Source organism: Episyrphus balteatus, chromosome 3 (genome assembly GCF_945859705.1).
Source record: "Episyrphus balteatus chromosome 3, idEpiBalt1.1, whole genome shotgun sequence".
NCBI lineage: Eukaryota > Metazoa > Arthropoda > Insecta > Diptera > Syrphidae > Episyrphus > Episyrphus balteatus.
In genome coordinates this window covers 76,693,775-76,809,482 of record NC_079136.1, presented here as the reverse complement: position 1 = coordinate 76,809,482, position 115,708 = coordinate 76,693,775, and the positions used below count along the sequence as shown (strand labels likewise).

The window sequence follows — 115,708 nt, the reverse complement described above, 5'->3', positions numbered from 1 at the left end:
ATGCAGTTGGGGTTCATCGATTTATAAGACTTTATCACGTCAAAAAAAGTTATGGGAACACACTAATCATATATCATGCACGGAGTTGCTTTCTTTGAGTTTCTTCTATATTCCTTCAAGAACGCTTCTGCATAGAAAAGAATACTTTGACAGTCCATCTTATAGAACAAACTATGTATTTAACGGACCAATAACGCATTCCTTTAAACTATTTAACCTGATGTGTGCTGAATCCAAATCCGAGGTGCATTTGGCTCCATCATGTCCTGATTTTGAGTTAGGTGCAAAATACCAAATTTTTTAGGTGGATTCTACTCAAAACCTGGAACTTTACGGGTCGAAAGAACCTCGGATTAGGATTTTGCTAAACTTTTGAAGAAAAAAAAAAAACGATGAATCTCTTCGTTGGATTGTGCATTATTAATGAGCTTTGGTAAACGAATCTCCAGAGTATTTATCCTTAGCTAAGCAGATATTTTAAAGATGATTGGGTTCTTATTATATTATTTTGTCATAGTTTTGGAAGATGTTCGGGATTTCTTCACAATTAGGATTTCTGATGCTGTTTCCGAGTCTAACATGTTTCATCATTTCGTTTCTTGGACACACAAAAACTTCCACTCGCCTTATTTTCACCATCTCTTGCATCTCGAATCTTCGAACAGTCATACATCCAATGATCCAACTCACAACTCTCTGATTTTGTGAATACCTACCTACTAATTTTATATTCAATGCGCATGTAATAGAAAATTAAATAGGAACTTTATTTAAATATTTCAAAACATATCTATTTAATGATATTCGTTTAACAGTTAACTTAAAATATAGTAAATTGTTCAAGTTGGATAACTTTAGTCTATAAATAAACTTAACTTGTGTTTTTTTTTGCGCTTTAACATTCATTTTAAGTTTATGGTTTCATTTTTTATAGAAAATATAACAAAAATATAGTTCCTCATTAAATTATACAAAAAAATCTTTAACAAAAGGACATTAGTATATGTATCACAATGGTTAAATATAGGTATAATATGTTGAAAAGATTTAAAATTATTTTAGGCACAGTTATTTAGTTCAATGTCTTGACGTTCACCACCAATTCCAGTATGTTCATCCTCGGCATGAATTATGAGATCCATTTGAGATTGTGAAAGATTCCCACTTATGAGTTTTGCAACTTTTAAAAAGTTTGCATTAGATTCACTATGTTCACTAGCTTTGGAAGAAATTTGACGCTTGTAACGTTCTAAAAATAAAGGAAAATAATTCAAAATATACATGTTTAATTAATGTTATTTTCTTATGTATAAAAGTTCCTTACCAAATTTAGCACGAGATGCTTCTTGCTCTATTATGATTTCGTTGGTTATGTAAACCTCACGACGAATTTGATCTCGTAACTCAATAGACATATCAGGAATACACCAGCGCACAACTATCATAACTAAAGCAACAAAATTCTGAAAATAAAACAAAGTCAGAAAAAGTTTCTTTATTGTTATATTGCTGTGTTCACCTCAAATATCACAACAAAAGCTAGGCGTCCAGCTAATATTATATAAAACATACTAGATAGAACATATTTTCGGTTCGAGCTGGGGGGTTCCCTATAATCCGAATATCTAACAACAAAAATTTTATCGATTAAACTTCTAGAACCAAATATGTAATAATTTTTTTTCTTACCTGCAAGTTGTAATATTTAATTCAGGAGAATAGTTTTTCAGAGTATTTGAGTCTTTTATAGCAAAATATGATAGACTGAAATCCAAATAACCGTCGAGAGTTCCATCTTCCGAGACAAGAGATTGATATACTAGGCGGGGAATCATATCTGATGTAAATGCTATAATAAAACCCTGTTAAAAAATAATATATATGAGTATGTTTAGGTAAAAAATGGCAAACTTAATTCTTAAATTACGTGTGATGAACAATTTTTTATCCATGTAATATTATTTTAAATACATTGTCGTATTTTCTTAATTTTTTATACCAAAATACATTCATTAGCCGTTTTTTATAGGCAAATATTTCGTAGGTTAGCATAATTTCATACAATTAGCATAAACTAACGATTGTTAAGAAAATATAAGGTGTTCAAAAAATTACCTACTAACAATAAATAAAAACAAACATTTGAACACAGCTACCAATGAAACACGGCTATGATAAAAAGGTACAAGGAGTCAACGAAAGTACGAAGATCGCATTAGTTTAGGCCAAAATGTACCTTGAAAAATGTACTAATTTTGACGGGTTGAGATATTTTCATTAAGGGGAAATAACACTTTGTAAGCACGAAATCGAGTGTTATTCATCAGCGTATAAAACAAAGGAGAAACATTATTTTCTTTTGGAGTTTGTTTAGTTTGATTTGATTTGATAAAAACAAATTTGCATTGATTTTAAAAATAAGAAAACTTTGATTAATTTTATCAGTCAAGTTGTTTGATTTAGATTTTAAAATGTTTTTTAATTAATATTATTGCTTCGCCAAATGTTTAAAATTATTGTAATGTAAGTGTTGCGAAAAAATTTTTAAAATTAGTTTTTATTGTTTTTCTCCAAAAAAATTAAGTACTTACATTCGTTATCACACTTAGTTTTCCTATACAGTCGAGAATTCTATACCATACACCAATGTCTCGAACTCTTTGTGAAACTGGTCTCTTATGATGTGTTATTAGAATTTTCGCATCCAAACGCATTTCGAGAATATTATTTAGAAGAGCAAAAACCGGAGCCAATGGAAAAGCTGCTACAAATATCGTCACAAATCCATATTGCAAAACTGAAATTGAAACATTTAACAAATTTATTATTTTTAGGGATATCAAGGTATCCGTTAAGAGTGATATTCGGAACGTATATATTTTTGAATAAATCGGAAAAAAATATTCTTCCGAACGGATACCCCAATAGGGTTGAATATATCTTGACGAGTTGCATATTTACCCATTTCTAAATATTCTGGAAATAAGCTTCGTGGACCGAAATCTAACAATTTTAAGTCTCTTAACCACCTCTCATCACGTCCTTTTAAGGAATCAGTTTGACCAGATTTAAATAAACGCGAAAGTCCAACTTTCACAGCCTGCACTCTCTTCCAGAATATTGGCATTATAAGTTCTAAGATCGAGTTCATGGCTTGTTTTCCAACCATTATAATGGCCAATTGTATACAAAGTTCAGTGAGACATCCACCAGAAGAACACTAAAATAGGAACAAATAAGTTTTATACAATACTAAATAAAACTAATTATTATAATACCTCTTCTTGCCGATAATCTAGTATTTTATTGTAGCTTCCAGGATGACCTACAAACTTTCCTTTAAAAAATGCTATATAAAATAATGAAGCATAATAATTAACAAACTGGAGAAGATAAATTTTAAGGGTTAATGAGTCATCAAATTGTGTTTGTGTTCGCCATAATTCCAATTCCGTCAAGTATTCAGCCAAATGTGTGTACATCTTAAAGAAAGATAAATTATTATTCATTTTTAGTTTTAACTTTATGCATAAATTAGATATCTGACTCAAGTCTTCTGAAACAACTTGTCTTTTCTAACGAAGTTGAGTTTTGAGTAGTTATTAAATTATACGTTTTTAATTTATAAATAACTCACATAATTTAAAATAAATAAAAGTCCCAAATTAACACATGCAGCTGATGCAGTTGTTAACATTATTGCACTTGATGTCGTCATTGGAGAAGCACCAACTTTTAAAAGTGTCAAAACAGACATTCGATACACTACTACGGCTAATAGTGCAACAAATGCTAATGTTACCAGTAAAAGTACTACCGAAAAACTAAAAATAGTTGCTGGCAATTTAATTCGCCAAAATGGAACGACTGGTTCTTTTGTATTGGTCACACAGTCTGTTCTAGTTTTCTTAACATTTTCCAAACGAGCAAGATATTGTGGCCTTGGATGTTCTTCGTGAACATCAAATCCAGTCAAGTCCCAGCGATGTGTGATTTCTGCAGAATATCGTTTCCATAGTTCGAGAAATAGAGTTGCCCAAAACGACATAAATACAGCAAAAAATACTGTACTAGGATTGTCGATTAAATAAGTTATTTTGGCATAGAAACATGTTTCTTTGATTTCCCAAAAGTTGCACCAGTCACAAAGAGGACACATTTTTATATTTGAGTGGTCTGAACATACGTCTTTTCTGTAATAAGGAAAAAAAATAACAATCATTTTTTTTAACAAAATAAATAAAAAAAAAAAAAACAATAAATATTAATTTATTATGTCTTATTGGGTCTTTTTTAATTTATAATATATTGGGTTAAGATATTTTACTGGCGTAGAAAAAGAAATATCTCAATGAAATAATTATGCATAGAAGTGACGTCGGGAAAAAAACCGCTATGAATGAGGTGTTGCGCTACAGTCGCTTCATTCGATCATTTGAATGTTGCCCCAATACACTATGGCGTATACGGGTTCTAATTTGTATTTTTTTATAGTTTCCTTATTTTTTTTATAGTTTCCTTATAAATACCTGTGTGGAAATGCTATAAAGCTTAGATTCATGAAATCATTTTAGAGTAACGCTGAATGGAATGACACCCGAAACATCCATTCTAACAAAAAATTTTATCATTTTTATGAAGAAATGAATATTTTTTAAGTTGGGGTGAGCTATAACAAACTAGAACTAAGAATTGAATGAAATAAAAAAAGCTATCGGTGCATCTCCTTCAGTTGCAAATGAGTAAAGTAAGTTTTTATGGTGGCGCAAAGCTCTTTTTTATCATTTTTAGTAGGTGAAACCTTTGAAAATTGAAAATTGACGACACTAGAATTTTAACAATAGCTTAAAGTCGAAAAAAAATAGTTTTGCCGCTACATCTAGATTTTCTGGGTTTAGTGAAATTTTTACGTAACAATTCGGACAAATGTGCTATGTCTCTTATTTCAAAAGTGGGAACTGTTAGAGCAATTTTCGAAAAAGTGGATTTGGTCATATGACAGGTACCGTCAAAAATTTCAATTTCCCCTCTAAGAAATCACCAAGGTAAACAACAAAGATAAACAAAATATGAATTTTTTATGGTTTACAGACAAAATTTGTTTTCTTAACTTATACATTTTTGACTCTTTAACAATAAAGAATAATTATAATTTTAGTAGTGACCTCTTCAAAAAGTGGATACAAAATGGATAAATTAATAAATAATGGAGTAAAGTAATTGTTTGTTGTTGTTAAAGTATAAAATTTTTACTTAGCTTAATAGAAACTGAGTTACCACAAAAACAAGAAGACGTTGAGTTTTTTCAACGTTTTTTCTTATTTTTTTTTTTTTAATTCAAAATGCTGCAAAAAAATTGACTAAAAAATTATTCAAATGTAAATATAAATTCAACCTCAACCGATTTGAGCGAGCCAAAGAGGAACGATATCTTAATTTTTTTTACATATTCTTAAACCTCAGACCCTAGTACAACTTTTGAGCAGTAATACATTTTAAAATAAGGGTACTTTTTTGCGGCCATTCCAAAGTACTATACCTAGCCTAATGTACATAAATTGCAAATTTTGTTGTTGTTATAACGCCAAACAAGTAATGAGGCATTTCAAAGCAATAATAAAACTTACACAGGTACAAAAGTATCGACAGTAAACCAGGAGTATAAAAAACAAAACATTCCAACCACTGACGCTAACATTAGCATGTAAGTATAGTAGCCAAGCCAAGCGAAATACAATCCTAGAAATACGAAATTTTAAACAGTTAGTTAAGTGTGGCTTTGACATCAAGAAATCTTTTTAACCAATTTTAACACCAAAATAGTCCTTAACGTAGTCTAATGGTTGAAATCGATACCATTTTCTCACGGAAGCCCATTGAGTGTACAGTTTTTCACGCATTGTTCCTTTTTCGTTTATGTCCCCCTGAAAATATTATGACAATAATGAGTAAATTACATTTGACAACAATTAATATTTACATCATGTAGTGGATACGCAGAGTAATAAACTCTCTCATTGACAAGCCTTTCAATACCAAACGCCACGTCATCTTCATTTCGCGAAGGAAATCTTTGTCTATCTAAAATAAACTGTACTATTCTAGAACGAACGGATGCTGTAAAAAAGCCTTCTTGCTGAATATCAAATCTGAAAATTCACAAATACGATAAACATGTTTTTATATTTAGGTATAATGTAATAATTTTTTTTACAAATATTCTTTGTCCCTGCTGTAAACAGCTGTAAAACGGTGTGATTTTTTCGGAAAATATCGTTCGTCAATGAATATCACGCGAACAAAAAATGACCATACTCCTTTAAGGCGGGAATAAACATTTTTTGTGGACCTTTGAACTCCAGCAAAACCTGGAATCTATTTTCAATGTAGGTTACTTGATGCCTTTTTTTATTTTTTAGCCCGGAGCAGTGCACTGAGCTGTTAAAAAATAATCTTGGCGGTCAATTCGTATTTATTTTTTCCGGTGTCATACGATCAGAATGAAATTAAAACCCAATAGCACCGCTTTGTATTGTACTTCAATGAGTTGAATTTTGATGCATTTACATTACATTTACATAACATTGTCGGTGGTTAGCAGATTAAATTCGATACATTGCCTGAATAATATAATGCTAAAACAAATCTTTAATACGTTAGGGTTCGTGGAAGTCAATGAAACTGACATAAAATCTGGAGTAAACTCCGGAGTAAAACAAAATTACTCTTTTGATGAACCGAAAAATCTTAAAAAGTGCAAAAATTTAGGCTGATTTTGCAACGAAGTTTTATCAAACGGTCATAAGACATACCCCTACCCCATACATAAATTGTTGTCTATGTTCTCTTCTTTTTTATTTTCTACACATACTTGTGATTACATAACACTACATAATAATGTTATCGTCGGTATGTTCAAATTTAAATCATTTTCAATTCAATATAAACTAATGCTTTTTGGATTTCGAACGAGATAAAAACACATACATATTTGAATAAAATATCTGCTAACCGCATCTGAAGCATATTAAACTGGTTGGGCTATTAAAAAATCTCAGATCCGTCAGAGTCGAGGTAGTCAGCTTAACGCGTTGAACGCCAATGGCAATAAAAATTATACTTTTGAGCACATGAAAACATGAAATTGAGTTTTTCAAAAAAAAAGATATTGTCAATAATCACATTTCATTTTTTGGTAAAATGGAAAAAGGTACCTAGATTATCTTATTACAAATGACACAATACCACGTACCCTTAGAGAGAACTTATATCATACTCTGCTAAGAGCCTAATCAAACAGGTAAGACTATGCTCAGGGCTCTGCTCGAAACTAAAAAAGAAAAAAATCTTTAATTGTTATTTAAAAACTTTGAGCTTTTAGCCTGAGAACCAACAGCAAATTTTCGGAGCAGAGGTATAACCAAATTGTGTGTAAAATTGTGATTTTTTAATACCACTTTCATAATACCGTGTATAAAACCCCGACAAAATTTTGCTGTCAGCTCTTGGTGTATTTATTTTATTATTTAAGCATCAATCAAGCTTAATACAAAATGGAACAGTATGAGATTAATTTTGTACCTAGATTGGTCATGATAAAATAAAAAGACTATACATATTTCTTAACAACTCTATTTAAATTGGAGACAGTGACGGACTTACAAAGGAGGCGGGAGGTAGGGATTAAGGGAAAAAAAAAAACAAAATAGAAGAAATAAAAATTATACTTTTATTTTATATATAGAATATAATGCGCTGTCATTTTGTTTTTTTTTTTAAGTCTCAAGGCTTTAATGTAGAATATAAAACTCAAATCATTCAAAATAACAAACAAAAAAATTTACCAAAAAACAGTCATGTATTCAAAACTGTTGTTTTAAAAAGCTTAGGGAAAATGACAGAGCACCATATTTTGCACTTACGACACGTTCATTACAAAAATGTGGATTAAGTAAAAAAAAAATTTTTTAATATGTGCAAGAAAAAATTGGTTTCTCAGTACATTGTTGACAATTTTTAAAAATCAAGCTGAAATTTCAAAGTTAGCGGAAGGAATTTCGGGTAGAAAGCAAAAGAAATTAAAAAAAACATGAAAAGATGATGTGGACAAAGCTATGTTTAAAAGGGTGCAAGTAACCAGGAAAAGAAATTTACCACTCTCATGCTCTATTATTATCAAAGAAAATGAAAAATATTTTTCCGAATCTTTGGGTGGTCAAAAAATTGATTTGTTTTGAAATTTTCTTTTGTTTAAAGCAATTTATGAAAGCAATTTTTGAAATTAAATTAGGCCCAATTTATTCACTCTCCATTATTTTTAAAGGCTCCATTAAAAATTATAAAACTGTCAAATCGCATACAAATTTTAAAATTTCCCTTTTTTAATGGCGACTTTAAATTTAATGGAGTGTGAATAAATTGGACCTTAGATTTGAATATTTAAAAGAGCCCCTGCGTTGAACAAAAAAAAATCTTTATAATGAATCACGGCACACGAATACCATCATACGTTAACGTTTTGACTATTGTCATCTCTATTTAATCAGAAGAAAAAGTAAGGGACAGATAGATTCCATTCGTTAGCTAACGTATGCCGTGATTCGACCGCAATTTTTTGTTCGCAATATACATGCGTTCGTAAAATACATGAAATGACACATGTACCCATTTCTTGTCCTAGATTCAATACAATATACATATTAATACATGCACTAACCCATATAATATATAAAGCATCAAGTTATATTAGACAAATTAAGAAAACAGCTGTAGAGGTTATAAAGACCACTCAACACAAAACAAATGATGTAGGTACTACTAATGCCAAACCTTTTTAGCCATGTATTTTTGTGCATGTTGCAATTTATTGGATTTTTCATAATAGTTCATTCTGGATAAATTCTTAATGAAATACATAATGAGTGAATTTTTAAATTTTTCTAAATTTTAATCTTATTTTTTTTATATTTACCTCTTTCATTGGCATTCGTAGTTTAAGAATTTCCGCATATCTTTGCAAAACTTCTAATGGTGCATGTATCTAATAAATTAAATTAATTCGTTTAACTAAAACATATGTATAAAATTGTTATTATATTTACTTTTATAAAGCATATTTGTTCCTTAGATTTATATTCTGTTTCTAATTCCAGTCCTTGATTGATAAGATTCTCTTCAAAAACTCGTCGTTTTACTTTATTCTCTACTTCGTCGTCTTCTTCTTCTTGATTATTTGTTTTATATGCTAACACAAAGTCAATCGAACGAAATCCATCTTTAAAAAATAATGAACTATTGGGTTTATGTTGATGGTATGGATCAGTAGGGCAGTGATATTCTGAATTGGATTCTTCATTGTCGTTTGAGCTAAAAAAAAATGTATAACAAAGAAATAATAAAATTTTAAAATGTTTTTAGATTGGTTTAATGAGTTGAATTATTATGAAATTGACTAAATCAGTAATATTTCGATTTCAAAAGCAATGCCCTTTACTTCGTGTATAAGGAAAAATGTTGGTCACAAATAGATCTAAAAAAAATCATCTAATGTTTATTTTGTTTATTCTTTTAATTTTCCGTTTCGCACCGGAAATCGAATTTTTAATTGCCAAATGACTTCTAATCTATAGATCATCTGAAGAAGCTTTATCAGACATCCATAGGAAGGAACGCTTTACAGCTTTTGAATACCTTTCTTATAGATGGTAATAAAGAGATCGCCTATAATAAGATATATCACGCTTTCTCTTCTGACTATAATATACTAATTAACTATAAAATACTATAAAAATACAATTAAAAGATAAAACTAAAACCACAAAAAGCACACTGTTTTTGTATTTCTTTTAAAAACACGTTTATCATTAAAAAGAAAGGAGTGCTTTTTATTTGTTCTCCTGACAATAAATAATAACGTGCAATAGTGAATGATATGGTCGGTATACTGCTTAATAAAAGGAGGGGTTTAAGATAACCCTAGGGAACATCCTTTTTTTTATTTTCCAGCCATATGTGGGATTTTATAATATATATTTATGTTTTTTTACTCCTTTATTCCCTTTGACTCGTTCTGAAAAGTTTCAGATGTTATGTAACATGTAACACATTCTTTAGGGGAAATGATATAATTTACCGTGATATCAACAACACCGTCATCGTGAATGATTATAAAAATCAATATTTAAAGGCCATACAAACAAAATGATTACTTAAATAAGAAAAATAAATCAGAAAAAATAATCTTTTATGCTAAAATACATATATGATTTAAATTGTATGATCTTTCAAAAAAAAAACAAAGAACAACAAAGAATTGAAGAATATAAGTCACCTCTTCCAGAAAGCCCTGTTTAAAAGCTTAATCAACTGATTGAGGCAGATGTACATATAAATACATATTCACAAGAGCAGACGAAAACCTGCTAGTTTGCTTTGAGAGAAAGATTCCTGGAGTTATGTTCAATCAGGGTAAATCGGTAGGTTATAGCGTAAAAAATTCAACGACGTACGTTTACGTCATGGCGACCTCGACCTGATCAGAAAGCTGACAAAGCAACTTCATAGATGTCTGGTACCCGTGGAATTAATGGACAATGAAGCACCAACCCAACGAGTTCACAAATTCAGTGTTCAATTGTAACACTGATTTGTTATCTCCGGAAGGAAAGAAGCTTTCTGGGTGTTCTGGATTTAGTCTAGACAAGACTCGCTTGGTAGCCATACATGTTGTCCATTAAGGTGGTCCACTTTTGTATATATTACATTTTCGTTATTCCCCATTTGTAACATATATTATTTCAAGTAGACACGTGAAATTTCAGCTTTGTTGCTGAGGTGGAACTGGGCTTGTTGAGCAAGTCCATACCTAGTAATAAACTTTTTACAATTTATTAGGTAAAGTTAGTTCGGATTTCGTAAACTTGTTGATATATTTACCTTTCATTTTATAAATAAACTGGTAGTTAATTGTTTTTATTTTACATATTAATTTCGTTTATTTAAATTCATCTGCAAATTTTAAATTTGCTTGTGCGGAACTTGTGTACTAATCATATTTAAGCCAAATTTCTTCTCCTCGTTACTTAAGAGGGTTAAAACTTTCAGCATATGTTGGTATATAAACAAAATAAAAGATGGGGATGTATGTAGATATATGGGGGATGTATGGTGTATGGATATGGTTCATTTATTCCCTTAGACGGTGGACCACAGTTTTCCATAACATATCCATTGAGCATAAGTTATAAAGTTATAAATTGCACGTACACAATTTCTTTTATTCCTTAAAATACATTTCTTTTAGAAATTTAATTTTATAAGAAATTTATTAATACCCAACTAATACTATATTTTTTTTCAATTTAAAATAAAAAAAACATCTCTTTAAGGGGTTTTGATTTTGACCTCCAAACGAAGTATGCCATAAAACTTCTGGTATAATAAAGAATTTTTAGAAATTTTTTTTAAGACGTTAGAGCCATTTAAAAAAAAATGAAATAAATATTCAAATTTTTTTCAATAATGGAATATCTCTTAGGTCTTAGGTAACTCTGCTTTTTTAGATCCTCTTTTAAATTTGTTATGTGGTGCAATTTAAGAAATTCCGTTAATATTTTGTTTCATAAGTAAACTGTTTAAAGTAGTTGTTGTTTTACATTTTGAAACATTTAAACTACATAGTACTATAGTACAATTTGAAGTAACGATTTTATACATCTCTTACCATGATATAACTCACAAAAAGAAAGAACGAATAAATTGCTTTAGTTTTGGTAAACATAAAATCGAAGTGAATTTAATTAGATTTAAAAATTTTCCATGGAACTGTTGATAAGAGCTTAAGAATGTTATAAAATCATTAAAAACATTCATAGCTATTGGAAAAATAATAAAAATCAGGTTTTTGGATCATTAGTACGAATCAAATGGTTAAGAATTTTATAGAGCATATAGTTGCTTTAGTCCAACACTATGTATTTCTTGAAACTTTTTTGCAATTATCAAGTAATTATCAAGTAACCTAACTTAGGTTAGGAAAGGTTAAAGTGGCTGTCGGGCAGAAGTCCATGGGTCCATTGTGACACCATAAAAAACTATCTACCGAGCTTGGAACTCAATCCAATCAGATTTTTAAATTTTAAACAAGAAATTAAAATATAATAATAAATATGTACTTACGATTCTCTATATAATTCCGGTCTTAAAGTATTATTATTCGATCTTAATGATTCCGTAGAAACATTGTAAGCTTCATTTTCTAGGAAAAGAGCAGTCGTGTTTGTATTATTTGGCATATTATTAGTATTTACAAATTCAGCAAACTCAGGTTGATGAAGATTTTCATTTGAGGAGATTCCATTTTCTTGGAAATTATGACTTGTTGTGGTTTTGTCAACCATCACATTATTTTCTGAGATTACTTGAGATTTTGTTGGCATGATTTGGATGGATGCTGAATCTAAATATAGCGCAAAAATAAATTATTCATATAGGTAGATAGTGTTTGTGAGGTAATTATGAACTTACCCATTGCCCTGCCAATGCTAAAATGTTACTTAAAATATTGAGATTGTATAAATATTTTGGTTTTCTTTATATTAGTCACTTTTTTGCCACATCCTTACATCTTTTTTGGGAAAATAAAATAATTAATTTTAATAAATGTTATTCACGTGCAAGAAAAACTATTTATCATTTTTTTACTTCGTATTTCTTTGTTAAAACTAATGAAATAAATAAATAAAATATATTTGTTTTTGTCTCCGAGGACGAGACCTAAAGTAAAAAGTTATGTCTATCACCACCACTGACAGCACACAAAAATCACGGTTTCACGGCAGGATGGCAGTTGGCGCGGCTGTCAAACAAATTTTTTGGGTGGTTCACACTGACTAACTTACCGGACAGACCGATTGTCATTTGGCCGGATGATATTTTGCGTTCACACTTATCAGACAAATTTTTATCAAAACCCATTTTCCAGCTTATTTTTCATGTTTCCTTTGCATCTTCTGTTCTCAAATTAAAGAAAATGGAATATCACTGTCTGCCGGACAGACATGTCGTTCAATTGACCAATATGTCCATCCGACAACCAAAAAAATCAAAATTTTTTGAAAACCATCCGGCAAATCGGGCAGGCCGTCGGATGTGTGTTCACACTATCAAAATACCATCCGATCTGACCAAATGGCAGCTTGTCTGTCCGGTAAGTTGGTCAATGTGAACCCCCCTATTTTGGTGGTCGGACGGACATGTTAGTCAATAGTGAGGTTTACATTGACTTACTTGCTTGACAAAACCAGATGAAATTTGGTCTGATATGCTGTTTTGATAGTGTGAACAGTCATCTGACGGCCGTCCGGTTTGCCTGATGGTTTTCAAAATATTTAGATTTTTTGGTGGTCAGACAGACATGTCAATTATTGAACAACAATTGATCTGTCCGGTAAGTTATAGTCAATGTGAACCCCGCTTTTGTGTCTTCATGTAAAAGCAGCAACCCAATTCCGGAATAGTGGAGTCAGAACTATAATTGGATCGGAAATTCTTAACCTTATGTCAAATCCACGTTTTTGTTTTTGTTTTCTTTGACTTTTTGATAAATTTTCATCCCTCGAGTGCGGTTGCAAGCGCTGTTCCCCTCCGTTTCGTCCGACACCGAAGCTTCCGTCAATAATAGCCCCGTTCTATTGGAGGTGGTAGTTTACTCATGAGTAAATATAGTACTAGAATTAACACATGATCTTTTACTAGAGGAGATAGGAATGTGTAGTTGTTGTACTAGATATCTACTCACGAGTAAACTACCACCTCCAATGGAACAAGGCTAATTATAGTTCTAACTTGTGTTGTTCTGCATGACCTTTTCTATGCCTTGTTCACAATTTACACTTTTTTTCGTGTAAACAGAGGAACCAACTTTGCGGAATTAGGCCTCAGACAAAGTAAACCTGTTTTTTTGATATTTTTGTGCTACATCTATATCAAACCTAATGTGGTTTTCGATTGGTTGTCCGGAATGCTTCAGGATCCAGGATGCTTCTGAAAGTGTTTTATGGCTTCGGATGACATTTCTTCTTCTGAAAAAAAAAAAAAATTAGGCCTGTTTGGGTACTGCCTAAAACAGAAATATTTCTAATTTTTTCAACATTTTCAGCCCAATTCCTGTTTGGGTACTCTTGAATGGTGTAGTTTTGTACATTATTTTTGACAAAAATAAAAATATTTCTGTTTTAGACAGTACCCAAACAGACCTATTATCTTCTGATTTGGAAATCAGAAGCACTCGCACATTCATTCTTCTTAAACGTGACAGGTTGTGTGACAAAACTACCGGAAAGTTGCCAGTCGTGTAAATTGGGCATAATTTTTGCGTCTTGCCTCTTCGTGTAAAAGCAGACTCGTGCTTCAACTTTGCGTGTTCGTGTAAAAGCAGACAAAGAATTTGCCATAGATAAAACATACATGTATATCTTATTTTTGCTTTCCATAGATAAAAAATTCAATGCTGACAGCCTTAAATATCTTTCTCTTTCTAGCTAACATGGAAAAATAACCCAAGAAACAACAACACAATCTCAAATTGTTGTTGTTTTCAATAATTTCGATGTAAATTTTTAGAATTTGACATATACCTTTTGCGCACACTTCAGTTCGACTGCCGCTCACCTTCTTTGGTAAATCGCTACGTATATTTGGACTCTGCAAAATAAATTGGGAAATAATTCTTATCTTTAATAAGATTATAAATTCAAACATCAGTTAAATAAGATTACAAAGATGGCACTCCGTTTGAGGCAATTAATTAAAACTCCCTTCATGACTAGGGTAATTTTAATACAATTTTAAAAACTTAAAAATGTCTAATCATTACATAATGAACTGCGGTTCTATAAGCCGATATAACATCATACAATTTTTTTCTTATTTAGGGATATCCTCTTTTAGTTACCAAAGAAAAGACTGAAGAAGTTACACACACCAAAAGTGCTTTGCAGAAAAAACAAACCGTAAGTTATTCTAAATTAAAGACCATAATCTAAAATGTTTATTAAAAAAAAACCTATAGGGAACCGATATACCTAGCGCACAATACGGTGGTCGCCATGCAGTGACAATGCTTCCAGGTGGTGGCATTGGTCCCGAACTAATGTCTTACATTCGTGAGATTTTCCACTTTTCGGGGGCACCAATCGATTTTGAAGTTATCGAAATTGATCCCACAACCGAAGGCAATGACGATTTGGAATATGCCATTACTTCAATTAAACGTAACGGTGTTGCCTTGAAGGGAAACATTGAAACCAAATCAGAGGATGTCCACGAAACCTCTCGTAACGTGGCCATTCGTAATGAATTGGATTTGTACGTCAATGTTGTTCATTGTAAATCCTTGACTGGCATTCCTGCCAGACACAAGGATGTTGACATTGTTTTAATCCGTCAAAATACTGATGGTGAATATGCAATGTTGGAACATGAATCTGTTAAAGGTGTAGTAGAGAGCATGAAAGTTGTAACATTAGAAAATGCTGAAAGAGTTGCACGTTACGCTTTTGAATTTGCTAGAAATAATAACAGGAAGAAGGTTACAACAATTCATAAAGCTAACATCATGAAGCTTTCTGATGGTTTGTTTTTGGAAGTCGCTAATAAAGTAGCAAGGGAATATCCTGAATTACAACATAATAATATGATTATTGACAATACTTGCATGCAGCTTGTTTCGCATCCTCATCAAGTAAGAATTATTATTATATTGTCTTACAAATACGAGTTTTTAAAAATTTTAGATTTCAGTTTGACGTTATGAATATGACTAATTTGTATGGAACAATTGTGTCAAATGTTATTTGTGGACTGATTGGAGGTGCTGGATTGTTGTCAGGAAGAAATTATGGAGATCATGTAAGTTGTTTTTTTGGAGAATATTTTAAGGAAGGTACAGTTTAAAATGTTAACATGGGTTCCTGGGTCAACGAAAGTTTTCCGTCATTATGGTTGGGCTTATAGAAATTAATTTTTGAAGTTCCTTTGTTTCATTAACCATCTGCACTCAATGGTGCAGATGAAAAAGTCATAAAGTTAGATCATCTTCAGTAATGTTAAGTTCTAAAACTGGAAGATTTCAGTAACTACAAACTGAAGTGAACGCTGAACCTGTTTGAAACAATACTCGTGAAGAATATTGAATGTTGTCAACATTCACTGTGGCGTATACGTGCTTTTTTTTGTATTTTTCACCGTTGTTTCAAAAAATAATTTATATCGGCTAAATATTTAACTCAATTCAAACACGGCCATACAATCTCTTCTTTACTTCTTTATATTCTTGCCACATTGATTTTGGGGTCTATTAAGTTTTTATTTGCTATTGCAACAAAGGCTGCTTGTTGAAATGAAAAGCTATATATATTTTATAGTCTTAATTTTATTTTGGAGTGATGTTGTTTTTCTTGATCCAAGGCCGTGTGTGAATTGGGTTAAATAGTTAACCCCTGTTAAATTTTTGACACTATTGAGGTGAATACAAAATTTTCAGCAGTTAAAAATAAAATGGTCTCTGGGACCTGGTTAAATTTTTCTTGCAGATGGTTTTGTTTTTTGTTTTGTTTTTTTTTATTAAAAAGGAGTATCATGGCAGAAAAGAGGCAGAGAAAAATATTAAGCAATAAGCCATACAGCTCAAAACTTTTTATTCGCCCCAATAGTGTCAAAAATTTAACAGGGGTTAACTATTTAACCCAATTCACACACGGGCTAAGGGTATTTATGTTATCTACTTCTTAATAAGTAAGAATACAAAATATTGTCCTATTTTCAAATCATACCGGAGAGTATTTCTAGGAACCGAAACAACTGATCGCATTGAATTTCTTCAAATATTATCTTAAAATGTGCTCTTAATTATCGCAACTTAATTCTTAATTAAATTAAAATTGAATTCAAGCTAATCCGAAATGGAGTTGAAATTCGATTAACCGGGATGGTCAGGACCGAGCTCATTACGGATAATCGAAAATCCCGAACTTTCATTTCTCAAACAAAAATTAATGTATCTAAGATTTTATTAAAAAATGTAATAAACAAAATGAAAAAAAAATACGATACTCGAAAAAAGCAAAACACAGCACATATTCCGTAACTTCTTTTTTCGAGTGCTGAATTGATAGTCTAAGAGCCGGCAGCATATTTTGGCAGTTTTGATATAACCGAAATTCGAGTGTGCACATATCTAGATATGCACCACAGTATGTCAACGGAACAAGTCTGGCACTGATCTTTTTCAGCTTTCCCTTGCCAGACGCATCCAAAGTGCAGCAAAAAATCAATTTTTGGCGTTTTGGTATAACCGAATAAATGATACACCAAAAAATCATAAAAAATCCCCTGATTTCGAATCTGTGGGTACCGCAAGTTTCTTTTTCAGCTTTCCCCCCGCCAGACCGCTTTAAAGCATTTTTAAGTGCATTTTTCTAATAAAAAACCTAATTACTTATTTTCTGTTAGGTATAACCGTATGATGGTAACAAATTAATATTCTATGTCTATTCCAGGTCTAGAAAATATAAGTTTTAGCCATCTATTTTTCAGCCTTCCCTCTGCCAGACGCATCCAAAGTGCAGTCAAAAATCAACTTTTGGCGTTTTTCTAGGTATTACCCCAATAAATGATACACCAAAAAATCATAAAAAATCCCCTGATTTCAAAAATGTGGGTACCGCAAGTTTCTTTTTCAGCTTTCCCCCCGCCAGACCGCTTTAAAGCATTTTTAAGTGCATTTTTCTAATAAAAAACCTAATAGCTTATTTTCTGTTGGGTATAACCGTATGATGGTAATAAATTAAAATTCTATGTCTATTCCTGGTTTAGAAAATATAAGTTTAAGCCAGATATTTTTCAGCTTTCCCTCTGCCAGACGCCCTTAAAGGTTTCCCAAACAGGTTTTTCCATAGAAAAAACACCTAGTTTCTGTTTTTTTTCTTATAAAATTGAAATAATATTTTTTTGTTTAGAGTAACCATATGATGGCCAAATATTAACTTTCTCTGCCTTTTCCTGATTTAGAAAATGTAAGTTTAAGCCAGTTTTGTTTCAGCCTACCCTCTGCCAGACGCCCTAAAAGGTATCTCAATAGTACAGGAAAGTTAGATTTTGCTATATGGGGCATGGGGGTCTGGGAAAAAATCCGAAATGCATTTTGTCTTCAGGGATTAAAAGAGCATAAACCCAGGGATCGAAAGAGTCTAAAACCACATTTTGTACAACCGCACCAAGAATCATTTTGTTTGTCCCTATACAAAAAATTGCAATTTTTTGAAGTTTTTTGCCTACAGATCGAAAACGGTCTGTCAAATCGAAAAACCAATATTGTAACAAATGAAGGTAATTAAAAGATCTACAACTTTTACAACTAACAAATTAAAAAAAAAAACGCTCAAGTAAAAGAGATATGACAAAAATAAGAAAATCACTTTTTGACGTGTTTAAAAAAAAAACACCCTAACTTTTAAACCAAAGGGATAATCGACACGAGTCGTAAACCAAATTTTGTTCAATCGCACTAAGAGTCATTTGGCCGCCATTTTTTTTTAAATACAAATTTTAGTTTTTCACATAACTCGCGTATTTTTGAACCTACAAAAAAAACAATGTATGACAAACTTGAAATAATTTAATTTTCTACAATATATGTTAAATAACATTTTTCGATTATCCCTTTGGTTTAAAAGTTAGGGTGTTTTTTTTTTAAACACGTCAAAAAGTGATTTTCTTATTTTTGTCATATCTCTTTTACTTGAGCGTTTTTTTTTTTAATTTGTTAGTTGTAAAAGTTGTAGATCTTTTAATTACCTTCATTTGTTACAATATTGGTTTTTCGATTTGACAGACCGTTTTCGATCTGTAGGCAAAAAACTTCAAAAAATTGCAATTTTTTGTATAGGGACAAACAAAATGATTCTTGGTGCGGTTGTACAAAATGTGGTTTTAGACTCTTTCGATTCCTGGGTTTATGCTCTTTTAATCCCTGAAGACAAAATGCATTTCGGATTTTTTCCCAGACCCCCATGCCCCATATAGCAAAACCTAACTTTCCCGTACTATTGAGATACCTTTTAGGGCGTCTGGCAGAGGGTAGGCTGAAACCAAACTGGCTTAAACTTACATTTTCTAAATCAGGAAAAGGCAGAGAAAGTTAATATTTGGCCATCATATGGTTACTCTAAACAAAAAAATATTATTTCAATTTTATAAGAAAAAAAACAGAAACTAGGTGTTTTTTCTATGGAAAAACCTGTTTGGGAAATCTTTAAGGGCGTCTGGCAGAGGGAAAGCTGAAAAATATCTGGCTTAAACTTATATTTTCTAAACCAGGAATAGACATAGAATTTTAATTTATTACCATCATACGGTTATACCCAACAGAAAATAAGCTATTAGGTTTTTTATTAGAAAAATGCACTTAAAAATGCTTTAAAGCGGTCTGGCGGGGGGAAAGCTGAAAAAGAAACTTGCGGTACCCACAGATTCGAAATCAGGGGATTTTTTATGATTTTTTGGTGTATCATTTATTCGGTTATACCAAAACGCCAAAAATTGATTTTTTGCTGCACTTTGGATGCGTCTGGCAAGGGAAAGCTGAAAAAGATCACTGCCAGACTTGTTCCGTTGACATACTGTGGTGCATATCTAGATATGTGCACACTCGAATTTCGGTTATATCAAAACTGCCAAAATATGCTGTCGGCTCTCGGTCTATGAAGTAAAGGAACTTGTTCGGTCCTGTTATCATGTTACGGATATTAGAGTTTATTACGGATAACAGAGTTTATATAATTATATTGTCTCCATTGTCGAGAAAGAATGCCAAATATTTTCATCACGGATAATAGAGCGTGCGGGTTTGTCGAATCCCGGATAATCGAGTTTCAACTGTAGTAAAGGATCGAGTTAAGTCATCAGGTCCAAGTATGGCAAACTTAAAATCTCCTTTACACCTTTGTCTTAAATATAATAGGAAGGCACCTGAAGAAGACAGCAATCCCTGTCGAAACGTCGGGAAAAGCCATTGTTTGCTTAAATGTTTCATTGCTAAAATCATTGTGACCAAAAAACAAGATATTAATCTTCTCCACTTATTCGAATTTCAATACTTTATAAAAAAAGGTGCAAGGGGATTTAATTTAATTTGCCATGCTTGGATTTGATGACTTAACTTGATCCTTAGTAAAACATCAGAAAATCGTTTGAGAGTCGACTGAGAAAAAACAGTTAAGACCACTAAAATCAAAATAATAGAGCTTGCGGAGCCCAAATACATTCGTTTTAATATGAATTTTTCTGGCAAATTTTAATAAGCGCTCAAAGTAAGAAAAACTTAAAAGTTAGTATAAACTTGACCCCAAATATAAAACATTTATTATTTCAAAAACTAGAGCTGCTAGAAAGAAACCAATATGATTTTTGGGCTTACTGAACACAAATCCATACAATTTGATATAATTTTTGGGAAAATTTTCTAAAATTTGAAAAAAGTTTGCCAGTGTAATGGTTTACTGAATAAGATAGAGTAAAAAAAATTACTTAAAAAAAAACTTTATAACTTTTGTAACTTTAACACAATAACGTATCAACAAGGATGTTAAAGAAATTTGTGTTGTAAAATAATTAATTTTTGTTTTTTAGTACGCTGTTTTTGAACCTGGTACCCGTAACACTGGAACAGCAATTGCTGGAAAAAATATTGCCAACCCTGTTGCTATGATTAACGCTAGTGTTGACATGTTAAATCATTTGGGCCACAAGCAACACGCAAAAGTGATTAGTGAAGCTGTTTACCAGACAATTGTTACAGATCGTATTCACACCCCAGGTATGAAAAAAAAACTTTATTTTGTTTTTTGTTAAGGTTAAACTCAACGCAAGTAAAATATGATTCAAATAACAATTTTATGGTCTGCACTCATCAATTGAAATTGGTAATTGGTGAACACGAAGCCTTAAAAATGTTTCATTACAATTTATCTTATATGCGAATGAACCGATTGAATTTTATTGATAAATATTGATTTGAATTATAGATTTGGGTGGAAACGCTAGCAGTACAGATATTATTGAAAATATTCTCCGAATCCTATCAAAGAAACGTGTGCAATGGTAAATAGAAAAACAAACAAAATTCAAAATGCATTCTGAGCTTTAAACTTGTGAAACGCATAAACCCATATATTTATTTGTTTCCTTTCTTAAAACTTTAGCCTTTAATTCTTGTTTGCGATATATATTTTGCATCCTTCCTTTTTTGATATTAACTAATGTTATCATAATTGTTATTATTTATATGTATTTTAAGTAAAAAATGTCTATTTTAAAGTAAAAAAAATATGGGTACCTATGGTATGTTGGTTGTATGTATTTTATTTCATTTCTCGTATTCAGCTATTCTGACAATTTTTTCTATAGTTACTTTCATGCTCATCAAAATCTTTGTTTCTTTTTATTTCCTTCTGTCACTATGTTCAATTATATGTTTACTTTTCTAGCAAAATGAAATTTAAAACATAATAAATGCAATCCTCGGTATCAATACCGTTAAATGTTTATTTTTTGTTTAGCTTTTTTTGTAGATATAATTTTTTGTACACCTTGTCTGGACCCTTATTACGTGCAAATTCACATCTTTTTTTGCGTCATTGCATTTTTCAAAATGTAGGAAGTAGGTAGCTAGTTTAGTTTGATCAATCAAGATTCTTGACTCAGTCAATTAGATTAATTGATGGTATGGCAGAGTAAGCGAGCAAGTCCAAACCATTGTTTTGACTCGTCCGCCTGTCTCAGTTTTTGTAGTTATTTGGGGTAACAACTAGTTTAAGGTGGACGAAGGGAAACGTTTTTATTCATATCAGTCGTATTTTTGGAAGACTATGATGTATAAATCCTTTAATTCTCTTTTTTTGGCAGAGTTTTTTTTTTTTAAGTTATTGCTGAACAAATCAAACTAAATTGAAGAACAAACTAAAAAAAAAATTATAATAACGAAGAAAAAACTAAGTTACATACATTTTTCTCCGCAATCTTAAATTAGATTACTAAATTATTGTCTTTTTGTGTATTAACTTTAGTTTTGCAAACACAATTTTGGTACAAATTGAAGGTTCATTGGCGTACCACTCGGCTTGTTTTCATTAATCCGCCATTAATTTTTAATATGCTTTGATTCAGGGTTCTCTTCAACTCAATTCCCGTCTATTACCCATTCTGAAAAAATAGACAATCGCAAGAATTGCTGCTCTCACACTCATTTTTCAAACCACCTAATTAAGTCACCTCAGTTAATAGTAAAAGATCCCATCATAAGACGACATACCCGCAGTTAAGAGTTATCATTCTCCTGAAGATAGTCTCTAAAGATACAGTTTGAACATGGGTTGCCTAGTGATATCCTGTCAAGGCATAGGACTGCCATGCTTCATTGGATGTATTCCTTTGGGCTCAGCGAAGTACTTTTTAGTACTTCTGAATCCATTCAAAGACATTTTTTCTATAGAAGAAATGGAGTTGAATACAACCAGAAGTACTTAGCGGTAGATACTTAAGGCCAAAGGAACACAGCTGTTTTCAGTTCATTTCGACTACTCGAACCTTTTTATATGGCAAGTCATAGAAAAATTTAAATTTAAAAATTTGATTATGCAGGATTTTCAGAAAGTAAGGTTAATAGGGTTACAAATTCTGAGTAACATTTAGCAAAGAGCATGCATTTCATTTTCCGTAGTCTTTTTTTAACGTAATGATGGGTCCAGTAACAGAAAGTAATAAATTTCACGTGAAATGACAGTAGTTGTAATTACAAAAAAATAAAAATTGAATAAAAGATGAATTTTCGTTTACATAATGTATCTCTAAATATTTTCTTTCTATTTCACATTGTTCTTGATTTTTTTCCAAAATCTTCTTTTACATCTTATGTCCTAAATGTCACTCCTATCCTCTAATAATTTTTTTGATATCCTTATTCCTATTCCATTCCTATAACTAAACAATTTGCAGGCCGCACGAAAACATTTTTAGCCAATTTTGATCTGGTCCGACATTCCCCAAGTAACTACCAAAATATAAATTAAGTATATGTGAAGTGTGTTTTACCCAAATTGACTGCTAATGAGATCGAAATTTACTGAAAATCAAAATTTATAACACGAAGCGATTGGTGGTTTACCCCTAAAACTTGATTAATAACCTGAGTGAACCTCTTGTCAAATGGATAAATTTTTGTGTGAGTATAAATATTCGATTGTTAATTTTTAAAATTTTATTTATTGTTAAAAATAAATGTATGTAAATGTTTCATTGAGAAAAGATTACTTCAAACGAAACATTAAGCATTGTTATGTGTACGAATAATGGTAAAGTGCAAAATAATGCATTATACCTTAAAATTATCAATATTTATTATATGCATGTAGTTTAAAATATGCTGTAATTCAGTACTAAAAATATGTATTCTTCATTTCAGAGTCAGCTGAACTTCGACCAGTTAACAAAATAATACACTTCACAAAAACTAGATACGTTTACGTCAATTTAATTTGATTCTCAAAGATAAAGTTATCGAAATTTTAAAATAAACTATAGTATAAAAAATAATGTATTGGAAATATTTACTTTATGAACGGAAATGAATGCTTGAAAGGTAAGCACTAATGACGACTTCTAAACGAATCGAATTTTTTCTCACAATATTCAGCACTAAAAATTTGACCCTAGATACGAGTCGCACAGCGGAAATAAATTTTTTTCAAAAACTCTTATATATTCTATTTTTGTAAACATTTAATTCAAGATTTGAAAACACTCCTTTATACTAAGGTTTAAGAAAAAAAGATCCTTTTCCGTTCAAAGTTCGATATCTCAGCGTCGAAGTGTTCGTATTGGATTTAATAAAAAAAAAGAAAATTTAAGCTGAATAAACAAGTTATCCGATCCATATAATGGGTTAAGTTGGAAAAAGTTTTTCCAAGTTTTTGGACAAAAAAAAAGGATCGGGAAAAAATAGAAAAAAATTGTTTTGGTATTCAATAGGATTGAACAGAACACGAAGCTTGAATATTTTTTTCATCGGAAGATTTTAAAACTAGAAAATTTGAACTTAAAGGGTTACACAGTCACTTGAAAAACCTCAACAAATTTCGATTTTTTTGTACCCTTAATTTTTTTCACTAGTGTAGGAACTAAAGGGCAAGTTTAAGATTCGTAAAAAAATCGAATTTGACAAAAAATTGAATCAGACACGACATTACGATAATAGAGAATGCAAAAAAGTGGATTTTGCAATGTCTGTCTGTTTCTATCTCGGGCTGTAGCTTAAACTTAAGGGTTTTTGGTGATTCCCTAGAGAAGAAATTAGAATTTTTGTAGGACAAAAATTATCGGTATACTTGTTGCCATAGGACCAAAATGAAAAGTATTATTTTTTTATAAAAAAGGCTCTAACGACTTCGATTGAACAAAATACATGTAATGTAGCAAATAATGTACTTTTGAAATAAAAAAAAATATCTTTGGACCGTTATTAAGGGTGCTTGCTATAGAACACCGTTATGATATCTGACTTGTACGATTTCAATCAAAATTTTTGTACATTAAAATTTGAGTAGTTAAATCATTGTATATTAGGTGTGTTTTTTATTACAACCGGTCTTAGCTAGACAAAAAAAACGCAGTCTGGGCTAAGCAATTTACATGTTAAATACAACAACACCTTAGCCCCTTGGGCTTAGTTGTTTAGCCCGGAGATTTCTCTGGGCTTAACTTTTTGAAGAGTTTTAAATCTGTGCTACCAAATTAATTTTTTCATAAATTGTTTAGAATTTGTTTAAAAACGTGAAAACTCACGTTTGGAAGGACAAAATGTATTAAAATAGTTTTGCTAGCATACATTTTTGTATCTCTTTGTAAAACATACATGAAAAATACAAGAAAATGACGAAAGCGAAAAATATGACAATTCTAAATTTTTGTTGTGTCTGCTGTTTTCGGAACATTCAATATACAGTGCTGCCAAGATTTCAGGTTAAGCCCCGAGGCGTTTTTTTTTGTCCAGTTAAGACCGGTGGTAATAAAAAACACACCTATTGTAACGAATTTTAGAACTTCTTTTAAGATAAATGTCTGAACACACTACCTACTACTGCAAAGGTAGAAATGTGAACGCATCTTTAATAATTAAGAAACTACCATCTGAACACATCCCTAAGAAATTCGACTGCTGAATATCCCTTGAAGGCTGAATATCCAAAATATCCCACTGGACTGGAAATATGAAGCGCCCCTCCAGGAAAGGAAGTTTCGAAAAGCAAAGACGAGAAGCTTCGAAGACATTCTCGAATCTCGAAATTCCGGTATAAAAGGACAGTGTGGACACCGACCAGATACAGTTTAATTTTGAAAGTGAAAGAGTGCAGTACAAAGTGAAATAAAGTGTTGGAAATAAAGTGATTTAAACGTGTGTTTGTTTGAGCGAATAATAAAAGTAAATTGAGTTGATATAAAAAGTGTTCTTATATGAACGGAAATATAAGTGGAAATTAAAATAAACGAAAAAAGTTTTATTGCGAACCAGGAATAAAAACATTACAATATTATATTTCTATATTACTATCGAAGAAAATACTTTAGCGATACCTTTTGGTAGATCTGCATTTCAATTTCCTGCATAAGGTTCAAATATAAAATAAACTAGCGATCTCACCGGTGGCCACGCAAAACAGAAAAGTCTACTTCATGAGAGTACTATAGGAATAATGGTTAAAGGTATAACTACAACGGCCACTTTTTGCAAAAAGTCAAAAAGTGAAAATTTTCAAACTCATTTTGTGACTGTTATTCCCACCACAAAATTAAAAATATTGATGCAGAATGCTTATTTTTTTAGTTTAAAAAACAATTTTTGTAGGTTTTTCCAAAAACAAATAGCGCTAGAAAGAAAATAAAAAAAATTTACTTTTGTAAATTTCCCACTTTTTCACTTTTTTGGTCATTGTAGTTATGGCTTAAATCATGAACAAATTAAAAAAAAAACAATTTTTTTTAGGGGTTTTTACAAAAGGTTTCATTTTTTTGTGCTTTTGAAAAATCAATTGTATGAGCTGCGTTCCTTTGGAAATATTTATCTACTTTTTAGTACTTAAAACTACTTTGATCTACTTTGCTATACTGAAAAAGTAGTTCAAAGCAGCTTTAAGTACTAAAAAGTAGATAAATATTTCCAAAGGAACGCAGCTATAGAAACTTTGTTTTTTTTTATGTGTCGATTATTATTATTCTGATTTATGCGTTGGCACACGGATAAGAATTTAACAGGATACAAATTTCAAATCTCCCTCACTCCTAGAATTTGCATGGAGGAGCCATCTATTAGGTGTGTTTTTTATTACGACCGGGCTTAACTGGACAAAAAAAAAACGCCTCGGGAAATCTTGGCAGCACTGGATGTTGAATGTTCCGAAAACAGCCGACACAACACAAATTTAGAGTTGTCATATTTGTCACCTTCGGGTTTTCTTTTATTTTTCTTGTATATTTGACAGAGACAAAAATGTATGCTAGCAAAACAACATTTTATCATTCCAAATGTCACTTTTCACGTTTGTAAACAAATTCTAAACAATTTATGAAAAAAATAGTTGGATAGCACAGATTTAAAACTGTTCAAAAAGTTAAACCCAGAGGAATCTCGTCAAGGCTAAAAAACTTAGCCCAAGGGGCTAAAGTGTTGATGTTGCATTTAACATGTAAATTGCTTAGCCCCAATCCTTTTTTTTCCAGTTTAGACCTGTTGTAATAAAAAACACACCTAATGCAGAAAGCTTATTTTTGGGTTCCAAAAACAATTATTATATTTTTTTTAAATCATATGGTGCTTGTAGGAAGACAATTTTTTTTACTTGTGTCAATTTCCCACTTTTTACAAAAAAAAACTCTCATACAAGTTACAAGCTAAAATTTTTCAATAAAAGGTGTGTTTTTAATTACCACCGACTGCGTTTTTTTTGTCCAGTTAAGCCCGGTGGTAGTAAAAAACACACCTAATTTGTAGGGGAGCTAACTGCATACTAGGCATTTGCAAAAGTGGCCGTTATTAAAAATGATATATGTAGTTAGGCAAATTATATCTCACTTCGAATGTCAAATCATATAGAAAATTCTTTCATTTGACATTCGAAATGAGATAATTTACGAAATTAGCTCATTTGGGCTGTAGTTTCACTACAGGCTATAAAAATACGTTTGAGAATTTTCACTTTTTGATCCAATGTAGTCATGCCTTAAACCAATTGTTTCTACTTTTGAGTAATTTGAAGAAATTTGGCATCACTTTCTGTTATTATTGAAATTTGAGCAAATTTGATCTAAAATGGCGTATCTGTCAAACTAAACTGCGAGTTGACAGCCCGTTTCTCTGTCTCTATATCCGGTCAGCCATAAAACCTGTAAGTTGTGTGAAAAAATTAAAAAATTTTAATCTGAACCATCGAATATTAATTATAAAATAATTTGCTATAATTTCTAACTGGTGTGTTAAATAAACTTTACACTTTCTTTTTCTAAATAATATTCCATTCATTTATTGTATTCCTTCGTTGTTGTGAATACTGTTTTATGTAAATAAAAGAGCCCTATCGACTGATAACTCCCGGTTCGACGGGAGGGCTCTCAATCAAAAATCTCGAGAAAATATTGGTCCCTTTTCGTGTTTTTATAATTATTAACAAATGGAACTAAATTAAGCGAATGATATTTTGGGAGTTCTTCGATTGTAAGCCCTTCTCCCAATCACATTTCCCCGGGAGTTGTCATTTAGAATAAGAGAATTGTTTATTAAAAAAGCAAAGAATTTATAATTGACATTCGATAGTGTATTCAATCTTTAAACCCTGTTATTAACTAAATTGTCTCTCATTTCACAGCTCCAAAATGAGGAAAATTATGAAGCAGGGAAAAATCGTTATCGTCCTTAGCGGACGATATGCTGGACGCAAAGCTATCATTGTCAAAACCCATGACGATGGTAATGCCGAGAAACAATTCGGACACGCTCTAGTAGCTGGCATTGACAGGTACCCAAGGAAGGTAACCAAAAAGATGGGCAAGGCTAAGTTGAAGCAAAAGTCCAAGATCAAGCCATTCCTCAAAGTATTGAACTACAACCATCTGATGCCCACTCGTTATGTCGTCCATGACATCAGCTTTGACAAGTTGTCAACAAAGGAAGCAGCAAAAGATTTGAAAGACCCCGTGAAGAGGAAAACACACCGTTTCCAGACACGAGTCAAATTCGAATCAACATACAAAGAGGGAAAGAACAAATGGTTTTTCCAAAAATTAAGGTTTTAATCGAAATGGACTTCAAATTTGGTTATAAATAAAAAAAAAGTTCTTTTTATAAATTTTGTTTGTTTCTAATCCTTTTAAAGGAATAAAGTTTATACTTCTGAAGTCTCGTCTCCAAACATGGTGTGGCTTTGGTTTAAAAGTGAATTTTGTTAAAGAAGTGAATTGGACTGCAAAACGAAAATAATAACTATTGAATCGGTGGGAAGTTGAAGATTTTGGTTTTTGTCATACCAGTGTCGAATTCTTTTATACAAAAATCGAATGAGTGATTATCTTTTCTACAACTCAGTAACTCTTTTTTTTTCATTTTGAACTCTATAATAAACTACACAAGTGAGTATTTGTTTATGTTTTGTGAATCTTCCTCCGTTGTTATGATCTCGATGTCAAGGGGATCATAAATCTCTCACTTATCTGTTTCACACTAGTGATCCGGCTGGAGTTTGCCGGATTGACCCCAGAAATCGTCGGCGAGCCTCCCGGTTTTTTATTATTCCATTGGTCAGACCAACTGAATGCTGGTGTTTTTGCATTTACTTGTACAAGGAGTTTTTAGGAATACCTTTATTCGGTTTTCTAAATAAAAAAATGAGTTGTAGAAAAAACTTGGCTTTTAGACGAACATGAACATTTTTTATTTAATACCCTCAAGATAGCCCCTAATACGATTTTTTTTTTAATTCACCTGATGCATTTAAGTTCTCCATGAATCCGCAGAGGAAAAAGTAGAAAATAAAAGTTTATGTTCAACATAAATTATTTAAGTTTCGATTCAGCAAATTGGCCTAAAACACGTAAACTCTGATAAATACTTCCTTCGAAGTTACCTACTTCAATACAAAGACATGAACCCGATAATTCGATAAAATGCAATTCTGTAGCAAACCAAAATTGAAAAGTTGATCATGTAAATTTCTCGTTTGGGTTACACATAAACTATAAACTATTCAGTGGGAGTTTAAATCTATTACAAAAACCACACCCATCAAAATTACGATAGATTATGTAATTTAAATTTTGTTGCTGTAACAACCAATTTCTTCAAACAATCCTTGCTCTACAATCTTAGCTAACTCGCAGCATATAACTTGATGCAATCGAGTGTGATCGACACAATCGAGTATCGGCAACATCTAATTTGGTTCAATCGAAAGTTTTCAATGGAAAATGATGGATTGGTTCAATGCACGATTTTATCCAGTTAACCAGTACCAAGTTACGTCCCTGGTTATTATACCAATCGTTATTTCTCAAATCGGTACCAATACTATTAGGAAGTGCAATTCAAAGTGGCTTTCGAATAGATTCGAAAGTAGAACAAAGTCAGATATAAGAGTCCCTGGAGGAATAGGAGAACAATCAACTCGCGTCTGGGACTGAGTGGTCATAATTTACGAGTAGTTATAACCTTGTACTCTTTTACAAATTTTATTAAATAAAGCGATTCGCATGGAAGCAGGGGGCCTATTACGTAAAACGATTATCGTTTAAATCGGCTCGTTATCGTTGAAAAGCAACTCCGTAAAACGATTATCGTATAAAAACGATGACACGCGACTGCGTAAAAGAAAATCGTTTAAGGCTGAACGATACTCGTTTTTTTCAATACGACTGACATTTTGCTGTCGTTTGGCTTTCGTTTTGGTTTTGTTGTGGAAAATATTTTGTGTCTACCAGTGATATTGACTATCTTATATAATCAATCCAAGAAACTTTTTAAATGTGTTATTTTATTGATTTATTTATAATCTGGCAATCGCCAGCTTTAAAACTGAAATATGAGAAAAATATATCACATAAACTATTATTTTGACTGGAAGAATTCTCAGCTTTGAATAATAACGATTTTGTATTTATAATAGTATTCATATTACCGTAGACAAAAATTAAGTGTCATGATTATTGAGAAATTGTAATTAACAGTTTTTCACAATCAAAGCATTACAAAATGAACAAAACCTAACGTATGGGAGCTGGAAAGAATCAACAAACTTAACGGCAAGATGTATTTGGTCATTATGTGGGATGTCAGGTATAAGAATCCAGTCATAGTTGCCGGTTGTCATATTCTACATAGGTACTCAATTACCTCAATAAAATTGTATTCAAAAATTAATTGGAATAACTTGATTTAAGAATTAAAATTAAGTGTACAATTGTGGCTTTCAAAAAAAAAACTACACAAATTCATAACTGTGAATGTTGCCGTTGTTTTGAAATAACTTTTTTTTATTTTAAGTCAATTTTTTAGAAAATTGCACCTCCCGCCCTAACGGGGGCTGGTAGACCTTCTTTTTATAGTAAAAAATAATTAAATTAAACTCTTCTACAAAAAAACGATATCAATTCTTGGCAACTAAGTTATCGTACAAATGTTTCTTTTTAACTTGAGTAAAACTAAAAATGCGAAAAAAGATAGGTTCAAATGGCCATACTTCGGTTAATTTTCAATAGAAACATTTATTGAGCCCAGCATTTTGAAGGAAATTTAATCTCCCTTTTTTACTTAGGGCAATGAATATGCCTGTTGAAGCAAAACAAAAAAGATACATCCTAAAAAGCAAAACAACTCAAGAATTATATTTTTTTGTTGTTTTGTTTCGACTGTTTTAGTATGATTTTTTTTTTTTTTTTAATTTAAAAAATTGACGACAAGATCCACATTATTAATCTTTGACCTCTTCTGAACTCAAATCCATTGGTGAAACTCAGTCCACATATTTTGCATACTCAACTGCTTCTAGCGCCTGCATTAGGAGTTGTGTATTAAAGAAATAATTGTGATTTAATAAGCCCAACGATTTAACTTCGTTATTTTTACTTTATTTCAACATAATTTCCTATAAAATATTATTTTCATGCTGAATTCGAATGAAAAAATTCCATTTTAAAAAAGAAATTTATCGATCGATCTCACCAAATACAACATCAAGTGTACCAATAATAGCAACAATATCAGCCAACATATGTTTCTTTCCAATCTTATCTAGCGCAGCTAAATGAGCAAATCCTGGAGCCTTAATCTTGCATCGATAAGGACGACTTGATCCATCTGCAACCAAATAAACACCAAATTCACCTTTTGGTGCTTCAATTGCAGTATAAGTTGCACCAGGTGGCACTTGATATCCTTGAGTAAACAACTTAAAATGATGAATTAAAGCTTCCATTGAAGTTTTCATCTCAGCTCTTGACGGCGGAGTCACCTTAGCATCATCAGTTTTAATTTCACCGGCTGGCATTTGATTCAAACACTGATCAATGATACGCAATGATTGTCTCATTTCTTCAACGCGACACAAATAACGATCATAGCAATCACCTTTGCTGCCAATTGGAACATCAAAATCAACTAAATCGTATGCATCGTATGGTTGTTGCTTTCGCAAATCCCATTTAATACCAGAACCACGAAGCATAACTCCGCTGAATCCGTAATTAAGAGCATCTTCAGCCGAAACGATACCAATATCTTCGGTACGCTGCACCCAAATTCGATTTGTTGTTAGAACATCTTCAACTTCATCGAGACGTTCGGCGAACTTGGATGCAAACTCATAGATATCATCCATAAGTCCAATTGGCATATCAAGAGAAACACCACCTGGACGAATGTATGCGGCATGCATACGAGCACCTGAAACGCGTTCATAGAATTCCATCATTTTCTCACGCTCTTCGAAGAGCCAGAAGAAAGGAGTCAATGCTCCAATATCAAGAGCATGGGTACCCACAGCCATAATGTGGTTAAGAATACGAGTTATTTCAGCAAATAGAACTCGAATGTATTTTGCTCGCAATGGAACTTCGATATTAAGAAGCTTCTCAACGGCAAGGGAGTAGCATTGTTCATTGCACATCATCGACACATAGTCTAGACGATCAAAGTATGGCAATGCCTGAGTGTATGTTTTGTATTCGATTAGTTTCTCAGTTCCACGATGCAATAAACCTATATGAGGATCAGCACGAACAACAGACTCACCATCGAGTTCCAAAACAAGACGTAATACACCGTGAGCGGCTGGATGTTGGGGTCCAAAATTAAGAGTCAAATTGCGTACAGACTTTTCGACGGGTGACATTTGACTGTTCCATGGGGGAAGCTTCAACATTGCAGTGGCTTCATTTGGGTACATAACCGGGCCACTGAATTGCTTAAAGAACTCAGGATCGGGATACCATGTTGCTGCGTTACGGTTTTGAGTGGATCCGATAGCGGCAGCAGCAGTTGTATTGACTGAACTAAGAACAGCCGATACAGCTGGCCTTCCCACAATGCGATTGATTATGGAAAATGCCATGTTCGTTTTTTCTTATTATTATATAATTTTTGGCTGTTCTTAGATCCCAATAAAAGGTTTCTACAAAAAAAAAAATTCATGATGACAATGGAATTATTTCACAATAATATTTAATTAGGCTTACATGAACTTTGGGTAGGTTCTTTTACCATGGATTTATGGAACTTTAAAAATAATAAAAATACTTTATTATTTAATAAGGAGCTGTCTTGTCTTCTTGACCAGTTCGATTTTTTTTATCTGAAATATGTTTATATGCTGGTTTCAAGGATTGAGTTGAATTAGACTTTTGACATTAGGGAAATTGATTTTGATGCCATCTGCATTTGAGATTGAGTAACAATAAAAGGAGATAAAAGCCCTATTTCTTTGGAAATGGTCATTCATCATAAAAAAAAGCTGGCGGAATCGGATAAGGTGATTTGCGATAGTTGACGGTCAAAAATCGAAAAATCGGTCTGCGTAAGGTGATTGTAACATGTGATTATCACATTTTTTTGACATTTTCTTGTGACACCTATTTTGTTACCACTTTCATACAAAAATATATTTTTTTTAAATCTTCAAATCAAAACACAATTAAAGGCTTGGCCACACCGGAGGGTATGCGGTAGCGGTACGGGTAGAGGTAACGGTACTTGTATGAAAAAAATTCCAAACTGACATATCAACGTTCAGATGTGGAATTTTTTTCATACAAATATCGTTACCGCTACCCGTACCTCTACCGCATACCCTCCGGTGTGGCCAATCCTTAAATAAACAAATTGTAATTAAAATCTTTATTTTATTTAAAGCATGAGGTTCATGAATAAACAATTATTGCTTTTTTCTGCAATGAAAATCCGATGTTTTTTCCTGGTATGAACATTTGGAAACTGAATTGTTTTATCCATGAGATCCCGAAGTCCGGCCAACGATTTGAGATTATTTTTGTTTGTTTAATTAATTGTTTAATTAATCCCTCTAAAATAAACGTTCTCATATGTTTGAGGAGCTGCACATAAATTATTTTTATAAAATAAAGTTTTGTTTTCATTCACATTGGTGGAAATCTTTTTTTTTTGAAAAGACACAAATAAAACACTCCTGTACTAGATGGGACAATACCATACTAATAAATTAATTATTGTGTTCCACCCTTATTGGGTTTTATTAGGACCAATATGATCCATAATAAGCTACGTTTTATTATGAACAAAGATTCATATAAATATATATAAATAGAAACAGAGGGGTCGAATCACCGCACACGATTACGATCATTCGTTCACGTTTTGACTATTTCTGTCTCTATTTAATTAGAAGAAAAAGATAGGGACACATAGAGCAACCATACGTTAACGAATGTATGGCGTTATTCGACCCCAAATTTATATATTCATCTCTTTTTTGCTCATGTTTGCTTTAAGGCTTGGCCACACCGGAGGGTACGCGGTAGCGGTACGAGTAGCGGCAACGATATTTGTATTAAAAAAATTCCACATCCGAACGGTGATGTGTCAGTTTGGAATTTTTTCCATACAAATACCCGTACCGTAACCTGTACCTCTACCGCGTACCCTCCGGTGTGGCCAAGCCTTTATTTGTCAACTTATGCTCTATCTCTTATTTTTCTTCTTATTTGTTAACACTGACTACTGATGTGTTAGCACCTATTCACACTATATTTTGCCATTGAAGCGAAACGAAATTTTCCATACAAAATTTCGTTAACGAAATCTTGAACGAAAAATTTCGTTTTGGTTTTCGTTTTTCAGTGCAGTGTTGACTATTTTTTCAATTTAAATTCATTAATTTCTTGCTTTAAAAATTATTTTCTGTTGACTTTTCTTAATTTAAAATTAATTTTGAATTTTTTTATTTTGACTTTGACGGAATACTCGATGATATTTTTTCGTTAGCATTTTCGTTGTCGACTCTGGAGACTTGAAAATTTTTCGTTTCGCATCAACAGCGTACTAGGCTTAAAAGCTTAGTTTCCAAAAAATTCATCGACCCATTTTCAAAAAAAAATCAATACACATATCGCGCCCTTCCCGCCAAATTATATTTTTAGTACTTTTTGTTTTTAGACTTACTGGAGACGATTTTGATGAGAATTTTTTCTTGAAAATTTTTTGATAAGATTAAAGCAAAAAAGTATTGTTGACTACCAAACCATGTCATATGCTAAAAGACTAAAAATACCCACATATAGAGAATCCATCTTACTCCATTATAATTTAGTAATATTTTGATCCTTTGCAAAAAAGCTACCCTCAATCCTTACACTTAGGGCCAGTTGTACAAACGTGGTTCAGCTTCGGATCAGGAATTTAACCCACCGATTTCGGCGGATTTATGCTGCGGGTCAACTTCGGTTCAAGAATGGATGTGGCTATTTTTACATATGTGGACCTTGCACCAGTGCTAAACCGGAAAGTTACCAGCGATTTCAAAAGATAAAAGTTTCTGACCCACGGATCAAATATTTGTACAACTGGCCCTTAGAGAAACAAAAAGTCATATGTAATTATTTTTTAACTATTTTTATAGTAGTATAGTATATCCCAAATTAACTATTAAACAGTCAATTTTAAGTATTGAAATAGTTGTTTTTTGTGACTATTGAAATAGTCAGATGGTGGGACTATATGCAATGCATTTTTCTTACTGTTGGAGGGAGAGGAGGGTTGTCTATCCAAACCCCACCCAGCTACCGTAAATTTGAAATAAAGAGCAGAGGACTCAATAGGCTTTCTTTATGTACACCTGATTTGATTTCGATTTCTTCAGTGACTCCAGCTGTATATCCTAGATATGTCATCATGCGGTCATACATGTGAATAATTATATTGACATAGGTTCCTCTGGAACTCCATACCTGGATCTCATGGTTGTCGATCGAAAGCTTTTTAAAAATCAACCAACTTGGTGAGGATAATTAGAGAATTGAATATTAGAACCAAATTAGGTAGTAAATTTGAGTTTTTTGTATTTCTATAAGTTACAGTGATAATGATTATATTTAATATATGAGTATAATATTAAAACTAAGGAGTAAGTATTGTTGTTTGAATCCAAGGCAAATACGTGGCAACATTGACGTAAACACCAGGGATACCTGCTGTCGCACATCCAATACCCCATGCCACCATGCCGACAACGTACCAAATTCCATTATTTTGACATACTAATGGAGAACCTCCATCACCCTATTTTAAGATATAAATTATTATTTCTGACCGAACTTGTTACAATTAATATCTTTTATTTACCGTGCATGCATCCTTTCCGTTTTCTCCACCCGCGCAAATAAAACTAGCATCGTTAAGTATGAAATTTGCTCCTAATCTTGTATTTCTTAAAGCTGTTTGACATGCTGCATTTGTCACAAGAGGTACGTCAACTTCACGTTGAATTGCTTGATATGCTCCACTTGGTCCAAAATCATTTTTTCCCCAGCCAGCTACATAACATCGCATTCCGACAAATGATGTAGTCGGAAGACAAACTGTACCAATTGTTGATTTTTGCCCTAAGTTTACTAGAGTACTCAATCTCAAAATGGCAACATCGTTTTGAAGATTATCTTTATTAAAATTCGGATGAATGTAAACACTAAGGATTGTAATATCTTCAGCTGGAATGGTTTCTCTTGTCGATGCTGCATCCCATTCTCCGAGACGAACTTTGTACGAAGTAGTCCTTAACATGATTAGTTTAAGAGTCGTTACAATGGTTTTCATTTTAAGAAATTTTCAGACTTACGGCAGATTCAATACTTTATGGGCTGCCGTTAAAATGTGCCTCCTATCTATCAAAGCTCCAGAACCCAAGTAAACATCCCCAGTTGTAAGTATTGCTGCCTGCCATGGATAAGCTCCAAATGCTGCTTGGCCAACGGCGTTTGCTGGACTTCCTGGCGGTGGAGGATATCTCCTTCCACACTGATAAGGTCCGGGTGTACAGCATTGAACTAGCCCATACAAACATGTAACAGGAGTCGTTGTTGATTGATAAGGCTTAAAGAAAAAACATTATTTAATGTTTTAAAAATCCAATAAGAGAACAAAATTAAAATTCAGCTTTACTTGTGGTGCTTGAGGATTCACCTTATAAGGAGATATAAAAACAATCAGGAGTGAAAAATATACTGCAGAATTATAGATTTTTTGACACTTACATTATTAACAATACGTATGTCAATCTGACCACTGCCATCGGTATTTCCTGATGGATTCGGTTGGGTAACACAAGATCCGGGTGGGACGCATACACATGTTGTTACTGTGCCAACCAACGATGGAACTGTTCCTTGGATCAATTGTCTTGATTCTATATTGATAATTATATAAACAACATTATTAATAATATATACAAAAACAAAGGGACAGTTCCTAAAGTGTGAAGTGATTAATGTTGATTAACTCGATAGTCGAAGCATGAAAAATTTAAGTAAGTTACTTAATTAAAAAAAGTTTTTAAAATAGACAACAGTGGGAATAATTGCCCACTGTTATTATATGACATGCCATTAAAAAAAACCATTAAATAGTTGACCAGTGTACCCATAAATTGGGTTTTAAAATACCAAACCATCAATTCAAAAAACTAACATAACATACATATCGATACCTTCCCGTAAGAATGTATTAAACGTCATTTATAAAATTGTTCAGGAAACGAAGAAAACAACATTATTCTAGTGAGGAAATATATTGGTTGCACAATTTTATTTTCTCTCTAGATTTATTTGCATAAAAGATCAGGCAGCAAAACCTGAACAAAAACGTGGCACATAGCTCGTAGTATATTTCGACATCAAAAAGTCATTTTCGAAAAAATGTCGCTTAATACGAGAAGGTATTGATATTATTAATTAGTTATGTCTAAAATTTCCCAAAAAAAAACGACTTTTAAAAATTATTTGAATCATTTTGCTCGAAACATTCTCTCTCTCTCTCTTCCTCGTAAACGACTAAAACGGTTTCCAGAAAAATTTCTTTATGGAATCATTTATGAAGCCCTATTATTAAATTTAAAATTTTCTAAAAACCATTTTTTGGATTTTTAACAAATGAGCCGATGTCGATGGATTTTTTGTATGTGTCCAATAAAATTTTTTTGAAAATGGCATATCAATTTTTATTTTTGAAAAATGTGTGCAAATTTCGGAAATGGGAGAATGAACAACGAAAACAGTTTATTCAACTATCCTAATTTAATGGGTATTCCTTTGAGAAAAATGAAAAGTTTAAATTTAGAACTTAAACATTTAGAACATGATTTAATCATTTTTTTCAACCTGAATCTAAAAAATTTACCCATCTACTGATGAGTAAACTTCCACTTCAAAAGGAACCGGCCTATTATAAAATACTTTAAAATAATGTGTCATAGGACCAGGTTGCAAAAACCTAAATTTTCTAGCTTGATCAATCGTCTTCTCCTCCCATACTCTTTCACATGTGGCAAAAAAAAGATAGAATAATACAAAATAGAGCACGTATACGCCACAGTGACTATATGGACAACTTGTAAATTATGTGCATTTCAACTTTGGTTTAGGGACCAACACTCCAAAATTGAAAATAAATAACACTTGCAACCAATAAATTGAACAATTCTTTGTCGTCAGTATTCATAAATAAACGGAAACTCAAAATGTTCAATTAACCGTAAAAACATTTCTTCAGCTTTCTATTTGTACACTTCTTTTCATCACAATAAGCAAACTAAATTTTACATGTCTCTTCATTAAAAAAAAAACCATTAAGCCTAGTACGCAGCTGAAGTGTGTTTTGTGTTTTTTTTTTGTTCGTTAACATGCTCGCTTTTGACATTGGAGACTTAGACATTTTCGTTTCGTGTTAGCTGCGTACTGGGCTTAGTTCCAAAATAAAATTAAAGATATAAATTCTCAACTCTAAGAGGAACACTGTTTTTGTTAAGCGTTTACTTGTTCCTTGTTACTTTTAGTCCTCCTACTTAGAGTGGTCAGTTCGGGTCTAATCCCATTTCGCATTAGCCCTGTTCCTTCAGGAGATATCAAAGTACAACTAGTAGATTACGCAGTTTCAACGAAATAAATGCAATTCCCATATATTTGGGCAGAATAGCATGAGTGGTAGAAGTAATAATATACTAGACTATATCTACTGATGAGTAAACTACCACTTGCAAAGGAACGGGCCCATTATAAAATATTCTAAAATAATGTGTCACATGAGCAGGTTGCATAAACCTAAGTTTTTTAGCTTGGTAAACCGTCTTCTACTCCCCTATTCTTTCACATGCGTTAAAAATAACATAGAAAAATACAAAATAGATCACGTATACGCCACAGTGACTGTAGACAACTTGTAAATGATGCGCATTACAACTAGGTGCCAACACACCAAAATCGAAATAAAATTACACTTGCAACCAATAAATTGAACAATTTTTTGGCGTTAGTGTTAATAAATAAACGGAAAATCAAAATTCTTTCAATTAAGGCTTAGTGTATAACGACATGAAGGATTCGCCGTTTACAAATTGGTGGATAACTTTCAGATTTCTAAAGAATCGAATGAAATAAATTTTACTATTTTTATTTAATAAATAAGGCTTAAAATAGTGGATCTTATAATTTCTAAACACGACAATTCTGGTCGTTGTTTTAGTATGACCTATTTGTTTTGTATTTGTTTCTTAGTCAGACTTATTTCTGTAATTATCAATATGATTCATCGAATTAAAAAAGAATCAAGTAGCTCAACTCCAATATTAAAACCTTGATTTTTTACAAGAAATAAAAAAACGGGGTTTTATGGTTTTTATAATAGTTCATATGGCTTAAACTGAACAAAATTGAAATGGGACCACATTGCAGCCACAAGCTTTGCAATACAAAAAGATTTATCAAAATTGATTCACTCTGTCCAAAGTTATGCGGTAACAAACATAAAAAAAAAAAAAAAAAAAAAAAATACAGACGAATTGAATACCTCCTCCTTTTTGGAAGTCGGTAAAAAATCTTATGTTTTTAAGCCAAGTAACCAGCTGAAGCGGAACGAAATTTTCCATTCAAACATTCGATAAAGGAATCTTGAACGAAATTAAATATTATGTTTTATTTTTGCTTAAAAACTTATTTTCTGATCTTTTTTCTTGAATTTTTTTATCTGTATTTTTATTATTTTTACTTTGCTATAATACCCGATGGTATTTTTTTGTTAACATTTTATTAGTTTCGCTTCAGCTGCGTAGGTACTAGGCTTAAGATATTAAATAAAAAAAACCTTTTTAATTTTTTTTTACTTTTTCAGAAATAACTATTAATTTTTTTTCTTTTTTCAAAGTAAAATTATGTTTTTAATTTATTTGTTTTTGTTTAAGACCTCAAAACTTAACATTTTTTCTTTGTAAAGAATCAATGTATTATTTCTTGTTATTTCGATATTGATAGCTGCAGAAATTTCACATATTCAAACATTGAAAGGTTTAGAAAAATAACATCCGTTTAATTGGTTTCTATATTTTAAAAATAACTCTACTCCTGAATTTGATTTGATTACCAATAACAATTGTTTTAAGCTCTTTTTCTTGTCGTTTCTATTCCGGAACTGGTACTGAAAATTTGCACGTGAAAGGGTAATTTTATTTTGCGTTTTTTTTTAAAATCATTAAATATAAATATATTAAGTGAATATAGACCGCATTCAAAATTCGTTAATTTTTGTACCATTGGCATGTCTGGTGGGTCCTTAATTTGTTAATTTAGTTATTAAATTGCACTCAGGACACTCCTTTAAGTGCTAAATTTTCCCAAAATCCACAAAAAAACAAAAACATTAAATATAAACTACTTATTCCAATGAACAAAAAAATGAATGTATGTTTCCCTAAATAATACTGTATAAGAAAACCAATAGCAAGGTCCTTTTGGATATAATCTTAACTGTTGCTTTTCTTAACTGGGTCACACACCAGGCACCACTTTTGGGGCAAACGATTAAAGGCTTGGCCACACCGGAGGGTATGCGGTAGCGGTACGGGTAGAGGTAACGATACTTGTATGAAAAAAATTCCAAACTGACATATCAACGTTCAGATGTGGAATTTTTTTCATACAAATATCGTTACCGCTACCCGTACCTCTACCGCATACCCTCCGGTGTGGCCAAGCCTTAATAAGCAATTAAAAGCTGATAAAAAGGAGTTCATATAGTCCTTTTTTTTATTTCTCTGTACATGATTAAAGCTTAAATTCAAGTATCAAAATATGAAAATTCTAATAAGTTTTACCTGGGCTTGGATAATTTTGTTGTGCGTTAGTATCCGCTGCTCCAAATGTAAAACAAAGAGCAGGACTCAGTTGTGCCACAATCAATAATAAAGTTATTATTTCAAGTAACACCATTATTTTAAATTCTTTTAAATATATAGATACACAAACATTTGCGTTTTAAAAATCGATTTCTCTAACAGAATGTTAAATTCAATAAATCAAGTTTAGTCAAAAAAAGTTCCGTATTTACTCTCTGTTTTGACGCCGACCAACATATAAAACAGACTGTTGCAATAAAATTCATAAGTTAATGTTTTATAATTTAGCTACCCATCGTTGGTCATGGTTTTCCCATTTCTCCATTTAGGAAATTAGAATACCCTGAATGATTATAGTGAAAAACTAATAGATGTAGGTAATTGTCTATATGAACTTGTCCCCTTTTGTATTTATTATTACCTACATAGATAAAAACACATTATACAATGACTGACTTTGTTTATTTTTGAGTTTTTTTTCACATTTTGTTTTTGTTAGTTTTCAAAACGATTTAAATACTGATAAAACATGACGATAGAAAACCATAACAAAAGGTGATAATTGTTGCAATACACTAATTCAGTTTTATTTCACTTTGTCATCAGTGTCAACAACTAAGTTTCTCGTAGTATGCAACAGTTTACAATTAAATTGAGATTTGGAATATTATAATTTTTAATGAATGGGAAGATTGGTAGGTGCCAGAGGCGTGGCGCGTGGATAATTTCACAAGGGAAGTGAATGAAAAATGAATCATCTGCAAAAGAAAATTATAATTTGCTATATGAATATTGAAAATCTTCTTTTCAGACCATAATCAAGAAAATTTGTATTTATATACTTCATTAAGTCATTAAAGTTTAAATTTGCAATGAGCTCTAAGTACACATAAAAAGAATTTTACTCAAATGCAATTGCACTTCCTTAAAAATAAATTTTAATCTTAACCTATTTCCGTTGCGTTTTCGCAACGTCATGTTAGAAGACTTCTGGAACCTAACTGATTATTTTGAATTTTAATCTTAAACGTCTATTACAAAAAAAGTTATTGTAAAAAAAAAATCTCCACCCATAATGTATGAAACAGATTTCAATAAATAAATAAGTAAGTAAATTTAATGTTTAATAATGTATCTTTTTTAACATTCCTCAAGAATTTGTATTGGAATATAAAGGTCTTTTATTTTTACTTTAAAGAAATACTCAAATGGTTTTGCATTGAAGAACCTTCAGGTAGTTATTCCAAGAGAAAATAAAATGCGACCCGCACGAACTTGCTCTTAGCGTTCAAGTTGCTAGAATTTTTAGGGCTTTTTATTTAGAGTATGTAAATGTAATTATATTAGGTATATAAAAACAAAAACAAAATTAAAAAAAAAACATAAAAATCGTTTTTCAAAATAATAAAACAACATCTGAAATCAAATTGCCCTCCAAAACAAGTACTTATGCAATTTCATTTAGTTTTATTAAGATGAATTTTTAGAAAAAAATTTCAAAATCGTTAGAGCCGTTTATCAAAAAAACTAATTTTTTTTAAATGATTTTTTGGGAAGTTTTAAAATAATATTGGTATGTCATTTTGTAGAAATCACTTATCAACACCTAAAACCAGAATTTCAAAAAAATTTTATGTTCCGGTTCAAATTTTTTTTAAAAATCCAAAAATTTTATTTTTGACTTATATTAAAATTATATAAATACTTTCTTATAAAAAATTTCGTTGAAGTCGAATTAATTGTTTCGGAGAAATTTGGATTTAAAAAAAAGTTAACAATGATTTTGAAAAAACATTTTTCATTGAATGATGGACCTTAGCTTAAAACTTACATTTGAATTTTTTTTAACTAAATAGTTGAAGCCGCTTTCGAGAAATTTCAACTTAACTAATTTCGGTATATGACAAGTACCGTTATTTTTATTCCAAAAAAATTAATTTCAAACCCCCTCTGGAGAGTCGCCAAATAATGCTAGATACCAAGTTTGACATAAATCGGTTCATCCGTTTAGGCTGTAGCTTCTAATACAGACAGACGGACATTCGGGACCCACTTTTATTGGCATTCTCATCGTAATGTCATGGAATATTGTTATCTCAACTTTTTTTTTGTACGAATGCATAATTTAATATATAGTACCTATATCGCAAGTTAAAATATCAAATAGGATATTTTTTCGCATGAACCTATAAAAATTGACTTGAAAACATAAAGCGATAATTTTTCGATTTATTCAGTTTGAGATGCACTTGTTATTTTTTGTTTGTTTTTAATTTAAATAGAGTGATTTTATTGTCTTTGCTTGAAGCTAGAATCTATCAGCAGCGGGCGCCCCAGAAATCATAAGAAAAATTTATAGGTCATTATTCACCCACTATTAATAAAAAAAACCCATTAATTCAGGGCTAATCCAATACTGACTCACTTTATTGCATCCTCATACAACTCTGAATGTTTTAAAACGATAAAAGAAAGATAAATATTTTTCACAAATTAATTTACCAATAAGGCATAAAGCAACTAATAAAAAAATAAAGGTGTTTTTAAGAAATAGTTGTTTTGGTTTTATTTCATTTTTTTTTCAAAAACGACTAGACATTTTTGCACCCGGTTTCCTATTTTCGTTTAAAACGAATTTTGAAAACAAATATAGTACTTAAATACAGAAAATTTTGAAAAAAGCTATTTTATTATTTAATTTTACAAAAACTATTTTATAAAACAGCTTAATGTAAGAATAAGATATTTAAACAAAGATAAATCAAGGTATTTGGCTCATCGTGGTATTCGTTGAATTTATAATTTTAATAAGTTAATTTTTTAGACAATTAAGAAGAAGAAGGGTAAGAAAAGGAAGGAGATAGACCCACTCCCATACGATTTATCTAGTATCTCAACCCAGCCTAGATGCTCTAAACAGACAGGTTGGAATGTTAGCGTTGGATGAAATACATCTTCAGTTGTAGAATTTTAAAAGGTAAGTAGAAAGGAATTGTATCATATTGACGCCTCGCCACTGGTAGGTACCTACATTTTTCAGTTCAAGGAATCACGACCAATATAATCTATAGTTTTCACTTCAACTGATTCTATCCAGATTTTTTGTTAGAGGTTTTAGTAATTTATTTTGATTTATAGTTTATAGATGAAAAATTTTATTTTACATCTTTTAATTATCATTTAATTGTGGAGCAACATCAAAATATGAATATCTTAATTCATTAATCACTTAATTAGTGGACATTTAATGCACCGAGTTTTTGTCGATGTATCTTACATGTTTCTTGTCTCATAATTATAATGTAGATATGGATTGACTTAAAAAAATCATACATTTAATAACGTTTTAACTACTTTTCGAGATATGAGTTTTAAAGGTATTATTGTTTTATACAAACATTCTCATGTCAATTATTTCCATTTGAAACAGGGATTTTTGTATCAAATCCATTGATCTCTCATAAAAAATGAATATTAAAATTGATTTATTTTTGTTCGTAACTGTGTGTGAGAAATTTGTCCTTATAAAAAAACCGTATCAAGAATTTACAAATACAAATGTTCACATAGATGTCAAATAGAGGCTATTTTAAGTTGGAACCCTTAAAATGCTAATTTTTTTTTCAAACCTGCCTGATTCGATTGCCCAAAGTAAGCCCAAGATTTTTTTCGCTAGCCCCACCCTTAGTTCTAAAATTGTAACGGAATTTTTTTTTCACCTTAAAAATCCCAAAAAATATTTTTTTTTATTCAGAGTATTTTCCTGTTAGCCCAGGAAAGTCCAACTTTTAATCTTTGTTCCACAATTTTTTTCAAAATATACAACAAAAAACTCTTTTTCATATCAGAAACCGAAAAAATTGTGATTTTTTTCCTGTGAAAAAATTGTTAGTTTAAAACCTTGGTTTGTTTGCCCAAGGTTAACCCAGGATAGCCCAACTTTTTCGCTATCCTACGCTAAGTTTAAAAATTATAGAAGCATTAGTCTTTATTCACCTAAAAAAAAAGAGTACGCATACACCACAGTGACCTTTTTAATTTATAACTTAGAAAAAGTTAATCCACCGGTGTGGGCATTGCGCTTTAAATGTTAGCCCTGTTCCTTTGGGAGGTGGCAAAGTACTACTAGTAGTTTACTAGCGATTTTCAATGGAACGCACTTTCAACAAATTCAATACAAATCGTATCTACTCGGGAAGAAGAGCATGAGTAGATGATATTACTAGATTAACCAAAACAACTACTAGCAGTAGACTACTACCTCCAATGGAACAGGGCTGTTATTGATTGAATGAAGTCCACATAGCATTCCTGTTAAGAAGCTTAAGTTGATTTGTTTCACTTCTCGTTAAAAGCCACAAAATATAAATTTTTACAAGTGTAAAAATTATTGTTTTTTTTGGTTTGCCATATAAGCACCTAGAAAAGCTGCATGGCTAGTTAAATCTATCCAAACATTTTTCAAAAGTTATAACAAATATAAAATGGTGATTTCTTTTTCAGTAGGTACATAGAACTTTTTAGAACTTCCTCAACTAACCTTGGTTATTCCAAAAAATTATACATATCACATCACAAATAATACATAAATAATGACAAAAAACTTTTTTCAAATCAACATTCTCTTAAAAATCAAAAAAAAAATTTTTTCCCTGTTTTGTTGCTTCAAATTGTAATATGTATCTTTCGTTCTAATTTCAACTTCGGAAATATTTATACATTTTTTAAAACTGCAATAATACGGCAAGTTTTTAAAATAATAAACATGTGTCACACCATACAAATTTTTTTTAGGGTGTTGCTCTAAAATAAAAGTAAGAAATTGAGTTTTTATAAAACATGGAACTGTTAATTAATTTGCAGCAAAATGGCGTATGAAATAAAAAATATTTTGATTAATTAATTATTACTTATTATTTGGTAATGTTTTAGTGAAAAAATAGTAAAAAACAAAAATCAATTATGAGCAGAAGAAGAAAAAATACTGTTGCAAAGTCGGAATTTTTCGAAATTTAACAAAAACTGCATTAAATTGAAAACCGTAAGGATTTGGGATGAACAAGTTACCAAATTCTGAGAGCCATAAAGTTGGCCCATCAGCATATTTCGTTTGATCCATTACTTTTGGGACACCCTGTATAGCCTGTATTCACTAGAGCCCAAATGAGATAATTTCGCAAAATATCTCATTTCGAATGGCAAATCGTATAAAAAAAATGCAATTTGAAGTCTGGGGTCGAATTACGACATACGTTCGTTAACGTATGGTTGCTATGTGTCCCTATCTTTTTCTACCGATTAAATAGAGAGAGCAATAGTCAAAACGTTAACGTATGATCGTAATCGTGTGCGGTGATTCGACCCCTGAACTGACCTTATTTGCGCAATTGTCTCATTTGGGCTGTAGTGAAAGGCTATTAGTTCAAAAAATATGACAAAAAAAAAAACTTTTTTCAAAATGAACAACATCTTAAAAATCAAAATTTGTTTTTTTTTTCAGTATAAAATTGTCCTTTTTACACTTTTTCTCAATTAATCATGGTAATTCCAACAAATTACATTATACATACCTTCCCGTGTATAGTCAATCCTTTATACCTATCACTCACAGGGTTGTAAAAAATCATTTTATTATTAATGCATTTGCTCTCCATTACAAATTTTTAAAAAATATTTATTGCAAATAAAAAATATTTCCATTAAAAAAAAATATTTAGATATTGCAACTGAAAAATATTTGCATTAAATTTTTTTTTTTGCAACTTAAAAATATTTGTATTAGGGGTATTCACGATCCGGTGCAACAAAAAGGTGTAAAATTGCAAAACTTTATTTTTCTACTACTACAACTACAAAACACAAATTTTGTGCCATTGTATTTTATTTTTGCAATAGGGTTAGGGTATTGCAAAAGTGTAAAAGTGTAAAAAAAATTGTAGTGTGTCTATTTGGTTATTTTAGTTTAAGAAAATGTTACACTTTTGCACTCTTACAACGATACAAGACCATTTGCATCGAATCGTGAATACCCCTATTGAAAAAAATATCTATTGCAACTAAAAATGAAAAAAATTTGCATTGAAAATAAAATTTTTATTGTAAATAAAAATATTTTGCATTGAAAAAAATTTGATTGCAAACAAAAAATTTTCTTCATTAAAAAAAAAAAAAATCAATGCAAAATGTGTGCCTTGAATATTTTTTTAATAGCTGCGTTCCTTTGGAAATATTTATCTACTTTTTAGTACTTAAAGCTGCTTTGAACTACTTTTTCAGTATAGCAAAGTAGATCAAAGTAGTTTTAAGTACTAAAAAGTAGATAAATATTTCCAAAGGAACGCAGCTAATATTCGTCGAATTTCTTTTTAAACTATAACATTGAACCTTATGTATGGTCAAATATTCAAAATTGTAGGAAATTCGACGAATACTTAAAAAAAAAATATTTAAAGGCTAAACTACATACACCACTTTTTGAAAAAGTACAAAAGTGAAGAGATTTTTTTTCTGGCTATCGCAATTGTTTTGTGATAAAGAGTATACAAATTGTTTTTTAGACCAAAAAATAAGCTTTCTGCATCATTTGTTTTAATTTTCTAGCCCGAAAACTATACAAAAATGTGTTTGAAAATTTTCACTTTTGTACTTTTTCACTTTTTGAGCCAATGTAGTTAAGGCTTAATGCACAAACTTTTTTTTTCAATGCAGAATTTTTTTTATTTTCAATGATATTTTCTTTTCAATGCAAAATATTTGTATTTGCAATAAAAATTTTATCTGCAATGCAATTTGTTTTTATTGGCAATAAATAGTTTTTTTAATTCAAAATCATTTTTTTTTAATTGATATTTTTACAACCTTCATCACTCACAGAAATTCACCTAGTAGGTTCATTCATACCTTAACAAAACTGTTTTACAATTATGAGGACTAGATGGCGCTACTTGTTAATCTCTTCTAGGCTCCGCAGGAAAAATAACACGAGAAACAACAACATTTTCGCATTGTTTTTGTTTTCAACCTCTTCGAGTTAAAACTTGACATTTTCAAGTTTCAATTTGACATCTAGCTCAAAAGCCCAACAATTTCCAACTCTTGAACTCCACCCCCATATAAATATGTCAAAGATTAATTTTACAAAATTGAAAATTGACAAGCTGTGTGTAAATTTTTGTACAAATAATACGAAAAGTTAAAATCAAAATTTCTATTCTATTCATAATTATTTTTAAGTTTTATTTACAAAAAAAGACATTTTACAATTTAAAACAGTGACTCTTCATAATTCTGTTTCGATAGTTTCTTTTAAGTTTGTTTTTGTGTATATATTTTATAATGACAATTACAGAACAAATACGACATACCTAATTGAGAATAAAAATAAATAAAAAGAAAAAAAATGTTTCGAAGTCGTAGTTGGTTCGGAGGGTCATGGAATCGTCCCAAAAATCGACTTTCCCTAGACCATTTGAAATATTTATACAGTGTCCTCGAGAAAAACGCTACGGTTTCAGAGAATAATCGTGGACTCCTTGTAGAATCACTCAGATGTATTGCAGAGATTCTTATTTGGGGTGATCAACATGATTCTTCAGTTTTTGAGTAAAATTTGTATTACTATTTACATTAAACATTATTTAAATAAATTCTTAAAATTTCAGTTTCTTTCTGGAGAAAAATATGCTGTCATTCTTTCTTCATATAATGCGACAGAAAAGTGGTGGCTCTAGTTACGTTTGCGTTCAACTGCTTCAAACATTGAATATTCTTTTTGAAAATATTCGAAATGAAACATCACTTTGTAAGTTATTTCTTTGGATTTTAGGAACACTGTTTTAATTATTGTTTTTAATAGATTACCTTTTAAGCAACAACCATGTTAATTCAATAATTGTTCATAAGTTTGATTTTTCCGATGAAGACGTTATGGGATATTATATTTTATTTTTAAAAACATTAAGTCTTAAACTTAATACTCATACAATTCATTTCTTTTATAACGAGGTAAGATGTTCTTTCTGGTCTGCATTTTGTTATCATTTAGTAGTTGATTTATTTTTTTTTTACAGCACACAAATGACTTTCCTCTTTATACAGAGGCAATCAAATTTTTTAACCATCCGGAATCGATGGTGAGAATTGCTGTTAGAACGATTTCATTAAATGTTTACAAAGTTCAAAATGCTAGCATGCTGCAGTTCATCAGAGATAAGTAAGTAGAATATTCGATTTTTAACCCATCTGCCTCTTTTGGTAGGGAATGTTTTTTAATCTCCATGATTAAAATAAACGCTTTGTTAGGACTTATCGACCACAATCATGATCGCGTATAAGATCACAATTCTCTCACTTAATTGCTTCACATTATGGTTTCACATTTAGGGTTCAACAGATTGACCTCAGGTAATTCGGTTTTTAATTGTTCCATGTCTAAGGCCAACTGAAGAATGCAGTTGTTGCCATTGTTCTCTTCTTCGCATACTCGTGTTGAAACTTAGTATGATATCGTCAGCAAAGAATAACTTATTCACTTTCGAATCCGGATGATTTACCCGAATCAAACCTGCACTGGTAATTAGACTGTCGTATTATTTTTCGCAGTTGACCATCCAAAATTCGTTCAACGATCTTCATGGTGTGTCACATCAGCTTAATGGAACGGTAGTTATTACAGTTTCGTGTATCTGCTTGTAAATTGTGAGAAGGTTACTTTCTCTCCATTAATTCGGTATTTGCGCACCTCTGATGAGCTTGGAGATGAGAATCGTGAGCGATTTAGACCCGATTGATCCCATCTTTGTCAGACATCTAAATTACGTTCGGTTGCTGTAAAGTATATCCTGGAAAACTGTTTATTTAAAAGCCCATCACAATACTGTTGTCACCTCCTTTTAAGACTTTTCTCATCATCCACAACTTTGGTGAGTGAATTTCCTGAGCATTGTATCTTTTTTTAGCAGCAATTTTGAGGATACCTGCATACTTGTTCATGTTGGCATGTCGCAGTTCCTGAAAAGCCTAGATTTGATCAGCAGCTGGATCAGATATTTCATCTTTATTGTGAGGCGTTTTGACCAAGCTTTGAAAACGGTCTTTTTCCTAGATATCAATGCTTTGACTTCATCACTCCACCATCACGTTTATTTTTCGCGTTGGAAGATTCCTTCAAAAATTTCTAGCAGTGACTTCGCTTTCATCAAGCAAGTTCTTATTTAAAAGTTTTTACGTAAAAGAAAAACGTAAAAGTTCATAGTAGTCTAAGATCCCGTTATACAATTACGTTCCCTCATCTAGTGCCGCGCTAATTTTTTGTTTTTAAACAACATATGGTCGAAATTGGCATAACGTGACGGGGTGTAATAAACCCGGGACAAGAAAAAATAGTATGGGAGGGACCTTGATAAACGAGAACCTAAGGTGTTGAGCAACCGCACCATTGTCAATCTCATATCGCACGTTCAGAAAGATAGTGTCGCAGCCACTCCACTAAAAGTTAATAACCTTTCATCATCAACTATTATCAATAAATTAAATCTCAAGACAACAAAATATTTAAATATTTATAGGTATACAGAAGATAATGTTAAAACCAATAACAATAAACCAGTGATACGAAGCAAAAATCAGCATTATCTATTCAAAATACATATGTAGTTCAAAATAGTATTTTGAAATCTCAAACAGCTGACTTTAAACTATAAAGAACTACGGGTATATGACCTTGCATTATAAACCAATATAAAAAGAAACTAAATCATACAAGATTAAATAACGGAACAGCAAACAAAAGAACGAAATCGTTAATAATCTGGAAAGTTAAACCAAACAGAAAGAAAAAAAAAATTGTAAAAAAAAACCGGTAAATTATAGCATGAGCTTTGCTCGTGCATCGAAAGAAGGTTTGACTTACCAGGAGTGGAATCAGCTATTGTGGTTTGTGATCGGTGATAGTCACAAGAACCCAATTTAGTCTGGGACAATCAGATTTCGCAGATCAATTTGGTCCTGCCAACTGGGTGTCGGGGTAAAAGTTTACTGCTTTCTCGTTGTCCGGTGAGATTATGAGCTCATCCAGTATGTATATCCAAGGCACAAAAGCACCTAAACCCGGGATTTCGTTGTCGAGTTATCCTCCTCATCGTTAGATTAGGGTGGTAGCGATGTTTCATACAAGTTTTTCGCCGATTGCATGTCCAATAGTATGGTTTTTGCTTCCTCGTAGATTCGCTAGTTACTATAATAGTCGCTTTCGGTCGAAAGAAAAGTCCGTTGCATACCCACCCTCAGTGTCAGTACTAAAGAGCGAACACATTTTAAGTACAGTCTATCTTAAACACAGAATAAAACAAATCTTTTTTTTCTTTCAGAACCGCTGCTCCGTACTTTAGCAACTTGGTTTGGTTTATTGGAAAACATATTCTAGAATTAGATGCATGCGTTCGGACGGACATTGAGTAAGATAACATTGAAACTAAAAGAAAAAATATAATAATAGTAAAATAAATTGCAGCCACCAATCAAATCAGAAACTCTCAAATCTGGTTGCTGAACATCTCGATCACTTGCATTACCTTAATGATATTCTGCTTCTTGAAATTCGCGACTTGAATGCAGTTCTCACCGAACACCTTCTTCACAAGCTCTTCGTTCCCTTATATATATTTTCTCTAACTCCAGCCCCACCACTATCAATGGCTGTAGTTACACAAAATTTGGCAGCTGTTTTAAACAAGGTTGTTGACATTGACATTCAAGAAATGAACAATCCACGTGTATCACCGATTGTTGCCTTGTACCTTCTTTCTTTGGTTTTCTTGGTTATAACACATGGACCTTTAGTACACGCCTTGGCTTGGGTAATATTGAATGCGGATAGTAAAGTATTTACCGAAGGTGCTGCGGAGATCTTGAATGCGTATGTTGAGCGTCGAGAAGTAGTTGTACCCGGATTTATCGAACCAAGAGAAAGTTTGGAAAAGGCTTTGGACACAGTAGCGACAGCTTCATCTTCTTCAACCATTTGCGTAGAAGAAAATGTTGCCGCAGTTTTGGAACAAGGCTCAAATTCGGATATGGACGATCAAAAGTCGAGAGTAAAATCATCAAATATCACAGATGAAGAAAAAGAGAAGCTTAAAAAACTCGTTGATTCATCAACTTCTGATATGCTTCGTCCGTTTTTGAATGTTGTAACCTCATCGTTAGACTGTGTTGAAAATGACTATCTGGCTTTGCTTTCACTATGCCTTATATATTCGATGGCAAATAATCGAGGTGGGTAGTTTTTTTTATTTTGTTATTGCTTATAATATTTTCATTTTGTATCGCTAAACTAACATAAAACCTTCTTGACATTCTACTGCAAAACTGTTAACACAAATGTTTTATAGATGGTACGTAATATTGTTTAATTCACAATTTCAAAATGTTATGCTATAGTCCAGTCAAAGGGTATTTTCAAAAACAGATATTTTGGAACGGTCAAATTTTATTTCAATACTTCTTTAGGAGGTAAACACATGAAAAATATCTTCGGCCATTAAATTTGCATGTGTATTTTGAAACTAGAGTTGGCTTTTTGAATATTTTTGTATGTTGACCTCCTATCAAAATCAAACTCAGTTTTGAAATAAATTATGACCTTCCAAAGTTTTCGATCTTCATAAAAAATTTGAGCATTCTTTGACTGAACTATGTTTTTATTGATGTATAACTTAATATCCATTATTTTCTTATGTTTTAAATAGTTTGGTTATTTTGGTTGAACAAATAAGATTTTTAAAAAACATCGTGTCTATTTGATAGTAATACATAACATAACACAACATTTTGTGACATATTTTTTGCCGCAAACAAATTTGAATGAAATATTTTAAGTTATGTTTTTGTTTTTTTTTACCCAAAACAAATATTCTGTTAAAAATGTGAGTGAGTTCTGTTATAAACCAAATTTAAACAAAAAAGTAGCTAAACCAGTTACAAACTTGTATCAACGGGTTTATTGTTAAAAATATTTATTTATTTTATTATTCTTATTTTATGTTTTTTCAGGTCTATTAAATTCAATCTAAACAAATATATCGCTTTTTTATGCAAGATTTTTTTGAATGAGAAATTTAAATAATAAAATTTGTTTTGTTAAAATTGAAAGAATAGCTTTTTTGCTAAAAGCGTTTGAGTACTTTTGCACAATATTCGTTTCGCTTAGAGAATTTTATAGCAAACGTGTTAAAATTTGACAGAGTTCATATTTTGGTCCAAGAAGTATGTAGATAGACCTCAAAAAACAAACAAAAAAAGTGCATACAGTCGAAGTCGGAATTCCGTATGAATATTTAAAAAATGTAACACCAGTTTTTATTAATAAACTAAAGCAGCTTTTCTATAACATTTTTTTCAACCGGCTTCATTTGCACTTCGTTCAAAAAATCAGTTTATTTCCAAATTCATGAGAAATGTGATATTTGCGTAAGATTACAACTAAGCGCAAGTAAAACAAAACGATGGAAGTCTTCCCAAAGCTTGCTGAATTTCACATGGAGGAATATTTTCTTGAACCAAAATGTATTATTGTCAGCTAAACAAAAAATATTCGAATGTATTGTAAAAACATTTCTATGCTATGCGGCATAGGTTTGGGAAACGGATGAATTTGAAATAATAGAAATTTCATCTGCCAAATGGAACGCTTAACTACCCAATTTATTTGGAAAGCTGCTGGTAAAACACATTTTTAAAGTTGCTTCACGTCCAGATTCTCGTTTGGCCAAAAAAATGATAATTTATTAAATGCCGAATAAAGACTGGGGGATACCAAAGTGAAAAATATTGAGAGATGAATGACTTGTGCTGTAATAAACCGTTATATACTCTTGTTAGATTTTGTTCTTGCAGTTTTACAACAGTTTTCCCTCTGTTGTGTTTTTCAAATCAAAAAGGCCGAAAAGGCCAAAATTTATATTTGCAGTGCATCGAAATATAGTTCAAGTCTGAAAACATTTTACCAGTTGGTGTTCAACGTGTTCAGCAAATTTTTGGTAGCTCAAGAAAATGACACTTAAACCATTGTTGTCACCCGGAACTATTGAAGGCCCCAAACAAAATCGCTTTAGATCACATTTATTGGACAAATCAATGACAAAATACTGATTATGATCTTCCAGAAAATATGACTTTAAAACCAAAAATGGCAAGCAGTACTGACCTTATTTCGCACTTCATCGAGTTCAAAAATGCAGAAAAAAAGAAAATCCAAAATCGAAATAATGTTTTTTTTGCAATAAACCGTTTATAAAAAAAAAAAACAAAACCATTTTCATGAGTTTTTTGCAATCGTTTTTTTTTTTAATGTGGTTCTTTTTTTCGTGCACCGTATTTTTGTATAGCTTTGTTCTCATTTATAAATCAATTGTGTGATCAACTTTTTTTTATTTCTTTTTATTATTATGAGCAAAATTTATTTGAAATAAAAAAAATTTATTAAATTTAATAATTCTATAATATTTTGTCTTAATGCATTTGATGTCTTAATACAATTTTCAACAAACTAATAAATAATTGCAGGAGTGAGTAAAGAATGGCTGGATCAAGTTCTTACCAAATGTGGAAAATCACCACAAACGTACAAAACCGAATTGGTGGAAAGTCTACTCAACATTATAAATTTATCTAATCAACCTTGTAAGAAATTTGTAACTCAATTTTTAACCAAATTATAATGAAATAACATGTTGTTTTTTCTAGCTTGTAGAATACGTCTCATCACGTTAGAAATATCATTGGAATTGCTAGTATCCTTTACAAAACCCAACACCGACGAATGTTGCATTACTGAGGCCCAGCAACATACCCTCTTTCTAGCTCAGTGTCAATCAATGAATGCGTTAAGGAATTTTTACATGTCTGAAGAAATATTTCTTGATCTCTTTGAGGATGAGTATAATGAAATGAAAAAATCGATCCTCAATGTAGAATACTTGTGCATGGATTCAACTATTCTTCTACCTCCAACTGGAACACCATTAACTGGAATAAGTTTCACACGACGATTGCCATGTGGTGAAGTTGAAAAAGCTCGTCGGGCTATACGAGGATTCTTCCTATTGCGACGTACTTGTCAGAAATTTTTAAATGAAACAGAAACAATGCTTCCTTTGACAAATATTACAAACTGCGTTCAAGTGGATAATGTTCTCGACTTGAGTAAGATGAAAAAACACAATCATACAAAATAAATTCAAAACAAATTTTTCAGATAATAGCGACCTGATTGCTTGTACAGTTATTGTTAAGGACAACACCAAACAAAGAAGATTCCTGGTTATTGATACACTACAGTTGATTTTAGTGGAACCAGATGCCAAGCTCTTGGGTTGGGGTGTTGCGAAATTTGTTGGCTTTCTTCAAGATGTTGAGGTAGTTGGTGACAAAGATGATTCTCGTTGCTTACACATTACAGTTCATAGAGGTGGTGCTTCACATAATCGCACGCCACTTTTATCAGCGAAGTTTTTATTTGACGATCACATCAGATGTATGGCAGCTAAGCAAAGGCTTACAAAGGTTAGTCACTTTATTACATATTTGAGCAAAAGATATATGATAAATGATACATTTCTATCAAGGGTCGAAGCAAAGCTCGCCAAAAAAAGATGTACCAAATTGCTCAACTGTTAGAAATGCCAGCGCAATTAGTCGACTCACCAGTATATGCAGTATCAAAACTTCGTTCTGGAGCTATTTCAAGAGCTTCGCGGGATCATAGGCCAATTTTCTCTAGTGCTGGTCGCGTACCGGGTTTTGCAGCCGCCTTGAGAAGAGATAATACACCTGGCGCAGGTGTGAGTCGAATAAATATGGCCCAAAATAGATCAGTAGAAGGGTAAGTACGATTATAATAAATTGCAATCAAATTCACGGCATTTATGCGTACAGAATCCGCACTGAGAACAGTGGTCGTTCTAGACGTCGGGGGTCTAATACCAGTTCCGGATCTTCTACACCATCTACTGACGTACATGAAGTGTCAACGGATCGTAAAAGCAATTCACAATCACGTGAAAATTCAAGAAATCGTTCTCCACGGTCCCGAGAGAGTAGTCCGAGATTGTCTTTGCCAAGGTATTATTTTATTCGATGATTTTATTAAAAAGATTCTATAAATAACATTTTTTTTTGTAATATTTAGATCGGAAGAAATTCCCCTTGAAGACTTTCAGAATTCAAGAACTAGTAGTCAACATTCGCGCAGTTCATCAAATGCCCCATCTCGTTCGCAAACACCATCAAAAGCCAAATACGAAATAACGTCCCCACATATTACATTGCCAAATCTGAATGCAACATCTTTGGCTACACAAATCAACGGAATCGCAATAGCTAATGATGTTGCTGCAGTGAGTTCAGAAGAAACTTCTTTTATATCACAAGAAGACCAAGAAAGACGTAGAGGAACGATTGAAACCGTCTAATATAGATCATGTTTTATATTATTTATAGAAACAAAAATATTATATTTTTTCTTCTTTTAAGATGTTGTTAAATTTATATAGAATAGAATATAAGTTATGAGTTGAATTGTTTTTTGATATTCATATAAATTCCCAAGAAAAAAAAAATATATGTTACATAATTCCTCATTATTCATTTACGTTATTTTCTTTTTTGATACTTCCTAAGTATAAATGGAAATTTTAAATTTTTTAGGTTCCAATACTCATGTCAGTTGCGATATCCGCCTCTAAAATAGTAGTCTTACAAAAAATCCAAGTTCTTTTTTATCGTCTATCGTAGTTAATTAAAACCCCATTTTTGTTTTTGAATTTTACAAAAGCAAGCATTCTAATGCATGTCGATATAACATTTCAAAAGATTAATAAACTACTCCAGGGCCTATTACAAAAAAAAACTAAAAGACTGAAGTTCTACAATTTTGTTTTAAATTTTTAGTTTTACTTGGCAATTTTTCTTTTAATAACCAATTTTTAAAGTTTTTTGAAAACTTGCCTAGTAAACAAACAAAATTTAATTTTCACAAATTTAAAACCAAACTTTAAAACTTGGTACACTTTTACATTTCAGGACTTTTTGTTTTAGCATAATTTTAAGATAGAAGAACTTGGCTTTTTTAACCGTTATGCTTTTGTTGTGATTTCACTACATTTTGCAAGGTTTTTCTGTAAAATTTAAAATCTATATTATTTGGTTATTCTAGCACCTTTCCTTAGAAAATCTCAAGTTTTCGATATCTCCTAATTCTTTTATGGCAGTTGTGTGATTCTATTAGGTACTAGTCTTGAATATATTTCAAATATCAAAGGATGGGAACCACGCCCTCTGATTTGAGAATGTCTATACAAAAAATATTTTTTTTTGCATAAGATTCTAACATCCTATCAGAAGTGCTTTATGATATTTGAGGAAAATTCAGCGAAAATGACTAAAATTCTTAAATTTTGATTTTTTTTCTTTGTGTAAAATACTAGCTGTACCAAGTATCAAGATTCTACGATATTCAAAAGTGATCTTTAAAATTTGATGTCAGTGAGTGAGTTAGTCAGTTGTGGTTTTTGCAATTTTTGAAGACCTATGTATATATTTCGTGAGGAGTTTGTTTTTGACCAGCTCAACAAATTAAGCGAGTTTAAAATTTCTGTCATCTATGATATAAAATAATATTTCGAAATACATATTTCACTCACCCGTTTTCAAAAGATTGAATTTTCTATACAAAAATTTTGAAATGTTTTTTTAAACTCCAAAAATGTGATTTTTGAAAATTTTCTAAAATCTGAACATAACGGTTACTTAATCGCTTTCGTATAGAAGTTTTCGTGGAAATCGAGTTAGTCGTGGAGGAGATATTCAGAAACCAAAAAAAAATGGTTCTATGGCAGATATCGTTTTATATCAAAAGTTGGATTTTATTCGTAACATTACACACTGTTAGTTTTGGTCTTGGATATTATTCGTAACATTATACACTGTTAGTTTTGGTATAAAAAAACAGTTATCTGACAAGTTTGAAGAAAAAGATTTTTTAACACGTGTTTACTAGCCCTATAGTAACTATATCGCAATTAAAAAGCGAATACAAAATAGCACGTATACGCCACAGTGTATGTAGACAACGTGTAAATAATATGAATTACAGCGTAGATGCTAACACACCTTAATTGTTGTTCTTTTTAACTAAGTGGCAAGAGCTTCACCTAGTTAATAATGAAAAACCTTTTTTTTTTGAAAATCAGTCAGTCTTTTATTTTAAATTATTTCTTGGAGACATTACTTTGGCTTCCCCTTCAAAAACAACTTTATCATCCTGCCTGCATTCATAATGAACCAAACTTATTTTGCGCTTACTCAAAAGTTTAACAACTATTGTTGTATCTTTGTTTATTCGACACTGATGCGGAAATTTAAATTCTTGTGATATAACAATCGAACCTGGGCCGGGTAGTCGAGTTCCCATTATTCCCGATATTATACCATTTAAGAGCGCACCGTGAACCATTCGTTCATTTTCTGGCGATTGAATTGAGTGAATTGGATTGGTATCGCCTGTTAACATCGTAAATTTGTCCAAGTCATCTTGTGTAAATATTTTGTTGATGACAACAGTGTCTTTGGAGGACGAACATTGTCTTTTGATAAATCTTATTTTGGAATATGTCCTAAGCATTAGTTCGTTTTTCCAAAGTTCCAAAATCTTCGATGATAATAGAGGCCAAAGACTCAATTCTTTTTTCAGATGATTTTGTAAGACTTCGAATTCTTTGTAAGTTCTCTTTGGTGTAAACGTTTGAGCTTAAACTTTTATTAGCAGCCAAGAGGTAGATTGTCGTCAGTAAATGTATTATAATATCCGCATTTGTCTGTGTTTCAAACAATTCAAATAGTATTTTAATATTTTTCGAGTTGGTTATTTCTGTCTGCGAAAGGGAATCTGAAATACCAAAAAAAATAATTACCTTTTAAAAAATAGTAGTAGTAGTAGTAGTAGTAACTTTATTAAGATTTTTTTATAAATATTTAAAAAATAAAAACGTTCATTTTGACATCATTCATACCCAAGCAAATATTACAAATACCGGCTATACCATGAAGCACCAATCGTTCGTTGCGTGAAGTGATAAGTTGGAAGAATAAATTAACTGCATTTGCATCACGGAGATGCTGAAAATTTATCGGGTCATATGCAAAATTAGCCAAGTTAGCTGTTACTTGTTCCTGGGCCTCTAAAATATTTATAAATGGAATATGAATAGGTTCATTTTGGTTGTGGTTATTTCTTTGATTTTGATATCTATGTACTTACCAATATTTGTTGTAGTATAAAACTCTTGAACTAAATTTTCTATAAATTCCTTTCTGCCAATACCGTTCGATGGCGTTTTGGTCTTTAATAATTCATTTTTTGAAAACATTCATATAAAAGTATAAAAATAATTATGTTCAAATGATAAAAATGTTTATTTATAAATATTTATTATCTTTTTTATACTATGAGACGAATCGAAACAGAGTTGAATCAGGATTTATGTCAATGTAAATTTGGATCGAATTGAATACGAATTACTCGGTCCAATTGTGGATTTCTAACATGTGTCTCTGTCTTCTCTTTGTTTTTGGTTATTCTATTTTGACATTTTAAACTTGGCGAAAACTAAAAGAAATCATATTTATGATTTAAGCCTTAGTGCCTGGCTACACGGTGATTTTTCAATCGCCTAACCAGTCAGGTTGTAGGCAAGAGGGGTGAGGATTTTCCTCTTTTTGACGTTTGTTCCTAGAAAATGTGAATCGGAACGTGATTGGGCACAACACTGTGTAGCCAGGCTCTTAGAGGATATATATATATATATTATATCCTCTAAGATTTAAGCCTAGTAAATGTAAAATGTTCAAGTCTCCAAAGTCGACAACGAAAATGCTAACGAAAAAATATCATCGAGTATTCTGTCAAAGTTAAAGTAAAAAAATTCAAAATTAATTTAAAATCAAGAAAAATCAATTTTTAAAGCAAGAAAATTTAAAGTGATAAAAATCGACAACATTGCTCTTGGAGTCAAGAAAAATGCACAGGACAGTAAAAAGTAAGTGACAAATGAGTGAAAACTCTCCAATTTTTCGCTAGAGCTGCGTACTGAAAAACGAAAAGCAAAACAAAATTTTTCGTTCAAGATTTCGTTAACGAAATTTTGTATGGAAAATTTCTTTTCGCTTCAGCTATGTACGTATTAGGCTTTAGGAGTTAGGACGTCGTACGGTAAAAAATTAAGAAAGTAATTATTCGTTATATCTAATTTCTTATAGATTTGGTGTTTTTTTTTGCAAGCCCGAATAAAAAAAAATTCATCGACCGTAAATTTGGAAAAGACGAATATTTCTCTTCCACGGAATTCTAAGAGGAACATCAGATTTTGTTTTAGCCATTGACCTTTAATATAATATATAAAAGGTCAATGATTTTAGCTGTTACTAATTACCCGTTCTCAAAAAATATTCATATTTTCATTACAAATTTGGTTTAGCTTTTTTTTTTAAGTGTTCGTATAGGATCTCATTATATTCAGCATTATGGAATATGTACTTTAAAATAATGTGTCACATTTGGCCAGTTTTCTATCTTGATCAACCGTCTTATCCTCCCCAACTTTTGCATATGCGGTTACAAAAAACAGTAAAAGAGTACGTATACGCCACAGTGGTCAACATGCAACGTTGCAATTTTAATGCTTTCCATCATAATTAACGCCAAGGAAAACAAATTTAAACAAAAATAGAATGTTATTCTTGTAATTTTTTTTATTGGGAGCCCTTCTCCCGCACACATTCCCCCGGGAGTTTTCATTCAGAACTGGGGTGACATTCTGTACCGCATAAGCGAACAAACGTTTTCGCGTGTGCGAAAGATTTGCTTCACAGAATGTCACCCCTAGACTCAATATAAAAATTAATGTTTTTTCAAGAACAAAATGGTTTACTATAGTAGTTGTCGGCCTCGTTACATCATACTCCTGTCTATGTTACAAAATGCGGGGTAAATTATAACAGGGAAGTTGTTTTTTCTTTTGTAAACTGTATCTTGACACATTCATAATAAATTTTGCTGAATATTATTTTAAATGGAAATATGGCTTTTAAATTTTGAGGAGGTTTGGCGGATTAATTTCAAAATTGAGGAAGGAGCATCGGTTTCAGCAAAAAAATTTAATTTCAGCCGCGCTCTCTCCTTATTAAAATTAAAAAAAAAAAAATTTAAAATAATGGAATGGTCCCCAATTCCTATTTTATTTATGTGCACCGATTTAATCGGGTACTATACCAAAGTTACAATAATAAAAATTAAAATCAAAAAATTCAAGAAAAAACATCAGAAAATAAGTTTTAAAGCAACAACAAAACAAATTTAATTTCGTTCAAGATTCCGTTATCGAATTTTTGTATGGAAAATTTCGTTTCGCTTCAGCTGCATACTAGGGCTTACTTTTCAAAATTGTTTTACAAAATTTATAAAAACAAAAAAATATACCTAATAATATTTGTGCATTCTACGTTGATAAAAAATAAATCCCTCACAACCAAAAACTTAAGTTGTTTATAGATTTCCCTGGCTAAAACTTAATTTGTAATTTGTAAATTGAAATTTCTAGCAATTTTTTAACACAAAGTCCTTTTTTAAGTTTTGGCAACTGTGACCCACTGTACTGCATTTTTACCAAGAAGAGCTTTTCTCTCTTCATTTCCTTCTCATTAATGTATGGAAGAGCTTTACGTACTCAATTTATTTTTTGTAATAGATAAGAGATAAGACAAATTTTGAAATGAAAACAAAAATACCTTTTATTAAAAATAACATTTATAAATAAAAAAAATAGGTAATATTTAAAATTCAGAAGATGATGTATCTATTTGAATTAAATTTGCTGCATTAACTTTATTCCTTTTCCCCTCATCTCTTTGTTGACGTAATTTTGAGAAAAGGACATCCTATAGAATGAATGTATTTTTATTGTTTGTCAACTCCTTTAACCACAGTCCAGAGTAATATGGTGAATATACTGAATCTTCCCCACATTTAATTAAAGTTCCATCAGGGATTAACACTCAATAAGTAAGGCACACCACAGGACTATAGTCTGTTTTCAAAAACAAATGCGAGTAGACGTAAGCAAAAATCGGTAATCCTTGAAAGAACGGATATTGATAATATAAAACCAAACTTAATAGTCAATTATGTGTTAAAGCTGAAATCATTGAAATAAATTGGAAGCAAAATTGAGTTTGAAAATACTTTAAAAAGTTAAAGTACTTAAATTATTTGATCAGCAATCTATTTGAAGAGGAGAAAGTTCTTCCAAACAGGCGAGTTATAGAATAGTGATATAAAATAGAAGTGAAAGAAAGCTTAAAATTATAGTTTTCTCTTCTTTAATACGTGTTTTAATGTTTTTGTGTTTAAAAAGCAGAGATTTTATGATACTTTTAATGTCTTTTAATCAAATTTGCATTTATTTTTATTGTTCAATTGTATTTGATGATTTTCACTTATATGGAAAATTATCCTTTTTGTCTCTAAACGAAATCGAATTGTCTAGCACACTAAACTGAATATTAACAAGGTCATTGTGTAACATCGGCAGTGAAATTAATTTTGGTTTTCGATGAATATTTTTTTCATATGTATACAATGTATCTACCTATACATGTTTGTGTGTGTTTTCTTTAAAGAGTTAATTGTCCTTTAAAAGAGTAAAAAAAAGTACCCATTGTCTGCACAAAAGAGCTTTTATCATTTAAAGAAGAAGGCACTTTAATATGTTGTAGTACCCATAACTAAGTTTTTGAGGTCAGGTCAAATCAATTCACTGGTATTTTCGGCAACAGTATACATAAGTATGTATGAGTTTCTATTGGAAAAACACACTTAAGTTTGTACTACTATAAATATACCTAAAGCACGTTAGGTATATTGCTTGTTGAAGAAGAATGAATCATGTACATATTTGATTTGACTAATATTAAAGTTTTTGTCTACTTTTATAATGTGGATTATTAAGTGAAATAATTAGATAGTGAAATAATAGGATAGGAGAACTTAATTAACACGTAAATCAAGTTATTAAAAAGAAAATTTATTCCAATAACGTAACAATAGGTAACTTACTTCAGAGTGTAAAATTACCATGGGTAGTTTAACTATGGTTGCTTTATCGTGTATTTAAAGGATTATTCGCACTGTTAAATGTCAACATAACATTTCTTGTAATACGCAAGAGATACATTTGGTACCAATTACCTAGTGAAAATATTTATTAATATTAGATGGGTATTTACCTACCCTCATTGAATAATAAAAATAATTTATATTGATATTTAAGAAGTTAGAAAAATTCGTGCAGACATGAATTCATAAATCGCATTTAAATACAATGATATTGGCATTAAAAATATGTTTATGTTTGGCAAAACGTGAATTTAATCTATGATTATTTTTATTTTTCAATGTTAAATGTATACGCCACATAGTGATGTTTTTTGATTGAATAAACCGCAAAAAAAAAAAAATTTAATTAAAAATAAACAACACGTATACGCCACAGTGCACGTGGGCAACGTGCAACTTTGGACTAGATGTTAACAAACCATAATCTAAATTAAATAACATTTGCACTCAATAATTTAACAAAATTTTAACAAATAAACAGAAAAACAAAATCCTTTCAAAAAAGTATAAAAAAATAAAAAATACTTCTTCATTAATTCTGCTTATTGTTAAATTATGATTTCTTGAAAATCGGAAGAGTCGTTTTTTTTTTAATATATTTTTACCTATGTATGTATATAAAAAAATTGTCTTACATTTTCAAAAAAAAAAATTGGTATGCCATTTTTAAGAAAATATTATTCAACAAATAAAAACGAAATTTTGATAAAATTCATTAATCCGTTTTAAAAAATTGATTTTCAAAAAAAAAATTGGAAATATTTTGTAAAATTTTTATATAACGATTTTTTTAAGATTTTTGTTTAATCATTATGGTTATAAATAAAAAATCCGTTCTATGGCCTCTTAAGGGATTTTTGGTTTAAAATTCACTGCTTTAAATCTTATGTCTCAATGTAATCTAGAAATTTTTCATTTTATTTAAAAATATAAACATATACATACATATGTATATTATAGTTAGTTAATAAATTTTTATTTTTTCTATTTCTTACAGCAAACTGTAGAGCCCTACCACAAAATTAAAAATTAAACACGAACAACAAAAAGCTAAGTGAAAACAAACTAACGAAGGTTGGTCATCAAAAACGAACAGATAAAGCTTAACATAACAAAAAAAAAAAAACAATACCAAAAATCCTAAAATTTTAACAAAATCAATCAAATATCTCCCAACACCAACAAAATGAAGAAACGAAGCACTGACTTATGACTCTTAAAAAGTAAAACCGGTGGCCGCTATAACGTTGCTACCCGATGTGTGCCTGAAGTTAGCATTACATCACCATCTGGCAATAAAAATGTCGAACAAAATATAAATAAATTCTGTACAAACTATCCAACTGGCTCTTTATTAGAAGAGACTACTGGGCCATTGGAAGTTCCCATCTCCTGTTCTTCCACAACACCTACATCAACATTCTCTCAAAGCGGTTCTACACAGATCAATACCCCCACACCGACAACGCCAACTGCTAGAACACCCTCAACAACAACATCTTTGAATACAATATCAGATACACCAACAGTGGTAGCGACATCTATTGACTACAGTCATAACTCTACAACAACCCGCAGCTGGCCGGTTATTTATAGAAATCATCAGAACTATGATTATGAGGCTCTATTTGCAATTAATAATAACAATAACATCAATAATTTCAACGATTCCATTATTTATGCAAGTTCGGAAGATATAGCCCAAGAAAATTGTTTTTATTTTCAATCAAACAAACGTCCACTTACTTTAGACACAGGAAACAACGTTGCGGAGACGATACGACGCGGTAGTATACTTTTATGTAATAGTAGTGGCAAAATAATGCCAACGATAACTCAGCAGCATGTAGAAAGTCCAACATCGGTTACAAGTGCTATAGACATTGGTGGAAATGGCACTTGTGATGGGAGTTGTTGCAATGGACCACCACCTATTTTGTTCCTTTTCGTTACATTACTAATGACAACTAGCGCCACAGCTATGCTTTGTGCAGCAATTATGACCGATCATTGGGAACATGTGAGATGGGATCGGGAGAGACTGGATCGATTATCAAACCACACAGGACTGACTTTGGATTGGGTATTAGATGAAAAGGTGGCTATACTGCCTCCGAAAGGTAAGTAATATGCTAAAAAAAATTTGTCTAATTAATCTTTAAAATGTATCGCTAATTTTATGGGAACTTTTTTCTCGGAGAAAAAGAATTACCCCGGAAGAGAATTTACCTATCGCGAATCTCCCACGAACTTTTTTTCCCACCGAAAAAAAGATTTACTAATATTCAAAGGTTTAATCATTTTCGAAATTAATTTGAGATTAACAACAAACATTAGTCATCATTTTTATGCATTTGATTCCAAACATTTTCTTTGACTACAAACAAGCAACTATTGCCCCCACAAGTTACTTGGGGAAACTTTTGCATTCAAATTAGGTACTCTTACCATGGAAAAAATTATTCACGATAGCCATTTCTGGCGATTTTTTATTCGAATATGATTCGCGATAGCTAACTTCCCAAAATAGAAAAAAAAAACAGGGATTTTTATTTGCGATAGAGCTGTATATGAGTTTTGTCACAAAAACAAAACTGGGTATGTATTTAAATTTGCACTCATATCGAAAAGATCGGATCTACAATCCGACAAATTTTTGCCATTTTCAAACCGGGTAGCAATTTTTGCTACCGGAAAACAATATTCTCCAAAAAGTCGAATGGAAATCAGAATAACCGTTTTCAATCCATACTGATTTAATTTTCGTTTCCGTTTTCAAATTCAAACGAATATTAGAAAATTTCACTCATTGAAATATCTTTCATACATTTTTAAAACTGATTTCAAACTCATAAAAAAAGATCAACTATCACGCCTGTGTGACTCTATAAAAACTGTGTCTTTGTTTTGCTTTCTTTATTTTTTCTTCAGATCCTAGAAATAAACGCGACGCTGTATTTCTAGTTCCAATGCACGGAGGTATTTGGACACTTTGCATTGATTTGCCCCTTCAAGAAATGCATCTCTTAAAACGACATAGAAAATTTCCTAAAACTGCAGTTCCTTGTGTTAATTACTTAGCTGGATCGATGGACAGTGCTCGCAGTGAAGAGACACGAAATGATTGGCAACATACTGAGTTCCAGACATCATTGCAGCCTCATTTAAGTAGGTATTCATTAATTACGTGTTGCTAATGTACTTACTTTAAATTTCTTGGTTAACATAATCCTTATCTATCACAAATTGATTTAAAAAAAACTTAACTTAATTCAGAACTAATTAAATGAATGAACAGCCATTCTTATGTGCGTGTAGTTAGATTGCAAGAATTTAGGAGGCCTACAATTTTCTGTCCATGTTCATAGCACTAACCCTACCCCATAGGATACTCAAAATTAAGTTTTGGTGTGAATAACAATATAAAAATAGGCTGAAGAGGTAAAAAATAAAGGCATACAAAAAGACCCAAACTATAACCAACCATAGGAACAATAGTATGCACTCTTATTGCGATTGTGAACTAGCAACTGATTGTTGATAAAACCGGGACACAAAAAAAAGTGGTAGGTTAGTACTTTGGACTACCTACCTTATGACTACTAAAATTTTACTGAAATTTTATATTTTAAAACCAAATTTATGGGTAAATTGGTCAACTTTTTAATGGAATTTTTCAATAACTTTTCAATCAACAACCGTTGCATCTGTTTTCAAATCTTTTTTGAATTCGTGTCAAAAATGAACTTACTTACTTACTTACCTACTTTAGATGGCCCTCAACCAACTAGCCTCTCCAGCCAACTTGGTCCCTTGGTTGAGGTTGTTCTCCAATTTAGCTTGCCACCTAAGATGAGGTCTTCATCTTCCACGTTCCTTTTCGGAATTGCTCACGAAAACTCTAGGGACTGGTGCGTCGGCGTTCATACGCTCCACATGATGCAGTCATCTTAACCGCTGAATTATCAGCATTCTGACGAGATCAATGTTGCTATGAAGTCCGTATAGCTCGTAGTTGTATCTTCTTCTCCACTTGTATCTTCTGTGCCACTAGTGTTGACTTCTGAGTTGCACACAATTGTTTCAAGAACGATGATAAAGAGGTTGCATGATAGCGCATAGGCTTTGCCGTAAACCTTTCTCGATATCAAAAGCTTTGGTAATGTTCTAGCCGACTTTGACGGAGCAGCGAAAGTTCTCCATAGTCATCCTGCCGATTTGGGCAGGATTATGGCTTTCATATAGGCGTCTTCGAAATCGATAAAGAAATGGTTTTTATCCATTTGAAATATTCCTGGCTTTTTTCTAAAATCTATCGGAGTCTAAAGAATTGATCAATGGTAGATTTACCTCCAGTAAAACCACACTGATGAAGGCCGAGGCCAAGGCGAAGAATAAATCAACTTAATTTTAAAAATTCAAAAATTCTCGCATAACTCTATTGCATCAAAGTACCGAAAATGCAAATATGTACGTTAATTTGACTTAACACGACAGAAGTGACGTAATTTTTTTTTAATTCGATTTTTCGGAAAGAGTAAACATAGATTTGATAGTAAAAACATAAAAGTCATATCGACTAATTTTATCTTTATTAAGTAAACTTCCATTATTTATGATATCAATATGGAATGAGTTATTTTAAGCATGATTGAAAATAATCACTTAAACAGCTGCTCGCTTAGCGGGTGATGCGGCTACTGCTTCGGATTCTGAGTTTGGAGGATCCGTATCTGGTTTCTTTCGTTTAATTAAATGTGTTATATCTTTAGGCTTAGAGGATGATGTTGTAACGGATGAACTGGCTCCAGAGGAGGATGGGCCAGCTGAATCTGTTGGTTTTCCCTTAGAAGGTCCTATGTAGCTATCTAAAGCGGCACGTACTTCGGCAATGTTCTAAAACAAAATTTTTAATAAATAAATAAATAGCCTAGTAAAATTAATTAAAAAAATTGTAAATAGTTTTTACCTGCTGTCTAGTTTCTTCGATTTCAGCTATTTTTGCCCAGATCTCCTGCTTAGTCTCCTCCATGTCTTTAATTATTTCAGTATTTTTATCAACAAGATCCTCTTTAGCTTTCAGTTCATTGATTTCATCTTCGATGAGTGCGCATGCGTTTTTAAGGCTTTCAGCACCTTCTTGATTCATTTGTTGCATGAGATAGGTAAGACCAATTTTATAATGGATCTCAGCCATAGCTCTTCGATATTTGTCTGTAAGATTCTTGTAAATCTTAAGAGCTTTTTCTAAAAATAAAATAAATTTTTAGAGCTGAAAATCTACAAAACATCGATTTAAGTTACCATAATCCTCACGAGCGGAATCAAGAATATTATTTTCAAATTCAATGTTTGCCAACTCTGTTTGAACTTCAGCCAAGTTAGGAAGACCATTTAAACCTTGCCGAGTGAATATTTTAGCAGCAAGCTCAAGAATTTCCCAAGCTAATTGAAGGCTAGATGCCTAAAAAGAAAACAAATTGGTAAATTACACAAAAACAGATGGAAAATTAATTACTTACTGCTTCATTTTCTTCTTCTTCTTCTACTGTATCTGTTTTGCCATTTGAAGTGCTTGGTTTAATTATTCCATCAGCTGGTTCTGCCCCATTCGATTCGACGTCACCTACTGTTTTAGTGGAAGATGTTGCAACATCATTTTCTACCAACTTCTTTTCCTTTGTGGATTCAATTGTAGAGTCTGGTTTTTGTTCTATTTTATTTTCTGTAGAATCTGGTTCTTTTGTTTCATCTGACTCTGTATTTTTTTTATTTGAGTTTTCATTTTTATCTGCGGAAACTTCATTGTTTTCCGTGGTATCTTCATCAATTTCATCCTCATCATCTTCTTCATCTTCCTCATCGGGAACATCGATGACTTTATTTTCCTCTAAAGCAAGGGCTATTAAGGATTTGGCATATCTTGTATGTAATTGTTAAACATTAGTATTGTATTAGTTTATAAATATAAAATAGTTTTTATCTTACAACAAATACGGCATTCCAAGCTCATCTGAAAGTTCGCCATAGATTTCTTCGTAAAGTGCACACACCTCACTCAGTTCATCAGCTGATTCACTGTAGCATTTAAGAAGATAGTTTCTGGAGCCTTTGCTGTAGAGTTCTTTTGCCTTGAGAATAAGCTCGTCTCGAGAGAGTTTTACTTCTTCAGTCATTTTAATTGTTGTTTGTTCCTCTTATTCCTGTGAACGAATAAACATTGTAAAAATGTTAGACTCTGAGAATATGAAGCTCACACAACATCATTATTCTGATTTGCAATCACTGTTCTGATTTTGAAAACGAAAGAATAAATCGAAAAGAATGTACTGCTATTTGCTAGTTTTAATTGATGTCAAATTAGACTGATTAATGAAGAGCCAGGCAGGCAGTTTTTAGCTAGAAACTTGTTTATCGGGTTTCCTAAATGTTAAATTTGTTCATTTACCCCATAGTCAAATTAATAAAGCGCACCTTATACGATTGGATTTGGGGTAAAATTGAAGGTCCCATCTATTATTGCAAACTAGTTACACGCACACAGGAACGATTGACATTTAAAATTTTACTAGGGCATTGGTAGAGAATCTTACCGAATACTTCAAGCAAGCACCTAATATTTTTTTTAAACTTTTTGTCATTTTTGGCCAGCAATTTAAAAATAAAGTGCTAAATATGTATTGCAACTCTTGTAAATAGATCAACAAAATTACCGTTAGAACTTTTTTTCATCATTTTCGACAATTTCATGAGCTACGTTAAAAAAATTAAAACAAAATTTTTTTTTAATATCTACCTCCTTTTTTAAGGCCACCATCGATTTTTGTCACCCATAGTCACGTGTATTGAGTTTGGGAAATCTTCAAACTCAAATGGCGAGTGCTACATCTTAATTTAAAGGGCTCAAATTGTTGAATGTTTTTTTGGCCATTATCAACCGAATTTTGAAATTGGAGTGACGAAAATTGATGCTCGCCTTAAAAAAAAAGCACCCTATAACCTACATATATTTGTACTTGTTGTTATTTTGTTATCTTTGTTATTCATAACATAACACACTTTTCTTACAATTAAAATTAATTTTCTGCAGCAATGTTTTTTAAACTTATAAACCCCTGAGTATTCATTTTTGAATAAAAACAATTTTAATTTGTCATTTTTTAGGAATGCAAAACTTGTCGATATCCTGCTCGTTAGTATGCCTTATTATTTTGGGCAGTGCCGCATTAGTAGGAGCCTTTGGGGTTTGCCAACGTCAGATAAGTGCAATTTTAATAACCGGAGTTATGTATCTTTTAGCAGGTGAGTTATTTGAAAATGATTTAACAGCTCTTATAACAATTAGTACCGATATTCTTTTATAACGTATTTGACCTAAGGGTTATATCTTGACTACTTGAATAAATGACCAATCTGAACAAAGAAACAATTTTGTTAGAATATTCTTTTTTTATTTTTTAGAAGGAAATAGGAAATTTTAAATTATTCATTTAAAATTTTTAAATTCGGCTTGCTTTTGAAGTTAACCAAAACTTGAAAAGTAACAAAGAGTCGAAATTTTGAATCGTTACAGAAATGGTCAAACCTTTATAATTTATCCTTCCTTTTTTTCGAAAAGTATATTGTTATATTTGCCAAAAATCTGACAAAAAATTAATTTTAATTTTTTCTATGAACAAGAAATTTTTTTTTTGTCAAAATATTCCTTTTTAAAAATGTTTTTATTCATTACACTTAAACTGAGGTGACCAGAAGAGTTTCTCAAGTTTTTTTTTATTATTTATTCAGCTTTTAGATATGGGTTCTTCTAGTCAGATTGGTCGTTTATTACTCAAGATACATGTAGCCTAGACTGATTCAAAAAAAAATTTTTTTTATTTTGTTCAAAGCATTGTTGAAAATATTGTTGGAAATGACGACAAAAAAATACTGTAAAAGTTTCAGCCCTTAATGTTAACATTTAGTACCGCCGCATCGCAATTTTCTATTTCCCATACGATTTGTATGGGAAAGATTGTGTATTTGTGTTTAGAATTTTATATCTTTTTAATGGTTCATCAAAAAGGCTAAATTTAATCATTTTCTTGTATAAAATTGAACGCTCTACAAGATTGCATTTATGAAATTAAAAAAAAAACGGACGCGAAAAATTAATTAAAATAATTTTTAGTTGAAAAAATGAATAATTCGAATTTATTGAAGAAATCTAATATGATAGTTTTAGGGGTTTCAGAGCTATATAAAAGGATCTGTGAAACCAAAACACAACATAGAATACAAATATTCGAAAATTTTGCCAAATTTTTTGAAAAAAACATAACAATTTCGTCAAAAAATCGGAAAAAAATGAGAAAAAATTACTTTTTATATTTTAAAGTTGAATAACTTCGAAACGCGGGGGTAAATCAAAAAAATTAATAGGAGCTTTTTTGTAGAGCGGACAATTTTATAAAAGAAAATGATTTTGTCAAGCATTTTGGATGAACCATTAAAAAGATACAAAATTCTAAACACAAATACACAATCTTTCCCATACAAATCGTATGGGAAATAGAAAATTGCGATGCGGCGGTACTAAATGTTAACATTAAGGGCTGAAACTTTTACAGTATTTTTTTGTCGTCATTTCCAACAATATTTTCAACAATGCTTTGAACAAAAGAAAAAAATTTTTTTTTTGAATCAGTCTAATGTAGCCCAAATACTAAGTTTATTTGGAAAAACAACGAAAAAAAAACTTAGAAATATCATACCTCGAACCTATCCATAAATATTTTTTAGACATATTTTCGAGTTTTCTGAGCTATAATCTTTACGAAAAGTATAACGGAGCCAATTTGTGTTAAAGAAAATTGTATTTATTTGTAAACTAGAGTAATTAGTTTGGTCATGTATGTAAATTAGAGTGTATCACATTTTTAAACTTTGAACAATTGTCCCCGTCAACCTATCATACCCTTCTATAAATTGCGTTGAAGGGATCGCTACCACACACGTTTTATTGAGGTCAACAAAATTGTTTGTTTTCTTCGAAATCATAATAATGTTTCAAAAAAAAAAAAAAAAAAATACGGTGACCGGGCCAAACGAACTTGAAATTCGGTTTCAGCGGGTCCAAATACATATCGGTAGGTAGGTATGGTCCCAAGTACATGTCAGTTTTGTTTTGTGCTATTAAACACCTTTCATCATTTCATTTTTGAGGGCTTGTTTCAGAACATCTGACTTTCATTCAAGAAAGATACTGATAACTTGTATTTTCTATTTCTTCATGTTTTAAATGAAAATGAACTTCAATTAAATTCTTTAAAATACAATTTTTCATGAACAAACCTTTATAACAGATATGTAATTATAGTTCCAAAATAAAAACATATTAGTATGTACATATATGCTAATACGAAAAATAGCACTTGGGGCAGTACCAAAGAATAAACATAGACACACACATATAATGTAAGTGCACATTAAAAAAATTATTGTAAATAAATCCAATGCAAAATCTAGTGCCCGACCAAAGGTCGATTTTCAGCCGAAGCCGAATTATAAGGCTGAAAGAAAATCTTCGGCCGAAGCCGAAGTCTAAGGTTGAAAAAAGTCAAGAATTCTTTTTCACAATTGGATAAAAATATTATTTTTATTTATTTATTTATGATGGCACACATGTGTTTTGAAATTTTTGAATACCTACTGAAGAAAAGATTGCAATCGTTTCATCGGTATTCAAAAATTTCAAAAATTTAATTGAATTGTACGATGCTCGATATAATAAACAGATTCTTCGGCTTCGGCCAAAACCTTCGGCCTCAAATGGCCGAAGCCGAAGGTTTGGCCGAATGTTGTTTTTTTTTTGGCCGAATTCGGCCGAAGCCGAATCGGACACTAGCAAAATCATTTTGAATTTTGCATTTTTTGACAATAAAAAAACAAGAAAAAAACTCGAAACAAATCTATGTACATGTTTTTTATGTGTATGTTTAAACATCAAATTGAAAAAAAGTAAAATGTTAACTATCTAAACCTTTTCGTTCTAGCTCTTTTCGCACTTTTCACACTTATGATCATTCATTTTAAACGGCAACAAGGAAGACCGATGGCTGATAGTGATTTTGATGGAACAGTCGACGGAATTGTAGCAGCCCGAGGTATAGCTAAAGTAGCCCAAGCTCTATTAGGAGCCAGAATATTTATCACTTCGTGGAGTTTAGATTTGGGCTGGGGTGGTGTAGTGTTATGTTCAATAACATCAATTTTATGGATCCTATTATCAAAAATAATGCGCTTCAGTCCATTTTCTACAATTATGATATAGTTTTAAAGAGATAGGGTCATAAGATAAGCTATATTGCGATTCTTCGTTTGCAAATTAAGAATAATTATTTTTTTTTTTTTGTAAAATGTGCATTGATTTATGTGTACTGTGTATAACTATTTTTGTATTTATATTTTTTATATAATCTTTGCTAGCTGAATAACATTTCTATAATTAAAAATTTTAATTTAAATATTTTTAACAATACGCCTTATTAAAAAATTAAAATCTTTATAAACGCGACTTTTTTTTAAATACACACTAAGTCAAAATAAAGTTAACAGTTAGTACAGCAGATGTTTTTACCTGCCATGTCAGTACTTTGTCAAGTCATTCATTCTAAAAAAAAAAAAAAACCAAATTGAGATAATAATCAAACACGACATTCCAATGATAGAGAATGCAAAATGTGTAGGTGGTTGTATGATACTGCCTGTTTCTTTTTTGAATTTTTGGTTTAGGGTTTTTTTTTTATTTTTGAATTTTGTCAAAAAATTGTTCTTTTTTTCAAAGTGACTGACGATTTTTATTGTTTGTTCTTTTAAGGCCGTGTGTCATTGCGGTTAAAATTTTCATCTTGGTTAAATTTTGACCTATTTTATTCACCACGCAAGTTTCAAAATTAAAATAAGGTGAACATATTTAACCCAAATTTTGACAAAATGACACACGGCCTTAAAAGAACAAACATACAAAATCGTCAGTCACAGAAGCACTTTTTTATCTCAAATTCATTAAAAGAAATTGTTTTTTTTTTTGTCCTCCGAACGAAGAACGAATCTTAGTTTTTTTTTATTTTTCGTTATATTTCACATTTACAATTATGGAAAATTTAAATAATGAGTGTATCACAAATATTTTTAATATTTTTTCGTTAGTTTCCATTGTAAGTTTATTTTCTGGTGTAGTTTTGGTCACCACTATTTATAAAAACAGATTTATAATGGGCAGCTGCTAACCGACGCTACATTCAGAAAAGTTTCCAATACATAAATAGGCATTTTTTTTTTCAATTTTAATATAAACTGATACGAAAAAAACTGTTGAGTTCTTGTAAATCATTTATACTCCCTAAATAAAATTTCTTTATGGTTATAAAACGTGGAATCTTTCCTTGCGGTCTAAATCACGGTTAAAGTACATAATATAATGAAAGCTGATCGTTGGCTTAAAATTTATAAAGCAGGTATTGAAATTTCTTTTTGTAAAGATTATTGCTTTTTAAAATATTTCTGGGGTTTAAACTCGACAAGTTTAGCACCTCAAAAAACTTATTTCTTCTATTTTGGGGACTACAGAAGTAATAAATTTTCAGGAAGTCTTCATTATAAGTAAAGATTGTTCATCGTGATATTTTCAAATTCCGATGTAAAGTATAAAAAAATCAAAGATTGAACTCGAAGAAATTTTTGAGGTTTTCAAAACGCTGCCTTTTTATGGAAGATGTTTTGCAAAATGAAGAAATGTTTGACCTCATCAAATATGTTGAGGCATCTCTCCAAACACTTTTTGTGCTCCAACCATCGAACCACGAAATATTTTAAAGGAAATTCAATACACCCTGTTTCGGATGTAAACAAACTTCTATTTGCACGAGTGCCTTCAAAACTTTATGAACATGTGTTAAAAAGATATGAAGGTCCCAAGATACACTGGACTCGGGTCCAGTCTTTATGGGTCCATGAGCAACATGAAGACCACATACCGCAATATCAAAGAGTTGCATGGCATCAAGTTCCGTCTATTTCAGCTCTAGCTTGTGTTTTTTTTTTTTTTTTTTATTGCAAATTAACATGTTATCCAACGGAACTTAAAGAAGTTTATGTTTGTTAAAACCAGGTCCTGTTTTAAAATATATTCGGATTTTGGAAAACTCGTAAATTCGATCTATAAATATCGGTTTCAGGTCATGCCTTTCGTTTCATCAATGTTCCAACCACCAAATCCATTTGGCCTATTTGAGCTATTTTGTTAAGTGTTTCAATCAGATTTATTTACAGCTTCAAAAAGTTTATCGTAAAAGGAAGGTGCGATGCCGTGATTGATAACACATTAAAATTTTATAAAAATCATACAGAAAAAAATCCCTGACGGCTTTCCAAATTCTCTGACTCTCCCTGACTAAAATTGTGTTCCCTGACTTTTCAGTTGCCCGGACATTATGTTCTATGCTTCTTTGAGTTAACCAATTAAATTCTTTTTTTCATTCAACAATTTTGCATTAGATTTTTGACCATCGTGGTATTTTGTTTATTTTTGATATGACTTAACAATGACATTGTACGAACTGAATTTACTTTTTTTCGTTTTGAACTTTTTTTTACATTTGATAGGAGCAATACATATTGGTTTGTTGATGACTTTGGCTTTGACTTTGAATAGCATAGGTAAATAATATTCTAATTTAACGCACAGGTCAAACTGACAAACAAACAAAAGTACACTTTTATATTATAAAAACATAATAACAAATATGTATGTAAATATTTTTTAAATTTAACAGAATGAGAATGTATATGATGTTAAAACAAACTTAATTTACTCTTTCAGTTATTCCAATTCTTTTATATTTTTAATTTTGATCTTAAATTTTTTGAAAAGAAAAAAATATTGCTTAATAGTTCCTATTTTCAATACATAGTTAATTTTGTCCATCGCGCATAAATGTACAGTACATAATTATGTAAATAGGTTTACAACAAACAAAAAATGTGTTAAAATATACAGAAGTTGCAATTGGAGTTAGAAAGCAAACGTAGTTTGTTCAATGCACAGTATAACAAGTTATTAAAATAAATTGTATTTATATTTGAGTGATATTTAAGAAGAGCAAAATTTGTATAAACTATTTAAAAGAAAAAAAAAAATGTTTTTTTCTTGCAGCAAAGTTTAATATACATACAATGCTTTTATTGCAATTTGAATTTTTAATCTTATAAAATAAATAAATAAAAAAAAATTGTACGGAAATATTTTTGCCTAAATGCTTGGCCTTAAGTAAACAGTTCTCGTGAGAGAAACAAATTTAATATGTTTTTTATTTAAAAAATACACTTAAGCACTTTTCCTTGGACAGTTTCTACGAGTTCATCGAAAAAAACCTACGAGAAAATCTTTAGCTAATTAAAGAGATAGAGAACCAATGGCAATATTGGCAAGAAGCCATCACAGATGCGACAACGGATTGATTGGTTTGATTATGAAAAAAAAATTTAAATAAAAAAAAAAAATTAACAAAAAAATTGTATGAATTTCATGATTCTATCACTATTAACTGAATATTATAACACATTTTTTTTATAGCTTTGATATTTTTTTGTTTTACTTTTTGGACAATTACAAAAAATTGCTGTAAAGTGACATCGTGAAACTTTTGTTATTTATGGTTTGGGTTATTAATTTTAATTTGATGCTTAATTTAAGTGCCGCCAACTAGCGCCAACAATTTCGAAAAATTTGAGACAAAAAAATAGTTTTTCCCGATTTTGGGTAAAACCTCATTTTACAAATCCAAATATTTTTACACGTACCTAGATCAATGTCACCTAAAAGTTCTGTAAGTTTGATATTATTTGCCAGCATCCAAAAATTCCTAAAAATAAAAAACCATGCAAAATAACCCAAACAAATTGGTCATTTTACCCCTATTTACCCTATTTATTGACTGAATTTTTGAAAAACCCTTTATTAGTGTTTACCTTATGACTATAGCCTTTCAAATAAGGCATATAAGATTTTTTTATCTACAATACTTTAAGCTGTATGTTGATTAAAAATAAAGCAGTTATGATGAAATTACAATCTTTCCCAGACTACAAACAGGCTCGGGTGGAACGAGAGATTGAGTTACGTTTTGTCGTGGATACAGCCAGAATACAGTACATTTTCTTGAGATCTATCTCATTTTGCTGAAATAGATCTCAAGAAAATGTACTGAAAAATGAGATAGAGCTTTAGCTAAGAGCCCCCGCACACTACAGACTTTCTATCGGTCGATAGTTTAGTCGGGTTGGGCTCCTAGTGTGCGCACAGGCAGCCAACTAAACAGTCGGGTCGCTAGGAAACATTTTAGTTTGAAGGCAATTGTGTAGCAAAACAAACTTTTTTTTCGATCAAACAAACTTTTTCATCGGCCGATACTTAATCGTTGTAGTGTGCGCACTTTCATACATTTTCATACTGATTAAGAGACCGACTAAACTGTCGGCCGATAGAAAGTTTGTTGTGTGCGGGGGCTCTAATTCTTTTTGCATATTTGATCCGTTATCAAAAAACAAAAATTTCAAAACCAACAAGACATAAAAGAATTAAGTCCAGCTAATGACTCAAAATCGACCACTGTCGTCAATTTTATTGTACTCTTGTCATAAATTTGATATTTTACTTTTTAAGAAATCCAAGAAGAAATACAAAATACATACATAAAAAGATTTACCTACTTGAATAAAAAGTACTTGAATATGAAAAACTTGTAAATTAATTTTCTCTCCATATAAAATAAAATGCACGACTGGGTCGCACGTACTTGCTCTTGCAGTTCAAAACACTTATAAGTTAGTTTACTTGCAGATTTTGTTGTTGTTGGGGAATAGCCGACATCAGCGATTTAAAAAAATAAGTAAATACCATATTTTCACTATCCGTATTTTTTGAGAAAAAAAATTGAACAATTTCTTAGGATTTGGTTAGCTATGTTATAAATTTAGGAACTTTTTTTATTTCACAGGGTGTTTAAAAAACAATAGGCTAGTGAATTCATTTAAAAATATTTATAACAGAAATACAGGGTGTTCAAATCCAAAATTTAGAGTAAGAGAAAAACAGAACTAAGTAATTTGAAAAATTAAAAAAGAAAACTACCAAGGAATAAAAAAAGATTATATCGGATAAAGGGTGTTTCAGTAAGAATAAAAAAATTTAAATAATTAAAAATTTTTTAATTTTCATAACGTTTATCGATATTTAAACAGGGTTTTCATGTTTCCATACCTAAGTTAATAATCAAGTGCTTGGTCATTTATAATTCGTGGCTTAGACAATGTGCTGCTTTCTGAAGATAGAATAAATTTATTTATGGCAACTATAAGAACGCTTTGTTAAAGATTCAGTGAAGTATGGGCTAAAATCGGTCGAAACTGTGGAAGCTTGAAATTCACATACTTTTCACGACTTATTAAGAATTTAAGACTACTGTAAATAGTCTAAGATGAAATAACTTTCTCATATTATGATAGCAGACCATCATAAGATAAAACAAAAAAGAATTTGATGAGTAATGCAAAAAACCCAATGTTTCGAGTTAACCTTTATGTAGTTTCCGAACTACGTTTATCAAAAAATTGACTAATTATGCATATAAAATTATTTCTATTTCATTTTCGTATGTAATAGTTACATATAAATATTACCAACAAAAATGAATACAAAGTTTTTTTTTCTGCGCGAAATCAATTTTTTAAGATGGTCTATCAAGGTGCCAAAAACGTGTACTTTTAGAGCTCTGTAAATCAAAAATGTATGTAAATATGTTATTAATCGTACTTCTACTCATTATTGTACTTATTTTTTAATAATATTATAAAAAAGAAATAGTATTAAATTTTTTTTTGTGACCGTACATTACTTTTAAAATCATCATCATCGTAATGTTAATGTTGGTTTTTTATTAAAACCTCAAATGTTTTTTTTTGTTCTACACGAAACCAATACTTGCCCTATAGAGCAAGTAAAAAGAAACAGCGCTTAAAATGCAATTTAATAACATTAAAAGCCCTTTGCTTGTTGTATGGTGATCGAAATCTTCATGTTTAGTTGTGGTAGGTCAAAGAACATCATAGCGGCATTATAAAAAAAGACAATGAACAGAAAAATTGAAAAATTGTTTTGAACATTTACTTTACATCCGCAGGGCAAGGATTCTTATGCAAATACATATTTTTTTTCCGCATAAATAGAAGCAATCGAATATGACAGTTTTTCGAATCAAAAAATTTCCTTTAAAATGGCATTTATTTGTAAGCATGGTATAAAAAAAGAAGGTATGATCATTAGAAAAAACTCAGTATCGAGAACTGTCAAATGAAAGAAAAAAAGATGGCTACTTAGTGTTTTGACAGCCCAGCCCATTGAAATTGTTGTTGTAAACAAATTTGTCTTGGAAATTGTTGTTGCTTTTGACTTTGCCAAATGCCAGACGTCAAAACCTTATTACCCCATTTTGTAAGATGGCGGCTCTAATGATCATACCTTGTCTTTTTATACCATGATTTGTAAGTGCATATTTTTGCATATTTCGGTTTTTAGTGCATATTTTCGTAATAAACGCATATTTTTGCCACATATTTTTAAAAAACGGAACAGTTTAATTTTTGTTTAAGTTATTTTTTTTTTAATTTGTTTCAAATGCGTACGCACCTTAAGCATTTTAATTTCAACATCAAAAGAAGAATGAATTTGGCAGCACTTAATACAATTTCAACTGTCATCGCTTCCAGTCTTCCAATGCAAATCTTCTTGCTTTTTCTTTCCACACATAATCAAAACAAAACATACAACTGGATATAGAAACGGTAAAATGAAACGAAGTAGGAGTCAAAGTCAAAACTCAAGAATATTTTGATTGAATTGGCAAAATTTTATAAATTTATAAAAAATTTAAACAACTGGATAAATCATCGAAAGTTTGAGAGAATCGAAGTGCGGTGAGTCGACTCTTTAGTTTAGAATAATTGTTGAGTTTTTTTTTCAAACAAAACTGAATTCATTTCAGAAATATGCCAAAAGTAAGAAGGTCTGTAGCTGCTACCCTGAATAAATACACATCAGAAAATCCGGATGTATTTAAACATGATGGAAAGGTTCTCTTTTGTAAAGTGTGCAGCAAAGGTGTTCTTTTTGAAAGAAAGTTCCAAGTTGACCAACATTTAAGGACCCAAAAACATAAAGAACTAAATGAAAGAAGAAATACTTCTTTATCTCAACAGATGATTTCGTTGGCCAACACTGAAAACAAATTTTGCGAAGACTTGTGTGAAGCTTTTCTAGCTGCCGATATCCCGTTCTATAAATTAAATAACCCTGTATTAAAAAATTTGTTTAATAAATACACAAGTCAAAATGTTCCATGTGAATCCACAATAAGAAATAATTATGTGGATAAAATTTATAATACGACTTTAAATGAAATCAAAACGAACTTGAGAAATAATTTTTTATGGGTTTCGATAGACGAAACTACTGATATTCAAGGACGTTTTATTTCAAATGTTATTGTTGGTATTTTGCATCAAAATGAAGATTTAAGTAAGAAAAAGTATTTAGTTAACGTAACTGAAATGGAAAAGACAAACCATATTTCTGGTTCATGTTACATGTCTAGCACATGCATTTCATCGGGTCGCTGAAGAAATACGAAATAATTTTAAAGACATTGATACTTTGATATCAAACGGAAAAAAATATTTCTTAAAGCACCAACACGCGTGGATTTGTTTAAAGAAAAAAATCCTGGGATTCCTCTTCCTCCACAACCTGTTGTCACACGATGGGGAACGTGGCTTATTGCAGTCGAATATTATGCGAATAATATTGAAAATGTTGAAGAAGTTGTTCTATAAGAAAAACTAAAGAGGTATTGAACAAAACAATGCTAAAAAATCAATTAATATTTTGAAATTCTAACTATGGCTTTTTCAATGAACTCTTAACTTCAGCTTCAGGGTTGGAATTCATTAAAAACCCAAAGAGATTTAATTGAAGATGCTTTTAAAAAAATAAGTGCAGTTGAGGGTTCAATTGGAAAAGCCATTTAAAAAAAAACTGAAAATGTTTTAAATAAAAATGGTGGTTACTCTGAACTTAAAAATATTTCAAACATCTTGTCGAACCCCGAACATGAAGTTGTTTTAGAAAACTTATCGAGTAGTTAAACACTTGCTTTTAAAAATGCTTCAATAACATCGTCCGAAGTTGAACGATCTTTTTCTCTGTTTAAAATTTTTTTTTAGGCCAAATAGGCAAAATTTTACTTTTGAAAATTTTAAGAAATATTTTATGGTGTATGCCAACAAAAATTGTACTAATGATCCGAGTTTGTAGATATTTGTATTATGTACCTAACTTAATTCTAATGTTTTTTTTTTAATCCTGAAAGGTTTTATGTTTTCTTTATGTATTGTTACTTTGTTTATTTAATTTTAATAAAAGACTGAATTCTGTTAATTTTTCTTTGGTTTTAATTATATTCACATACTTTTTAAAGCGCATATTTTTAGTGCATATTTTCAGATTTATAGAGCATATTTTATGCACATATTTTGTGTTTTTAAGTGCATAAAAATCCTTGCCCTGTACATCAGCATCCAGCAACCAAGAGTTTGCTTTGAATTATCGTCGGCCTATAATGTTAACATTCAAAACAAGATCTCCGAACGCTCAATAAGCAACGCAATCTGAACACGATAAAATTGTGCAGACAAATCTTTGGATTTGCTCTCCACACTCACTGTCAGATTAAATATAGGTAGGTCTCAAGACAAAGATACCTCAATGAAATTTGTACATGTTTTAAGACTGACAAATCAGACTACCGACAACTTATCACAGATTTTCTTTGATAAATTTAAAGAATATAAAGCGTTCATATTCTCTGATGGATTTGCTCCAGCTGCAGAAGTTTATAGAAGCTTCTTTTATGGCTAATTCAATTCATACCTCGTTCTAATGATTGTAATGTCTGCCTTATATCCTTGTTGGAGTAAAACACTACTGTTTTTACTAATACTGCTTATTTTCGTTTAAAAACAGCTTAGTAACTATTTATATCGTTTCGACAATAACTTTTTAACTAACAATATTTATTTTACTTTGAGCACGATAAAAATTAATATTCGGAAAAGCACATAAGACAGCTGAATGGCGCTTTTTTTATCTAGACACTAGACTGTTTGCTTCAAAGGTATTTGACTTGTATATATATATTTATACAAATATATACACATATATATATAAATAAATGCCGAAAATGCACATGCAAAAAAATTGTTTGACCTTCTCATTTTTGACAGATGAAAACTAGATAACTCGTTTATAAGGTGAATTGAATCCGAGTTCAATCAAAGTTCAGCTTCATATAAAACTGAATTAACTCGGATTACTCAACCCTACAATACACAAATAAGGTAAATTGAATCCAAGTTGAATCAGGATTTAGATCCATGTAAACCAGAAATAATCTGGATTACTCTACCGTACAGTACAAAAATTTGTCTGCTTTTACATTGCATTTCACGCAAGACTTACGTGAGAGCAAAAGAGTAAGAAAATGCTAGATTTACATACGTCTGCATTTCAAGATCTGTAATAAAAGGGGACACAGTATTAAAGATTCACAGAGGTTGAATAGAGAAAGTAGATGAAAATACAGAGATCTTCATATATGCAGATAATTAGGAAGATTATGGCTAAAGCCTTTACTACATTGGCTCAAAAAGTGAAAAAGTACAAAAGTGAAAATTTTCAAACGCATTTTTGTATGGTTTTTCGGGCTAGAAAATTAAAATAAATGATGCAGAATGCTTATTTGTCCGTCCGAAAATCAATTTGTAAACTCTTTTTTACAAAAAAATCCCGCTAGCGTTATTAAAAGATTTTTTTCTAGACCTACAATCTGACTCTATCTGCCTTTAGAGCAAGATAGAACTGTGCACAGCTACAACATATGTCAGTTTCAATTGGAGCAGCTAAACTGTTATATTTTGTAGAGAATCCACCTACCCTTCAAGCAAACAGGTCCGACCTCGGTCCGAATCCGCTCCGCCTGAGGCGGAGCTGAGTCCGACTTCGGATCAGAAACTGGTCCGAAGGCGGCTCAAATTAGTATGGAAATTATAATCACCGCGAAGTCGATTGCATATGTATTGGTGTGGTGAAAATCTCCATTCCGAGAAAACGGAGCCGAAGGCGGACCTGAGCCGGAGCAGCGAAAACCTACCAGAAAGAGGAATAAGAAAGGGATGACATTTCGCATTTGCGACCAAAAAAAGAACAAGATTTATTTTTTTTTTTCACTGAAACTGTTTTATTTTTTATTTTATTTTGGCAAACGAAATTTTCACAATAAATACAATATAAAATACAATACATTTTTTTTCATTTTATTTCATTTGATGCTGCTGCTGTTGTTGGTGTTTTTTTTAGATACCCAATCGCATGTTTCACCTTCTAGATTTTTCTTCATCATTAGAGATTACATCTACAACACAAGAAGAAACAACATTTTAACCCAAACACTTTGAGCGATATATACAACATACCTTTTTTTGTTTCCATATTGTTTATAATTTGATATTGTTTATAATTATACTAATATTATAATAACAACGACACGAGACACGACGCGACGCGACTATACACTTCAACGAAACATAACAAAATGACGCTTTTGCTCTTGTTGGCTATGTCTGTTTCACTTTTTTTTTCCATTTCTCACTTTCCACCACGATTCTCGTTCGACTTTGTGTTCATACACAAAAAGTTGCAAGTGTGTGAGTGCAACCCCGCTTTTCTCGGTCGGAGGTCGGACTGTCTTTTCTGGACTCCGTTTTCTTGCTTGAAGGGTACTCGTGTGTATCATTCAAATTTTTTTTATATGAAGTTTTCATAGATTAATCATATAAAATTTTTCGATCTATGTAGCTGTATAGGGTTTTAAGCGAATCTGACAACTCCCACTTTGTTGAACATGACAGATACAAATTTTTTAGAAAATAAAACACGGGTTTTTAATTAATTTTCATGTGAATTTGTAAGCTAAATTGTTGCTGACCGTTTAAAGACTCTTGTTAAAGTGATTTTTTGTAAAAAAAAAAAACAACTATATAGTTCCCAGAGGTGCTTTCTAATAGAAAAACAAATGTCAGTTTCACCAAAGTGGACAGTTTGACGTTTGAGCACTTATTCCCTTCAAGCAAACAGGTTCAAGCAACTCGGTCCGAATCCGCTCCGCCTGAGGCGGAGCTGAGTCCGACTTCGGATCAGAAACTGGTCCGAAGGCGGCTCAAATTAGTATGGAAATTATAATCACCGCGAAGTCGATTGCATATGTATTGGTGTGGTGAAAATCTCCATTCCGAGAAAACGGAGCCGAAGGCGGACCTGAGTCGGAGCAGCGAAAACCTACCAGAAAGAGGAATAAAAAAGGGATGACGTTTCGCATTTGCGACCAAAAAAAGAACTAGATTTTTTTTTTCACTGAAACTGTTTTATTTTTTTTCTTTTCTTTATTTTATTTTCACAAACACAATTTTTATTATTATTTTCTGGTGAAGGCCAGCGGCAGGAGAACTCGATGTATTTCGACAAATTGTGGATGTTGAATGTATGTGGGTGCTGGTGTGGCGTCAGGTTGCCGAAGAAGATTTCCTAAGAAAAACAAAAAATGATTAGTTTATTATTTAAAAAATCACTGCGCGAGCACACTCACCCATATTTTATAGATGAATTCTTTTTTTGGCTTAAAATGATCCCATATTATATATTTAATATATATAATTTAATATTAAACAAGGCGAGACACGACACGCCACAAACACTGCAAGAAACAAATAAAATGAAGTTGACGCTTTGTTTTTTTGTTCCCTTTGTCTTTCCTTCGTCAATTTTCCTTTTCGCACTTTTTCCACACGATTCTCGTTTGACTTTTGTGTTCATACACAAAAAGTTGCAAGTGTGTGAGTGCAAGCCCGATTTTCGCGGTCTGAGGTCGGAGTTTCTTTGTTGAACTCAGTTTTCTTGCTTGAAGGGTTGCTTAAAAGCCCTATGAATGAATAAAAGCCCCACGAATCGTGATCCTGATGAAAAGCAAGATCTCATGTAGTTGTTGTTATACATGTTAATTAATGATCTATATGGATCAAGTGGGATAATAAAAAACGGCTACTGTTATAATCAGTTCATCTCAATGTGAGACAGAACTACTGTGCTTGGTTGCATTTTTCTGTACAACATCTTTATCTTTTGTATGATTTGATTCAGCTCACCAAGTTGGATTCAATTCGCTAATAAGTATTAAATTCAATCCTGATTTACATAGACCTAAATCCTGATTCAATTCGGAATCAAACCGCCTTATACAAGCTAATTCTAATTACAAAGAAAAATCGTTATTGGAAAAATCGTCTAATGTAAACTCTGACTGACGTCTAATGAAACAACTCCTCCTCCATATCACTGACACTTGGAGGAAATTCTTCATCCTGAGTAAAAAAAAAAAAAATCCCAACTTTTCAATAATACTTTCCTGAAATAGTTATAGACGAAAAAAATAAAAATTAAATAAAAGATTTTTCTCAAATCTTGAATCCCGTGTTCAAAAAGTTTTGTTATTGGTCCAACAATTCTTTATTTTTCTAAACCAACAACTCTGAAAAGATGACGCGTAAGTAGAATACCAAAAATATTATCAAATCATGACTTACTTAATTATAGTCAACATTAAAATGGAAAACTTTGATGAAAATCTAATTGTCAATTCGTATTCTTTGGGCGTAATATAAAAACTCTACTTATTTCATGTTCAGAAGCAGGTCTTCCGATTGAACTAGATTTATATTTATCAGACTTGTAAGTTTTGAGACGAAGATAAATCTTTCAGCTTTTATTAAAATTCAAGGTCATCCAGGAAACACTGGAATTTTAATTTGATATGGTACTTATTTTGGTACAAGCAAAAAGTACAATTTGAATATTAGGTTATGCATTTTCCCTTGATAACTAGCCAATGTCATAGCTATAGTCTAGTCATAGCTGCCTTTGTTTTTTCTGGTTCAGTTTTCATATCAGTTGACATGGAACACTAACGGCCAATTTCTTCACATAAGTCCTAAGTCAGCTTAGTACCCGGTCTAGCTAGACCAGGTACTAGCTCTGGTACTCGGTCCTAACGAAAAGTTAGTACCTGAGTATTTCTTCACATTTATAGGACCTGATCTAATTTCACAACGAGGTCCTAAGAATTAATACGTATAAAACTGGTCTAACTGTCATTTTGAGAATTTATTGAAGTTTGAAATATTTTATTTTTACATTTGATCAAATTTAACAAATCAAAAATTTAATAAAAATAGAAAACAAGAAGCAAATAATTAAAATAAATATTGGAAAAATGATATGAAGATTAAAAACGCTACAAGCAATAAAAATTCATACATTTTATGAAGAAAAAAAAGTCAAGAATAAGAATGCAGAATCAATCAGCCAGAAATGGCGAGGAATTATTTAATAATAAGAATGCAGCCACGAAAGCCTGCCAAAAAGGCAGAAGGACCACCATAAACCATAATAAACGAACAAAAAATATTTTTTATAGATTTATTTTCATTGTGCTAATAAAAGAAAAGCTTTTAAAAACGCAGTATTTAGTGATTTGGTATTATTATGTATGTTTTCATTCCATAATTGACCTCCATCGGAGTTAAAATTTCCGATTTTATAGTACGAAAATTCCCATAGATATTTTAATTTGTGATACGATCCTCAAAATTATCCGAGCCCGAGGTGATGTCTATTCATTGGTTGTACAGCCTCGTTGTGAAAAGCCAGTGTCTTGCAATTCGCCTATACTGCAAGGCTTGTACATATCATAAGCACAATTTAAAAATACACCCGAAATCTTCTGTGGGCTTTTTCCAAAAGTCCAATCCTCGTGTTTTTTGGTAAATTAAAAATAAACTTTCAAAATAAAAATGGTGGGGGGGGGGGGGGGGTCAATGGTGTGGTGGATGTAGTGTTTCACTGCTAACCTGGGAGGTGTGGGTTCGAGCCCCACCTCAGGCAGCATTTTTTTATTTACCCCCCAGCTTGGACGCTACCCGTGGCATATAGAATAATATTGATTATTATCACTAAAACCGCACATATCAATCGATACAACACCCAAGTAATTGAAAAAATCTGTAATATGGACAACAGGTCATTTAAATTTTCAAATGGAATTAAAATTCACAAAGTCCACTAAATTTAAACAAAAAATAATGAAAATTATTCTTTTTTTACGTTTTTTCTTCTTTATTAAACTGCAATATCACATGAAAATATGAAATTCATTTATTTGATTCAAGTACTAAACGCTAGACTACCGATTTTGAGGTCCTAACTTCTACCGAGTCCTAACTAATACTCGGTACCAATTTGACAGTACTAGGACTTAGTACTTTTGTGAAGAAATCACTTGGTACCGATTTGAGTACTAACGATTGGTATAATAACCAGGTCCTAGCTGATTTTGAGGAGCTAGCTAGTACCGAGTCCTAACTAGTACTCGGTCCTAAATTGACAGTTCTAAGGCTTAGTACCTGAGTCAAGAAATGAGTTGGTACCGATTTGAGTACTAACTTTAGGACTAGGACCGGTACTAGCGCTAGGACTCTGTGAAGAAATCGGCCGTAAATAATGCTTCATTGCCGACAAAAGTCTGACATAAACTAATAATACGTAAATGAGGAATCCATGAGACAAAATGACTACAATCAACTTTAACCAATTTCGAGAAAAACGCAAATGTAAATTTTATTCCCCGTTTTTACTTCTGAGGAGACATTCTATTAACGGCCTATTTCTTCACAGATTCCTAGCGCTAATGCCGGTTCCAGCCCTAAAGTTAGTTCTTAAGGGGGGAAATCCCTCTGGACGACACCTTTTTCAATATTTTTTTATGAAAAACTGAAAGCACTTATTGAAATTTGGAAAAATACGAGATATTACTGACATTATTAAGTATAGAAAAAAATTTTTTTGAAATAAAAAAATAACAAAATGGCGGCTCTGGAGCCTTTCAAAGTTGACGCCTCTAGTTTACGCCGTGCAATGCACAGGTCCAGGAAATCATCTTAAATCAAAAAGCAATTTTTTACCGTTAGATGATATTAGTACGCATTGCATGAACCTGAATTTATTTTTTTTTAATGAAAAATAAAAATTAGAAATCAAAAAAACGAAAAAAACCATGTTTTCTTTACAAAGAAGTAGTTAAAAAAAATATTTACTGTACAAATTGTATTCAACTTTTAGGTTCATGTTGTGGCCAATAAGTTAAGGAGTAATTTGCTTCAAATTTCAAGTCAATAGCTTCATTAGTTTTTGAGTTACATTGCACGGCGCGGAAAAAAACTAGTTTCGAAAAAAATGCGTTCAAAGTTTTCGTTTTCGTACTATGGTAGGTTCGGAGCGCATTGGTTTCGGGACTATCTAGGCACTTTTGAGGCTTCATTTAAGGCTCAGACCACTGAAAATAGTTTCTTCGGTTGATAAATAAATTTATTACGCAAAAAAAAAATAATGCAAAAATAAAAAATTCCAGAGGGATTTCCCCCCTTAAATCGGTGAAAACTTATTTCTTCACTCAGGTACTAACAGATTCCTAGCGCTAATGCCGGTTCCAGCCCTAAAGTTAGTTCTTAAATCGGTGAAAACTTATTTCTTCACTCAGGTACTAAGCCCTCGAATTCGGTACTAGCTAGCTCCTCAAAATCAGCTAGGACTCAAATCGGTACCAAGTGATTTCTTCACACAAGTAGTTACTAAGCTATAGAACTGTCAAATTGGTATAAGCTAGGCACTGAAAATCGGTAGTATAGCTTCATCAAAGCAATGGATTTTATTATTTTAGAGAAATATTGCAGATTTTTTAATTTTTTGGGTGAAGTTTTGATCGATAAGTGCATTTTTGTTGATTTTAATGATTAAATTGGTTTTTGGCATTGTTAAATATGTAAAATTCAGTTAAATATTAAAGTGAACTTTAAAATTTAAGTAAGAACTTTAAATTTGATCGGTAAGGGCCATTATCTTTTCAAACTTACCACTAGCAAGACCTTCCAAAATGTCTAGGTTTGTTTTAACATTTATTAACATTAATAAATAGGTTACAAATTTGTTTACATACATCAAAAACAATAGTAGGTAAACTTACACTTGTTACATTATAAATAATTACAAATGAGCTGTATAAAGCAAGTCTACACTTTACAAAGAAAAATTGACAAGTAAAATGTCTAAGGAAATGCAAAATTAAAACAATTACAACAAATCGTACATAATAATAAAAGCTTTTTGTTCACTTTCCCTCCAATAGGTGTTTGTATTGCGGGCTGATATCTTCCATATCAGTTTGACGGTTCATGGTATTATCAGCATTGATGATTTGTAAAGTTTCGATGATTATTCTTTTGTTTTGATGTTCTTCTCGTTGCAATACTTGAACACTTTCAAAGTTCAGAGAGTTATTATGTTGTATGCAATGTGATGCCAGTGCTGTCTTCTGCGGTGCGCTACTTTTTATATCGGACTTACCTGTTGCCAGTCTATTTTTTAGTTTTTGTTTTGTGGTTCCGATAAATGTGCCCTTGATTATGAAAGTGGACTAAGTCACTTTTTGCATTGTTTAAAGAAAAACTTACATAATAATTTACTTATAACGATTTAATTATATTTCTTTTATGAAATCACTAGAGGAGCAATAAAGAAGTTTATTTACTGCAATTTCGCGTTCAAATAAACTTTACCCCTTAAATAATAATTATTTTTAGGCTAGATTTGATGCCATTTTTAGGAGTGACTTAGTCCACTTTCATAATCAAGGGCACAAATCTGGTTACATTCTTCGTCTGCGGTGCCGTTCCAATTGATTTTGTAGATTAAATCCGAATGTTCCATTTTATCGATTTTTGTTTTTAGATTAGAATACAGTGGTTTATTGAATAGTTTCTATTCAAATGAATAAAATTGTTCGATAGTTCAAATCATTCAGTTGCTAACTATCGGTTCTTAAAATCATAATTCGCATCACTAGTATAAACCTTTTTTCAGAACTTGTATTAAATCAAGTGTTCGCTAACTACTTCTGCAAGAGTTGCGAAGAAGATGAGGAAACTTTTCAACAACTCCTGTTCTCCTGACCTGTTCTTTAAGCTTTTTCTATGAAGACAATATCAAAACAGGCGTTCAAAAAAAGACTTGCAATTTTCGATTGTCTGAAAACTTGATAAAAACTAATTTTTTGACAACCATTAAACCAAGTTTTCAAGACAATTCAAACAAATTATAAAATTTTGTATTGACATTTAAAAAACATACCCTTAATATTACTTACTATATACAGTTTCAATAAATGTTATATTTTGTTTCTATTTTCGAACAGGTGGAAATCAAAGAGATCTTGCTCGTGCGAAAAACATGAAAAAGAAAGAGGAACTGACCAGAGGCAAGCGAACAGATAATTTGACAGTTGAACAACGCAAACAGAGGTAATTTAAATGCTACAAAGATTCTGTCAAGATTTCAACATTGATCCAGATCTGTAATAGATCTGGATCAATTTGAGGCATGTGTGAATTTCTAGAACCATTTCCCTCCGTTTAGGTGGAAGGAGCAATTTTCTTTTCTCAAAAGTATTTTCAGAATTCGATTGTATTTAATATGTCAATTTTAAATTAACTTTTATTTCAGGGATGCAGATTTAATTCGAGAAAAACAACGAAAAAAGGAAGAAGAAGAAGCAGCTCGTAAAGTTCCAGCCGCCAAATAGCCTGTTTGTTTGCTGCCCAAAAAAACACATTACATAAATAAACATACTTTTACCTGACTAACATTTAGATAGCCAAACAAATTATTGTTTGTGTGTTAAATATTAAAATTAAAAGTGAAATAATGTAAAATTTCAAGGGCAAGCAAAGAACGATGATATAACATAATAATTTTAAAATATAAGCTTATTAAAACAAAAATTAAGAAAAAGAAAACTTTTCGAAATTAATCTTTTATTGATTTTTTTTTTTGTTTTTATTTTCATTTAGTTTATGAGTTCAAAATATCTAATGTTGACATAAGTGATAAAATTTAACGTAAAATAACCAACGCTAATCTCTAAATCTGTTGATTCCCTACGAGAAGAAACGAATAACTCGGTTGAGAATATTATGTCTGTAATTAAACTCTTTTCGAACCTCGATAATCACTTTCAAGACCCTCGCCAAGCAATAAAAATCTGAATATAGTTTAAATGAAATGAGTAATAATATTGCACCTTCACGAATTTCAATCGGTGAAATTTTCCATGAACTAAAAACCATAATTTTCCAAAACCGATGACATTCCTACTCAAATCCAACATTCAACATCAATCTTCAAAATATCTGTTCAACCCATAATTTAATCTAATCGAGTTGCAATGGATTGAAACTTCTAACAACACCTGGTTCCAGCTGCAAAATACTCTAAAATAACAAAAGTTAATTGGGTAAGTTTGTTCTTCAAGGCTCAATTCTCAATAGACGTAACAAATGCATTCCGATGCCCTTACATCTTTTGAAGTTTTTATAATATCAGAATACGTTTGGCTATTGCCCTTATTGCGAGTGTCATTTATCTATCGATACACGACTATTGTCAATAGTTGATAATCGAAAATGAATTTTTGTTTTCTGAATCTTTTCCCTATTGTGAACGATATTTTTTGTTTTATCGTTCGATCTTTTTCGTTTGAAATTTTCCTATCGACTCAAATCAAGCAAATATCTTTGTCGAAAGAGATACACAAGTTATACTAAAACTAATATTTATCGATACGACACCCACAATAAGGGCATATTTCAACATTCTGGGGACCTTCAACTGGCCACATACAAATACATGCAGCTATCAACATTAACCAATTTCGGTAGGAGAGTTTCTTATTAAAAATAAGAATAACTTTCGTTTTAAAATTCAGGCTTTATTTATTTGTCGCAAGAGAACATTAATAGTAACGGGTTTTTGTAGAGGAGTCAAATACAAGCCTTTTTTTTTATATGGGAGGGGGTCTATTTCCCCACGTTTTGAAGGGAGTGGAAGTTTAAAATTAAATTACTAAAAAGTAAAAAAATATATATAGAAACAACGGCAACACCTTTTCAGAAGCCACAATTTTACCCTTTTTAACAATTGTTAAATCAAGTAACTTGAATCAATTGTTTTCGAAATAATAGATTTTCAAGTCATCGAAAAAGAAATTTTAAAAAACACATTGAGTTAAATTTTTGTAAAAATTGTGTATTTAAATACAAAATTAAATGGTATAGATTCGTTCCCAAACACTGGAAACTATATGTTCCTTCTATCCCTTCTAGTTTTTGAGTAGTTGAGATTTGAACTCCCCTTTTTAGGTCTATGTACCATTGCTCAGTTTAGGGCCTAAGAGTATATAACGTCGCGTTGCAAGTGCCAATGTCAACAGTTTTCTAAATCAATAATTTAATTATTCACTTACTTATAAACAAGGAACAGTAATGTACAGAAACTTCCCTACAAAATTAATTTTTGGGCAGTAAATTTTGTTTTACAAAACTAAATTTCTAGAAATGAAACAATAAATTATAAAACTAAACTTTTTTAAGATTTTGACCGTTACATTATTTATTACATTGCCTCTTATTTTAGCAGATTTTTGGATAACAAGAAAACAAGCCGAGCTACAAGATCGAGGTCTTAGCGTTTGATCTGAGTTTAGGTTATTTCAAATTCCTTCAAACAAAATTTTTGAATTTCACATTTTTTGGATTTTAAAAGCTCACTTTTCAGCTAACTTCTACTAAAACATTGAATATTTTAAAGTGTGTTTGAGCTACAAAATTTGGATTTGTACCAAAAAAATTGTTTTCAAAGCCACAGTTACTGCCAAAAAAAAAAAAAAATTGAAAAGTTATTCTTTTAAAATATTTTGCTTTATTTAAATTTTCATTTAGCTACAATCAATGAGATTAATTCTTTTTTAAATTCTCTCCAAAATTTAGTCGACTAAAAAAAAAACTAAGAATTTCAGCCGAGTTGTCCAGACGCAGCTAAAACACACATTTTCGTTTCCAACTGTATATTTTTTGATTGCCATAATTTAACGCCTAGAAAAAAAGTTAAGAAGACCGAGACCATTTTGACGTTTTAAACTCGGTGAAAACCAAAACAATCCACATTTGTTAATAAATACAGCATAGAAATGTATTTTAAATTTCGTAATTTTTTTGATTTTTAGACAATAGATTTAGTTATAGTAGAATGTTATTACCAAAAAAAACACTTGAAATCGATTTGTATTAGTTTTTTTTTTTTACAAAAAACAGTTCTTTAAAATTGCGCGCGTCCTTGAAAATTTTGGTTTGTTTTGGTTTTCACCCGGTTTAGGAGATAATTTTTTTTATTTTCTTTTGTTCGTTTGGTAATTCCGAATGAAACCAATGGGTTTTATGCCATTTAGAGACAATTTAAACTCGTTGTTAATCCACCTTATATACAGGGCGTCCCAAAAAAGTAAGAAAGTTCTTATAATTTGGTAAATTGTTCATCTGAAATCTTTCGATTAAATGCAGTGCTGGTCAAATTTCTTAAAACTTTGAAAACTTTTATACATTTTTGAAAACTACAATAACATGACAAATTTTGCTGTTCTAAAATAAAAGTTTGAAATTGAAATTTAATAATAATGTTTTGATAAATTATTTTTTTTACAACTATAAAACAATGTAAAGGCTCTTGCACATGAGAGCGACCAACGAATGAGCGAATGAATGAACAAATGAAATTTAATGCATTTTTTAAGTATTATTTTTAACAAAAACTCTATTAAATAGTAACAAGCTTACTAATGTTTAATATAAAAAAAATTACATTTTAATTTCTGAAATAAGAAAAATATGAAAAAACAAATTGGTCGTTACGAATTAAAATTTGTTCGTACGAACAAATGATTTTCTCCTATTTTACTTATTTAAGAAATCAATTTTTTTTTTTTATAATAATAAATTTTAACTATTTTTTCTGGAAAAAATTACCTAAAATTAGTTAGTTTGCTACTGTTTAATACAGTTTTTGTTAAAAAAATGACTTAAGAAATACATTTAATTTCATTTGTGCGTTCATTCGCTCATTCGTTGGTCCCTCTTATGTGCAAGGGGCTTAAGTGAACGAAATTAAAAAAAAAAAAAAAAACCAAAAATAAATGAATCGTTTATTTTTAAAACATGATAAGTCCACTTTTTTTCAAAATTCGTTTTTTTTAACTGAATATGTTCTTGGGGGATAACCACACCTGCCTTCAAAATATGAAGCATCTAATCAGTCTATATATTCGATTTTACAGCTAAGCGAAAAAAATTTTTTACTGTCAAAACATGATAAAAGTCCCGGACTTATCATCTTTTGAAAATAAACAGCAACTTTTTTATGAGTAATTGACTACACATAAAGAAGCTGACTATTGACTCAAATTCTCAAGTTGAAAGCGCCTTTCAAGTAAAAAAAACTACTCGAAACATTATATTCTATTCCCAAATGCAATTGTTTGATAGACTGCGGCTTTAAAAAAAATTGTATTATTCATTTTAAAACTAATTTCACATTCGTTTATTTTCAAAGTATGATAAGTCCAAAATCGTTTTTATTTTTTATCTTTTGAACTATCGGTCCAAAAAGTAAATACCAAACTATATTCTGTAGCTAGGTAAAAGTTCTACAAAATATATTTTTTATACATTTAGCTACACTTAAAAAAAGAAAATAGAACGTTTTTTTCTTCTCCTGAAAAATTTGAAATCATGGACTTATCATGTTTTGAAAATAAATGATTCAAATATGGACAGGAAAAGCAAAATACTAGTGTAAAGTAACGGTTTTTAGAATTGCATTCAATGGAAAACCTTAAAGATTTGGGATGAACAAGTTACCAAATTCTTTCAGCATAAAATATTTCGTTTGGACTATTACATTATGTATAAATAACGTCCTGGATATTAACTTCCGGCTCCTGCTTAGTACGTCTTCTTAAGAGTAGATAACTAATACTTTTTCAAACCATACAAACCTTAACCCCCATTCAATAATTTCTTTCAATAATAAAGATTTTTATTTTTATGCTTCACTACATTCTTTATTTACACCAATCAATATATTATGTACATACACATTCAGTTACAGAGAATAAAATCATTTAGATACACATACATACATGGCTTTACATCTTATTCACAAAAGTAAGTTTATTTGCAAAATCTTTCATTTTCTTCAACCTTTTATGTTCAAACTTGTAATAAGCAGATACATATTATCCTTAATTGGACGCGCTATCTGCGAGGCCTCCAACTTGAGTCATTATTATATTTACAAAGGAGGACTTTCTTAAATGCCTGTCTAAATACCTTATTAAAAATTGTATAAAATATTGGATTTACCATTGAGCTGGCATAACCCAACCATGTCACCACTTCAAATACCCAATGAGCAATATTTTCCTCACAATGGGCACACACTGTTGGTAACAGATTAAGGACGAAAAACGGAGACCACAAAATGACAAAAGTAAAGAATACCACTCCCAGAACTTTTGTTGCTTTCTGTTCCAGCCTAATGATGCGTCCATGCCGTGACGAATTACGTGATGATATACTGGAATTCCGTGAATTGTGTGACCGAACAGTTTGATTGCGCTGCAATAGGCATTTGTTGAGTACAGGTGATTTCTTTGATCGAATACTTCGCCTATTATTTCCACCACGAATACAACTACTTTCGATTGATATATTATAATTAGGTTTATTGTGGTTCCGGAGAGTAGCAGATCGACGAAGAGGAGATGAGGCAGTAGGGTACTTTGTAGGTGTCAGTAACAATGAAGTTCGTGCACTCGCACTGCCGAAACTGGAGCCTCGTCTTAGGTTCCTCATGGAGTTCCAAGTGACAACTGTAGTTTTTTTTGTCATCCCTAACTTGGATGATTGGAGAGCAGTTGTGTCTGCTGGTGGCAAAGATAAATAACTTGACGATGTGGTTTTCATTGGTGAAGTTTTCTCATTGAGTTCTGTATGAACCATTAAATTGATTTTACTACTAGGGGAAGGCACTACTACAGGAAAAGTGGATGAAATGATTTTCAGCTCAACTGGCTTAATGTTGTTTTGTTGTAATGGTTGATCGCCAAAGTATGGGCAAGTGCACGGTGGAGGCAATTTAAGGTGGTGATAATCACTTTCATCTATTTGATGTGCCCTTTTGTTAAAACATTGACGTTTATTTGATTTTTCTCGTTCTTGTTCTTGAGTAGTTTCATTTGGTTCATTAAATTCTTCTTTCGTTTGGGTGGATAAGTATAAAAGAGCATTTTTTGGTAGACTATTGAAACGACTGCGTCTTCGTGGTGGAGGAGTGTCAGGTTTTGTACTGTAATCGCAAGTATTGTTAGATATTGATGCTCGTCTTGGTTTGTCGCAAGTTAGAAAACAATCAGTCGGTTTAAGTGGTGAAAGGGATCTAAAAATAAAAAGAGAGAGGGTGGAAAATGTAGTTTTATTTGTATGAGTTAATATCGAGTGATGGTTATTGTATTAAGGCCGAATTTATTCACACTCCATTAAATTTGAAGTGGGAATTTTAAAATTTGTATGCGATTTGTAAGATTTATCGTTTTTATTGGTGATTTCAAATATAATGGAGAGTGATTAAATTGTTTTTTTTTTTTTTACTTCAGTTTAAAGCAATTTTTAGTATTACAAAAAATTTAACAAAGTTAAATACACATTATTCGCACGTTGTCCACGTGCACTATGGCGTATACGTGCTATTTTTCCTATTGCAAGACAGAACTGTGGATCGGGGTTCATACAATCTGGCCATATTACACATTATTTAAAAGTATTTTATAATGGTGAATGGAATAAGACCCGAAACTACCATTCAAATTAAGCTTACAATCCTTTTTTATGAAAAAATTAATATTTTTTGAGGAGGGGTGAGCGGGATTAGGAATATCAAGTGTAAGAAGTAACAGCTAAAAAAAAACACTGTACTTTTAGGATTAAAAACTCGAGAGGGATTTGAGGGGCTGAAGCCCTCTGAAAACGAATTTCAGATACAAATTTTATTAAGGCCCAACGTTAAGGAACATAAGAAGAAATTCCAAAAATTATTTAAGAGATACTGATACTTTGCAACACTTTTAAGAATTTCAGGGCTTATTTTAAGAGCTGCGAGAATGTTCTTCTCTCTTTCAATTCTGTTTAAACAAACAGATTCTTCATATAGAATTCTTCCAAGTTGCCAAGCTAATGGTATAAAAATGCTACCTAAATTACATTTCTAGCCTTAAGAGTATAAGCAATCATTTCTTGCAACTTGCCTAAAGAATTGCCATTTGTAACTAGTGATTTTCTATTGGAAAAAGTTAAAAAGCTTGCATAATTTGTTCACATTTTGTGTCCACTTTTTCGTGGTATTACCCATATTGTATTTCCATTGCTCCGAAATTGAATTTTATTTATAAAATCCAACTTTTCATTCTTCTCAAAAAAACACCCTTTTGACTTGGATAATGAAATAAACTCTTTTTGGTTCTAAACTCCCCAATTTCTATAATGTTCACACATTAAAAAAAAAAGGTTTGCGTCATTCTTAAGAAATTATAAAATATAATAAACTAGACTTCATAAGCTCTAAGTTTTATGTTTCCACTTTGGCATTGTCTTTACTTCAACTAAGACATGTTCATTTTAATTTATTAAATACAAATTAAAAATAACTATTTTTTTCGAATTTAAAATTTTTGTGAAAATCGGTTAAAATGGACTGAGAAAAATAAAATTGAAGCAATTTTCAGGCCTATCGTGAGTTTCACGTGGAAATTTAAAAAGCTATTGGGAGTTTAAGGCTAAACTAGTTTGTTGGCCGCCACCAAAATTTAATGCAGAGAAGATCTGTCGATAAATCACTACTACCACCCTTTCTCTCTTCCGCTCTGTAAAAGGGGTTTAAAATCATATCATATACCTACAAATTCATGAATTAATTTTTCTGTCCTTCTCGTTAATTAATTCGATATCTTAGTTAGATTATGTACATATTTTTTTGAATTAATATGCACATCAGACTTACCTTATATTCTAATTCAAAGAAGGATACTCAACTTACCTCTTTTGTTTATATTCCTCGCAACTCATATCACACTGCTGTGGTTTTTTAATATCGAACAATAATTGATTAGAAAGTTCTGTTTTTGACAATGTCACAGATTCCAATCCTCTTGATAATTTCAACATCTGCTCCCCAAATTGATGCAATGCAGTCATTGTTGTTGGTGTGGATTCCGGTATGCTAAATTAGAGCGTTGAAAAATGTATTCAATATAATTTCAAAAATTTCGAATAAAGTTCGCTAACCATGAGTCTGCCAACCACAGCTCATGCGTGTCTAGAGTGGACAATTCTGTATCTGTAGAATTTGCTGAATGAGGATTTGGAGAGCCTGACTGTTGACTAGATTTCAAAAATCGCTTCCAAGTACACTTCCTTTCTGTAATGAAAGAAATTTTGTGGATTGATTAATCTTATTTCATATGTATTTAAGAAAGGATGCGCCAGGATGCCTAAATATCCTGGTGCATTCAATAGAAACATCATGAATGTTATGAATAAATACAAAAACTCACGTAGAAGATGGCTTGTTCAAAAACACTTACCTAAGGCTGATGTCTGCACTAACCAACTACTTGCCCATCCAGGTGTGGGCATTTGATTCGCTCCACCTAGATTTTGTCTTTGTTTTGCCAGTAGCTTAACCGTTAGACAGTAAGTAAGTAACATCACTCCGAGTGGTATGTAGAAGCATACAATGGAACCAACTAATTTGTATACTGGATCTGGAATTTGACATGTTCCGTTTACCAAAACTGATGCATGATCCTGTAAAATGGGTAATGTTTCACAATATTGATTGTTCATAGCGGAAAAAATCTTGAAGTTTACCTTAGAATACATTAAACTGAGTGGTAGACTCATTGCTATTGATAAAAGCCAAACAAAAACAATTTTCAGAGTAACTCGACGTCTTGTCTTGTTCCTTCCAAATCTCATTGGATATTTAAGTGAGAGATATCGGTCAACTGAAATAGTACAAAGATGCATAATACTTGCCGTACAGAACAAAACATCCATACAAATCCATATTAAACAGTGTTCTGAGCTTAGAGGAAAGTGGCCTGAAACGAAAAAGAGAAAGTTTATAACAATGAACAACGTGATTTTCGAAGCATGCATTATAGAATCAAATCTGATTTGGTTGCAATTTTTAAAATGCTTTTTTCAACTAAGAGGTAGGTACCTATCCTTTGAATTTTTTTTTTTCTAAAATCCTAAGTGGATAGTCCTGCTCACTATGAACTCATATCTGTAAACCAAAACTTGTTCAGAGAAGGATATCTGCTTCCGATATTTGAATCATTTATTTGCAAAACATGATAAGTCCACTTTTTTTCAAAATTCGTTTTTTTGACTAAATTTGTACTCCAGGGATAACCACGTCTGTCTTTAAAATATCAACTATCTACTCCATCTATATCCGATTTTACAGCTACGCGAAATATTTTTTTAGTATCAAAAACAGAATAAGTCCCGGACTTATCATCTTTTGAAAATAAACAACAGCTTCTTTTTGTGTAAATGGTATATTAGATTAATGGCTGAAAATCTTAAGTTTAAAGCTACTTTAAAGTTAAATTAGCAGTCCGGACATTGTATTTTATTCTCAAATACAATTGTTTGATAGACTGGGGCTAAAAGCAAAATTGCATATCCATTTAAAAACTAATTTCACATCCGTTTATTTTCAAAGTATGATAAGTCCAAAAGCGTTTTTATTTTTTATCTTTTGAGCTATCGCTCCAAAAATTAAAAACGAAACGGTATTTTGTAGCTAGGCAAGAGTTCTACAGAATATATTTTTTATAAATTTTTCTACGCATATCAAAAGAAAATAGAACGTTTTTTTCTTCTCCTGAAAAATTTAAAATCATGGACTTATCATGTTTTGCAAATAAATGATTCATTTGGAGTGGACTGATATGGAGACCTTTCTTTTGATGCCTCACTTGATGGATTTGGAGGCGATTTTGATAAATGAATAGGTGAACGTTTCGTTTTTCGAAAAGGTCTATCTTTAAATGATTTTTTTAAAATCGTTATTCACGGTACCTCCCATAGAACCATTTTTTTAAATCTGATTTTCTTCCAAACGAATATGAATATGAATGAATGATTTTTCTAAAACTAATATATACTTTTCTAAAGGTTTTTGGTGTGCTGAACTCGAATCTGAAGTCAAAAACATCCTATCAGCTCCCGTTTTTGAAATATTAACGTTAGAATATGCAAACATAACTACTTTTGAGGTTATGCTTTTATGTGAAGAATTTTTTTTTAAATACAATTTATTACGGTTTCTGTAAGAACTGTTTTCCTTCTTTCAAGAATTTTTTAAATCCTTTCGATATCTTTTTTATTGTTCGAGATATCGTCAGTTTTATGGCTTATTGTAATGTATCACGTTTTCATCTCCTTTTTTGATAAATTAAGCCAAACATTCTTGCTTCATTTTAAGATATCACGCGCAATAAAAAAGATATTGCAAAGATTTAAACGGGTCTTGAAAGAACTAAAATAGTTCTTATAGAAACCGTTATGATTTATATTTAAAAAAATTTCTTCAAATTAAGGCATAGCACCAAAAGTAGTAAAAAAAACGTTTTTTTGCATTTTCTAACAAAAATATTTCAAAAACGTGAACTGCTAGGATATTTTGGTTCATGTGGGGAAATTTTTGTTAACTTCAAAATAAGTCAAAACACGATTTTTTTAAACTTTAAAACGGGAGCTGATAGGATATTTCTGACTTCAGATTCGAGTTCAGCACATCAAAAACCTATAGAAAAGTATATTTAAGTGCCCGCACCAAAAAAAAAAAAATTAAATTTTGTAGACCAGTGTAATTGCTACAAAATAACTTAGGTACCAATTTTATTTTAAACCTTTTTTTTTGTCAAGAAATGCATCTTTATAAAAAAAATTAAACTGCATACTTTTTTTGGAGTTCAACTCTTGAAGAGTTGTTTTTTTTCATTTGAAGAACGAATTTTATGTTTTTTTTCATTTTTTTTTATTTTAAAATACATTTTCCAAATTTGTATGAAAGGTCTTAAAATTTTTAGTACTTTGAATTCTAAAAGCAAGTACGTGTACTGTTAAGGTAACCTTGAATGCATCCACAAGAAATTTAATTTCTATTTTAAAATGGCGCCCCTCTTCGTTTACGCTTAATACAAGGCGTGTTTTTTTCTAATACTCAGTAGCTACTCATTTTTCATTTTATTCGAAAAACAATAATAAAAATTACACAAGTAAGTATTTGTTTTTATTGTTTTTCAAATAAAATAAAAAAATGAGTAGTAGAAAAAACACGCCTACAGTTTGATTTAAATTTAGTATTCTTGCAATAAAACAACAAAATTCAATTCTTACCAAGATAAAGGTTAGGTGCATAGGTATTAGTTTTTAATTCAAATTTCTTATATTTTAATAATGTTGAATACATCTGAATTTTTTTTTGTATAAGTACAAAAATATTTTAAATTAATAAAAACTTATTTAAAAACTGTGTAGTAAAATCGAAATACAATATTAAAAACTAATTTTTTTAGTATTGAAAAAGGCCTTATTCCAAAGGTAAAAACTACGACAGAATTTTTAACCGTGGATTAGAAAAGTATGATTTAATTTCTATACCAATATCTGGCTAGCCAATAATAGGTACTGTCATTTACGGAAAAATTGGTCTTAAAAATCGTTTAAAAAAAAATTCCTAATATTTTCTGTTTTTTTACGCACTGTTAAATAAAAGGTTTCAATCTATAATACGGCATTCTAAACTTTTCAAAAATCAAAAATTTTGAAAAAAAAAGATTACAAATAGACAAAACACATAAAATGGTAAGTTTAAAGCAAGTTTTGTTAAAATTAAACTATTTTTGTAAAAGATAAAAATAAAAAAAACAAAAAATGTTTTTTTTTTGTTTGCGTTTTTCTAACTTTTTTTGAGGCAATATAAAAAATTTATTTAAAAAAATAGTTTTAAATCTTTTAATATACAACTTTTATATATAACTTTTTTAATAGGGGGTAGGTATACTTTTCATAGTAATCTTAAAAAAAAACACCCACCCCACTTTTTCACCCACCCACCAACCCCCTTTCCACCAATTTGTCTGTGGGAAATGTATGTTACCTCAAATTTGACAAAATGTTGAGATAACAATAGTAGGTATTGTATTTTAACACGATGTGTATCTATAATTAAAAAAATGAGAAGCTTTTAACCACTTACCTTTGAATAACGTCAAAATCCCGAGTGGCATTACAAGAATAGCAACCATTAAGTCAGTTATTGCCAAGGACATTAAGAAGTAATTTGTTACATTTTGCAAACGTCTTTCCCACGCAATTGCCAAACAAACTAATATATTGCCTGCTGCCGTCCCCACAACCAAAACCAAAGCAAACAAAGCCCAATAATTATCTGTATTCTTTTTATTTTCAGGACTCTTGTTATAGTTTATCTTATATGACACCAGCAAATGGCTGTATTTGTTGACAGTTGAATGCTCGTCCTCGTCCCACGGCTGAAGTGTAAAGTAACTAAATTTATTATTAATTGCGGCAGTTTCATTGAATCCTTTAGTTCTGTTGTTTATTATTGCATAGAATTCATCTTCATCCATGTTACATTAACTTGCATATATTTAGATTGTTTGTTCAACGCAATTTAATGCCTTGTTTGGGATAAAACTGAAACGAATCTTATCAATGGCATATCCGCTAAATAATAACACGCAAATTTGTTAATCATGGCCAGCACGTACGCAGTGTCTGTTGGCATCTTTTTATGTGTCGCAATATGTTTTACTAATTTTTGTAAGTTTCTCACGTAAATTTTAAGGCAATTCAAATTGACAAGAATTTCTCAGATGTACGAAGATTTGAGTCTTATACATTCTGTTTTATTGTTTTCATATTGTCGGAGCTTTTGGGTGTTTAATGTTTTTCCATGTTAATTAAACTCTTGGCAAATTAGAGAATTTACCAATCGAGGTCGAAATCTGTAAAAAGAAATAATATAAGCATTTAAAAATTGTTGTATAAAATTTATTAAATTTTAAAAACTTTTTACCTACTCATGAAAATGAAACTTAACAAATAAAAAAAAAAACTTAAATTCGTTCTGATAAGATAAACATTTTTTCAACGAACTTTAGATCCAAGAAAAGAAATTCAGTAACGAGTAACGAAACGTTACTTTCTAAACAGTATCGTTACTTGTATGTTTCGTTACTGGGTACTGAAGTAACGAAACATACGAGATACGAAACATACGAGTAGCGACGCGATTCCAGTTTCAATACTAAATCCGATGTAAGAGATACGAAATGAAGTGATACACTCAATTTGTCGCATTTCGCATCTCGTGTCGGTATCGTAACCATAGTCAGAATGCTAACTGCAGATAATTATCTGGAGTTTACTTTTGTCTCGATTAAAACAGTAGTGCCAAGGTTCAATAATCATTGTGTTATCTATAACACAGCTCTGCAAGGAAATCCTCCTTTAAATAAAACTATACTTTTCTAAAGGATTTTTGTATGCTGATTCCGAATCCGAAGTCAGAATTGATCTAGCACGTCACGTTTGTTAGATATTGCCGTTTGAAAATCTCAAAAACCCATTTTTTTTGCTGTTTTCGAAGAAATATTTTGGCATAATGTAATATTTTTCAATTAAAATTTTTACCGTTTATAAAAGAACTTATTTTTTCCTTTCAAATTCAGTTTCAATCTTCTCAATATCTCTTTTCTTCTCCGAGATATCTTAATTTAAGTTAGTTTAGTAGGTTTGGCATATCTTATCATAAAAAAATTGATCTCTAAAAATTATATCTTTCTCCCTAGAACAAAAATATACTTTTCTAATGGACTTTAGTGTGCTGATTTTGAATCCGAACTCAAAAAATTTCGGTCAGCTCTGGTTTGTGAAATATAGTAGTTTTTATTGAGATTTTCTAAGAAAAAACTTGATTTTGTGATACTTTAATGCGAATATCTTAAAATAATCACGTGATAGAATTTTTTTGACTTCGGATTCTAACTCAACACATCAAAAACTATAAGAAAAGTATACTTTTGTTTCTAGGAGAAACAAATCTGAAGCTTTACAATGCAGTTTATCGAATGGTTTATTACAAATAAGATATTTCTAAATAGATTAATAGTATATAAAATTACAAAACACGTAAAAATTTTGTTTAATGTATTTTATTATGGTTTTCTTTACATATTTGACTTTTTAAATATAATGGGCGTTGATATTTTACATTTTCCTTAATTAAGGTGTTTTTGTTCATGCTGGATTAACTAAAAAGTAAAGGATTTCGATATTTCTGCTTTTTTTATAAATCAATATTTTAAAATATGAGTAAACATTAATGTAAAAGAACATATTTGATGTCAATAGGCCATATTACGAGGAATAAGTCCTCCAAATTTGAGCTCAATGCTACAAATAGTTTTAATTTTGCACGAGTTCAAATAAATCTAAAAGGTTGATTTTTTAGAAACTACCCACATTTTTCAAAATCATTTTTACAAAAATGGTACCTGATAGAATTTTTCTGAAACCAGATTTAGATTGAGGAAAGTCTAATCTTTCATAATATTTGCAGACCAGTGTAATTTATACAGAAATATCAAAAGAGACGTTTTTGTATTTTCTCTATTTGGCCGAAATATGTATATCCACGACGCAACCAATCTGTTTATGGCCTTGGTGTTAATGGTATTGATATTTAGCTTAAGAATGTACAAAAGTTTTTTGGTTTTTCAAAAAATTAGTTTATTTTCGGTGCAATCACTCTCAATACAAAAAATAAATGAAAAATTGTTCGACATGGTTGTATTCAATTGTTAATATTTCGAGATCTGCGCGTTGCACTTTTGAAATAAAGGTCTCTAAAGAATTGTGATAAGATTACTGAAAGAATATAAACAAAAAATTACCAAAGTTTTGTCTAAAAGTTTGGAAAAAATCAAAAAAGTTTCCACGTTTGATTAAAAAAAAACGAACAAAATTCAATATAGCTACCTTTAAACTCATATCACATGAGAATGCCGCAACTAATTTTAATGTTTATGACCTTAAAATGTAGCTTAGATTATAGAAATTGTTTTTGGTTTAAAAAAAAAAAATTTTTACACCCTTATACCAATGTACGAAACATACTTAAAATACCAAAAATACGAAACGTATCAAATACATGAAATATACGAAATGTACGAAACACACGAAGCATGCGAAAGTAACGAAACATGCGAAAAATGCGAAACATACGAAAGTAACGAGTAACGATATTATTGATGCGGGTACTACCATCAAAAGTAACGTATACATGCGGGTACTCATTTTGTCGTTACTTTTACAGCCCTAATAGCAATAGCACTTTAGCTTCATAATTCAAAAGTAAAATTATTAGTTGGTTACTTAAAAATATTTCAAACGCTTAAAAAATTTCAAAACAAATGTTAAAAAAAATTCCATACATTTTCTTAAATAGAAAAATTAAGAGAAAAAGGCCCCCAAAATTTATCTTGCCCGGGGCCGCGGCAGCTCAACGTACGCCCCTGATTGCAAACGTAGTCAAATATTCTTTCAAATTGAATACGACGTCAACGACCTTTTGTTCAAAAATTTATAATTTGCCTTCTTAGAGTCAACGAAGCAGATTGAATCGATTTTTTAACATCACATCCATTATCTTAAGAGATTGTGACGTAAAAAGACAGGTTAACAAAATGTAAATTTAAAAATATGTTAAGGGGCTATATCCACTTGTAGGTCAGAAAAAAAACGTGGCTTTTGTGAAGAGGCTTTTTTAGAAATAAATACATGGAATTAATGAACTATAGTGAATTTAATGTAGGTTAAGGTATGTTAAGAATTTGCGATGTATTCACAACAATTTATTTACAGGAACAACAAATGAAGAAACTATGTCAAACCCGAATCGCAATTAATAACGTAATATGGTTAATCCAGTTAAAAAAAAATAAATTATAATTTATAATTATAAATAGAAAAATTTACAATTTCTCAAATTAAATCCTTTGAGTAAATCCAATGGAAATCCCCTAATGCACACACTGAATCCTGGGGCCAAATCGTCGCATCCGTTGACGAAACCTCAAGCGTACGAAAGATAATTTCGTGATACATTAAACGATCACAGCGATTGGGATGACGGCATACGTTAGAAAACAGAACGAAATTTTTGGTAGAATGTACAACTGCATAGGCCAAAACATAATTGCTGACAAATTTGACTTCGTCGACCCCTATGCGAGGATGGCCGAGTGGTCTGAGACGCCTGACTCAAAAAACAATGTTGCCTTCTAAAGATATGGGAGCGTAAATGACATGGGTTCGAAACCCAATTTTGACAAGAATTTTTTTTTATTTTTTTTATAAATTTTAAGAGTTTTATTATTTTTTTGGCTAATCACGTCGTTTTAGTTTTAAAATCAAATTTTTTTTTTCCATATAATTCTAATTTGAGGAATTATTTTTTTCTTAAATCATTGGGGGTTGGTGCTGGTGCTTTGAACTCTTTTGGTGAAATTTTATTTTGTTAATATATGCCCTAATGTATGTTTTCGTGATTTCAAACAGTTTGATTATTTTTAAAATAAGATATTCTTATATTTTCATTACTTTTTGAACCCATTAACAATTTGTTCGAAAGCTTCAAACCAAACGAATGACATTCCGTTCAGTTGAATACGAAGTCGTTTGCTGTACGTATGACATCATGCCAAATGAACAGATTTCGTTAACGAGTTACTCGTTAACGTATGCGACGATTTGACCCCTGATGTTGTATTTTTTGTTGTCTTTTCTTGAGTAATTTTTTGAAATAAAAAAAATGTTTTTCTGTAAAGTCGGTGTATGGACTCTAATTTTACGTCATAACATCATAAGAAAAAAATTGCATTCTTTTATGAATTGAACAGCATTGAGAACCTTTTATTAAAAAGGGTACAGCTTTTAATTTTAAAATTTGAGCAGATTGAAACTTTAAAATATCCTAGAAATTATTAATATTTTTTTATTTAATCTTAAACCCTAGTTTTTTTTAACAACTTTGGAATTTTTATTTTGTTTTTCGATGAAAAATGAAGGTTAAGCAAAACATAAGGGTTTTTTGTATTTACTTGGGAATATTCATAGTCAAATATCTCTGCGGGCCATTTCATAAGAAACAGAGTTTATTGAATAATTTTGCTTGCCTCGATACGTAGCGCAGAACACATTTGCTTATTTATTTGTTATAAACGTGAAAAAAAATTCAAAAAAAATATTTTTTTTTTTTTTTGAAAAAAGAAATCATTATGTAAACAATATTAAATTATGGTTACAATACCGTTTAAATGATCAAAATCGGCTTATAAGATCGAAAGATATATGAGGCTATGAGAGATTTAAGATACAGGGTTTTTTTAAACAACAATTTTTCGAGTGCCATCTATGTTTGAGTGTAGCTAGCTCCATAAATCTATTTTTGTATTAAAATATATATATTAAGAGACCCAATTTTTATGAAAAGCTCATTTTTGAAAAAAGTGGGTTCGCCACTATTGTTCTGGGGTTCTCACACGGATTTTTTTTTTCATTTTCAATAATATAATTCAAGCTCAACATTTTCGTAATTTTTTTTTTTTACAAATTTATCTATTAAATAAAAAAAAATTCAATTCTCTACGACTCACGGTTTACAAAATAAATTTTCATCATTTTAGCCCTATTTAGCCTATTTTTAAAAATTCTTTCTCAAGCCTTAACTACATTAGCTCAAAAAGTGAAAATTTTCAAACGCAATTTAGTATACTTTTTCCGTCTCGTAAACTAAAAAAAAAATGATGCATTAATGAAAAATGATGAATTAATTTGTGTGCCTACTCATTTTCAGAAACAAATTGCTCTAGCGAGTAAAAATACATATTTCTATTTTTGCCTTGTTTTCACGTCTAGGATATACATACCTATAACCTTTTGAACAAGCTAAAGAAGATTTTTGTATCTGGGTCAGAATTTCTTAAACGGATCACCAAAAAGTGATGGTCGATAATTATGGGCAGAGGAAGCAAAATGCTGTTGCAAAGTAGGGAAATTTCACAAGAACTGCATATTTTATCGAAAACCGTAAGGATTTAGGCTGAACAATAGGGTGGGTCAAAAAAATCGAAATTCTTTTTTTTGATTTGGTACTCCAAAAAATCGATTGCTAGACACCTCTAGAATATACACACCAAATATGAGCTCTTTATATTAATGGGAAGGTCCTCCGCTTTGCAATTTTCCATTTTTACATCAAGCTTCTACTTAAAAAAAATAATTTTTTTATTAATTGACTTTTTAGCAAATTTCTTTTAATATTATTGTAGGAAATTGAACGCTCTACAAAAAAGGCCTTGTACACTTTTTTCATTTATCTAACCGTTGAATAGATATTTGAGGTCCAAAAATCGAGAAAATCTTTAAAAATTCGTTTTTTGTTCTTTATTTTGTAACAAATTGAAAAATTATAATAATCAAACGCGAAAGACATATTCTGGTTGGAAATTGATTGCTCCACAAAAAAGGTCTTGTTAACTTTTTTCATTAATCTAACCATTCTAAAGATATTCGAGGTCACAAATTAATTCATCATTTTTCATTAATGCATCATTTTTTTTTTTAGTTTACGAGACGGAAAAAGTATACTAAATTGCGTTTGAAAATTTTCACTTTTTGAGCTAATGTAGTTAAGGCTTGAGAAAGAATTTTTAAAAATAGGGTAAATAGGGCTAAAATGATGAAAATTTATTTTGTAAACCGTGAGTCGTAGAGAATTGAATTTTTTTTTATTTAATAGATAAATTTGTTAAAAAAAAATTACGAAAATGTTGAGCTTGAATTATATTAATGAAAATGCAAAAAAAAAAAATGGGGTTCTTATATGGATTTTTTAAGGCCTTAGTTTTCGAATTATGAATTTTTGAAAAACACCTACATAATTTTTTGGATATTTTTGAATATTTGAAAAATTTCAAACTTACAGGAGTGAAAAAATGGGCCTGTAACATCTTTTTCAATATAAATCATTTACAAGCTTTATTTCGCAAGCAGATAATACAGCCTATAATTTGATTATAATACATAACAATACTTGCTTTACAAGCCACCCAATTTTAAATTCCGCATGTTTAGAAAGGGCTGATATGTTTTTTTCAATTTCATAAAACTGTAAGTTTGTGCTTTGTTTTTGGACCTCGAAAATCGGTCACGCGTAATTTTATATCATTGGTATAACTTATAGAACGAACAAACAAAGTTACATATTTACAAAAACTTTTTTAAGTCTATTTTTAGTTTTAGATAAAATTAATTTAAAAAATAATAAAGCATAGATAGATAGGTAGCTGTATGGTATTTTAAAGATATTTATCTAATAATGGCGCACATATTTACCTTCAGAAAATACTGTGTTCAACTGGAACGCAAAATATTTATGATTTAAGGTTTGTTTAGCGGTAGATAGGTACACAGATTAAGGCAAAGGATAATTTTATTTATAAATATTATCAATATCTGAATTTGAGATTCATATTTATAGAAAACACTGTAACTCGACTACGAAAATAAAATTCGCAACGCACTCACTTCAAGTTAAAATAGGTATAGAATCCAAAAATAAATAAATCACACAGCTGTTAGGTAGGTATAAATTTTATTCCATTTATTTTTTTTTTTTTTAATTTATTTTAAATTATTAAAGATTGCTATTTCCGTGAAATGGTATAGGTATATAAATTTAAAATTCTACACAAACAACGTTTAACACTTGTTCCATTACCTGCACTTCAATTAAAAAAAAAGGATAATATGCAGAAGAAAAAAAACACCTTTATATACGGGAAAAATATAGTCTGAACAATAATTCAAACGAAAATTAATTTCAAAACCACTTTGAAGGACTTCTTCCGATAAACTGAATCGAAAATTAACTACTTGTAAGTTCAAGCGCACGAATTTACATTATTTCAGTTCAGGATATGAAGGAATTTATTTTGGTATATTGTTTTGGGCGCTAGAAATTCCGCCCTTTTCTCATCTACTTTTTATTTTTTCTACTTTTTCGTTCATCAAGGTTTAGTGTTGTCCTTGTGCAGGTGTGTTGAAAGTAGGTAGATTTTCATACATTGATAAGGGCTATAAGTTCCACTTTGTACAAACATTGAAGTACAAAAAGCTTCGTAAGTTCACATATAATGTATTTCCCAAAACGCAGACTCACCATTATATTCATTTTTATTGAATCGATCCTTTGAACTTTCATAGCATTAATTTTAACCATTTTTGCAATTAAATACGGTCACAGATGGGAATTTAATAACTAACAACATATGCTTTATATTGGTCTGACTTTATTAATTCTATGAGAATATCTAGCTTGGGGGTACAGTTTATATATCAGGAATCGATAGTTTAAATTTATGATTGTCTGATTGCACAGCACAAAAATAAACTTATTCATTCCTTGAGTTTATTGGAAAGGAGTGGGAGTGTGTGTTCACATAGGTATTTTTATCTCACAGAACGTTGAACGTATATGATGTAGAGTAATTTTATGGCATATTCTATCGTAACAGCTTTTTGACATCTTAGGTGGGAAAACAGATGTTAGGTTATTGAATTAATGTCACTAAACTTAATTTTAGATAAGGGTTGGGAGCAAGCATGACTGAGCATAAATCAAAAGCGTGCTGAAAAATTTATTTCCATAACAATTTTCTGTTTTCTTTTTTATTATAGGTATCTTGCGATGGTGCATGTTGTATAACTTACCACAGCTAACAAGGAAGATGACTATCTTCGTCTTCGCTGTCATCAATACAAAGCAAAAGGCTTTTATTCTTTTTCTTAAATATTTTAGGTACTTTCTCTGTTTAAGTTCACTTAAAAGTTGTTTTTCATTTAATCGGTTTCAACATCTTTAAAGGGTTAGAATACCTACTTATATTTTTATTATTATTATTTTTTTTTTTTCATTTAAGATCTTTTGTTATAGAATTTTGTTGAGCTATTTTTAAAATCAAAAGCAGACTTATATTGTTATTAGGCCAGGGAATTTAGACATAAGAGAAGGTTAACTCGGACAAAATTATATACAGCATTTTTATTGGTGAGCTGACACACCCAATGTCCCAGCGAATCCTATTTGAGCTACATATATCTTTAAGCTAAATTGTTCTTGAGAGGCTATTTAAAAGCCAAAACCAGTCTATTTCTATGCTAAATTAAACAAAGTTAAAGCCAAATTTATACGACTACAGGGATAAAATTTGGCATGAACATTTCATTTGCAGAGAACCAAAAACCAAAAGGGTGCATCGAAATATTTCGACTGAAGGGAAGAAGAACGTTGTGCAACAAGTAGGTACCAAAACACCCTGTAAAAATAATGGTAAACTAAAAAAAATATTGGTTAAAATATTTCAATGCAATTACCATCAATCAATCAAGAATAAAAAAATATCATAGGCATATCTTGGGTGCAAGGGTATTTTTTTTTTCTGTTAACATACATTTTTTTTACATCTTCCCTATTTATTTTCATAAAATCATAGTTGGCAACAGTACAACTCCAAATAATCAGCCTTATATGAAACTAAATAGAAAAGATGTAGATGTTAACTTAAACAAAAAATCCAAGAACTATCAAAAAAAGGTTTAAAAGGTACTTTGTGGTATTATAAACTTTTTAAAAATTGGTTTCATTAAATATGAAGAGTTATACCTAAATCCAAGAGCAAACATCTTTTTGGCAACAATTTATATGAATTTCTAGCTTAAATACAGTCTTGAAAAAGTAAATTCTATAAACGCTTATTTTTTCCGCCATTTTGGAACTATAATTTTTAATAGATAAAAGCTGGAAGATTTTTCGTATTTCTCATACTAATATGCTATGTGTCTTTAATTTAAATTTCATGACTTTTTCGTCTATGACTTTTGACGCCATAAAGCACCAAATGCACCACTGTGCGCCGCACAATGGGACCAAACGACCAAAACCATCTCAAAATTGGTTTTAACAAATGTGATCATTTCAAAAAAGTAATGATTGTTTAGCATAATAGAAATGTGCGCAATTATGATAGCATACATTGTTTTTAATATATTTTGGATAGAAGTTCTTAAAATGAGTCTCGAACCTTACATTTCAATTTTTATTGTTTTTCGTCCTATTTTATTTAACAGTTTAAACTTAGTTTTCTCAGAAGCTTGTGAAGAAACCTTATAAGTGTTGTATATCAATAAAAAGGTCAGAATCTCTACTTTATAAATCCGTTATTTGTTATTGAATGTACTTTAAATTGATTGTTTAAAAAAAATAACAATTAATGGGAAGTAATTTGGCCAATTTTAATTTTCAATTGTAGATTTCTCCTTTGCCGACGACTGCCGATGTCGAGTTATGAATGAATTTAGAATCTCATTTTACTCAAAATTAAGGAATAAAAATAAAATTTTGCGCATATTTGCGCCATTTTGATTTACGGTCAAAAATGTATGAAATAAAATTTTTCCAAAAATGTTTGAAAATCTTTTTTTTTCTGTCATCTACAGGGTGTCTCAAAATTAATGATTCAAATGAAATATTCTGATAGGCTATTTAAAGGGCTCTTAAAATTTGGTAACTTGTCTATCACAAATATTTACGGTTTTCGATTAAATGCACTTCTTGTGAAATTTCGAAAAATTCCTACTTTAAAACAGTATTTTGACTCCCCTGTTCATAATTTATTTTTGTTTTTTTACAAATCTGTCCCTAAAACAATAATTGACAATTAGGAACAATTGAAAAATAAAAAAAAAATAATTTCGCTACAAATTAGTTTAAACAAAAGCCTATGTTTTTTATTGCTTTTTTTTTTATTCTGAAAAACCTTGTTTTGTTGAATTCAAATTATAGTATCTTTCATCTTAACTTCAATTTCCGAATTTTTCATACTTTTTTTGAAAACTGTGATAACTAGGCAAGTTATAAAAATGATAAACCAGTTACAAAATGTACAATTTATTTTTTAGGGTGTTGCTCTAAAATAAAAGTAAGAAATTGAGTTTCATTAAAACTGCTAACTAATTTGTAGCGATATGGCGAACAAAATAAATAATGTTTTGATTAAATAATTGATTCTTTTTTACCAATGTCTTAGTGAACGTTTGTAAAAACAAAAATCACTTATGAACAGGGGAAGTAAAATACTGTTTCAAAGTAGGAATTGTTCGAAATTTCACAAGAAGTGCATTTAATCGAAAATGGTAAGAATTTGAGATATGTATGTATTTTAAATTATTACTTTTGGGATCCCCTATAAAGGGAATTCCCAACAAGCTTGACATTCTGAACGGATTTCAAATCCCATTTTATCCCGCAAATCAAAATCTGCAGATTTGATTTTATTTTATTTCATCAAATTTTTTCAAACTTTTATTTTTGTACGCTGTTTTAATTCTTATCTCAAGCTTTTGTTTTATTTAAAAAGTCTTCTCTATAAAATATAAATTATTTTCATATTCCATTTCGTTTTAATACATTTTCCTCTTTAACCCTTTTTTGTTGTTTGAGTTTTATAAAATACACAATAATTTTGATTTTATTACGAAAGTGGTTAATTTAGTCTCTACGTTTTTGGATACTTATCCCTTTCACATATTTTCTTCCTTTTCTTACTTATAAAATAAATTCTACCTACAATGAATTTTATATTATCTTTCATTCGTATGCTTTTTTTAAATTTATAATCTTTTAATTTTTGCTTTCTTATCAATATATTATATATATGATAACTTCACTTATATTTAACACAAATAACAACGACTTAAAATATAATTTTGTATATGAATTAAGCCATTAATTGACGAATTTGAGCTATTTTTCATAATTTCTGTTTTTGAAAATATTATAATAAATACATACATAATTTTTTTAGTTCTGATTTTTATTACATGTTGAAGCATATTCATTGTAGTATATTTGTGCCAAATTTCAAAAAAAAATATTGAGAAACAAAAAAGTTATGGAATTTTGAGATGATTTACATCGTTTGGTCCCATAGTGCGCCGGCGAGGAGAATAATAAATAGTCAAATCCCTCTTGACCCCTCTTGATTGTGTCAACTTCATTTTTAGTTCTTATTATTTGATAAAATAATAACTTACTAAATAGTCTATAAAAATGAAAAAATAGCGTAATAATCCGTTATATAAAAAAAACCGACTTCTTTGAATCGAAACTTATAGGTAATGTTATCGATTTTTCATGGAAGAAATGAGATCACACAAACGTTACCAGCTATCAAATACAAAGAGAATCATCAAAATCGGTTCACCCCGTCGAAAAGAGGTAACAAATATTAAACAAAACAAAAATATATAGACGAATCTCCTCCTTTTTGGAAGTCGGTTAAAAATGGAAATTTTGATATATTTCAATAAATTTCAAAACACATGTGCAACCGTTAGTCCTTACCCAATAGAACAATTTTTTTTTCTACTTAATTTTTGGCTCATATTATAAGAGTTGTCCAAAGCTATTAGGGTCAATATGGGCAAATGTAAACTGGGGGAAATGAAAATATAGTTCAAATCAAACTTCAGTTAAATCTCTTTGATGCATACATACATAAGTACAAATTGCGGACGCATGCCGGGGAAACACATTTTAAAGTAGCCACCACCATCATATTCAGTAGTAGATTCAGATTCAGTAGCTGATTTTTCTAAATCGTTCTTTGACGTTCAAAACAAAAATTTGACGTTCAGAGCAACTCAGGATGCAAATGGAGTGTTTATATAAAGCTGGGTCCACAATAGGTTGATCAACACGTTCAACATACGTTCCAAACCGGCATACTGAACAGTTAAACATTTCCAAATTATAAAAATAACTGATGCATATAGGACATATCTGAGCCCACACATCAATTGAACCAGTTTGGAAATGTTTAACTCTATTAATTATGTCGATTTGGAACATGTTGAACATGTTGATCAACCTAGTGTGGATCCAGCTTAAAGAATTAAAGGAAGAAGAAACAAAAACTTTCATTGGAATTTGAAAAAATTGTTGTCAAATGCCTTCTTGAACGTTCTTCAAGTCGTTATCCATATGATAAAGAGAATTTTA

The 115,708-nt window shown here is 30.9% G+C and overlaps 10 protein-coding genes and 1 long non-coding RNA gene across 19 annotated transcripts; 5 read left to right on the top strand and 6 right to left on the bottom strand.

The window, feature by feature from the left end:
• Nucleotides 1–748: 748 nt before the first annotated feature.
• Nucleotides 749–12,829, bottom strand: LOC129914299 (anoctamin-1). 4 transcript variants are annotated; one of them, XM_055993480.1, is made up of 18 exons: nt 12,703–12,822; nt 12,526–12,625; nt 12,178–12,457; nt 9,102–9,366; nt 8,972–9,040; nt 8,830–8,901; nt 6,215–6,375; nt 5,981–6,149; nt 5,804–5,924; nt 5,628–5,739; nt 3,638–4,193; nt 3,279–3,482; nt 2,962–3,220; nt 2,592–2,797; nt 1,690–1,862; nt 1,520–1,625; nt 1,325–1,463; nt 749–1,249 (listed from the first exon to the last, which is right to left on the bottom strand). In XM_055993480.1, the coding sequence occupies exons 2-18, from the start codon at nt 12,527–12,529 to the stop codon at nt 1,059–1,061; spliced, it is 3,087 nt and encodes a 1,028-aa protein (XP_055849455.1). In that variant the 5' UTR covers nt 12,530–12,625; nt 12,703–12,822; the 3' UTR covers nt 749–1,058. The 4 variants fall into 4 exon arrangements, 3 of the variants coding, with proteins under 3 accessions (XP_055849455.1, XP_055849454.1, XP_055849456.1); XM_055993479.1 differs by having other exon boundaries at nt 12,526–12,827; XM_055993481.1 differs by lacking the exon at nt 8,830–8,901 and having other exon boundaries at nt 12,526–12,827.
• Nucleotides 12,830–14,645: 1,816 nt separating this feature from the next.
• On the top strand, nt 14,646–23,649 carry LOC129914674 (isocitrate dehydrogenase [NAD] subunit gamma, mitochondrial). 3 transcript variants are annotated; one of them, XM_055994005.1, is made up of 8 exons: nt 14,646–14,829; nt 14,934–15,011; nt 15,071–15,742; nt 15,802–15,909; nt 20,689–20,875; nt 21,084–21,159; nt 23,053–23,278; nt 23,519–23,649. In XM_055994005.1, exons 1-7 carry the CDS (start codon nt 14,782–14,784, stop codon nt 23,081–23,083), a joined length of 1,200 nt encoding a protein of 399 aa, XP_055849980.1. In that variant the 5' UTR covers nt 14,646–14,781; the 3' UTR covers nt 23,084–23,278; nt 23,519–23,649. The 3 variants fall into 3 exon arrangements, with proteins under 3 accessions (XP_055849980.1, XP_055849981.1, XP_055849982.1); XM_055994007.1 differs by lacking the exon at nt 23,053–23,278 and having other exon boundaries at nt 14,647–14,829; XM_055994006.1 differs by lacking the exons at nt 23,053–23,278; nt 23,519–23,649 and having other exon boundaries at nt 21,084–21,163.
• A 3,909-nt stretch (nt 23,650–27,558) lies between these two features.
• On the top strand, nt 27,559–28,451 carry LOC129916275 (60S ribosomal protein L27). The gene is made up of 2 exons (XM_055996129.1): nt 27,559–27,577; nt 27,972–28,451. Exon 2 carries the CDS (start codon nt 27,979–27,981, stop codon nt 28,396–28,398), a length of 420 nt encoding a protein of 139 aa, XP_055852104.1. The 5' UTR covers nt 27,559–27,577; nt 27,972–27,978; the 3' UTR covers nt 28,399–28,451.
• Nucleotides 28,452–31,182: 2,731 nt separating this feature from the next.
• LOC129916267 (NADH-ubiquinone oxidoreductase 49 kDa subunit) lies at nt 31,183–32,924 on the bottom strand. The gene is made up of 2 exons (XM_055996122.1): nt 32,827–32,924; nt 31,183–32,762 (listed from the first exon to the last, which is right to left on the bottom strand). The coding sequence occupies exon 2, from the start codon at nt 32,700–32,702 to the stop codon at nt 31,299–31,301; it is 1,404 nt and encodes a 467-aa protein (XP_055852097.1). The 5' UTR covers nt 32,703–32,762; nt 32,827–32,924; the 3' UTR covers nt 31,183–31,298.
• Nucleotides 32,925–35,641: 2,717 nt separating this feature from the next.
• On the bottom strand, nt 35,642–41,423 carry LOC129916269 (phenoloxidase-activating factor 2). 2 transcript variants are annotated; one of them, XM_055996124.1, is made up of 6 exons: nt 40,977–41,423; nt 36,871–37,022; nt 36,779–36,799; nt 36,456–36,709; nt 35,963–36,392; nt 35,642–35,899 (listed from the first exon to the last, which is right to left on the bottom strand). In XM_055996124.1, exons 1-6 carry the CDS (start codon nt 41,089–41,091, stop codon nt 35,738–35,740), a joined length of 1,134 nt encoding a protein of 377 aa, XP_055852099.1. In that variant the 5' UTR covers nt 41,092–41,423; the 3' UTR covers nt 35,642–35,737. The 2 variants fall into 2 exon arrangements, with proteins under 2 accessions (XP_055852099.1, XP_055852100.1); XM_055996125.1 differs by lacking the exon at nt 36,779–36,799 and having other exon boundaries at nt 35,643–35,899; nt 40,977–41,417.
• Nucleotides 41,424–48,171: 6,748 nt separating this feature from the next.
• Nucleotides 48,172–56,638, top strand: LOC129916265 (protein CLEC16A homolog). Its single transcript, XM_055996117.1, has 12 exons — nt 48,172–48,599; nt 48,659–48,798; nt 48,853–49,001; nt 49,067–49,209; nt 51,365–51,451; nt 51,508–52,271; nt 54,561–54,677; nt 54,741–55,199; nt 55,252–55,559; nt 55,622–55,878; nt 55,932–56,117; nt 56,185–56,638. The coding sequence occupies exons 1-12, from the start codon at nt 48,397–48,399 to the stop codon at nt 56,465–56,467; spliced, it is 3,096 nt and encodes a 1,031-aa protein (XP_055852092.1). The 5' UTR covers nt 48,172–48,396; the 3' UTR covers nt 56,468–56,638.
• Nucleotides 56,639–58,246: 1,608 nt separating this feature from the next.
• On the bottom strand, nt 58,247–59,528 carry LOC129915091 (armadillo repeat-containing protein 7). The gene is made up of 4 exons (XM_055994551.1): nt 59,314–59,528; nt 59,066–59,233; nt 58,672–58,941; nt 58,247–58,619 (listed from the first exon to the last, which is right to left on the bottom strand). Exons 1-4 carry the CDS (start codon nt 59,420–59,422, stop codon nt 58,255–58,257), a joined length of 912 nt encoding a protein of 303 aa, XP_055850526.1. The 5' UTR covers nt 59,423–59,528; the 3' UTR covers nt 58,247–58,254.
• Nucleotides 59,529–59,913: 385 nt separating this feature from the next.
• On the top strand, nt 59,914–64,401 carry LOC129916277 (uncharacterized). Its single transcript, XR_008772423.1, has 2 exons — nt 59,914–60,091; nt 64,223–64,401. It is a non-coding gene; the product is annotated as an uncharacterized LOC129916277 (long non-coding RNA).
• Nucleotides 64,402–64,441: 40 nt separating this feature from the next.
• Nucleotides 64,442–91,829, top strand: LOC129916270 (uncharacterized; the record flags this gene model as incomplete). The annotated part of the gene is made up of 5 exons (XM_055996126.1): nt 64,442–65,345; nt 66,157–66,393; nt 70,390–70,527; nt 90,732–90,837; nt 91,040–91,829. Coding segments are annotated over 5 exons (1,464 nt in total), but the record flags the coding sequence as incomplete, so codon positions are not given.
• LOC129916268 (protein NASP homolog) lies at nt 67,774–82,500 on the bottom strand. Its single transcript, XM_055996123.1, has 6 exons — nt 82,250–82,500; nt 69,214–69,428; nt 68,748–69,147; nt 68,530–68,689; nt 68,195–68,472; nt 67,774–68,121 (listed from the first exon to the last, which is right to left on the bottom strand). Exons 2-6 carry the CDS (start codon nt 69,399–69,401, stop codon nt 67,891–67,893), a joined length of 1,257 nt encoding a protein of 418 aa, XP_055852098.1. The 5' UTR covers nt 69,402–69,428; nt 82,250–82,500; the 3' UTR covers nt 67,774–67,890.
• A 3,646-nt stretch (nt 91,830–95,475) lies between the features above and the next one.
• Nucleotides 95,476–110,753, bottom strand: LOC129916266 (uncharacterized). 3 transcript variants are annotated; one of them, XM_055996121.1, is made up of 8 exons: nt 109,984–110,753; nt 102,758–103,529; nt 99,540–99,581; nt 99,349–99,485; nt 99,063–99,285; nt 98,764–98,896; nt 98,516–98,698; nt 95,476–96,862 (listed from the first exon to the last, which is right to left on the bottom strand). In XM_055996121.1, exons 2-8 carry the CDS (start codon nt 103,149–103,151, stop codon nt 95,680–95,682), a joined length of 2,295 nt encoding a protein of 764 aa, XP_055852096.1. In that variant the 5' UTR covers nt 103,152–103,529; nt 109,984–110,753; the 3' UTR covers nt 95,476–95,679. The 3 variants fall into 3 exon arrangements, with proteins under 3 accessions (XP_055852096.1, XP_055852095.1, XP_055852093.1); XM_055996120.1 differs by having other exon boundaries at nt 99,349–99,581; nt 102,758–103,218; nt 103,293–103,529; nt 109,984–110,752; XM_055996118.1 differs by having other exon boundaries at nt 99,349–99,581; nt 109,984–110,752.
• Nucleotides 110,754–115,708: the final 4,955 nt, after the last annotated feature.

Coding starts and splice junctions, on each gene's coding strand:
- LOC129914299 (XM_055993479.1), bottom strand. Junction 9,367..12,177: donor CCGGAATTATATAGAGAATC/GTAAGTACATAT, acceptor ATTTTTTTTTAG/CTCAAACGACAATGAAGAAT. Junction 3,221..3,278: donor TAGATTATCGGCAAGAAGAG/GTATTATAATAA, acceptor TTCCTATTTTAG/TGTTCTTCTGGTGGATGTCT.
- LOC129914674 (XM_055994005.1), top strand. CDS start 14,782: ATGGCACTCCGTTTGAGGCAATTAATTAAAACTCCCTTCATGACTAGG. Junction 14,830..14,933: donor AAACTCCCTTCATGACTAGG/GTAATTTTAATA, acceptor TTTCTTATTTAG/GGATATCCTCTTTTAGTTAC. Junction 20,876..21,083: donor AGATCGTATTCACACCCCAG/GTATGAAAAAAA, acceptor TTTGAATTATAG/ATTTGGGTGGAAACGCTAGC.
- LOC129916275 (XM_055996129.1), top strand. CDS start 27,979: ATGAGGAAAATTATGAAGCAGGGAAAAATCGTTATCGTCCTTAGCGGA.
- LOC129916267 (XM_055996122.1), bottom strand. CDS start 32,702: ATGGCATTTTCCATAATCAATCGCATTGTGGGAAGGCCAGCTGTATCG.
- LOC129916269 (XM_055996124.1), bottom strand. CDS start 41,091: ATGGTGTTACTTGAAATAATAACTTTATTATTGATTGTGGCACAACTG. Junction 36,710..36,778: donor TGAATCCTCAAGCACCACAA/GTAAAGCTGAAT, acceptor TTTTTCTTTAAG/CCTTATCAATCAACAACGAC. Junction 36,393..36,455: donor CATAAAGTATTGAATCTGCC/GTAAGTCTGAAA, acceptor AATCATGTTAAG/GACTACTTCGTACAAAGTTC.
- LOC129916265 (XM_055996117.1), top strand. CDS start 48,397: ATGTTTCGAAGTCGTAGTTGGTTCGGAGGGTCATGGAATCGTCCCAAA. Junction 51,452..51,507: donor TGCGTTCGGACGGACATTGA/GTAAGATAACAT, acceptor AATAAATTGCAG/CCACCAATCAAATCAGAAAC. Junction 55,200..55,251: donor GGATAATGTTCTCGACTTGA/GTAAGATGAAAA, acceptor CAAATTTTTCAG/ATAATAGCGACCTGATTGCT.
- LOC129915091 (XM_055994551.1), bottom strand. CDS start 59,422: ATGTTTTCAAAAAATGAATTATTAAAGACCAAAACGCCATCGAACGGT. Junction 58,942..59,065: donor TATTTGTAATATTTGCTTGG/GTATGAATGATG, acceptor TTGGTATTTCAG/ATTCCCTTTCGCAGACAGAA. Junction 58,620..58,671: donor GGAAAAACGAACTAATGCTT/AGGACATATTCC, acceptor CGTCCTCCAAAG/ACACTGTTGTCATCAACAAA.
- LOC129916268 (XM_055996123.1), bottom strand. CDS start 69,401: ATGACTGAAGAAGTAAAACTCTCTCGAGACGAGCTTATTCTCAAGGCA. Junction 68,690..68,747: donor AAGAAGAAGAAAATGAAGCA/GTAAGTAATTAA, acceptor TTTTCTTTTTAG/GCATCTAGCCTTCAATTAGC. Junction 68,122..68,194: donor TCGAAGAAACTAGACAGCAG/GTAAAAACTATT, acceptor ATTTTGTTTTAG/AACATTGCCGAAGTACGTGC.
- LOC129916266 (XM_055996118.1), bottom strand. CDS start 103,151: ATGGATGAAGATGAATTCTATGCAATAATAAACAACAGAACTAAAGGA. Junction 98,699..98,763: donor CTGTGGTTGGCAGACTCATG/GTTAGCGAACTT, acceptor GCTCTAATTTAG/CATACCGGAATCCACACCAA. Junction 96,863..98,515: donor GAGGAATATAAACAAAAGAG/GTAAGTTGAGTA, acceptor TTTTATTTTTAG/ATCCCTTTCACCACTTAAAC.